This window comes from Coturnix japonica, chromosome 1 (assembly GCF_054131305.1).
Source record: "Coturnix japonica strain WE chromosome 1, WE-NBRP24, whole genome shotgun sequence".
NCBI classification, from domain to species: domain Eukaryota; kingdom Metazoa; phylum Chordata; class Aves; order Galliformes; family Phasianidae; genus Coturnix; species Coturnix japonica.
The window spans coordinates 68,245,444-68,371,745 of record NC_140663.1 but is presented as its reverse complement, the minus strand read 5'-3'; the positions used below and the strand labels follow the sequence as shown (position 1 = coordinate 68,371,745).

Sequence of the window (126,302 nt, the reverse complement as noted above, 5' to 3'; positions counted from 1 at the left end):
CAGGTCACAGAATCACAGAATCACAGAATCGTAGGGGTTGGAAGGGAGGTCCTTAGTATCTTTCTTGTACTGGAAGGGCCCACGACTTAACACAGTATTCAAGTTTAAAAATAAATAAATCAGGGTAATTGCAGCTGGGCCAGTGCATTTCTTCAGTCAGCTGACCATCTGGTTCTCTGTCAGCTTTGTACTTCTTGGGTAAGGCCTTGTCCATATTGCAGGAGAACTTGATGGTGGGGTACCCACATACACCTAAGTACTGTACCAGCTCTGACTCCTCCACAGTGTCCACTTTGTCCAGGTGGCTATAGGATCACAGAATCACAGAATCACAGAATGACCCGGGTTGGAAGGGACCTCAAGGATCATGAAATTCCAACCCCGCTGCCTGGCAGGGCCACCAAACTTCCACATGTACTAGATCAGGTTGCCCAGGGCCCCATCCAACCTGGCCTTGAACACCTCCAAGGATGGGACATCCACAACCTCCCTGGGCAGCCTGTTCCAGGACCTCACCACTCTCCTAGTAAAGAACTTCCCCCTAACATCCAACCTAAATCTACCCTCTTTCAACTTAAATCCATTTCCCCTTGTCCTGATATTATCAGTCCTTTCAAAGAGTTTACTCCCCTCCTGGATATAGGTTCCCTTCAGGTACTGAAAGGCTGCAGTGAGGTCAGCCCGCAGCCTTCTTTTCTCCAGGATCCCTCTACCTTCAGCTTTACCATCTCATACTCTGATGCCAATGACTTGCAGTGCCTACACCACGGGGCACAGAGCACAATGAGTAGGTGGTGGTGTGTGGTGAGAGCCTCCTCAAGTTGGTGACACACAGCACTAGCTCGGCACCTCCACGGACAAGGCTGAGTGGTGGCACAAGGCATGGCAGCACCATGACCACGCACAGCTTCAACGCAATGGCAGCACAGGGGCAGAATGGGATGGGGAAGGACAGGACACACATTCTAAACTAATGTACTACAGTCCATAAACATTTTGAAAGTTGAAGAAATTATGGAATCAAGATGTATGCAAGTGGCACGCACCCACTTCTGGTGTCATTTAGAGTTCTCATAAATATTTTCGTGACACCATGCTTTGTGTCATGCATCTTTTAACATTGTGATCCTGTGCCATCAAGAGCACTGGTTTTACCCAGTTACTTGTTTCCCAATGAGTGAATTGTTTGACTGGTGAAGATTTAAACTATTTAAGACAACTTGAGCAATTGCTGCCAAATGATGTAGAATTATCACAGAATCACAGAATCACAGAATTACCCGGGTTGGAAGGGACCTCAAGGATCATGTAGTTCCAACCCCCCTGCCTAGCAGGGCCACCAAACATACACATTTACTAGATCAGGTTGCCCAGGGCCCCGTCCAACCTGGTCTTGAACACCTCCAAGGACGGGGCATCCACAACCTCACTGGGCAGCCTGTTCCAGGACCTAACCACCCTTCTAGTAAAGAACTTACCCCTAACATCCAACCTAAATCTTCCCTCCTTCAACTTAAAACCATTTCCCCTAGTCCTGCTATTATCAGCCCTTTCGAAGAGTTTACTCCCCTCCTGGGAATAAGTTCCCTTCAGGTACTGAAAGGCTGCAATGAGGTCACCCCGCAACCTTCTCTTCTCCAGGCTGAACAAACCCAACTCCCTCAGCCTGTCCTCATAGGGGAGGTGCTCCAGCCCCCTGATCATCTTTGTGGCCCTCCTCTGGACCCTTTCCAAAATCTCCATATCTTTTTTGTACTGAGGGCTCCACACCTGGACACAGTACTCCAGATGGGGCCTCACAAGAGCAGAGTAGAGAGGGACGATCACCTCCCTATCCCTGCTGACCACCCCTCTCCTGATGGAGCCCAGGATCCCATTTGCTTTCTGGGCTGCCAGAGTGCACTGCTGGCTCATGTTAAGTTTCTCATCTATCAGGACCCCTAGGTCTTTTTCAGCCGAGCTGCTCTCAAGGACAACTCCTCCCAGCCTGTACAGGTGCCTGGGGTTCTTCCGGCCCAAGTGCAAAACCTTGCACTTTGCCGTGTTGAACCTCATTAGGTTCACCCGAGCCCAGCTTTCCAGCCTGTCAAGGTCCCTCTGAATGGCATCTGTTCCCTCCACCGTATCAACTGCACCACTCAGCTTGGTGTCATCAGCAAACTTGCTGAGGGTGCACTCCATTCCCTCATGAATTATAATTCAGTGCATAGGAATTCTTGTCAATGTCTTTAAGCCCACATGTGAAAATCTGTAATTCTAATTACCTATTTAGGAACATGAAAATGAGACCTAATATTTTACATGAAGCTGGACCTGCACCTGATATCTCCTGGTAGGAGATGCTTTATCCTCAAAATTGTATAAAGCCAAAGCCAGTTACTGAAGTGCTCAAATAAGGGTTTAAGAACTGAGAAGTAGACATCACTTTGGGAAATTTCATCTCTGAACAGAAGGAACTTGGCACAAAATAATCCTGACAATGAAACAGGAGAATCTTTTCAAAAATAAGCAAAGGATATCATGGAAGCTAGCCAACATGAGATCAAAGCAGCAGTAGCAAGGCTGGAGAGAAGTCAACTGCAGATGAAAAACAAACAAAAACTTTGCATGCTATTTGTCGGAAGCCCTGTGTATTTTTGTACATGTGGTTGAGTATCAATCACCAAGCTAGTTGTGTAATGAGTCACCAGAGAAATTAAAGCAAATGGCTAAATGAAGAGTAATTGTGTGTTGCAACAAAATACTAAAGGAAATCCAGTATCCTCAGTCTTTTAACAACTTTGAGCTGGCACTGACAAGGCACAAGCTACCAACTCCAGTGCTGAGGTAGTAGGGTAGGATAATGGCTTACTTTACAAGGGAAATCCTCCTGGTCTTAGATACAGGTGAACTCTTCAGTGAAGGATTGACTTTGATATGCAGTCAATATCCAGTGTTAAACCACAAAATGAATGTTTTCCAAACCAGTAATAGAGTTAAAATTCTCCAGGAAATACACAGGTTGTGGATGCTCACCTTTACCACTGAGTACTGATAACTCAGATGCGTTCAGCTGCAACAGAGGGTATGTATGCATGCTCACCAGCTTTGCTGGGTCAAACCATAACTGACTTCCACCACAAATACATCAGAACACAGTGCAGAAAATTCTGAATATCTCATGGTCTGCCCTTCCCACATTCCACTGGCAAAAGTGCTACTGAATCACTTTATTTCATTTATTTCAAAATAGTTTTTCAGCACTCAACTCGTCTGCACTGGTGCCCTTCTTCTGGAAGAAGGACTGCAGTAGCATCAATCATAGCAACTGCAGTTCTTAATGATTTCCAGTTGCTTCATGGCTGCACCATGACACGCAAGGAGGACTGGACAAATTTATTGGTCTCTGGGTGGGAAATTTTATTGTTGACATTGCTGTTGTTTGTTACTTTTGTTTGTGTTTGTTTTTCAATGCAGCTTTTAACAGATTAGAAATACAGTTCACTTGGGGGCTTTTTCTTCTTTTAAAATGATGAGATTCATTTCAACAAGTGGAAAAACTTAGATTCAATGCCACCGGACAGATTTTCAGTTGGACAAAATGATGCCATTGCCTTACATATTATTATAAAAAGACCACATCAAAGCATAGAAGTGTCCTGTAATGTCATGATTACAGTGTTATACTTGTAGCAGTTGAAAAAATATGACTAATTAAATATTAGAAAATTCTTTCAATTATATGTTTAGACGTCCACACAGATACCAGCAGTCTATTAAAATACTATATCAGTCTGTACTATGGCAAGCTTGGAAGAGTTCCTGAAAAAGAAAGAGGAGGCTAGAAACACAGTCTTCAGCATTCGTTGTAGTGACACCTAATGCTGTCATCTCCTCAGAGGCTGCTCATGGGGAAAGCACTGAAAGGAAAACCACCAGTGGACACTCTGGAAGGTGCTCCTCATCATCAGGACTGGGACTGCCTTTTCAATGTGGCATGAGTAGCACTGTGTAAAGATCTGGTTTGGATGTTGGGAAAAAGCAGGATGATGGCTGTGGTATGGCTTCTGGGTCTGTCTGCAAGAGTTTGAAGCACTTTGTGAAAGAACTTGATTTCTATTGCCACTTACAGCCCATGTAATCACATTCTGATTGCATCAAGTACTGCCAAAACTTTGGTCAAACACACATTTAAATAAATAACGTATTTTAAAAATGCTAAGTTGGCTGAGTGGCACAAAGCACAGGAATTAAAATACAGATTACTATTTTTTTCCTTTTTATATATATTTTTTTGCCTGAAATAGCCTCATATTTTTAGGTCAGTTCACAGCCAAGATAAACACAAATCAAACTAAAGCCCACAGGAAACTGTAACAACCCTAAGAAAGACCAGCAAAAGAAGGATGTAGAAAAATCGCTCTGAATGATATCATTGACCACTGGCAATGGGAAACTCTTACGATTTGTAGCTGCTCATGTAGAGGGGCTGGGAAATGAAATGTTAAAATATTCTAGATTTTTATTTATTTGTCTTCAGTTTTCTAAGAATCCTGGGAAAAACAGATTAGTTATGACTGCCACCCATTGCTTTCTGACTTTAAGGTCTCATGGATGCAATTTATGCCTCTGAGTTGCTACAGATAAAGAGGATGAAATCTGCTCCTGGCCCTGCTGGAGTAGCTGGGAGTTTTGCCATTCAGTAGGAGACAGAATTCACCATAGATTTCCAGTGACACAATCTTAACTTCAAACAAAGAGATTAAATAAGTCAAAAAAACTGCTACTTCAGAGAACAACCAGCCCCATTTAGCCATCTGTGATTTAGAATCACTTCTGTTCCTTTATCCATGTTGTGTGTGTTAGCACAATGTGAATTAAATGTGCAGGAGAAGCATTTGCAAGTTGATTTAGAAACTTTCTCTCAGATGCTGAGGTAGGTCTGAGAGTAGTAAACAAAAGGGAGTAAGCATAAAATCAAGCTGAGAGTGCTTCAGGTGGGTATGGAGCTGGTCTTATTAGATCACAATCATCATCTGATGCTACAAAAGGGCTTTGTGCTCATGCATTTTTTTGTATAACTGACCATGATCTTTTGTTAACGCATCTGAATGCGCTGGCTTGTGGACTGGGGTTGTATTGCTCTCCTCTGCTCACTTTCAGAGACTCGATTTAATTCATGTGGTAGACTACATTTTAAGACAGAGCTTGTATCACAGATCACCTTTCCTACTGTTTCTGAGTGCATATTGTGCTTCTGCAGTATCTGTTGCAATGGTTTTAATTGAAACATGATACTGGGAAAGCAGGAAAGATATTGTATATCATCAGTTCATGGTTTCCGCTGCTCAGAAATGAAGGAGCAAATACCATGTGATGAGGCAATTTTTAGCAGACCACAATCTAGGGAATGTGGAGCATAACTGCGCTGCTCCTATGCTTTCCTGGCAGGAGAGGGAGAGTGGCTGGCTTCAGATCTGTTTCCATGCTTTAGTCTATAGGTAACCTATTTGGTGTTTTTCTGCTGCTATTTGAGTTTGGTACTGCAGCACATAAGGAATCCCATTTTTTTCACAGTTGCAGATATCTCTACACAAGCATACTGCCAGATTACAAAAGCTAAAACTGAAGAAGACAATGTGAACCAAGGTGACAAGTAAGCAATGAACTTGGTACAAATCCATACCTCTGACTCCTAGACCAGTGCCCTGTAGACTGGCATACAGTTCTCCTTGCCTAATTTCAGTATCTGAATGGTGGTGGAACAAACTGGCAAAAGTTTGGTGCAAATAAACCAAATGAGACGTAGGTAGGTGCTGGTATGGTTCATCTCATAGAGATGGTGAAGAAGCCATGTTTCATACTGCAGTTTTTACCATCATTTCCTTAGGAGTCACAAAATATTTTACAACACTATCTGCATTAAACCAGTCTCTCCAGTGCAACTGGAGACCACCCAGAACTGATCCTAGATATAGCAGCATCCTCTCCAAGGAGATAGGGTGGAATTATTTGGAGGTCATTGCCCATAAGGCACATTCTGGGCTGGATGTACGCACACAGGCAGTGCTCAGGGGACTTTTCACAGAGTGCTCTGTTTCTAGTATGCTTTGTTTGCATTTGTGTAATGGAGACATTTAAAAAAATAAATAGTAGTTTAAAAATAAATCAGCGATCTTCATATTTAATGTTTATCTAGGATAACTTGCATCCATGCCCATGCTAAAAAGCCTTTACTAGCTCTACAAATCTGTTTGTTCAAGTATCTGTATTTCAAAAGAGATTTCTAGTATTTGCATATTAAGCAGCAAACCATTTCTTCTGAGAGGAAAGTTTCCTCCATACATAATTTTACACTGAAAGGAGACTGCAGTGCCTCATAGCAAAGCTCTCAACTAGATTTGCTGGAGGTGCAACAGCCCAAGTGGCTTCAGTGTAGTTTTACTTTGCCTTAGAATCTTTCATCAGAGACTTCAGAATTTGTGTAATGGAGCAAATCAGCAACTTGGTCATCTGAAGTTATTTATGATTTTGTTCAGCTGTACCTGGATAAAAAATAATTGTCTGCTGAAGTCAGCAGAGAATTTTAGGGAAAGTTTTCCATATGATTTTTGAATATAAGACAAATGATTCATCAGATGTTGGTTCCATTTGTACAGTTCCTATACATGGTAGGAAGCAATCTGGATTATTGAAATAAGGGCTTCTAGCAAATCGAGAACATCTAACATGCACACCTTTATTGCCATTTCATTTTAGATGTGTCTGTGTGTATTGTCCCTTGATTTTATGCTAGACATTTGATAAAGTGATCATATTGTCCCTAATGTTCACTTCTTCCTTGCTATGGGAATGGGCTCCTCCAAGTCTCCTTTTGTGCTGTGAGTGTTAAATGGCCTTTTGCTGAAACAGTCTGAATAATCACTTCAGCTGTGCAGGAAATTTAGCTGGTGTCCATGGTGCTAATATGAAATACAACAACACTAGTGATGTAATCTAATTACCTAAAGCCATTTTGGAAAAGCTTGAATCTGTCTCAACCAGTCCTAGTAAGTTGCAATTGAAGTTGCTTACTGTGGGGATCTGAAAGACAGTTGCACGGATCAGACAGCAAGTTCATAGCTGTATGAAGAAAGTAACAGAAGAATTACAATGCTATGCGTAGCTATGATTAACTGTCTCCAGAGTAAATACAGGCCTTGGAAACAAAGACCTTCTCTCACACCAGGCCCCAGAATTGGCAACTTTAGCACATTCTCTTTGTTCACCTCCAGGATGGCTGGCAGGTTCAGCCAAAGGAGAGAGACTGTAAATTACAACAAAAAGGGAATTAGAAGATGTTATTTTAATCAGACTACTGAATGACTTCACTGCCAAGCTAGTGCACAGTGTGCACAGTAATCAGACTTGTGCAGGCCCAGTGCAGGAGGAGTTGTGCTGGAGTAGGCTCAGAAAGAAATCTTTCAGCATGCCCTCATGGTTGAATACTCAGCAAGCTCTGTATACCATTCCTCATACTTCCACTGTAGCTACTTTAGACCACTCTTTGCATTAGCAATGAGGTTGAATTCTTTTAGTTTGTCCATCTGGCACCAGTTTTGCAAAATGTGATCTCCCAATGTGGACCCAAGAACATACAAAGGACCCAGCATCACCCCAACAAGAGAGAATCAGGGAATCTTTGCTGGGACATGCTGCTGAGTGATTAACTGTCACTGAACTACTTTGCCGTATTTGAAAGTATCCATGTGCTGTGCTGCGTTTTATGCTTCATAGTTTAAATCTCTCTGTTAATTACTGCATTTAGTTTCCTGCTCAGCCACAGCTCCCCTATGCAGGCTAGCTGTATTTCCTTGCAGTATTTCAAGTGAGACTTTTACTACCAGCGCTGACCAAAGAAAGGATTTTAATGCTCCCTCATTTTGAATTATTTTCCCTGACAACTGTATGCTTCTCACTCAACAAATGCACTTTCTCTGAGCTCTAAAATGTCTCTCAGGAAAAGCAACCTGTCTTTCCCACAACAAGATTCAAGATCTGTCCCTTACAATCTGTTCCTGAGAGTTCATGTCCACAAAGCAAAGCCTAACTGCAGGATTGAGTTTCTCAAGAGAAGCACACTTGTCATTATTTAAAAAGAAAGTTTTCTGTTGAACATTGCCAACATGAACAAAAAGCAGCAGACCTAACTAAAACAGTACTAACAGTAGGAAACTTAATGAATATAATTACTAGCTTGTGTGTATTTAACAGGTTAATTTACCTAACACTGTTTCTCTGGACGTGTCTTAGTTTCACCTGAGACAGAACTGTTTTCTTCAGAGTGTCTGGTATGATGCTATGTCTTGGTTCTAGGAGATAAACAATGTTGATAACATGCTGATGTTTATAGTTGCTGCTGAGCATTGTTGTACAGAGCCAAGGCTATTCACAGTAAAGGGCTGAAGGAGCTGGGAGGGAACAGAATTAGGACAGCTGACTTAAACTGGCCAAAGGGATATTTCATACCATATAATATTATGTGGAAGAAGTTTTGAAGGGGGTGGGAGTTCATCTTATGCTCTGCAGGGTGCTAGCTGAGCATTGGTCAGGGGCTGGTGAGCAATTGCTTGCACACCACTAACTACATACATTCATGTATGTACACATATTCATAACTGTTTTCCTTTATCTTAGTAGATAGTTTTATCAAAACCCACGAGTTCTACTTCATGGATTTCTTTTTCCTATTCTTTCCCCTATCCTACTGGGATAGGAGTATGGAGTATTAAGTGCAGGGAGTGAGTGAATGATTGTGCAGTGCTCAACCACCTGCCAGGTTAAACCACAACAGTGGTATAGTGCAGTGATTGCCAAGCCTAACTTTTCATAACAGCTAGTGATGCAAAGCAGTAATATTCTTCAGTGCAAAGCTGTGCATTTGGAGAGGCCACAGTGAGCCCTGATTGCCAGGTGAAGATGCACACCACACTGCCAGGGGAGGGCCATGTTTATTCTTTCTGCTTACAGCATTTCTGGAAGCTATCCCTTATGTCTTCTCAGGACAACCCCTTGTTCACATCTTCTGTTGTCCTCTCCCTTTCCCTAATATCACTGACGTGAACACCAAATTCATTATTCCTAGTTCTTTATGCCATCAGCAAGGTGAGCTTTGATCCACAAATTCAGCTTCTGAGTCAAAAACCTTGTCTTGCAGCATGCAGCTTTGCAGTGCAGTATGTTTAAACCTATTTATTCCATTAGGAAACTGGCTAAACTGATCCTTTTTATTTATTCTTTAAAAGATACTCATGTTTTTAATCATTTTTATATATTTTTTTCATATATATATTTGATTTTGTAAATGTTTAATTTTTAGTGAGGACACTGACTATTCTGGACTATGTTTCCTCCAAGTGTTGTCATCTTTTACAAGTTAGTAGGTTTCTTCCTTCTTTTTCTTAATCTCCCCCATGGAATCCCAAGAACAGAAGCTTGTGTTCTGCTTCTTTGTTCTTAATAATACCATATTTCATAGAGGAAGGCCACACAGGTGGCCTTAATGCCTCAACATTTGACATCACTTCTGTAGCCTCTTGCATCACTAGAAATTTGCATATGGTAATATTACCAAAGTCATATTAGAGAAAATTGACAAAACCCGTATGAGCCTCAGTTGGCAGACAGAAGTCATCTAGAGAGAGGGGGCTAAAAACGGCTATGTGGCTGTGCCAAGGAAATATGGAGTGCTGATAAAGCAAGCTTCTGTGCAGGCTGTGGGGAGTCTTGGATGTCTTTTCCTCTCTAGCATAGCACTATGGCAATGTTTGCAGGAGCACAGGGGGCAGCCATGTTTGCAATGTGCTCTCTGGTGTGCTTCCCTGGAGGGATCTTTTCTGGTTACAATAGACTGTACTGACTGCTGAAAGCTAGAACTGAGCACATTGGCATGTCCTTCAGTACTTGGGACCTAGGCCACCCCTTTTGCAGGGCAGAGATCTGAGGCATTAGGATTTTACCACTTCATTATTTACCACTGCATAGCCATCTCTTGAAGAACATGGTATGCAATTGCCAGCCTTATATTAGAATGAAATAAATCAAAATAAAAATAAATAAAAAAATCCCACGGGAAGGTAGAGGTTAAAAAAGGCAGCAGAATTCAAGGATGCTTCTTTATATTTGTGAGCTTCTGTTGCTTGCTTGAGAGAAAAGAGGAACTTTGGTTTGTTCACTGCCCTTCAGCCCTGCTTCCATTTTCTGATTTCTTCTAGTTAACGTTTGTTTTCTCTCCAAGCTGCAGTTCTCTCACCTTAAGCCTTCAATAAGTCATGCTCCAGGTGCATGTTTTTCACTGCACCATGAGGATCTCACTAGCTGTACCTCTCAATGCACAATGATTGCAGAATTTGCAAATCCCTTTCCCCCTCCCTCATGGCTGTTCATGAGGTTTTGACTTCTTCAGCAAGCCTTGCTGACATGGTTTTCCTTTTAGTGGTTTGGATGCTGAGGCTAACATTAGTGTCAGTGCCATACTGTTTGTTTTCAGCAGCACTGATGGAGTATTTAACTTTCTTCTGAGATGGATCTACACTCCTGAGTTGGTAATCTGTAGCTTATGAAGCCTGCCTACAGCTCTCTTTGGAGAGCTGTGGGGTTCTGTGGGTACTGGACTGCTGCTCCTATATCAGCTTCATTGCTGGCTTCCCTTCTGTGATGGCGGAGAAGTCATTTTGGATGCAGTTTTTAAAAGCATTGCTGAAAGTAAGTGAGACTTTTGTTCCTAAGACACTCCAGCTTTTCGGTGCATTGTTACATGCCTTCACTGTCCATCTCTCTTTCCACTTCTCTTCCACACTGCTCATTCAGATTCTTGCCAACTCTTGGGATCTCCACTGCTGTTTGCTGTTGTTTCTGTTTACACATCTTTGGCCTAATGCAATGGGATCTTGGTTTCAAGTTAACAGACAGCAACTCAGGGCAAACAAATGCAGGACAGGACTGGAACTTGAAATGGATGAATCCAAAATCAAGGCTAGACTGTTCTGATCAGGAGATGTTTATTGTCAGTGTTCTTCTCCATTAACCACTTATGCATGGTGGACTGAACAAATTGGTGTGTTAAGGGCTTTTTACAGCCCTGATTAATGCCTGCATCTGCATACCAGGTCACAGAAGGTGAAAGGGGTATTACTGGGGTCCCTGAGAATGCCCATGCGTGGGAGGTGTCTCCAGCCTGTGTAGTGAGAACAAGAACTGCTCCTTAAAGCCTGCAAGATGCCATGCAGCAGTCACATATAAAGCTCTGCTGTGGACAGATAGCTATGCACAGCCCAAAGCTAAGCACTGCTGCTACTGGAAGATGAAAGGAGGCTGCAGAGGAAGGAGAGCTGCCCTGAGGAAATATGAACCCAGCTGTGATAGAAAGAGAAAAGCAGAATGTGCAGGTGGGACTGTGAGCTACTGCAGATTTGCATTCCCTCATTTTTCTTGAGGAAAAATATTGATAAGTAAACTATGACTAAACAATTAAAAATAAGCAAAGAAACAAAACCCATAAATATTGCCAGGGAGTTTTTTCCTCCAGCATTTTCAGGTACATGTTAAGGTACTTGAATCCATGTTTTAAAAGGAAGATTTTAAGCGGAAAACCCAGTACATGAGGTGACCCAAATGAATGATGAGTACACATCAGTTCCGTCAGGGTCTGATCTGAGGTGCACAAGAGGTGCTGCTGGGTGATGTGGTTTGTTGCTGTTTGTGCTGGTTCCTCGCAAGCAGGAATTCATTGTTAAATTTGTGGCTTTGCTTTGTAAATCTTGCAGAGCATTGCAAGCTCGGGTCTATGCAAGATTGTAAGTATTCTGCACCACAAATTTTCATCGTTTGGCTATTTCACCACCTGCATGTAATTAGCAACTTAGCATCAGAGGATAACCAGAAAGTTAAAATGGAAAACCTAGTCAATCTAATTTTCTATTTTAAACAGCCAAGAAAGGGCACCACAAACGTATATCGGTCCCCTCTTTAGACAGATTCTCTCAAACATTTATTAGAGACTTTAATTTATTATTTTTATTTAACCAAAAGCAGAACTGTTTGAATGCATATCAAACACATTGTTATTCATGCTAATATTTTCAAATTAGAAGCTATCTGTGGTGCATTTTACAGAAACTGTTTTAGTTCTAGCCAAAACTTTAAAGCTGCCATTACTGAGGGTCTGGCAAGACAGGGATCTGATGTTGGTTTAAGCACTGTATGCGCTTGACTTGCACTCAGGAGTATGTCTGAAAGAAAGGTCTTAAGTACTAGTTACAAGTCATGCAGATAGTTACGTGCCTGTGTTGTCCATGCTGAATGAACGTGGTGTCCCAGGTTTGCTTTCCCAGAAAGGCTGGGCTGAGGCAAAACATCTTTTCAGAGCTGGAAATAACTGGGGCATTGCTGTAGCATAGCTCCTGGGTACCTGGGTTTCCAGAAGTGCTCATGGGACTTTGCACCTGAATCCCCTTAACTTGCCTGCTTAAACAGCAACCAAATTACACAACTGCCTGCCTTAAAGAGCACATACACACCAGTTTTACGATCCTCCCACCATGTCCTTTCCACAGGACTAACTTCTCTGCTGCCAGACTGAGCACAGCACAGCCCGACCACATGAAACCCACCCATCTGACTGAGAGGTTTCTGATTACAGAGCCAGCTTCAGACTCAGCTTGGCCCGACTGCAAAGTTAATTGGAAATATTTGTCCAGCGAGCTTGCCTTGTGGATTTTGTGTGCTGTTTGATTTCCTCATTCTTAGTGTTTAATCTGTCATATCAGAATGTGTGGTTAGTGCAGTTGGTTGGCACCGTCTGGAGGAGCAGGAAGGAGAAGCCGGGAGATGGTACAGCCCCAGCTTGTGGCTGGGCAGCAAGTCCCCATGGATGCCCCCCTCCACAGGAATGCCTGGTGGGGTGAGGGGCCAAGGTTTTGTCCAGAGTTTTCAGAGGAGGGTTGATGGATGGCTGCCTGCTGATAGCAGCCACTCATTGGGTCACAGGCATTCAATACAATGCCCTCCTTTGGGCAGAAGTGATAGAAGCTGCATATCTCTGTGCAGGATCATTGGCTGATTACCCCAGTGTAATTGCCAAGTAATCCTAATTGCATTTGTTCTTTAATCCAAAATGTTATTAAAGACTCAAAACCATGTCCACTACCCTCTTCCAAGTAAAAATATTTGTTTCACTGCTGCTTTAAAATTAGGTAAATCTCTTTGCTTCCTTGCTCTTTTTATACTAGTTGAGCAATACCTTTACTCCGTTTTAAAGCTCTTTTGCCAAGTTTTTGTTTTAAGTACTAGTGACAAGAATATGAAAGGAATTAGAAAATTATTATAGGATTAAACAGGATCTTGCACAAAAGACATGTCGATGCCTTCTCCTCCAAAGAGAGCAACATGGGTTCTGCATTTAAATCCAACATAGTCAAATATAAAAGGAGCTTGTGCGCTGTAATAGATGTGGTAGGGAGGAAATTAATGCACAAAACAAGCTTTGATTAAATATCACACCCCAACACAAAAGTCTTATTTAAAGTAATAGAAAAAATTTCTCTCAGTTTTTTAGTGGTACTTTTCTGACTTACTGATCTTCTAATATGTTTTTGCTGCTTCTTTCTCCTCAGCAGTGATGTTTTGCTGTAGGGATGGACATTTTTTCTAACTCAACAGTAATTTCCCATATAATATAAAACTAGATTGGACACCAAAATGATTAATTGAATGCTTCTTTTTAAATTTTCCTCCATATGCATTTTTCAGCAAATAGAACCACTACCACTCACTCATAACCTTTTCCTTGTTACTACAGGTATGCTCATGTTTTTCATAGCAGTGTCATATATATGAGAAGGAACTGTTTTTGGGTTTTTTTTTGGGGGGGGGGCGAGGGTAGGGGGGAGGTTGGGAGGAATGACATTCATCTTTTTTGATTACTCTTTTTTACAAAAAGTTTACCAAAATAATCATTACTTTAAAATGCTACTAAGTGGACTTCCAGCTATTTGAAGCTGCCAGCTAACTAACAGTTCTAAACTATGAACTTTGAGAGCAGTTCTTGCAAACCATGAAATTCATGTCAATGGGAATCTTGCATCAGTGAGGACTTCCGGATGTGGCTGTGTGCATTACTCTGTTGCTTATTACAGCTCCTGTTTTCTTCTCCCTTTGAAAGTCCTGTTTGAAGTTGCTTCTTAATCTCATAAGTTGTTGACTTGAAAGGGCCTATCAGCCCTCTTAAGTATGAGTCATACCAGCTCTCAGTCATCACTATTGTCCAGAAATGTAACATTTCCCTTCTCATCTCTTCTTACCCCCTTAACCAACGGCAGCTGTGATTCATACTTTGAAAGAGTTTGATTTGCATTTGATATGAGTCAACAACTAATTCAAGATCAAGAAACAGCATCAAATGGGCCATACAAAAAGGGAAGGAAGCTTGGTTGTTTACTGTGGTTGAGTGACCATTAGTGGCTGGTTCAAAAGTAGAAGCATAGATGTTATACTTGAAAAATCAAAAGGTAGGCTACTCTGTCTTGAAAATCTCTTCACACAGACACTACTTATGTTTAAAGAAATTAATGTATGCTGAAATATATCATGTTCCAAATAAATAAAAATGTGCAGTTTCTTTCTTAGACATACTTGCCAAGAGAACTTTTCTGCTTATATTTATTTACAGAAATCTTTTATGCTTTTTATAGGCAAGCAGGATGATGAAAAAAAACTCCCATAAGAAATTATTTTAGGAATGGACTTAAATTGTACAAATCTCATCTTTATTTTAGACGTAAATAATTATATGCTTACTTGCTGCTAATGCCTGTAGGCTTTAATCACCTCTTTAAAGGGAAATACATTTATAAACTATTTTCCTTCATTCTGTGCATTCTAAATGATTAGTAATATCATCAGAAAAATGGACAAACTTGTTTTACAGGGAACAAGAGATTTTCATAACAGCATTTGCTTTCAATACCTTGTGTGTGCTATTTTGTGCCTACAGAGAATTTAAATTATATGATTTATATATAAATAAATATGATTGCTGCAATTATTTTCCATCTATTTGTAAAAAATTTCAAAAATCAACAGTTTTTCAAAAGCGGCATTTTTGTTTCTCCGAGACAGGTAACTTCTTATATGCAAACAGAAATTTTATACATCAGATCATGTCTTTCACAGTCATGTAATCTACTGGTGATATTTCTGGAAATTAGGAATAATCTAAACCCTAAACATAGTCATTCATCTAAAAACATAATACCTATCTAAGCCAAATAAGGGAATTAGTCCCAACCTTGTTTAGAATATTACAGTCAGAGTATACTTAGAGGTATTGTTTTTTCCCCACGATTTTCTGAATATTTGTACTTTTTACATTTGTCATTGTGGTCTGGTTGGTTGGTTTTTTTTCCTCCTTTATGTCTGTACTAATTCTTAGTTAACTTCCATGTGTTTCTAAGCAGTATTGTCCAATCCTGATGTGCTTACTCTTTCTCTATTTCGTATTTCCTATTTATATTTTTTACTCATTGTTGATCTAGAACCATTGAGTAAAGTGACATCTACAACAGATATTTCTCCTCCAAAGCTGTTAAAAGGAACAGGCTTATGTTTAGAAGGACAGTCAGCCTTAATCACTGGTATTATCGTTTGCAAAGTCTCATTTTTGCATTATGGTCTCTTGCAGTGACAGATTACATCCTGTCTGAGACTGAAAATATTTTCTTGAACATATTTACATGAATAACATCACACTTTGATGTTTGGACTAACTCCGCTGTATTTAAGACTCAGACAGAATGTCTGCTGATAAAAAATCTTTTCACGTTTATTTTCTAGATACATATAATCTAAGTGCAATTGAAAGAGTAACCTCTTCAACCAAAGTTGTGTTTGTGTAGCTCTTTTCTCTGCTATTGTCATAAACGGCTTGCAATCTGTTTCTGCAGGTATAATCATTCCATACAGGAGTCTTTTTTCTCATGTGTACATAAGCACAGAGACTTTTTCATTTTTCTGTCCATTTTTGCTGGCATGCAGCTAAAACTAGATTTCCTGTGGCACTAACTACAGTCTATACATATATATATTGTGTGTATATATATATATATTTCAAATATATTATTCCTTCTTTTTAAGTAGAAAAATTGTGATAATTTTCTACTGTATCTCTACCATCACCTCCAGGGCCCCTTGATCTTCCTTTTTTACCTAAATGTTAAGAATTCATTCCTCAGTTTACAATTACTTTTCAATTTAAGTTTGTGGCTTACACCACAAACTCCACATTGAGTTTATACCCACAGCAAAATACCATCAATGAACTCTAGCCTTCCATATCTTCCCATGCTGGGACATCCTTTTTGTGAAATCATATGGGAGCAGAGCATAGCCTAAAATTTACAGTACAGTACTGTATTCAAGCAGAGCAATTTCAAATTTCACATAAATTCATTCTCTTTCTCAAGTAACTTTCTACAGCCCAGATGAAGTACTTATGGCGAGATGAGGGAGTAACAGGTATAACATATTTATTTGTTTGTTTATTTATTTATTTATTTGCATATGCAATGTCTTCCCTTAGGATTTAGGTGTAGGAAGACTTTCTTCTTTCTCTTCAGGAGGTGGCAGAGAAACGACTCCTTCTAAAGGGGCATTGGTATTCTCTGCTAGATTGAGTAATAAGTATAACTTTTTCCTCAAGTTATTGTCTAAGTACACTTCTAGGTATGTGTTGGCACGTATATAACAAGGAAATTGGGTTCTGTTAACTTCATTTTATATTCTGTTGATAGCTTTTCTATGCCATTAAAAACATCTGAAGATATATTTTCTACCGTTTAGTGGCTTCTGTCCTACTGTATTCACTTTCTTAACAACCTAATATCAGGCATTTTCACCCCCTGAGTAAGTACTACTTTTCCTGAAAATGTTTTATAAGAAAACAATTATAAATGTTATTCCTTCAAGATTTTGTTATACTTTCACATGGAGTTCATATCCACACATAACGGCTTGAGTTCACTCTAGTGGTATCAAAGAAAGCTTTTATCAACTTGTTTTCAACATACATAGGTTTTTTCTTCAAAACCATTTCTATAACTCCAAATAGCTAGTAGCCAGTATAAACTCTCTGTGTATGAGAATAATTTGTGCACCAAAGTCTAATTTATAAAAACATTATATTTAGGTTACTGCTTGTAGCTGTCTTTTGAAAAGAGTCCTACCCTTTTTGTTCTTCTTTACCTCTCAGTATGGGAATACACAATCTGTTTCTTTTTATTCTGGGCTTTGACACAGTCGAAGGCCTTACTAGAGCCAAGATATACAATATGCACTGCCTTTCCCTTGCCACAGAATGTATGAGGTTGGTGAGCATGTTTTGCCTTTGGTAAATCTATGCTGACTGCTCCTGTTCAGCTTCTCGTCCTTTTCATGCTTAAAGTGGCTTACAGGAGGATTTTCTCCATAACTTTCTACAGGACCAAGGACCAATCATCTTTGATCTTCTTTGCCATCTTCTTGTATGGAAGTGAAGTTTGCCTCTCTTGTCTTCATATGCCTTGCCAGTTCCAGTTCCAGCTGAGTTTTACCTTCTACAGCTCCAGCCCTGGAGGATCAGGCAGTGTCTCTGCAGTCTTCCTGGGTAGCCTGTCCCTGCTTCCTTCTGTCAGAAACTTCCGTCTTGTAACTAAACCATATCAGTTTTCCCCTTCCATTCATTATATGCATCTCAGAAGTCATTCCATTTTCTTACATCTCCTGGGCATTTTCTATTCCTATGCATTCATTTTTCCTACAACTATATTATTGTGGTTACTGTAGTTAAGAATGAGAAGTAGTTTGCTCATCTCCATTCAATAAGCATGGTGGCTCTGACCCAGTACAGTTCAAAATCATGGCATTTTTACCTTCCCACCATTTGCCATCTACATGAAGGTGCAAATGTTGTTTGAACCTTTCCCAGTTGTGTGGTACCTTTTTGGAGCAGTGCTGGGAATGGAATTAGCTTTTCCAAGCCCTGCACTTACCCCTTTATCTTTTCCTCAACTTCTGTAGGTTACCTTCCATGTTACAGCACCAGATAATGCTCCTAAGTGAATATTACTGTAGAGAGGATATTGCACTACAACTTATGAAGTACAGCAAGACTTGTGTAGAATAAAAAAGCTCACAGCCAATGAAAAGAAGGTGCTTATGAGATACAGAGGTAGAGGGGGCTTTTCATGAAGCCAGCTAACTCTAAAAACAGGATAAAATCAAAATGCTTCAGGCCTTTTAGAGGGCTAGTCCTCTTGCAGCATGTCTTATTTTTCCCTAACTCACATTATTCTCACAGGAACATTAGTATGGCCTTCTTTTTAATCATGTTCCAGTTCCTCTTGTGCTTGATCTGGAAAGGAAAATATGGTAGGCTAATGCTTGGCAAACTTTAAGCATAACAGTTGAGAAAAAATAGATGTACCACTGAGCCAATAATCGGAGAAACATTTATATGCAAAGCCAATTGTGAAAATATGTATTTTATTTTTGAAGATATTTCCAAGCTTACATGTCTTCCACAGTATTTCTAAGAAAATGAATTAATTCAGATTTCTTCAGTTTTCCTTGTGATTCATCTTTGTATAGTGCACACATGCTCACTCAAGATGATGATACTTAAGATGATATTCTGCTCTTTGTCAGAGGCTGCTGCCTAGGACAGTACACACTACACTACACAGTATATATTTTCAATGTTTTTTTGTGCACACATTTTAGAAAACTATTTTATTCCAATATTCTAGGAGTTCACCTTTTCCCAATAAGCCTTGAACTGTTCAAATTGATTAGCTGGAGGACAAGAATGAATCACAAACAAAACTGAGTAAAACTTTATTTTCCATTTCTAATGTACTAATAATTTCACCTACTCTTGCAGTGTAAAAGGTGGAGAGGGATTCACAGATGAATACTGAGTGCCTATAAACTCACATTTTATTTCTATATGACAATACAACTGTCATTTTTACAGATTCAAAGGAATGTCTCAATATTTATTGCGATTTTACTGTAATACACAACATAAGTTGCAGAACTGTGCTGATTGTAATTAGAATAACAAATGAGAACAAGCTGAAGAAAGAGAACAGCAAAACTTGAAAAGCCTTCTATGCCAGAGTACAGTTCAGGCTTCAGAGCCTGGGTTGATTTATATAGCACTGTCAAAATTATAATAAACTTTTGGTTTCATATGGTTTCAGCCAGCCACAGTAAGAAACCAGGTAGTACTCTGTAGATTTGGCTGAATTTGGAGAAGATATTTAAGGCCATGAGAGCCCTGAGCTCAGAATGGAAACCTGGGGGTGCCAGCTCCCTCCAGGAACCTCAGATGAGGTTGGACAGCTACTGCATGGAGTCCGTCTTTATGGGAGGAGAAGGATCATGTGTCTGGAAGGGAGGGTTGGAAAGCAGATCTGGGGAGCATGGATGCAGGCAGCAGAGCTTTTGTAAAGTTTAAGTCTTCTTTATCCAGTTGTGAGCTCTGTTGCTCCTTACAATATTATGCCTGTTTGTATTAACTTTTTACTTGAACACATGCCAGATTTTGTCAGCCACCAGTGTTTTCAGAGAGGAGTAGCTATTTCTGGAGAGAGTCTGATGTTTCTGTGACTGCCTCTTCTGCATCTGTCTGTGATTCAGAAGTAGATTCAACCACTTGGAGTATAACTCTCCATAGTTCTCTTATATGTGCATCATTTCATGTATTACATTTATTTCTCATGCTTCATTTATTTTAAAATTTCACATGTCTCTGTGTGTATTTAAAAGGAGCCACAAATCTTTATGAGACAATTTTAATGCTAACCAACTACTTTTCTGGGGGAATTGGTATGAGAATAGGTATTTAAAAAGCTGTGATTGTGTCCAAGTTGGCTGATATTTCCCAATTATTCATATCTAGAAGTGTTATCAGCCATCACAGTGTGTTACCAGCATCATTTTAAATTCTCTTCACCTTCTTCAGTCTGGGTTTTATTTGAAAAGCAGACATGCAGTCCCCAGTGAGAATTAAAGTAGAAGCATTAGCTTGCAAAATATATGCCAATGACCTAATGATTCTGACATTTCCACAATACGAGCTTTACAAGAAGGCATGCAGACAGCAAAGTCTGTTTTTCTATCTCATATTTTTTTTTAATGGCTAAATGTTTGTAGGAAACAAAATGGATTTATTCTGCTCAATCCAGGGTATAATATCAGGACTTATCCGGTTCCGGGCCCCAGGGCTTCAGACAACTAACAAAACACATCTTACTTCTGCTCTGCTAGCTCTCTGTTATGCTTTTCACATGCAGGAAGAAAGAGTAAAAGCATAACCCAGCTGAATAAAGCAGCATGGCCTGCTGTTCTTTGCTTATGAAGCATCACATGATAGACATCAATTTAAGAAGAACCCCCACCTGTGATTGAGTATGCATGCAGCCGTCAAACCATTTTGTGTAATATGAAGGGAATTTTACCATCTCCATTACTGGCAGAATGCAGGAATATGTTAAATATGTTAATGCCTTACCAAATGATGCTTCTTTATTTTTGAATAATCCAGTGATTTTACGCCATTTAAATAAAATCAAAGATGCTGCTCCCCCATCTATTTTGAATTGCTCCAGCCTTTCAAATCTCCTCTCATAGATGGAAAGAAAGCTAATCTGAGCTTCTCCCTGTAGATTTTAAGTTGCAATTTGCCTTTTGGCTCTTCAGTCACTGTTTATGTAAGGATGTATTGGGATAGGGCTGTCTGCCATGATATGGTAAAAAAACAAACAAAAAAAAAACATCTTTTCTAATAAAAATAAGATGCTATTTAAGCGAGAGGTTAAAGGAAATCCATCCTCTCCTTTGACCTTTCAGACCGTGGTAAGCGTAGACCATGTAGGGCCAGTTTTATGACACAGTTGTGTTAAATGGAGCATGTGTGATTTACTTTAGTTGCCATTTCAAAGGAAGTTTTGATCATGAGAGGTAAAAGGAAAGATTCACTAAAATGTGTTCTTGTCTTTTGTGCCATACCTTTATGGAAAGACTACTTAGTGCTTAAGACATGCCATGTTTAAGAACATTCCCTTAGCCACGGGATTTTCTCTTGCTCATTTTTTTTTGTATTCTCCAAATATTTCTCCTCCTTATACTGAGAAGTTACAAGCTATGCTGATGGCAGTATGAAAGTCTTAAAAATGTTTGGCATTTGGTCAGATCCTAGACTAGTAATTTCAGTCATCTTGTTTTCCTTTTTCTCCTTCTTCTACATGCTGTACTTAAGTGATGAGTGAGCTGTGCTGATTTCTCCTACCTACAAGTATTTGGGGTGCAAAATGACATAAATTTCAGAAGTGGTCCGTGTACATTAGAATCTTGTAAATTTGAATCATTTGCTTGTGATATAGTTTACAGCAAATAAACAGCAATGGAATCACTAGCAATTCATGAGCCAAAGTTAAAACATGATTGCTGTTGCTGACTGTTATAGAAATATTTCAGATATCTGGCTATAGATCAAGAAGTGGCTGATCTCTGTGTTTGAAAATCAAATCACTGTAAAAAAGTGAAGGAACCATTTGGAAATGGTTGATTCCTTTTCTGCTATTTTTTTCCTTGCAGTTGCACTTTCTCTCTATGCATGCAGAGGAAAAACACTATACAGTGCCTTGCTTTCATTTTTACCATGCGCTTCAATTTGCTGCAGAGGTGAAGCCCACGGAAGCCTTCTGCCTTTGAAGAACTACTTAGGGGGAAATGACTCTGAAGTGCATTAAAGGGCGTTTACTTTAGGCATGTTATTTTTTATTTTTATTCCTATTGGAATTGTCTAATGTTATTCATTAAACTAACAATTTCTCCCCTCCTGTTCTTAAGTGTGACTTGTGACCTTGCAATCTATGTATTTTGTCATCACAATGTGTTACCATGGAACTCATTTTGATGTCATGAATAAGGGCATTGTGAGTTTCCATGTTCCCAAGCATATTTGAGACACAGGTTTGGAAACAAAAATGACTTCACCAGTTAAATATTGTTAGATCCTATAGTATATCAAAGGTAAGAACACTTCTGCCCTATATTCCTTTACATAGAAGAATCTAGGGTTAGGAATTTCAAAGCAGGTATATACAAGAATGACACTACAAATAACATTTCACAAGATTAAACATTTTGTGAGAGCATTGAACTCTAACCCCTTTATGTTGCTGCAGACAAAAATCTTTCATATTGTTCACGGAGCCTTCTCAGACTGTCTAATATGAGTATATATATAAAGAAAAATTGCAGTGTGCATAGCAGCACTTGGATGTGGCGAGAAGTTAACTCCTTCAAGACAACAGCAGCAGATGGGAATTTTTGACAAAGATTGCTCACAGGCAGATAGAGGGCAATGTTACATTGCTCCTTTTGAAGCTGAGAGCAGTATTTGGGCATTTTTCAAAACAGAGCCTTACACAATACACAAAGGAAAAATTATACTTCGGTTGTGCAGCACAGCGCATGTATTACATGCCTTAAATTAAAAAGAAAGCGAGTTCCCTTGGTGATCTACCTACCGACACGAGGTTAAAAGAGTTCAATTGAATCTCTTGTCAGGCTGTTCCCCAGGGTGTTTTATTCATCACAGTTAAATGGTTGATAAGATTCTGTAGTAATGAAAAAGTTTGAAAAGCCTCAAGTGAGGGGAAAATGCTGGCTTGCATAGGAAGTGCTGGTGTAACCGTGACTTCAGATACATTCTTGTTTATTTGCGCTGCTAGCAGCTTTTGGTGGTGGTGGTGGTGGGTTTTTTTCAGCTGAGACTTACATACACTTTGCATTTTACACTCTAGCTCAGTACCATTTTGCTCCTGGCACCAGCCAAATATGTCCTCATTAAGTAAAATTTATGCTAATACCATTCTGATTAGCCAGCAGTCATTGATATTCACTCTCATTAGCTAAATTGGTTCGCTGGAAGACATCCCATTGAGGATTTTTTTTTCCTGTTTCAAGTGGAATATAAAATGTATGGATTTGCAGAGATGGCAGATGATGATAATTATACCCTGTGTTTACTTGAGCAGTTTTTATCCTAAAGGCTCCCAAAGTATTTTGCAGCACTTACATCTGCTGGGAGAGAGAAGATTCTTTTTTCCCCTTCTGAAAAAGAGTCTCTGTCAAATAGAGGAGTTGTTCTGTTTTCAGTGTTAGGACAGTTCACACAAAGGCATCTCCTATTCTGGGTTTGGGAGCACTTTATAAAGAGACAGAAAGCAGGTCAATTCATATCAAATCTAGCTGGGGAATAAGCAGAATTCATGCAATAATGGGACTTTCCACAAGCAATCTTTCTGGTGTGACCTTGCAGCTCTGAGTCAGGGAGTGCTGCCGGAGGTAATACAGCAAAATTTGCTTCAGTGTGAGATTCTGAGATTTTGTCAGCCCACTCTAACACATCTAGACTGAGAGGACTGACAGTTCTGGTTGAGAGCTTTATTTCTTTGTTTGTTGTATTTAAAATACATGATTAATTTAAACCGTGGATTAGTACAGTCCTGTATGCTGCTGTTGTAATTAATTATCATCCATTACATTTTAACTCACTTGGAAGGCCCCTGTTATGCAAGGATGACCAAATAGGAAGTTGTTATCGCCAAGGTGTGATGATCTTTTCATTTACACTGTTAGGATAATCAACATGTTTCTTTGTATCCATAGTCTCCATTTCAAGTGCCAGGTGAAAGGCAGTGATCATGCCTTACATTCTGAGCTATTATCTTAATCACACACTGATATAAAACCATCCCTAATAGGCCTATCTGTATATGTAGGTGTATATATCCTTTGGAATCTCTGCCGCTACATTCTTTTGACAGATGTTTGTTTAACCTTAAATTTTGGTGCTGCATATACTCCATCTTATTTCAGAAGGGAAAGGATTTCTCATCCATTCAATCCTCAACTTTATTATAAGTAAGGATGCTTCTGAATGCTAATTTTTTTAGATTTGCAATCTGTAATCAATACTGCTTCATTTAGGCTGCCAGCCAGCAAGCAGATGGCAACAAGCATTGACCATCAGCAACGGCAAGATGGAAAACCCTGGCCTGAAGCGACCTGCACTGGGTTCAGAATTCCTTATTTTGCCTTTGAATCAGCACCACTGAATAGCTCATGTCACTCCTGTGCAGTAATTGCAGTGTTTTCACATGTGCTCTGCTGTTTCAAATTGACTGCCATATATTGATCTAATCTTTTCTTCGGTAATCAAAACTAATTTCACATCCAAGAGATGCTTTGGAGGGGAGATCTGTGACCACAAACAGTAATGTGAAACCACCCAGATGCAGATAAATTGCCATTCTCCCTCGCTGTGCTGGAAAATTGCATCCTAATAGTACGACAATTGCTTTGTTTCCATGGTGATATGTGTGTGAGAGAGCTATAAATAATGTTTGATGTTTATAAACAATTCCGTGTAACTATTTGTATGCTAATATCTGGGGTGCACTTCCAGCTGTTTCACAGCAATAGAAAAGCAAATGGAAAGCTGGAAATTCTGGGAGCATCATATGATGTTTTTCTTCTCCACCCCCACGCCCCACATTTACATTCTAATTCACTTAATAACTAAGAAATAAAATCAAATATTGAAGTGATACATTTTTCCTACCCATCATCCTTGAGTTTGATCCTATTAGATAGAAAACTTTCAAGTTACAGTTCAGCAAATTGTTTCTGTGCATGCTCATTTTATAAAAAAGATCTTAGTTCAAAGGTTTAAAATTACATATTTTCCCTGTTATCATGTAACAGCAAAATATCTGCTTTCTTTTGGCACTGATGTTACATGAACAAAAGCAACACAAAACTGTCACCATTTCTTTAAATAAGATAAGAAACATACTTGTAGAAAAGCTTTTTAGCTTGTCAAAAATAACTGTCATTACAAAAAAAGGGACTATCACTAATAGTTAAAATGGTTGCAGGAGTTCTTGCGTTGGAGGCAAATTCTGAGATGTGAAGATCCCTCAGTAGGTAGAAATGCAAGGATGAGGGCATAGCCCTAAACAAAATCCATGAATAAATCTCCCTGCTAAGAGCATGGAGGAAATTCCTCCTCTTTCCTCCTGCATGACTGGGGAAGCACTTATTCAAGCTCTTTGGCCAAGAGCCGACGTGATTAAAACCCTGCACCCTACCTCGGCGTGCTTTAATTGCTGCCTCCACACTTTGCAGTAAGTGTTTGTACTTGTTTATTTTTGTCAGTTTGATTGACTTAGCAGCTACGCTAGAAGAGGGGAGCAAACACAAGCTAACAAATTTATGTTAACAGACGTAAGTGTTCATGCTGCATAACACCTGTGGGCAGACACGTAGACAGTAGTGGGCATGCCATTTAAGCAGAAAGAGAGTGCCATTTATCCATTGTCAGGAGCAAATGAAATACAGTGCATTAAATTTGTTCCTTGGCAATCATCCCAGTCAAACTGCCATGCTAGTGTAGCTGTGGACTCCCCTGTATTTACATTAAAATAGTTTGGAAAATTTTGCCTTTATTTGTGCCCCGAGTATGCAAACACGATCTCTTCTGAATGAGCTGCAAGAGGGGTGCCTTCTGCCACCAAGCCCCTCATTCCTTCCAAGGGCAGAAAAACTCCATTTGGGTCCTGATGTATTTCCCCAGTGCAATCATGCCAAAAGTACATGAAGAAATATATTAGATGGAGACGTGTTTGTTATCCTTGCTTGGTGCAACTCTGTAGTCTGGGCCATAGGTATCTTACAGCACACCCTCCTCACAATGTGTTTGGCATTTGTTTGTCACAGATCTTGAAAAAAAAGACACTCTCATACAGCTTTTGGATAAGCACCAAGAAAAGACCCAGTGCTGCCCAAATTAATAGAGGCAAAATATTGCAGGATTCAGCAGAGAGCTTCTAGCATTGCAACAGGACTGCAGGACTGCTAGGGAAGAGTTATGTACTTGGGAACAAACTGCACTTCATCCCTTTCAAATTGCCACCAGGTGTACTCATCAGACAGTGCCACCACAAACAGCAGCTGTTGCTTTGACACTGACATGCTGCTTTGCCTTTTCATTCACCCTTAGTTCCACAAACCATGCCCTGCAGTCACCTTCTGTCCCATTCTCCCATCAAGGTTGCAGGTATTGACAGTGCCCAGTGGTGAGGAGCAGACCAGCACTTTAGCCAGGCCTCTGCCACCACTGGAAACAATGAATCTCACTATCAATTGGTTAAAGTATAGCTACTGATGTATCTATTTTTGTCTTTCACAGGCAGCTGTGGTGATGTTAAAAAGTCATGGCAGCCTGTGAACACAGGACATGTGCTCCCTGGTCTCCTAGGTCCGGTTTGGACCAGTCTGTGTATTTCATTCTGATAATTATAAAAGCTTTTATTTTTAATCTTTTTTTCTTTCCCCTTCTTTAGATTTTAGCTTAAGCATATAAACATAATTAATTAAAACGAAGTAAAAATGAAGAAATACAGGAAGCCAATCTAAAAAGTTTATTTTATAATATAATTATTTTGCAGAGCTCTCTTATGGGTATTTTTTCCCCAGCCAAGGTAAGCTTGTGAAAATGATGTAGGACAGGTGAAACTGTGCAACCCTGCTGGTTTCATAACTTGCAGTCAGAAGGGAGACTTAGAAGAATTTGATCTTTTTTGAAGCAGGACTTAGAAAACCCACTCATTTAGGTCACAACATCCATCCCTGCTGGCCATTCAGTGGGGGCTGAATTTGGTAATGATTACCACCTTTGACAGGTTTTAGGTCAAGAGGCTGAGAGGAGCCTGATTTAATTTATTGCTTCTTTAAGTGCTGTGGCTTACCTTGCAGTCATCCGCAGCTGGAAAGGAAGCTCAGTTCCCTCCTCATTCAGCTGGAGACGATAGAGCAGGCAAACACTTCACAGCTCTGAAGTGCCAGCAGAAAGGCTTTCAGGACTGTGGCCAACACCCTCTACAAGTACTTTCTGGATCTGTCTCAGCTTGAGTAGAGACATTTGAACAGGCATCAGTTTATGAGAGAGTGTAACTAACTAAAAAGCTGAAGTGGAGAAAGAAGCTCAAGTGAATCCATCTAGGGAAAGGAGGCATCTCTTGAATGCAAACGGTTTTAAAAAGAAGAGGGAGGGTACTGTTATTAAAGGAAAACAAACTGAGGTCTTTGGAAAAGCATCCATTTGGCTGGTTTGTAAAAAAATGTATTTCTGTTTGTTCTCTGTGCTGGTCAGTAATTAGGGGTGGGGAGAAAAAAAGGAATACCTGAAGACAAAAATCATCAAAAAAATCAGACCAAGCATTTTATGTGAACATAACTGAGTTGCTCAGAGACCAAAACTATAAAAAGGGTTCAACAGCAATAAGAACACCTAATGTTAAATTTTAATTTACCATCACCAAAAGAGGCTTATGACCTCCTATTATCTGCTTTTATATATGGACAGAATGAAGTTGAGTACTGCATGTGCTCAGGAAACATAATTTTACAAACCTGAAGAAGAGAGAAACTCTGTGTGAGTAAAGGAGTAAGGAAATTCCATGTTCTGACCTGGTGCAGGTGTTGTTCTGCTATTATTTTTCCCTTTTATACAATAATTTTAATAATTTTATCAAATCTCACAAGAGTTTGTTCTATTCCCTGGAAACTTTTAACACAGAGTGTGCGGTCTGTTGCAGAGGGTTTGGAGATGAAGAGTGCTAGGGCTATAATTAGCCAAAATTAACGTGGATGGAGAAAGTCCAAGATACTCAACTTCTGTAAAGAGAACTTCAACCAGAATAAAAGAATCTTGTTCTGAGGCTTATAGAAAGAATAAGAACTATTATTAATGCTTAGGAGTGGCTGTGTTTGACTAAGAAAATGCCATTGGATCCAAGTATTTATTACTAAACACCCTTGAATAGAAAACATGCAGAGAAAACACTTGGTAATTCATTTGTCAAAAGCTGACTGAACTGTAGCCCTGCAATAATTATGAATTGGATATCACAGGCAGAGAAGCTGCTGACCACAAGCTAACTTCCTCATTCTTTCTCCTTCCTTCAGGAGTGGTTTGTATTAGGTAGCCAGCTGAAACTTCCAAAGCGCATATTTTCTTACCATGTTGCTACAAGCCATCTCCAGCTATTTCTCATTTAAGTTCCTACTAACGTCCCCCACCCCACTCATTTTTTTTCCTGTTCTTGAAATTTAAGAAAAATTATTCATGCATTGACTTTTGTTAAATGCTTCCCTAGTCCTTCTGCCCACACACACACACACACACCAAACACAGGGAGGAAGGCAACCCGTGCAGTGCGATAAAGATGGCATTGCTGAACATAATCCAACAGCTCTCAGGTTGCTTGTCCCAAGCAACAGATATTCTGTATCACCTAATATTAACAAACAAGAGACTTTTTCCCACGACATTATATATTTACTTTAGTCTACTGTTCAAGCTTTGCATGTTGGCTTCCTAAGACTATTTGATCCCAGATGCAGCTCTGTGCCAGAGCTGCTGGAACAAAATGCAGTGGGTGGACAAACCTGTCCTGCTGCATTGCTTCCAGCCTTTCAAAAAAGAGAAAGCATTTATCTGACTCACTACTGTAGACATACTAACAGAGCATATTGGTGATGATTTTCTGACTGAAAGCGCCTGCATCTGCTCAAAAGGTTAACAGGGCAAATATTAAGTAGCTTATCTCTTAAAGAGAGAGATAAGGAAGGAAGAAGAGCTGCAATATGCTTGTGAAAAAAATACATGTCTGAAGATATGGCTGATAATCTCATACATTGCAGGTAGGGCTGGCAGTTGGAGCCTCCACAGAAAACCAGGACATCTAAGATGTAGCCCTAGCTACTGAGTTCTGCTGGACCCTTTGTCAAGCGAATTAGTGCTAAATTACTCTGCCTTCTGTTCCTGAATAGGAAGGAGTGAGAAGTTTCACAAAACGCCACTTTCTCCAACTACAAAATGAGGGATTTTATATTTATTTTTTTCACTGAGATATTCAAACCAGAAGACCTACAGATAAAACAAGTATTATCAGATGTTGTTATGATGCTAATGACACAGCACATCTGCAAGGAAATGTTTAAAATCTGTATCTCTGTAGTTCAATACAAGGGCACAAAATCCCATCTCCTTAAAAAGAGACAAAATGTGGAATGATCAGAAATTTCACTGAATGTCTTCTGTGTATTTTTCAATTGCACACACATGTATTTATGTATTTTTAAGGTATTTGTATATATTTGTATGTGTTGGTAAAGAAATACATACATGATGTGTGTGCATATTAGACTTTGATTGTGTATACAGTTTTGGGGAGGGGAGGTATTTTCCTCTCTCTGGGCAGGCTAATCCTTTCTAAGTACTAGTATGCATATATATAATACTTGCTTGAGAAATAATTCTGTGCAATGACTGACATAGTTGAACAGAGATTACTATTACATTTAATTGTGTTTTTAACAAGCCTAAACCATAGCCTGAATTCAGCTTTAACAGCAAGGTGCAATCCAGGCAGGTAATCAGGATGCAGCTCCCATGAGAGCTTTTTGTCATAGTCTGAAGTGCTCAGGAATAGCAGCATGGATGGGCTCTGATACAGTGACTAGGGGAATACTGCAGTGCAGACCTATTAGAATCCTTCACAGGTAGGAAAATGCTGTTAAATGTTCAACCCTTAAATTAAATTCTTTGTACAGCACAAATCTGAAGAGGTAGTCAAAATTATAAATTAACCATGTTGTAAGGAACTGCCTCATCTAATCACTGGACAATGGAATAGTTTTCACAACACTCTTTGAAGCTATCTCTGTGGGGAAATAGATCATAGGAGTTTGTTCCCATGGAACAACTCTTGGTGTTTTGTCAGAGTGGCTAGATCACCTGGCATGTCTGTGTGGGATGTGTGAGATTTTTCAGAGATGACAGCTGAACCAATGCACCCCTGGCTTTGTGGAAGAAGCTATGAGGAGTGATCAGCACACTTGGCATTCATTTAAGTTGGGTGGTATGAAGTCTTCAAAATGCTGTCAGGTTTCTCTTTACTCACTGATGTAGGGATGCTTTTCTCTCTCAGAAACAGGAATTAAAGAATAAAATCAAAACCTTGTGATCTCCTTGGGAATTCCTTGTGGCTTCACTGGATGTAAAAAGCTGTTTTCCCTAAACTGCATGGCAAAGGAAGACAGAGAATAATTATGCAGCCAGCATTCAACACAAACATTTCCAGTGTCTGGTGTGGTGACATTTGTTTGGGTCACCCACGAATCACGTATCATAATTTTTCATACCGAGGCACAAGTTCTAATGTCATAAAGCTGATTTCTTACTGATCATAGGATCTGTTTATAGTGGCAAATGGAAAGGAAGACCCAAACCAAAGTAAACTTTATTATTCCCATTTTCAGAGCCTTCTGTAGTAGCAAGTTATGAAAAGGACCATCCTAGAAAATAGAATTGCAATTAGTTCTCCAAACATTGCTATCAGTAAAAAAAAAAAAAGCACAAGTAATTTTTCATATTTACAGCAGTGTCATTAACTTTACCTCATTGCTTTGTGAAACACATTATGACCGTCAACCTTATATTACGTGAAAACTGCCATCTTTATTTGCCACCAACCATATCTTCTAGAGCACGTATTTCTGTACTGGAGGAACTGGCAAGGAGAGAAATAAAGATCTTTGTTTTAAAAATGAAATGCAAATGTAAAATCTGCAATTGTGTCTCCCCTCTCAAGTAATGACCCACAACAATTTCCTGGTAGCAGCTGATACACAAATACTCGCCAACCTTTGTGTGCACTTGTTCTCCAATAAATCTTTCTGAATTTGCAGAGGCACAAAGACTTTGAATTTGAAGGGGAAAGGTCTGTGTGAAGCTCAGCATACAATGTGATTTATTTTGTCTGCATGAGGTTTCTCACAATCTCAGTATCACAAAATGAATTTACTTGCAAACTTCTCTGCCTTTCCTGTTTGATGCTTTTTGGATGTAGATTTATTTGTGTCTATTTGTGTCCTCTTGTGGCTGTCACTCTAGGAGAAGAATGCTGGGTCTTTACTGTAGTATTTACTGTACTGCCTTCACTGTGGGAACTGTCACTGCAACAAAAGGTCCCAGTGATCAGAAGGGAAGTGTGCAGTCATTCCAGTCAGTTATGACAATTGCTGTGAATGCAAATTATCTCCAGCTTTATAGAAAACTTTTTCCACTGAATACCAAGAGTGCCTTCAGTAGTGAACGTTATTTAAATGAGAGATCTATAAGGGAAGGTCTCGATTTGTTACATTTAATATCACTTTGAATTTTTAATCTTAAAGAAAGAAGTCCATGGAAACGGGTGTTTGAAACTTCAGGTGACCTATCTGCAGCATGTCTGAAATTTGCTGAAAGAGCTGACAGTCTTTAGATGAGTTTCATCTACTTTCCAGATGTCATTGTAGAAATGAATGCAGTGTTGTCATTTGCTATAAAAACTTCCTGCCGATCTATTAACAAGTTTCCCATGATGTAATTAGAAAGAAGGTGCAGTGTTTTCTTTGGCACCTGTGGATAAAATGCTGTGCATACTTATACTGCTGTAAACTCAGGGCAAATCAGTACATTTTAATGAAGTTATTTTGGACTAAGTTCATGTAGAACTTGGCTATGGCTTTATCTATAGCTGGATATCTTCCCTGAGGGGCAAATACAACAAAGGTTGTACATTTTCTTTGGATTTCTTACAGAAATACACCATTCTGAGCATTAAGTATATTGCTGAAACTGACCAACGCTAATGCTGTCAAAATCTTTTAGGTCCTGTTTAATCTGGGTTTTCAGATGTCTGTAAATTACTTGAATAAGCTGGAGAGCTAGAGCAAATGCAAGCACATACAAGAGGCCTTCAAGCTTCTCCTGTATGCCTCTATTTCCTCTGTGTTCACTAATCTGTAATGTGAGATTCATGGAAGATAAGTGTTTTGGAATCTGAAGCCCCACCGCTACCAATGAACATTTCTATCCATTTCATTTGAGACTGTGTAATTCTCTGGTTACACCAAAGCTGGTGCTAGTTCTCACTCCACTGTACCATTGGTGTAAGTAGATGGCTCTGGACTTTGGTGTCAAACACAGGAGAATCCACTGTTACTTCTCACAAACACAAAACCTGCGTAGAATTTGGAATCTGGATGCCATTTCTCATCCAGAGAAGCCCTTGCCTAAGGCTTTTCTGCCTTTTCTTTGTTTCTAAGTAAATAATGAACAAAAAGAAAGAGGTCTAGAAGGGGAAAAAAATTAAGTTTTAATGGAAACACATTTCATCTTTTTTTTTTTTTTTTTTCCTGCTTGCCATAAAACATTAACAAAGTAAACAAATTGATCTTTGTTCTTATACTCTTTAATAACATACAGTATTTTAGTTTTGTCATAGCTAATGTATGGTTAAACCATACTATGTTGCTGGTCACATTCAAACCTCAATTGTCACAATTCTTTGACATCAAACTACGTGGGTTTTTTTTTAAGAAACGTTGTGTGTAACCTACTCTGTTCATAAACACATTTGTAAAAACTTGTCTTTTTTTTTTTTCTTTTTCAGTACAGTAGTGGTAATGGTGTTTTCTCATCAAAACTGCTTTTTCTTGGGACACAGTTCAAAACCCATGAACTTCTGTGGTCAGCCTCTGCTTTGTGCCATACAGCAGTACCTTTCTGAATGCTGCACCCCTACATGAGCAGAGCTTTTTTAGGATGCTCTGAAACATTATACTGTAGACAGATAATTCAGTTATAGGATTGTTACGATGGTGAATAACTGACATAGCTGTTTGAAATAGAGGTGTGTAAAAAAAAAAGATAGCATCACTTTGGTCCACTTTTCAGAGTGGCTGGTGTTATAATATATAACCTTTTTTTCTTCTTAATGCAGTGTAGTTCACAATAATTTAAAATACTCTATAGACATTTAAACGATATACATTAATATAACTTAATTGGATTCTTCAACTGTACTTAACAAATACTATTCTAATATATTTACAGTATCTAGTACCATAAGACTGTGCATTACTGTGCTTGGGAGCTTTATTTGCTTCCTGTCAAGAATGTAGTGAAAGTACAGTATTTCACTATTATTCAACAACAGTCCCCATGAATCAAAGGAACTTTAAATTATACAGAGTGACCCTAGCATTTGGGGAGGGGCCCAGCTTCCTTTTGTGTAGTTGCACTCGTTTATGCTGAGTTTGAACCAGTGGTTGTTATTTAGAAACCAACAGCAATAACAAAAATGCACAAGTGCTTAGCGTTTTGGTTGCCCCATAGGTGACACATCAAAGGAGTCTGATTTTCAGGGGGTAAGTGTCTCTGTCAGAAAGGCAGGTCTTCACGAGCAGTCAAACTAAGGTCCCTGTGCAGCTGGTTTCTTTTGATAGTACAAGCCCATAAATTTGGGGGTGATCCTAGATTATTCACATAGTCAGCATGGGAGCTAGCAGGGCAACAGCTTGGGATCCCTGCTGCAAGCATGTGATTATATGATTAAATGGACTGTATTGTAATGGATGTGTCTGTGTTAGAATCATTGGGTTTTGCAGTAGTAAAACATCAGATGGGGTGGTTTGACACTTGGACTAGATGATCTTTTCCAACCTTTAATGGCTCTATGATCAGATGATTTTTTTTTTTTTTTTTTTTAATCTTTCAGAGGAAAAAGACAAGTGAATTAAAATTGGACACTGTTGTAAAAAGTCCCCTACTTTCTTAACATTCACACATTTACCAGGGTTGTGTTATTGCCAACCTTAGAATAATGATGACACAATCTAGTCCACGTTTTAGCTTTCTTATGCTCATGAATCCATCATGACTCACAGGCTGCAGCAATACGGTGTTCAGCCACCATATATTTATTAACTTCTCAGCTGATACTGAGCTGGTAATTTTTAAAAAACTATTGCTAATCTTATGTTTTAACTGTTAAAGGCAAAGTTTAATGCTTGTAAGATCCTGCCAGTGCATTTGACTGCAAAGCAAAACCTTTGATGTTTGTTGAAGCATTTATTTGTATCCCACAACTCCCTGCAGAGAGCTGAGGGTAGGTGCTCCATGCCTGAAGCCTGAATCTAAAAGAGTCACTCGTAGTCAGGAGGCAAACGAGAAAGTCTTCATCAAGCATTTGTAAGCATCAGCTTAACGTGATCTTTTGCTCAGTTCTGGTCATTGCTTAAGGCCTACAGAATTCGAACTCTCTACTAGAGGAGTGACAACAGATCAGTAGCATTGAAGAACTTAGGGAGAACCAAATACAAAAATCAAAAAGTCAGAGTTCCAATAAGTTTACATTTAGTACAGAATTAAGACATAACTACCCGTTAGTGCTTAGAATTTTTTTTATGCTATTTAAACATAAATAATTATTTTTAATGTTCATTCAAAGAGTTCCAGTGTCACTGGCAGCTGATGTAATTTTGTGAACTTTATTTTTTCAAGCTGATAGTGGAGTATTTCCGCCACAGGTTTTATCTCCCCACCAGTTGTGGTTTTCTCTCTACCTGCTTTCTTATAAATTTAGGGTTTTGCAGCAAGACTGCTTTGTTCTAGTCAGTGAAGATTTTGTTTCTTAAGAAAAACAGAAGTCTTTATTTGCACAGGGCTTGGTGTTTCTGTCATAAAATCTGAGAAGGTGTCTTTTTATTTAAATTTTATGGGAGCTGCAACGCCATCAGCTTCTCTGATATGTATAACGCTTACTAGGAGAACTCTACAACACCCAGATTGTAGCTTAAAAAAAAAAAGAAAAGAAAAAAGGAAAGAAAAAAAGAGAGAAAATGTTTCATGTAGTTGTCAACATCACCTTAGTCCTGTTGTCCAAAGCAGTCACAACAGTCAGCCAGCCAAAATGCACCATCTGTAGAGGTGTAAGTGGTGGGGAGGGATTGGTTTATGTACTGGTTTGTGTTTGTTTTTGTTTTTTTTCCCAAAGAAGATTAGATGTGCAAAATGATGCTGTTGTCGTTTGTTGTCCTCCACTGTCTTCACTGGTGGCGATTTGCTCTGTTCGTTTGTGCACGATGCCGTTATTTGCAGGTGAACACCTCTGTCCGCTCGCTACAAGTGTTGCACTTCACAAAACAGCACCAGTGGAATTTGCAGTTGCACTGCCACACCTTGGTGTACTGGTGTGTGTTGTAACCTCTTCCGCAGCACATCATGTCACACCCATCCGCATTGGGAGAGGTGCGGTTACAGAGTCGTCCCTGGGTGCCAACACTTCCTGTGGAAGCATCTTCCTCACAGTAGTTTGGTGACTTTTCAATGTACACTAAATCTGTTTCCATTGGTTTCTGGTAACTCTTGATCTGCTTGATCTTCAGGAAAGTTGGCTGTCTTAGTCTACTGGCTCGCACCACCTCCACCTGTACTGCAGCGTTGTATTTCTCTTTCAAAATATATCCAATCTCTCTGAATTTAGGAAGTGTGGTCCAGCAGGTCTTGGTTGTACAGGAACCTGAAACTCCGTGACACTTGCACTCCAGTTTCATTCTCTCTTCAAGCACCTACATGCACAGATATTGAATATTGTTACCATGGGAACATTACATTGCAAGCTCACCTAAGACTCAGTCTGTTCAGTTCATGTTAAAGGTCATTAAAGTGAGTAGAAATTTTCAATGCATATTTTTAAAAGTGGTGTAAGATTGAATATTTAACCTTAATAGCCTTAAGTAATGTTTAAATAATATTTTAAAATTTTGGCCAGTTTTAATATTTGCAGAACAATATATACTATGTAGGTAAATAGGCATTCATGTTCACTGAGCAATTAAAAACTTTGCCTACACCAGCAATGGCAATAGCAGCATACATATTAACTACTCAGCCCATAGAGTGTACTATCAACTTTAAAAGCAGCACTTCTTGCAGTACCCAGCCCCATTTCACAAAAATGTTCATCCATAAGAATATTTTTTGCCCCAGGGCAATGGTTGTGCAACAGTAGATGATGTGAAATTCAACATAGGGCCTCACTGAGCTGTGAGCCAAAGAGAAGAAAGAGCATTTATTATTGCTATTGCTGTGTAATGTCTAAAAATACCTCCTTCTCAATATGGATGTGCTTTCTGGGCTTAGTGAAGAGGTTGCCACCAGCCCCTGGAGGTGGCTGACCCAACATCAGGTGTGCCCTAGAAGAAATCCAAATGCCTTCCCCTCCCTTGCATGCCTTGAGGGGAGACAGGCCTCAAGAAAACACCTCTCTCTTTTCCTGCCCTTATGCATGACCACGACTGCACTCACAGCCACCATTAGCTTATGAAAGTCAAGGCCTAGAAACAAAGCAAGCTGATCTTTCCCCTTTGCACTGGGATCCTAACAAGGAAATACGAGCTACTGAGCTTGTCTTGAAATATTACTGATACTACAGACCATCTCCTATAGCGGTTTCATTGCAGATCCCAGAACATGACTGAAATGGGCAAAGGATAAAAGGGCCGAAATCTGAGTACAATGGCATAATGAAGTAGAAGGGAAGTAAAAAATGCTTACTGCTTAAGAAACTGGCCTTAAAATAAAAGCTGAGCAGATCTGGTTATCCCTGCAAATAGAGGGCACCCTCCTGAGTTGTTTGAGCTTCAGTTAAATTGCATGTTTTGTATTTTTACCAAATTTCTGAGGTTTCAGTATTAAAGAGAATATTTAGTTTTAATTCTGCCTTGCCAACATACAGTAGGAAGTACAAGATAGCTGAGCATCCTAGTTAAAAATACCTTAGACTTTCTGGAACCATGGGCTTTCCTAGGCCAAAGTCCAGTCAGTTCTTCAGTGCTCACAGGCAAAAAAAAAAAAAATCTGATTTCCAACAAGGATGACTGGCTTAGCAAAGAAGATCCTACAGCTGCAATGGTCTAAAAGGAAAATCAGCAAGGCTATGATGAACTGCTTTCTATGGACAAATTTCTATGGACAATAAATTGCTCTCTCTGCTTAACTGTCTTCCCAGCCAGAAAGATTGCCACCCTCTGCCATGGCAGCATCATTTCAGTAGCAGCAAATAGAAGGGTGCCTTATCAAATAGTCCAGGGTCCATCAGGACTCCTCTGACTCTTCTTTGTGCATGTGCAGGAGGATGTGATGGTTCGAGGTCTCCTTCCACTGCAAAGAGGATTACAGTCCTGTTCTGCAGATTCTGATATTGAGATGCCCATTATGTTTCTATTTACTTTTTTTTTTAATCATTATTATTGCTTATGTGTTTCACTGATACTGCTGAAATACATTATTATTAACCAGACTGATTCTATGACTCTCTTCCAACTACTGCAAACATTACAAAAATAGTACAAAAATTTGTAACAGAATGTGGACGGAAGCAACTTTCTTTACACCACCATCACAGAGCACTACAGGATGTAAAAACTTCCAAGAAAGCAGCAGCAGTGGGTCAGATCCAGCACACCTTGTGTTCCTCTTCTCCCTAGGTGACGGTTCTTGGTGAAGGGCAACCTTGTGTTTTTGTATGCATTCTATCAGGCTTTGCATGTGTGTGTGATGTCCAGTTTTTAGTTTGAAAGGCAAGACCAGTAACTTGCCCAGACAGCAGAAGGAGGCAAAGCTTGTAAGGCTCCTGATTCCGTGGGCTAGGCACTCTGGACACTGCTTTGTGAAGCCTTGGTGTCTCTCATTGATATGCTTTCCTTCTACTACCAAGAGTATCATTGTTTCTAAAAAGCAAAGATATTACCCATTCTGGTGTCCTACATGCTATCTATGTGTATGTATGTTTATACATATGAGCATGTCTATCTACTGTGTGTACCTATGTGTATTTTGTTGAGACACTACCTTTATTATACAACACTGTCCGACTTTGTTTTTGTTTTCTGTTTTTTGTCACTCTGGAGGTTCAGTTCCATGAGTCATTTTGTTGTACAGAAGTCAGACTCCTCTGCAGTATTTTTTCAAATATTCCTGATTTTTATGATTGTGGAAGAACCAGAAAATGCAAACCATACAAGCACAAAAATCCCCAGAAGTTTCAAAATGTATTAATTCATGATCCTGAAGCCAATCTTTCAGGTTTGGGGTTTTTTTTTTTTAATTTTTTGGAGGGCTTCTCTCATGAATGTGGAATGCTTGGGATTACAACACTGAGCACAGGCCCAATCATCAGGTAGTTAAATTCCTGAATGCTATAATTTGTGTGCCCACAGTCAGCTGTGGGTATAAAACTGTGCCCAAAAACTTGGAGGTCAGGGAATGTATGGCTCAAACTTAGCAGATTTGAAGTAAGACTTTTTTTTTCCTTTTCCATACAGATGCTGCTGAGAGTTCCTCTTCGCTAGCAAGCTAGCACACTCTGGCTTTTCCTGAGGTATGGCCATAAGGCCCCATGGGATACCATAAGGAAATCCTTGAGAAGGCCCTGCTGCTTCTACTTTGCACCTTGCCATTTAGACAGAAAGCTGTGCCTTTGTTGCTGGGATCTCAACAGCTTCTCATTCTCAAGGTGCCATTGGGCCTAACAAAGGTGGTACCATTTTGTCCTGACAATGCTGTGATAGAAGAGTGGCCAGTGTTTTCTTTCTGTGTGTCCCTCCAGCCTAGTTTTTCTCAGAAGAATTCCCATCAGAGTTCTGACCCTGAGCCCTGAAGGTACTTATTTACTCAGATCTGATACATGATGCTGAGGTAGGTGCCTGATTAAAGATTGAAAATCATTAGCTCATATGACCCACTTATTCAGCAGTTTCATTTGTCATATGTCAGCACCTCGTATCTAATCTCAAATAGTTTACAGCAAGATCTACTTCCCAAAGCAAATTCCCATCATTGGACCATGCTGCCTCAGTCTAATAGTAGGAACATTCTTTATGTCCATTTTCCACATGCAGGCCCACTCCCACCCCAGTAAGATCTTGCCAAGTAAAATTTTCTAACTGCTGCTACTTTTCTAAATGAATTGTGAAATATAATGTTAAAACTTTCTTATTCCACATATTTTTATATCTATATAAATCATACATTGAAAGTGCAATTTGAGGGTTTTCCGCTGCCAGTTAAGTAGAAAAACCTAGCAAAGACTGAAATAAAACAAAATGATACGCATGAAAAGAAACTCCTTTTTTCAAGTTCCATATCTAGACCCAACTGTATAACATCAGATACAGTTTCTGTACATATTAAAAATCCTATCTGGATAAAATATGTAAAAACAATAGTAACATTTTGTGTGTGTTTGTTTTGGCTTGCCTTTTCTGGTTTGTGTTTTTCTTAGTGGAAATGCACATTTTTGGGCCAGATGTTGAATGTAACAAAATCCATATTACTTTTTGACTGCAGTATCAAAAAGAAATAGAAGACTTTAAGAGTTTTCCCCATCAAATATGCAAGTAATCAACTTTTGCTTTGGGTAATACCAGTGCCCAAAGAGACAGATTTTGGTCTTACGATGTCACCATCCCTTTGCATACTCAAGCAGCTGCAGCCACAAGAACTTACAGCTTGCCAGTGATGAGTGGGCATCAGCAAACTTTAGCCTCAGTGCAGCCTGGGGTCCAGTACTGCTGTCGAAATACTGACCTCATGAACCCATCTGGGTAACAAAACTGGATTTGGGGTTGTTCTGTATGCTTTTTGTATTCATTCATTATTTGTTAGGGTATTTTGCTTTTTTATTTTTTATTTTTTTTTCTAAATTGGAAAGCTGAGCATCCTAATATTAGTAGGATATAATGCTACTTCTCTAATACAAATGTTCTGAAAATATTCTTATTTAATAGCTGTTGAGAGAGCCTAAAATTGAGCAGCTTATGTCATATTTCATCAGGTTCTGCCCAGGTCTGGTGAAGAGAGGGCATAGTGAAGCCAACAAGAGTGAAGTTAGCAAGACTGGTGGTGGTGTTTTGGCTGCATATTTTAATTTATGTTTCTGTGTAAGGCTGCTCAAGGTGATGAACTGACTTATCATGTTTATTCCCTCTCTTATTGCATCCAGATTCTTCTTATTGTTTAGTTTGATGGGAGCAAGGACCTTTGCAGTGGAACAGTACCCAGCCACAAGATGGCTTTTCTCTGGCACTGGCCAGAAGTCATCAGGACACGGGAACCTCTGACCTTCTGAGAGGCATGAACTGACCTCCTGCCCTTCAGCAACCTCCCTAGGTAAAGCATTCACCTACCTAGGTAAAGCATTCAATCCCATCGTATTTCCACTGAATACCCTGCAAAGTGAAAAAGGCTGTTGCTTTCCCTACACAAGTTCCCTCCCTGGCCAGCAGGAATATAAGCCTGGAATTCTGAGAACTGTTGGCCATCAGATGAAAGCCCCTAACACTATGATTGACCATAGAAACTTGCCCATCTGGACATCTTCCTTACCTTCTAGAAGAGAAGAGAATAGCTAGGTGCTATTCTAAGAGAAGAGAATAGCTGCTTTTTTGAGCAGAAAACTGCTGCAATTGATTGAATTCTCTGAAAAGTATTTTCAAAGGGCAATATTGAAAAAAGCAGAAAACTCAATGAGCACCCTTTAAATCATCCTCAAACTAAGTGCGATTGCATTATTTCACTATCTTTTTCCATGGAAATTTCTGTAAGGCTTACAAGGAAATTTTTAATCATTATTTTAAAGAGAATAAAACACTTCACTGCTGGTTTTGGTGTGTCAGGCAAAGAGATGTCATGTTTTGAGGGTGTGCAGTAGTATTTTACTAGATAAATTATATGTGCATCTTGTATACATTTCATGGTATGCATGGGCATGCCCATTTTTAGAATAAAACCATTTAACAACTTCTAAAATATTTGGCTGTTTCCCTCCTCTAATTTTAAAGCAATACATTCAAAATGTAGGATAGTACCAGATGTAGCTTCTGGCAGTCGACATTAAGGGTGTGTTTCTGGAAGAAAAAAATAGTCTAGTAAATCCAGCCCAACTGGAAGCAGGAGAACTATTCTCATGAGATTTTGAGCCAAAGCTTGCATACTCAGGGCATATGGATAAGCATTAGTTATCCACCTAACCCACCCAAGCTGTAACACCAAACTTTTTGAAGCTGGATTTATATCTGTCTGTAAATCAGTTTAAGTGGGAAAGTGGAAAGTATGCCATTGAGCACAATTATCTAAAGCTTTTATTTAGATTGTGAGATATTCACACAATGGAAGTGCAATGAAATAATGTTTCTCTTTCAGAAAGAGTTTCAGTAAATAATGGGCTCGGGGCTGTAAAATCTGTAAAGTCACATTCTTAAATCACAGAAATGACTTAGGAAATAAAGTCACATTTTTAAGAATATTTTAGGCTCATAGAAGAGGAAAAATTGATAGTTTTTACTTTTGAAAGTGGGATTCAGTCTCCTCTGCAATTTTATAACATGTATGTCATCCAGAGTTTGGGGATTGTTTCTGATACTAGAAATACTGTTAGGTGACTGTAAGGTCACTTTACAATGGGTTAAGGCATACTAAGCATCTCACCGAAGCTAGTTTAGTAATTTAATTATTACAGGTGGGGTGAACTGAGCAAAAACTTTCTTACATATTTTATGAGCCAATGGTGCATATAAATTTATATATAGATATATACAATGATGTGCACACACACAGCCTATTGTTATCTGTATGTGTACATGTGTATTATATTTAATGGTGACTAACAAATCACTTCATTAGCTGTTCTACTGCCAAAGCTGGTCAGCAAAAATCTCTTCCCTGTACTGTAGTTCTGTGGTGCCAGGAACTGTGAAAACTAGTCATGGGTCAGATGGAATTATTGTCCCAGGTAACTGAATAATCTCTTGCAAATAGAGTCTGATTTTATTTTTATTTCTATCCCCACTCTTACAGCTTCAAGTGTAAAAGAAGATGTTGTCATCTTCTAGGCATTCCAGAAAAACATGAGAAAATCCATTGACATTACAAAGGAATAAATATTGGGATGGTACCAAGCTGAGTTTCTAGCATTTGATGTTATGGGTGTGTCTCTGGAAGATAAAGAAATAGGCCAGTTTTTGGGTTTTTTCCACATAACCACAATCATTATCTATTGTAAAAACATAAGTGATTGATGAACTGTTAGAAACATTTCTTGTCTTCTTTTTAGTAAAAGCTATGATCTGCTACCAATTTGTCAGCTTTTGACTTCCCCACCCCCTTAAAAACAAACAAACAAAAAAACATGTTTATAGTTGGTATTCATCATGAGTGCCAGTCATTGTTTTGAAGCTTTCAACAAAAAGTTTAGACTAACAGCATGTGTGCCCGGATTTTGCTCTCTCTATGTTCATTTGTCCCAGAATAAAGACACTTTTTCTAAAAATACATGATAGAAAGCTGTCTCGTAAAGCAGCATCAGAGCTTACTTGGTTTTGTTGCTATTTAATTTTTCATTACTCTATCAAAGTTTTGCCCACAAATCTCTCTGTAATCATTCAGATTTACAATAAACCATTCTTTCTCCTTTTTGCAGTAACGTTTGCATTAGGCATATGCTAGTCTTCCCTTGGAGGGTTGTTTTCATTTAACACATTTGTACTTTCCATTCTGAATCACAGCAGCCACTTAAAACATGATGGTGAAGTTAGCTGCTTTATTCTTTAACGCTGCATGCAACTATCTTACCACAAAGCATAAATCTTTCATTGGTAGCATCTCATGTCACCAGGAATCACTAAGCATTTATTTTTTCCAAATGGCACCAATGATAAGTTTATGACATTATCACTGGGGCTTTACATTACAAATGAAGCTTCACAGGCTTCACATTAGCTGAAACTATTGTTAGAAATGCAGTGCAGAGAAATTAAGGGATGCGGTTTTTTGAGCAATTAGGGGATCCATTCTTTCCAGTCACCTGAAATTCTCTGAAAACTGTCTGCCTTTTCTAAGCAGTACATTTTTGGTGTTGTGTTGAGCATCTCAATCCTAGAATCATGTTTAAAAACCCCCAGAACTATTTTCCCCTCATCTCCTTGTCGTGTTTGTGTAGTTATTTATGCACTATGTTGTTCTTTTCTCAAAGAGAAATTCCTCAGTACTCTATTTTTAATAGCAAAATGCTATTACTGAGAACATGCTTTGAGAGAGCACAACATTATCTACACCACTTGAGCTACAAATGCTTCTGACCCCTAGGCATGCTCAACAGCTCTGTGACATGCACTGGGAGAGACTGGAAAGGGGCAAAGATCCATCCATGAATAAATCCACATAGGGAATAGGGAATGGAACATCCAAATAATTGGTCCAATTGACCAATCTCCTGCATGATGATTCTAGAAGTGATTTTCTAGGCATCTGGCAGAGGTTGAATGGAATGATCAAGACCCTCCCACTGCTTTCCGAGCAAAATGGGAACAACTGCATATGGGGTTGAAATCTCTTTGAATTCTTTCTTCCTGCTGTTTCTGTATTAGCAAATGAGTAGATTTATTGCCTAAATATTGTCAGTCTTACACAGTTCTAAAGAACAATTCAGTATGAACTGAGTTAGAACTGTGAGCCTTAGTATTACGGATGGAAACGTGGTCTTTAAAATAGCAAAAGTCCGATGAAATACAAAACCTTAGCAAATGGATTAATGTTCATAAAATCAAGTTATTGGATTTTTTTCTTATATCACTTTTGATATGATTACACTGTAACTAATAAGTATTTTAATGGCTAATGGGATTATTGTAGGGAGCTACAAAAACATGTTTCCTCTACAGTCTTGACATTTCCATCCTACAGTTGAAAAGATTATTTGAAAATGGATGAAGCAAAAAAGAAGTAAAAAAAAATCTAAGTTTACTGTCATTTCCTTCTGAACTTTTATTCATATTCAGTAGAAGGGAATAATACCCTTACTTCAGCCCTCTCATCATAGTTTGACTCCAAACTGTTTTCAGATATTAAGACAAGATGCAGAACCATGCTGACAGAGCAAATAGAGAGGTACAAGTTTTCCTACTTTTGTTGGGAGAATTTGGAAGGGGAAAGGAGGAGGAAGATGGAGATCCAGAGTTGTTCTTCAGTGAATGTCCAGCCCTTAGTGCAATATTTCTGGCTTGAGGCTGAATACGGACCACACAAAGCATGTCAGAATAGCATCCACATGTAAGCAAAAGAAATGGTTTGAGATATTTTTTCCAGTTCACAATCAGATCCAAGTTTACCCAGGATCTCCAAAACTGCCAAATGTCAAGTCAACGGAGGATAAATTCAGAATTCATCTGAATTCCCAGAAGGGAGTTCTGATTTTCAGCTGAAATTGCATATTTTCTTAAAGGCCTTGCTCACAAAGTGAAATATAGCCTTGTTTCCAGAGTTTTGTTCTAAACATAACTTTCAGTCAGTCCTCAAATTCAGAATGTCTAATCTATAGAAACAGAAAACTATTTCAGATGAACCAAAATCAGTAAGTATCATATACTGTAAAATTTACATGTTCATGTCATGTGAGTATATGTCATGACACCAACATTATTTCTAATCATGGACCCTAAACCGTCTTTTATATGAGCACATTCATCAGGGTTTGGTGGATTGGAATTGAAAAAAAAAAAAAACAAAAAGATGCATCAAACCCTTTCAGTCATACTTAGCTTTTCCAAATAAAATAATGCATTAATGACGATTTGTGGCTACATATAATTACTGAAAAATACCTCTAACAACAAAATGAGTAAATTCTAAAACACTGCTTACAAAGGGTATTTGGGAAATATATATATATATATAGACTGCATTTTCAAATCTTTTTTCCTATCTCAAAAACATGAAATTGAGTGCTATCATTTGATTTTACAAGAATATTTACAGAAAATGAAGTCTTAGGAGAGCTAAAATAAATGCATTTGCATGAGTGCTGCTGCCAGAAATATTTGTAAAAGCACACACATCTTTGGTTTGCTTACATCCTCTGCTTATGAAATTCTGATGAACAGTAAAAATACAATTTGCTTAAGAAGAATCAGCATTGTGGTCTAGCGGTTGCTGGAGTGTATATAGAACTGGGGGACCTGGGACCAGTGCCTGGCTCAGATATTGATCTGCCTTCTGTCCCTGGGCAAGGAGCATTGCTGTTCTCCATCTATGCATCCACTGTTGCTCTTTTGTCCCTTTTTCACATATAGGCTATAACGTGTTCAAAACAGGACATGAATTGGCATTTCTGTGGGGGTGGAACTGATCTACACAGTGGGTTGGCAATTTAAGCAGTGCTCATAATGTGTGCAGTGGTAACAAATAGTGCATTGCAAGTTTAACATGTGGCTTTCATCTTTGGCATTCAAACACAATGTGACACCAAGGTGAAACACTTAGGCTAAGAGAAATGCTCAAGCCTGGAACCAGTGCTTCATGCCGGTCACAAGTGGTGTTCCCCAGGGATAGGTGCTGGGGCCTGTCTTCTTCAATATCTTTATTGATGGCCTGTATGAGGGCATTGAATGCACCCTCAGTAAGTTTGCAGATGACACCAAATTGGCTGGGATTGTGGATCTGCCTGGGGGTAGCGAGGCCCTACAGAGGGATCTGGACAGGCTGGAGAGCTGGGCTGAATGGGCCAATGGGATGAAGTTCAAGACCAAATGCTGGGTCCTGCACTTTGACTACAACAACTGGAGAAGAGGAGGCTCAGGGGATACCTCATTGCCCTCTATAACTTCCTGAAGGGGGGTTGTAGTGAGCTGGGGGTTGGCCTCTTCTCTCGTGTCAGTAGTGATAGGACCAGAGGGAATGGCTTCAAGCTACGACAGGGGAGATTCAGGCTGGACATTAGAAAGTATTACTTCTCAGAAAGGATGGTCAGGCACTGGAATGGACTGCCCAGGGAGGTGGTGGAGTCACTGACCCTGGGGGTGTTCAAGGAAAGACTGGATGTTGTGCTGAGGGACGTGGTTTAGTGGGAGCTATTAGTAATAGGTGAACAGTTGGACTGGATGATCTTTTAGGTCTTTTCCAACCTTGGTGATTCTATGATTCTATGATTCTATACCACAGTACAGCAGTATGAGGTGCTCTTACTCCTTTTGACAGAACAAGTTTCTGGGAAGAGATTGTGCTGCTCTTAAGGATGCTTTCAGAACCAGCTATCTCCTTCACAACTGGGGATGTCAGTATCAAACATCAATTGACTATGAATCCTGTCTCTAAACTTTCAGTTTCAGGTGACTGGTCATGGCTTGGAGAGTATGCAACAGTTTCATCCCAGTAAGTAACTGTCCACCCAACACCTGTTTATGTGCAGGGCTGGTTACTATCCCCTAGAAGTTGCCTTGCAAGGAGTGAGAGTTAGGAAACATTCTCCAAAATATATTCAGCAAAGCAACCATGGCACCACTGATTTAGTAACCTTTGCTATTACTTGGTGTAGAATAAAATTTCACATTGTTCTGGAGAAGAAAATCTCTGTATAACTTTGGGGGCAAGATAGGGAGAAGCAGTATATTGGTTTCACCTGCAGCACAACATATGCACACTGGAGGACAGAAACAGCATTTATTTTAACCTGAATAACAATACTTTGAAAGGCATAGTAAAATCTGCCCTTGGTGAGATATTTTATTTTTTATAGGGGAAGTGTTTGGAGTTTTGAAAATTTTTATTCAATGGACATGAATCAGCTCCATTACGTTCATCTTTTTCAATTGCAAGCAACTCAATCATGGTTGTAGACATGAAGCTGTTTCTTCTTCCAAAATCATGCTTGTGTAGCCATCTGTAGCCTGTCAGTGAGGAACAGACAATTGTACATTTGCTACAAAATATGTATTTCATTAGAGCTGCGGTCAAAGAAGTGTTTTGTTTTTTGGTGGAATAAATAGCTGCAAGTGCTGTGGCAGTTCAGCAGTTCAAAAACTCAGTCCTGTCCCATCATCTCTTGCTAGACTTTTGCAAAGAGATGAAAAGCTAAGATGGAATTTTAGCCCAGATGATTCCAGCAAAATTCTCTCTTATTGAGAGGACTGGAAAGATTGCTTGGAAGCTGAAACATTGAGAGGAGTAGCTATGCAATAATTTGGCCAGCTCTGAATTAAAAGAAACAGCAACAAACCATAAGCATTAAGCACCATCAGATAATTTGGTGCAAGTGTGAAGGGCAAACTCTCAGAGAATGCCTCCTGAGACCGTCAGCCTCCCCTCTTCCTCCAGCGCACACATTTTCCCATCCATCCCTCCTGCTTTCTCAAATACCTTTCTTCCAGCCTCATTGTTGTGCAAGTTCATCAGCCTTCGTGCATTCTTTTTGATTTCTCGGGCATCAACAAACCTCCGGGAGAACTCAATGCCGTATCTGATATCCGCAGAGCAGCCTCCCCACTTCCAGCCCTCCTCCTGGTTGTAGTAGCCCTGTTTCTCTCGGTCACAGCCACAATTGCTGAGGTTGCCCTGGCTGCAGGCGGCTGTGACAGCGTGTGCAACCCCGGCAGCAGTAATGGCATAGGTGAAGGCAGCTTCCCTGCTTCCTGTGGAGAGAAGCCAAAAGCTGATGGTTTGCAGAAAGGCACCATTTACTAAAGAAAGTACACACATTATGTACAGCAATGGTGTCAGGTAAGGATGTGAAGTGGACACTGCTAGCACATGCATCTCATTCTGGCAGAATTACGTATGCATTCTAAATGCTTGGCTCAGGTAGGTCTCATTGCCCCAGGTACACACCAGCTACATGACAGTCTCATCTAACCCCCTGCACCATAAGGGAATTTTGCAATGAATCTGTTCAGTAATGAGGTGAGGCAACATAACTTGTTTACAAACAGTTTCATCAGGTTTGCAAACTGAACTGCATGTATTTCAGACAAATAATAGTTGAGTTGCAATGCTCACTGAAAAACAGTCCTAACAGTTGGTACTGCCTGGAAAAAGTGTACCGATAGATAGCTTAAGAAATAGCAGATCTCTCTGGGTGTGTGCAATGGTTAGGATACAAATGAGGAAGGTTGTTAATGCACCTTTATAAACACTCCAGTAATGTTTATTAGTGATGCTGATGGTGAAATATGACCATAGTTGCTCAAAGGTGAAGTAAAGATGAACTCTTTCCTTTACTGACTTCTCTTGCATATGAGAAGTCTTGCATTGTGGCTCTGGGCAGCCTGGTCTAGTGGTTGGCAATCCTGCCCATGGAAGGGGGGTTGAAACTAGAGGTCCTTTTCAACACAGGTCATTTTATGATTCTATGATTTTGACTTTTACTGTGAGCTTTTCCAATCTCACCCTGACTCAGAACTCTGCTTTACCTTTGTGAGTGATCATACAGGGCAGTGGAAATATCAGAGAAGCATTCTTTTCTCTCTGGAACAAGTGAGTTGCTGCCATGGAGGCATAGCTTTGTTTTTATGCTCTTTTTTTCTTCTTCCTTTTTTTTTTTTTTTTTTTTTTTTAAAAGCTGTCATTAATTTCCAAGGTTCCTCATTCCCCACTCCATATTATGGCTTTATGTAGGGTTGGGTCACAGCACAGTGAGTTCTGCTGTTCTTATTTATAACATTTCTCTTCAAATTCCCCTCTCTTTGCTATCATCATTTTCCTCTGTGTGTTTATCTGGTGATAAACAGACAATCTTATAATACCATTGCCAAAAGAAGAACTCTAAAGAATTTGCAGAAAGTTGCTGAAATGTTTTAATGACCACACACAGAGTTTTAACATGGTTAAAGGATTGGGGGAGGAAAAAAAAAAAAAAAAAGAAAAGAAAAAAAGAAAAAAGAATAAATTTTCAAGAGGATTAAAAAAAACAACCTTAGAAACTATTTTTACTTTTTTATTTTGGGATTCACATTAATCATATGTGTTCTGGAATTATCTGTGCACAGCATTGTGTTTTTTGGTTTGTTGTTTCTTTTTGTATGCTTTATGTGTCCTTTTTTTTCAGATAGCTTCCTGAAAAGTTATACTGCTTCAGAATATGAGAGATCCTACATGAAGAAATCGTAAGCTGGATTTTGGTACCAATTACTTGTTTCTCCAAAGCAATAAAAAAGAAACTCAAGGTAAGAGAAAAACAAAAGGGTCTTGTGTTCTTCAGGTACCAGGAAGGTTAAACTGAGTTGTACGTTATTTGAGTGCATCACCCAACAGAAGGCCCGACTCTGCTCTCAGACACACAAGTGTTTTGTCGGGGTGTTGTTCTATGTGTGTAGTCTGGCTCAGTGGTTCCCAAACCATGGTCTGCAGAACACTGGTGGTCCAGGAGGCCACGGTAAGGGGTTTGCAGTTAATCCACAGAGCCATATTAAACACTGTTTTTAATAGTGTTTTCAATTAAAAGTTTGATGATAATGATGCCTGGTGGTCTACAAGAAATTCTGAGGGTTGATAGCAATCCAAAAAAGTTTGGGAACCTCTGTTCTAGTTCCTAGTTTGTTCTCTAAAATCTCATATCAATATTCACTTGTCTTTCGCTCATCAGCTGAAGTCAAACCTGGGACACATATTTTAAAGTGTATCCTGTTGCAGGGTTTCTTTCTTTATTATCTCCTTTAAATATATAGATTCTTAATTTAGATTCTTTAATATTAAACTGAAAGATTGGAAATATGAGAAATAACAGGAACGACATTTATAGATAGGTTTTCTTTTCTCTTCAGGATGAAAGTTGGATCTCAAAGTCATGAAAATTCTTGAGTTCAGACACCTCTGAAACACATGTAGATAAGCTTGTAAACAAGCAGAAACATATTCCTGTCAGGAAACACCACAGTGATGAGCTGCTTGTAAGTAGATTTACCATGAGATTATCTAGAGAGAGTTTTCTGATGTTTTATTTTTAAATTCAATGCACTCCACATGTAACCACAGTAGAAGATGCTATTTTGTAAAGGCAGTGTGTCTGTGACCTGTTCATGAGTTTTCACACAGCACTTCTTGTAATCAGTTTTGTAAAGCTAAGGAATATGCTGGTTTTGTCTTCCTTTCTTCCCCCCTGTTTCGTTATACCCCGATTACACACAGGGACAGAGAAAAATATATTTCTTTCACCCACTTGAGAGCTACAGCAGTAATAGAATTATCTCAAGTCAGGGGGTAAAACTGAATGAAAACCATATTGACACTCTCAAGAGTGCATTCTTCAGTTTCAATGCAGCTCTAAAATAAGAAGGGCTCAGAAATAAGAGGTAGCTTGAAAATCAGGCTCCTTTTGCGAGTCAAGGTGCCCTGCTAAGAATTAAGACTTTGTGCTTCATAAAAAATGTTCCAAAGCTTCCCTTGAACTTCAGTGTACGCATTACCTCAGCAGTTCTTTAAAGCCCAAGATCAGGGCTGTCAGAAAATGCCAGTGGAGGAGAGAGGGGAACTGCTGTCTGCTGTACACAAAGCTTTCCATTAGCATGTCATCATTTGGAGTAAGTTTTAAGCAAGTCTTTGCTTGGCAGCTAAAACAATTTAAGTGTTGACTGCTGTGTGATTTTAATGCAGGACAATAATTTCACTTTATGAAATTTTTTGAGATTTCAAAAATATTCTTATTCAACAATAAAGCAGTTTCCACAAATTCTTATGAAAAGGCAAAATGAACAGCCGAAGATCTGGGACTTCACTGAATTTTGAAGCTAGATTTTTTGTTTGTTTTATACTGAAAAACATCCTGATCACCAAGTTATTTGGTACTACACATCACTTGTTTAACTTTTCAATGTTTCTCTTTCTTTACATAGATGAAAATAATTCTGTTAAGATCTTATATTAGTGGAAAAAACACTGTGTTGGCTCTTATTGAGACCCTTGTATTCCTACATTTCTCTATTAGAAATGCATGCTGTGATGTCAAAGGAGATAATTCTGATTTAATTCCTAAAAGGTAGAATAGTAAACAGAAACCTAGTAACTCCTGTAGAAGATAGCCAATCCATACTGACTGAAATTATGACTATTATCTTTGGTAATGGTGCTGAAAGACATTTCTTGCAATCTGCTCTGTCATGAAAGAAGTCTTGTATGTGATCTGTCGATTTAAGCATTCTTACTGCGGGATGTAATTAAAAAGTGTTCTATTACCCATTAATATAGACAGTTTCTTCTCAGTCAAATATTTGATTGCTGCTTCCCACAGTTAGCAATTTCTGGCAGATAGGGTGAGAGGAGCCTATTTATCCATTGTTGGAGTTTTGGAGCAACCTACACTTTTAGTCCTAATTTAGATGTCACCTCTGATGATCTTTTAGGCTGCTAACTGACCACTACACTTAGTATAGTTTGATGTGGAAATGACTACAAGTTCTATAATTACTGTAGTTTACTGTGTTCTAATGTGCATATATTCATCATGTAACCGCAATCAGCTGAGAATCTTGTATGCTAAATTTTGACCGTTTGATTGCAAGTGCAACATTACAGATTTAACTGTTTCACAGTTATTAGTAAGGAATCTATTTTTCAGAGTAACTAGTTCAGACTATTACTATTCCACACATCATTCAGAAATGTCTTCTCTCAGCAGCTAGATGAATGGAAGTGCTAATGAATGTCAGCTAGTAGAACTCAGATTTAAATCAAGAGATTAGACTATGGAATATAAAATGTTTAGACATTAGTTTGCTAAATCTTCTATTAACAATGATAGAAAAAAATTACACAATGCTATTAGAAAAATAGCCCACCCCTCAACCCTCTTGTAAGCTAATAATTCAGGCGCCCTTCACAACTGCTTTTTATTTACCCTGTTCTTAAAATTCTTCATTGTGGAGATTTGACAGCCTATTCCAGAGCTTTGAGACTCACACTGTTACACACTGTTAGACATTTTACTAATATCAACCTGAAACTGTATTTCAGTACAAACCATTTCTTACTGTACAGATGCTAAGAAACTGCATTCTTCTTCTAACAACAGCCTTTAAACAATTAAAGACTTCCACACCCTTTCTAGACTTGTTCCACAAGTCCCTGTAGAGCAGTTTCAAGAGCAATAATCACTTCTGCAGCTCTCTCTGGACTCTCCCAGCCACCTGATGCCTTGTGCTGCTGTGTTAGAGACAGGACAGGGTGACCAGCTGATGCCTTGCCCACTTAGGGTTAGAGCAGAAGTAGCATTTCACATGCTGCCTCCCAGTTTACTGTGTTTCCACAGTAGCAGGATGTTTTTGACTCAGTTTGAGGTCTTCTTGCATGCAGACACTATCTCAACAGATATTTCTTGCATCTATGCGGCTGTTTATTCCCATGTACTAATCTTTGCCTTTCTGCTTTGTCTCCTCTTTATCTTTTGTTTCGTTTTCTTCTTTTTCAGGCTTTTTATTTTTTTAATCATTTTCAATTTTTACTCAAAATTCCTCCAATATTGTTGCAATCTGGACTTCATTTGTAAATTCAATGAGCACAGCTTATTCCCTTGCTAAAGCCAAGAGTGTAAAATCAACTGTTGCCAGAACCAGCATGAATTACAAAGGAAACTCAAAAATTACACCCAAGTACGCACCAAGTAAATTTCCAGATAACGTGTACCTGTTCAGTCATTTTCCTTAATCTTATGAGAATATAATATAAAGCATTGTCAAAATCTTCATTTAAGATCAGATATATAGTATATACTGGTTCCTCTCAGCCTCTGAGGCCCTAGGTGGCAAAAGAAGGATGTTAGATTGGTTTAAAATAATTTGTTTTTGACAGATCTTTGTAGAATGTAATTCATCTCCTTGTTTTCAGTTATGAGCTTATAAATGAGTTTTTGTTCCCATATCTTTTTCATTTACTGAAGTTAAGCTGATTGATCCTGTGATTCCTTTTTTTCTTCTTTTAGACAAAGATGATATATTTGCCTTTTCAACTTTTCTTAATGAGAATTCTCAGTAAATTTTCAGCTGCAATGGCTGCCAGGACTGATGGTTCTACAGTGAACTTGACAAATATTCTTAGATGAGGGACAGCTAAGAAGAATGCACTCAAACTGAGTAGGTAATTCCTTCCATGTAACGCTAAAATTATACTCTTCTGTAGATTACATTAGTTCTGTAACCATCTGCTCAACACTAACTCTCTCAGAAAAGGTTGATGGTTACCTTCTTGTATTATTTCCTGGTGTTTCATTCAGATAGGTCTGTTTAACTTGACCAGAAGTAGAGCAGTTGCAAATGATTTCAGTCCCTTCTTCACAGACTGCTCATGATGTCTATTTCAGATTATACTTCAGTGCTGCAGAAGACAATGTGTGCAGATTTCAAAGCTGAGAATGTGCAGTGCTATGACACTGCTATGACATAATGATTTGTTTACAGATTCTTCTTCAGCATTTTAAACTCTAGAATCCTACTTAGTCTTTATGGAGCTGCCATAATTTTGGCCATTTGTTTACAATCACGCTGTCAACTGTATTATTTCCTCTTGTTTATGGGAGTCTGTCAAATTTTCTTTCCTACATGAGCCAGATTTATTTCACACTTGCCTTTTTGCAGCTCACTGGTGTCACTGCTTAAATACTTTTGGAAGAATGTTAGAAGTTCTTTGCTATGCCTCTGCTTTTCAGATTTTTTCAAACATTTTTCCAATGTCGTGGCTAATGACATGTCTAAAGGCTCAGTGGTACTTTCCACAGTGGCTTCTGTAACGAGGCTTCCAACAATTTACCAGATTTTCTTTCTTAATTTGCCCCCTAATCATATTCAGTTAGCTCCTGGCAACCATAAACAATAGTCAGCACTTCTGATCTAATGTGAGCATAGTTCTGTTGTGCATTTGACTGTCTTCTTGCAGTGTGCTCCTTGGAGTTTCCTGGGACAGCTCTTGAGAATTCAGTAAGCTAGCTTTGATCTTTGTGTTGATGGTGTTTAAAAGTGCCTGGAGAAAAAGGGAAATTTAGGCTCTCTCCTGTTTGTTTGTTTGTTGAAGCAAACATCTCTGACTAATTCAGCTCTAGCAAACAATCTTTATCTTATTTTTAGAGAAAATAGGCACATCAAGTTTTGATCCAAAAGTACCACTACTTGTTTTCATCGAGGTTTTATCAAAACATGGTGCTAAAGACTCATTGAAAGGATGCACAAGTGCATAGCCTGAGAAATAGACAGTGCATGAACCGTGAGGGGGTAGCTCCCAGATACACTGTACCATTGAGAAAAGCCTGTGCAGTGTCACAGCCGACTGTGTTTTCACAATGCTACTGCTAATACTGTCAAAGTACTATGTAGGATGCAATAGCTGGAGCAGAGGGATCGTCTCCTGCTTGTGTTCTGCTCTGGAGCTACTGAAGTTTCATTGTGGAACTTAATGATTCCCTGCTGAATGTTTGGTGTTTTTACTTTTCAGCGATGACTAGTGGTTTGATATATCCTAAAATGCGAAAGCTCAGCTGGGGGCATCTTGTAGTACACTGGTTTATTTAAAGTTCTTTGTACTCATTGTCAGAAAGCATAGAATCCTGAAGGCAAGGGAGAGAAACTGGGTCTGAAAGTACGCTAATATCCTCAAATTAGATGGGGCTACACAGACCCAGATGCTTTTATAAAAATTGAATTGTGTCAGTCTGTTCATGATAACAGTTCTTATGTATAGAATTTACTTATGTACTATCCCTTTTTTGGAAGATACTTCACCGGGAGAAATAAAAACACCAGCTAAGAAAGGACAGGGAGTCTTCAGCTTTTCTTTAGGGCATACATTTTTTTTAGCTTTGCTCTTGAGAGTGCACTGCAATATCACCTGCTGTAGGCTTCTGTGAGATCTGCGTGGTGCTCAGCAAGGAAAGTGTTGCACACTAAAATATTAAGAAATAGAAAAGTATTTGCCACTATAATCATCATAAATAAATAAGAAAAAAGAAAACAATCTCCACTCTGAACCAGTCAGGCAAATGGAAGACAGTCCAAAATCACAGATTTTCACATGTCATTTTTATGGACTCAAGCCTTTAGAAATGACACTGCTCAGAAGAGAAGTTCTCCTTGGTTGTCAAGACTAAGTGATACTCAGCTACAGTTTGTGTTAGACACAAATCTCTTTATGCAAGAGGTAGTCTCTGACTTAAAAAATTGTGTCTTTCCTCCATTTAGACCTCTTTTACAGGGAAACAAGGAGGTTAAGACATTTTTTCACATGACAGAAGGACTTGCAAGAGAATAAGCTGTCCTCTGGCTAGGTTTTCTTTGTACTGAGGCTATGAAAGAAGTCAGCTATAGACTTCTCGTCTAACATCTGAAACGTCAGACCTTCAAATGCAGAAGTGTTCCCTGTGAATGGGATTTCACTGCAGAGCCATGAGGGGATTTGGGCATAGCAACACCTGGCATCATCATACCTGCCTGCAACACAGAAGCACTTAGAATGTGCTCTGACATCCTGTATTAATGCTGCCTCACATACCATACTTGAAGAGAGTTAGATACATAGCCTTCCTTTAATTTTCACTTGACAAAACAACTAATTTCAGTGTCTTGCCAGAGTTTTCTCCCGAAGTGCATTTGTTTCTGTTTCAGAGAGATGATAATTTTTTTCATGTCCCTGTTTTGTGTCAATGACATTTCTTGACTACCACTACAATACCTTCAATTTTAAGCAGGATTTCAATAGCTGGCCTTTTATATGTGTCAGCAAAAAACTGCTGTGATTTTGTAGATATGAGATTCCAGAGTTTCCAGTATACAAAGTTTATTACATCTATAGTGCAAAAGCTAGATATTTAGAGCTAAATCTGCAACAGAAAGTCTACTTTAAAGCCTTTCTTTTAAATACTCTGACACCCATTATTTTCGCCATGGTCAGGATGGAAATCAAGTCTCACCAAGTATTGAAAGAGTTAGATAACAAAAAACAAAGAGTTAGATATCCAGAAGTAGTCAAGCTAGATGGCAAAGCCCCAAAACTGAGAGTAAAATATTCATCGAAAGGGACAAAGTCTAAACTTATCCGATCAGGGAGGTAATCCACATTTCCCTGGACTGTGAGCCTTTCAAACTGTGCTGGCAGCAGACATCTAGCTGTAATTGCTGAAGGTATATAGTGGTTTAAGTAAAGGGAGTTCCACCCTTAAAATCAGACTGTTATCCTTTTCTGTATTCTGAGGAGAGTTTTCATGACATTAAAAACTAGAAGGTGGCCTTATTTATCAAGCTAATTGGGAGAAAAGTGTTCTACTGAACAAAATATAACTTCTAGTATGTTTCTTTAGTTTTTCAGATTATACCAAGCACAGAATCAGAATGATTCTATGTGAAGTGCTAATTCTATGTACTTGTGACATTTTTAAGTTTTATGTTTGGTTTATGAAGTGTCTTGCACTAAACTGAGTAATATACACAAGGCATCTACTCGATCTAGCCAAGATACAAATAAGTATATATATATTTCTCATATTTGCATCATGAATCTAGAGAAATATTATAAAAGGGCAATAGAGGAAAAAGAAAAGGAAAAGTGAAAAAGAAAAAGAAAAATGAAATGAAATGGAAGGAAGGAAGGAAGGAAGGAAGGAAGGAAGGAAGGAAGGAAGGAAGGAAGGAAGGAAGGAAGGAAGGAAGGAAGGAAGGAAGGAAGGAAGGAAGGAAGGAAGGAAGGAAGGAAGGAAGGAAGGAAGGAAGGAAGGAAGGAAGGAAGGAAGGAAGGAAGGAAGGAAGGAAGGAAGGAAGGAAGGAAGGAAGGAAGGAAGGAAGGAAGGAAGGAAGGAAGGAAGGAAGGAAGGAAGGAAGGAAGGAAGGAAGGAAGGAAGGAAGGAAGGAAGGAAGGAAGGAAGGAAGGAAGGAAGGAAGGAAGGAAGGAAGGAAGGAAGGAAGGAAGGAAGGAAGGAAGGAAGGAAGGAAGGAAGGAAGGAAGGAAGGAAGGAAGGAAGGAAGGAAGGAAGGAAGGAAGGAAGAGTACAAGGAATGAGCTAAAATGTTGCTTTTTTCTTTTTTCCTATAAAAGTCCGCACAGGAACAAAACAGAGAGGCTCTTGTGTTTGCTGGGCAGTGCTGTCAATTTTCTGGAGGGTAATTCTGCATGTTAGTCCTTAAGATTGTTCTGCAAATCATATGTTTTTACTGGTCTGGTTTTTTTATATCTGACAGGACACCCTAGAGGACAGATTCTGACATGCTACGTCAGATTTCACAAGCAGGTCTCCAGTGTGAGTTCTATTGCTGGTTACTCACCAGTCCCCTCTCAGCTGAGCAGGCTTTAGTGTTTTTCTCCAGAGCATTCTTAGCAGAACAAGGTTTGGCATGGGAGACATAGTGTCTCCGTTTGACTGTTCAGGATGACACCACTGCCCTAGTAACACCCATGGTAGAAGAAGAAACATGCCTCATTGGCTTTACCTTACACTCCAGTTCAAGCCAGACCTTCCTTTGTGGCAGCAGAAGAGAAGCGGGATTTGTAGATTAGTATGAGCCTGCCTTCTGCTCTGCTAATTCTGCTGTAAAGACCACATCATCCAGGTGTAGGGGAAATAACTGGGCAGCTGCCCCAGAAATCACTGCTACTCCCTGCCAGAGCACAGATTTTGTGGAAAGCAAATAAGAAAGTTCTCATGAAAGGGGCTGAATTCAGAGTTGCATTCAAATGTTCTTAAAGATCTCCTAAACACTCTTACTCTGCCTGTGTGGTTGCATTTGAGTTTGGCTTGCCTGACAATCTTTCTGAGAGGAAAAAGAGATTCAAGCAATGATGTCTACCCTTCTTGGTGTTTACAGGGTCTTTGCCTGGTACTCATTTGTAACCTCAGCGAACAAAATGCAGCACAAATCACACATATGAAAGAGATTTAAAAGAATAAAGAGCTCAGAGGGTTTTGGATTAAACACACAGAGCTCAGATACTTGTCCAAACCTCTCTGGTTTACAAAATGAGTCTGGAAGCATTGCAGAGCAAAGACTTTTTTTTCAGCTCTGGAGCTTCTGGTCCTGACAGTGGGTTAGCAAGTGAGAAGATTCACAAAAACAGTGAGTGATTACACTGATCTTCTTAGGCCTCATGAAAGATACTGAATTACTGTTTAATCTAAACCTGTCAGGCTAGCAGTCAGGCTATCTTATCTATTAGATCGGTGACTAGTATTTACTGTGTTGTGCTAATATCAGAGAGATAAGCCTGTGTTTTGCCAAGTACTTTGTGAGTTCACCCTAAGATGCTGGTCCACACCTGCAAGAGTTTGCACAGAAGGGTTTGACGAATGCATGGATGGCAGCCCTGTGAGTTAATTGCCCCTTCAGCTGAAAAATCAAAACTCTAAGAGAATAAAGAGGTCAAAATTCTTGCCCACAAGGAGTTTCTATTGTTTTTACGCACAATATCCTAGAACCAAAGGATGAGTTTTAAACAGAGATCAGAAGCAAAGTCTGTAGGTTCTAGAGGTACTCCAGCTTCTGAGCAGGAAAGCAGGAAAGCAGGGCTTTGTGATCAGGAAAGAAGACACAACACTCTTCCAGGAGAATGAATACATGAGTATTCAAATAGATTTATATGAACATCAGTTAAAAAAAAAAAAAAAAAATCTTCAGAAAAACGCTAACAAGTGTCTATACTGCAAATTTGCCATTAAAAGAAGATTTGGGTCTCATTAAGTAATCCTCACAGTCCCATGCTTTGAAGAATCTTGTTTGCAGATCTGAACTTTGAAACTGACCCCTATCTCTGTGATGGGCCAAACCAAAAGCCAGATCTGAACACCACTGAACTCTGGGAAAGTTCAAATCTATCTTTTGTGGTTCAGGTTGAGCTCTAATTAAAATAGACCAGTTTGAGAGGCAAATGTCTGAAAACCAAACCAAAACAAATGTTTCACGTGAAAAATCTTGGATTAGGCTACATTTTACCAAGTCATATTTTAGCCCATCACATAATGTAATGTTTCTCTTCTCTATATAAGATATTCAGAGCAGACATTTTGAATTTAACTTTTGAGCAGGACTCAGTAATCATGGAAATACTTTGTGCTGTGTGAAAACATTCCAGAAGTCTTTCTACCTCTCGGATTTCAGGGTAGATCGCTACCTTTCAAGCTTTCCATGGCCATCCTTAGTTGCACTGTAGTCTAGAATCCTTATCCTTTAGAAATCAGAGTCTTGCGTTCTCTGAATGAAGCTTATGCCTCATTGTGTCAGTAGTATGTGGAACATTGCTGGTAATCCCTCAAAGAAAACAGTAAAGCAGTCCTGCAAAAACTTTGGTTGTGTAAGAGGACAGGGAAATCCTAGCTAACACTCCTGCTAAGAGCTTCTGTTTTTACTGTAGTGTCTGTAAAAAAGAAACATGGTTGATCAATGGACAAGGGAAAAGCAAACAAAAGAAGGGAACTTGCATTCAGCATTGCTGAACTACTGAAAGAAAAAAAAAAAAGAAAGAAATGGGAGAAAGCAAGGAGAAAAAAAAAGGAGGGGAAAATGTGTTCAAGCTGCATTACTAGTGTCAGGATGTCACTGTGCACCAGTAGCTAGAAAAAGAGAGTCTTGGGCAGGAAGATTTAGTCCACGGATCAGCATACGTGCAGTGTGCATGTAGTAAGTAACAATCAGTTACTTGTCCAGTGGGATTCATTTTCTCTCTGTATAATGCTTCATCTAAGTACTAAGCAATGTTTTCTCTTTGGGAAACTGGATTTCAGACTTTTTGTAGATAACTACCTTAAGCTTCCATACTTCTTTCTTGTTCAAAGTAAGAAATTGTATCAGGCCTACTGCAATTCTTCACTAAGGACCATGTTTCAGACCTGAACTTGCTTTCTATAAAAACAAATCCCTTCATGACATATCTGTCCTTTGCTTCCTGTTTGGATAAGAAGACTTGATGAGCAGTTGTTTCTGGTTGAAGATCCCAGGGTACCTCATAAACGTTTGTGTCTCAGTGAGGTTAGTCCACATTAATTAAGCCTTTTAGTTCCCCACTGAAATTAGTCATCTTTAGTCTCTATACAGCAAGGTATGAAGTGACTCGCCCAAAGTCACAAGAAAAGTATATGGAGCAACTGGGAGGAACATCCAAATCCATTATCTCCTGGTCCTTGCTTTAACCATAAAATGATAGTTCTCACATTGCACCAGGAGCCACAGGGTATGTGAAAAATGATAGAAGAAGAATTTTATTGAAATTCTTTGGATGATGTCTTCCTCTCGGACAAATGAAATTTAAGAAGATTTTATCCATTCAGAATGAGTACTTCTCTGATTGAAGAGTATTTAAATGTTTTCATTCTTTGCTCAGAGGGAGTATTCTATTCAGACATTTCCGTTCTGGTCAAATTGAAATCAAAAGAACAACCATTCTAATTAATCGTTTTCTAGGAATATATTAAGTTTTAATTATGGAACCTTTTAAATAATAATAAAACAAGACTCACAATATTTTCTTTCAGATTAATTTTGTAATGTTTGTGAAAGAGGATTGCCAGTAACCTGCAAACAACTTCAACGATTTCTTTAATGCAAGAAAAAAAGTAGGATGGGAAGAGAAATCTACTGATGTCCTACACATGATAGTTTATTGACATGACTCAGCCCATGGCTCTGTCAGTTGCCAGTGCTTTTAGCTAGCTGTGACTCTACAAACTGCAGACTGCCCTTCAGTGGAAACTGTTCCTGTTCTCATTTTCAGAAGCTGGTCTCAGTGATTCTTATGGGTCCCTTTCAACTCAGTATATTCTATGATTCTATGGTTTAGAGTAAATCAAGTTAATGAATCACATGTTCTTGTGAAGTTCAGAACAATATGGCAGAAAATGCATGCTTATGAATTTCTGCTAATTTTTGAGTGTGGAATACCACAGATGCTTCGGAATGAGAAGTAGTCAGGGAATAAAAAAACAACAGTTTAGGAAAGTTCACCACCTTTGCTATTAAGTTAATAAATATCCCATGTGTTTTTGCCTGGGATACTGGCAGTGGCAGTTTTCCAAAATACTGACTTACACATCAAGACCATCCTTTGGAAATGCCCTGACTTCAACGTTCTACCAGCTACTTACCATTATAATCAGAACTCATCCCACTTAATAAAACAGAAGTGCACAGATGGTTTATGCTGATCATTTCTGATTTTGGAATCTGCTTGTTGTCATTTACAGTTACCAGTCTTTCCTGCTCCCATCTCATCCCTTTTCCTGTTCTGCCATTTACGCACATTCACAGATCTGCTACATTCTTTCCCACTTCCTCATGCCCCAAGTGAAGCAGTTGAAAGGCTTCCATTGCAAAGATTGAAAACATACTCCATATTAAATGTAACAAAACAGTAATACCAGCAGGTCCATGTTTCAAACACATTCAGTTCATATCACAATTGAGAATAAACAGCAGGCGAAGAAACTTGATGGGTTGCTGGAGGCTACCCTTTCTTGTGGAACATGTCTTGGTCACTTGCTAAATAGGTGCACCATCTGGTGGTAATTTTGGACTCACACTTGTTCTTAAATTTCCAAGTAGCAGTGGTGGAGTATATGTGCCTGTGGCTACAGCATTCTTCTGCCAGTATCTGCCCGAAAGCATAAAATTACACAAGTTTTGCAGGTACTGATGGTAAATGAGTACCAAGAATAACCAGGAGTTTAAATGAAGGTTATGTTTCCATGTCTGTTATATCAGACAAGCAGGTATGCCTTCATAAAGGACTGCATGCTCCCCTGAGAAATGTATAGAGAAGGCAAAATTACACAGAGAAAAATTAGACATGAAGAGGCTTGATACCTAATTAGGGAGTCTAAACTCTCAAGACAGTCAACAGGGACATCCACACAGCCATGCACGCCTTCTGGAAGTGCTTTTCTCTCTTCTTTGACCATACAAGGAATACAGGCTGATTAGGTTCACATCTTAGACATCTCATCCAAATGCCTGAACTATGAGGTGTGAGTCTGGGCCAAAAGAAAGAAGCAAAGAAGGGACTTCCCATTTTTCTTCTTCTGTTGTCTGAAGCCTGAAAGTTCAGCAACAAAGACAGATGCCAAGGCTACCTCGTGTCATTCCCCTCAGAAACTGCAAATCTGCTTCAACCCTGTCAGTAGATACCTTTTGTGAACATAATGGGTGGATCAAAAATCAAATAGTCATAGGGATTAGATAGGACCTCAGGAGATAATCTAGTCCAACCACTCTGCTAATGCAGTTTCCCTAAAATATGTTGCACAAGAAGGAGTCCAGGAGGGTTTTGAATATCTCCAGAGAAGGAGAATCCACAGCCTCTCCGGGCAGCCTGTGCCAGTGCTCTGTCACCCTCAAAGTAGAGAAGATATTCCTCATGTTCAGATGTCACTTCCTGTATTCCAGTTTGTGCCTGTTGTTGTGGACACCACTGAAAAGAGCCTGGCCCCATCCACTTGACTCCCACCCATTTCTAAGTTTTGATAAGGTCTCCTTTTTATCTCTTCTCCAGACTGAATCAGCCCCAGGTCCTTCAGCCTTTTCTTATAAGGGAGATGGTCCAGGCCCCTGGTCATCCCTGTGTTCCCTCACTGGACTTTCTCTGGAAGTTCCCTGTCATTCTTGAATGGCACAGCCCCAAACTGAACACAGTACCCAAGATGAAGACAGAAAACAAGTTTCCATGTTGTCATGAAGAAATGAGTGAACTAGGAAAAATAAATAATGATCCCAAATAGAACTATCCAGCAATTTGTCAACAGCAATTTCCTTTAACTATTGTCATTAAAGTCAGCCCATGTCTGTTGAGCTTAAATCAAGCCAACGAACTAGTTTTCTTTCTGGAATGAGAGTGGCATCCTTATAAACTCCTCATCCATTCAAGCCTTTGTTTTTACACCAGTGCTGATTAATTCTTAGGAATCATCTTTCTTTACCAGTCCCAGAAACCTGAAGATGAATCTCTGTAGTAGAGAGACCAACAGACTATAGTTATGGCTGTAAGTCTTCACCTAGAGTTACTTTAATCCTAAGAACAAACTGAATAAAAAACAAAAAAGTGTGACACTTATTGCTAACTGAACGATCCACCCTCAGTTTGATCCTACATGCTGGCTTCCACTATGACTTTGATACTCTGCACAGAACTTAAACATGCATTTAAAGTGAAGTACTTTCAAAACCCATTATACTCAAATAGGACTTAAAACAAGGGGTTTAAAGTTAAGTATATATTAGTCAAATAGAAGATGACTCAAGTTCTTAGCTAATTTGAAGACTAAGAGAACAGCAACCTTAGTACTGCTGTGCTAGATTCTGTTTTTTCAAGCCTCCCAACAATAACACATAAAATTCTACTCTTGTATGTTTACTTGCTTGCTTTCATTTTAGTCTCATATCATTAACAATAATATTATGTTTCACAATTATTGACATACAATACATCAGTAAGAAATAAACTACAGTCATGGGTAATTTAATCCAATGCTAAGGAGTCATGCATGATGCTCAGGAAAGAAATTTTCACAATTAGAAAATAAGATATTGTCAGTCTTAATATTTTTGAATATGCCAGTCACTTCATTAGACAAAGAAATTGTTTGTGACTGGAGGCGGGACAGTAAACTGCATGGAATGGCAATCTGAGCATGAATGCTGAAATATTCACTTACATACAAAAAATGTACAGATCAACAAATGTTGTTTTTTGTAATTTTTGTACATGTCTCTCTATTTGTTCTCAGCTTTTCAGTTTAGGAACAGATGGTTTACCAAACAGAGTGCATCCCAAACAAAAGGACACAAAAGAGATGGATGTTTCGATATGTAACTCAGAAACCTAATGTTATGATTAATCTGTCCTGCTTGATGTAGAGGTTGAACTAGATGGACCAAACCTATCATATGTAGTTTTAGTGAAGAGATTTTGACAACATAGTTAACCACACTAGTGAAGTGCAGGGAATCTTCAAAGTAAATAGAAGCACAAGTTTTCACAGCATCAAATGCTGGCAGGTTCTGCCACTCTTCTGTGCTGCCTTTCTTTTTACATAAAAGGTTTTCTTATTATGTGGTAAGAAAGTGGCAGGATTCATCAGTACATGTTATTTTGTTAAGTTTTTCTGTACCTAAATATTCAAATACTGCACAGTTGATTTCTCTTGATTGATTTAAGTTTTAGTAAAGTCCCTGATATAAAATTCAGCTCCAAATTGAACTTCTGCTTGTACTTAAAAGGCAGGAGTCTTTCAAATGAATGTAAAATCCTGGCCTTTGTGAAAGCAGAAGTAAAAATGCTGCTGACCAATATTTGCTCTCCTGATATTGGGCTAAGCCCAGCAGCAGACACTGGATAATTTTAAATGTTATTTGCCTTTCTGTTTAAGGCGAGCATTACACTGAAAGTCCAGATCAATAGGACTGGGAGGCTAGAAGTTACTGATTCAGTCAGCATGCTATGTATCACTTGTAGCCAGCAACAGCTATTACAAAGTGATTAAAAAAAAAAAAAAAAAAAAAAAAGGGGACAGTAAAAGAACATGGATGCTCCAAGCAAGGCACTTGGAAATAAGGAAATGCCACTCTTAATGCTGTTCAAATTTAGCCCTGCAGTGTCCAAATTACAGTACAGCTTATAATTAAATAACAGCCTAGAATTTCCCTACTATCTTTTCCATGGGACCTCTGACTCACTCATCCCAAGGCAGACCAGTAACATGGAAAATTTAATCCTAAGTAGCTGAAAGCGAAGTTAATAGCAACTGGAAATGAGTATTTTGTTCTGGCCAGTGCTGAGCACAACATGATCAGAGTTAGAAGTTGTTACACACTCTATTCATAAGGCCACATTACACATAACATCAGCTTTTGCCACTGCAAATAGTCAGATTTACTAGAAAAAAATGCCAAAAATCCTGACTAGCCATCCATCTCAAAAATAAACATAGTTTTCCACACTGGCATTTAAAAGAAGTTATTCTTTTTAATTTTAAAAAATCCATTGAATTTTGGACCTCTGAAACAAAGTATGAAATTGTTTCCACGTATCAACCTGTTGTTTTTTGAGAACACAATGGCCCTTTTGTAACCTGAGGTCTAAGGTCACAGGAAGGCAATGCGTTGTGCTATGCAATGGCTTTAACCAAGCTGTGTGGTGTCTCATAGAGCCATGTAACTTAGGATGCATATGGAACTAGGCAAGAACAAAGCACATGAGATGCAGAGATTTGAGTTTCCACATTTACAGGTCCCTGCATCGGTTGACATCAAAGGATATCCATCCTTAACTAACTTAAAAGGCAATATGCTAATAGACCAGAATGGAGTTGGTCAGAGTCAGGTATATCAGTGTATTTTAGTTAGAAGCTCTCTACAGAACAACATCTGTTCCAAGAAAAACTTCATTTTTATAGGTAAAATGCAATAAAACAAAAGTTTAAGGAGTTAGCACTCCCCTCTGGATGGAAATTCCAGATCTCACTCAGGTCAGCATCAACCATTTTTCATCCAGCTGCAAGCCATGTAAAGTTCATCTGAAATAAGTGTATTAACATATTAGTGCTTCGTTTAGAATAGCTATGTCTGCCTCTTAAGGCAAGTGTTCTTTCAGAGATGCAAAAATTTGAATGACAACAGTAACTTTGTAATCTAAGAAAACCTGTACTGTTCTTCAAACCCATGACCCCTGAGGGGAAAAAATAGTAATAAATTAAGCTACTCTTTAACTGAACAGTTGAACCTTACAAAAAGGCATGGAAGTAGAGAATATAAGTCAAAATTTATTACTATCAACACATAATTTACAAACGGTACTATCTATTCACATTTATCTTTTCATCTGTGATTTGCAGTCTGTTTTGAGAATATTAACTGAGTCTTTTGGAGTCACTGTGAGGCTCTGGCTTATGAAGAAATAGTTAAAGCTCAGAGAAATTATCACCCACAAATTTTTGAACAGATTCACTAAGATCGCAATCCTCCATCTCTTAAAATGAGATGTTTCCTTAACACAATACTTCCTTACAAGAAAAATGACTTCATTTTTTTTCTAAAAACTTCCAGACAGAAACCTACTGAAATTAAGAAAAATCTGAACCTACTACTCTCAGGAGAGCTTGTCTCTTCAGCTAGAATATTATCAATTCTTAGCACAGTAGTTGTTTCATAACTTTTTTTACTAACCCTTCCGAGAATCAGCAGCAGCCAGCTGGAAGGTTTATTTTCTTATTCTGGTTTGGGTTACTGTATTGCTTTTCTGCTTGAGATAGTAAAAATCTTATCCACCCTTCTAGAGTCAGAAAATATGAACTGTCTGAATCTACTTTTTAATTTTATTTTCAATGATGATAATGCAAACTGAAATAGTCTTCTCACTTTACCTTGCAGCAACCAGATTTTCACAGCTTTTTTATACTTTGTAGTTTTCCTTCAAATGGAATCATCCTGTAAAAACTATCCTAAGGCAGCCTGCATGCCTTATTGTACTTAGATTACTGCCTACGGGGTAACTAATGTAAGTATGAGGGTCTTTAGATGGAATAGCCTGACTTTGTGCCAGCATGGCCTTTTTTGTCTTTGTAAGGAAACCTGTGGGGTAGTCAGTAACAAAACTGAGATCCTTCTGTGATAAAGTAGATATAACAAGTTCATACTGAATATTCTAAAGGTTAGTAATATTTTTGTTTTTCCTTCCAGCAATGTATTAGTTGTGAAAATAAATGCATGGTTTATCTGAGCCATTTAACAGAAGGCTGTGCAATGAGCCCTCTGATAAATTTTTCCAGCAAAATGAGCAAACTGAGGAGGTCCTCAGATTTTGTATTTTATTCTCTTTACCAGATGTCTCTGTCTGCCTGACTGACTTACCTAACTGGTACAGGTGGTGACTTGCTGTGCATGTATTTTTTCTTTTTAATTCAGCCTAATAATGAGAAATCTCTCTCTTAACATAACTGAGGATTATACATCTTGTAATATGCCACGATACTTCTTTTAAAAATTATCCTTGCACAAGCCAGAGCTCATTAAATTTGCTATGTTATTTATAGCATGTACTTGTTTCACTAAACCACAATAGCAAATGCAAAACCTCCACATGGCATTTGTAAAATGGACATTGGCAATCGCTCCAAGGTACGCACATGAGCACAATAAGGATTCAATGTGTATTGATCTTGTGCAGTCTATGTAAGATGCGCATAGTGTTGGCTGATTGAATACATCATGTGTACCTTTTTGTTGACATCCCAGACTGCTTCTGCACTATACGTTGGAAGAAAATGTCATCTTGCAAGAAGCCATCTCTCACAATGAAATGGCTTTCATCAAATCCTTGCATCAGGGTAGGCTTCCAGTTCAAATTACCAATAGGTTTCTTTCTGATCAGTTCTCTGAATGCTAAAAGGACTTTGTTTTTAGGAATCATGCTATACAATAGCAACGAAATAAACAGAACTTTTTCCATGTTAGATCCACAGACTACTGTGCAACTGTGGTTGACAGCAACTGACAAATGCCTAAACCAATCGTAGCACCTACTGCTACAACAAAGATAATTACTGCCTTTCCGCTGGTGAAGTGTGCACTCTTCTCTGTAACACATTTAAAATAATCTAATTCCAGCTCATTTTCCCCTTCAAATTGTTTCCAGCTGCACAATTCCTTTCTTTCCCCCATATTGTTTTTATTGGATATAACACAAGTCAGTAAAGATAGATTTTCCCATAATAAATACACAGATGTTAGAATAATAAACATACAGTCATCCGGTCAACCTGATGTATGAATATTACTGAGCATTAACTAGCAAAATGTATGTTGATTAAAAATTGGAAAATGAAAATGAAAAGTAACTGAGAGAAAAAAAATGGTGGGAGGAAAGAAAGGGTAATAGAGGAATAGAAATTTACTTACTTAAAGCAAACTATCCAGATTCATTCATTTATGGTTCCCTTTACTGATTTGCTGATAGCATTGAAACGTGAATGGTCATAAAGCATTCCTAAGATTGCTGCCTGTCCTCATGTACTGGAAGGTTTCTGCTCATACTGCAAGCAAAGTTTTGCAAGTTGGCCAACTCATACTAGACACTACTGTACCAGATTAATGTATCAGCCTGGGGGCAAATTTCCATTTTTGGAGAATAATAAGCCTTTCTACTCCTCCCATTTTACTAGGAAGTTTTATGAACATTTGGCACCTCAGTTAAACCACCATTGTAGCCCAGAATAAAAATGACTGAATTCATATGTGAATCCAAATTAAATAAAGCCTATATATGGCCTGAACTAAGAATAATTTACTGATATTAAAATGTCTATAATTTCTCCATTATGCCATCACTTATTTATCTTACATGCTCAATCCCCATGTTTTTTTAGGTCTGCAACTCAAATACTGGGATTCAATGTGGATTTATTACCTGTTTCTAGTGCATATGTACTGAAAAATATCTTTTGTTTTTTAATGAGTATCTTTCTTTCAGAAGATGTTCACTTCTCTTTCTTCATCTTCTCTTTGAAATGATGCTGTCTTCCTAGCATTTAACATTTGCGTGTCTATGCTTGTATGTGAGTGAATGCATGTATACAATACTGACAACTGACTTTATTTTCTGTCATTATTTCTCAAAAGGACTTGTAAGGTACTCTTCACCTGTGAGTTAATAAAATCCATGCACATATTTTAGCAGTCTTTAAAAAGGTTATTTTCTCTTCCATCCTGCCCCCTTCATGCCTAGACTGTGAAGCAACTTAAGCAAGCACACGGTGAATGGAAGTTCCTGAAAATGTGTTCTTCTCTTAAATCCCTCACAGCAATCAGCTTAATCTCACTTTAGAATCATTCTTTCCTTATATCAGTAGTCTGTAGGTCCAAATAAAAGATCAGATATTCAAGTAAGTAAATGTGTTGATTCTTCTCTATTAGGTGTGCAGTTCAGTCATGAGGTCTGCTCTGAAAGTAATGCTTGCTATTTTATTATGTTGGCCCACAATATCAGAGGCAGATGGTGGTGAGATGGCAGCAGAGGTTGAACCTTCCCACCAATATTCCCTTACATGTTGTTGCCATGTGTCAGATGGCAGCAGAGGGGCAGTCTGACAAAATGGAGTTTGAAATGGAAGTGCGGATGATGCAAAGGTGTCATTGAATTCCTCCATGCAGAAAAAACCACCCTCTGACATTCATCAATGCTTGCAAATGTTTACGGAGACCAAACAGTGGATATGAGCACAGTGAGGTGGTGCGTGCTGCATTTCAGCAGTGACAGCAGAATGAAAGACAAGCCACATTCTGAAAGGCTGTGCACAGCTGTCAGACTGTGAAATGAAGAGCTGTATGGGAAATTGATAATCACAGACTGAACCTCTGATTAATCAGCTGAGGCAAGTGTCGGGTCAGCTGTGGGAGCACAGGTGAGAGTAATTTAGCTGTGCTTCTGGAAGGTGTGGAGCTTGACTCCACCTCCTCTAGACCTCATTTAAGGGCTGACCCCCACTGAGGCAGCATCTCTTGGAGATTGCTCCCTGGTGAAGATTGCCCCAGCTTTTCCAGCCAAGGCATCACTGTTAGTGAGTCTTCCTTTACTAATAGTCTTTTGAATTGTCTCTGTTACCATCCTCATGTTATTCAACATTACAAGAGCTCTTGCTCGTCACTGGTGAAAATGCACAGCTAATTGTGATGAGTAAGTTGGAAAATAGTATCTTGTAGCTGGGGATACACTCAATCAAGCAATGTTATTGTGGTCTCTGTATCTTTTGTAGTTTCCACTGAAATAAATAGAAGACAATACTTTCAGACAGGCTTATGTATTTTTAGCTTATACCAAATCTCTAAAGTTATCTCTAAGACACTCTGTGGTGTGTGAGGAGTAGTCAGATGCATACTACTACATCGTGATCTTTTTCTATGTCACAAGTCTGACAGAGGAGGTTTCTATAAATTACTTTTGCCACCTTGATGGCTACACACAGTAGTATCTTCTGTGCCTCATTTTTGCCCTGATTAAAAGCTGATAAGAGCAGGTTTTTTATGAGTTTGGAAAATTCCAGTGGAAATGATCAATAGACCAAAAATTAGCTGTAATAATACCATTTCAAAGGAAAGTGAGTTTCACTTTTGATTTTCTCATCCACTACCTCAGAGACTGTACTGGCTACTTATTTCCTTGGAGTGCTTTCAATTGTTATTAACAGACTATAACTTTTAGAGATACCTACATGATAGATAGCTTCAGACATCATTCAGGGCAATTAAGACCACTCCATGGTTTCAGAACCAGAGACTAAATGCTTCCAAACCAGGTTCCTTATCTTCAACAAGTTAGATCAATTATCTTTCAACAATGATTATCAAATTTATAACACTAATTTATATATCATTAACTAATTTGTTTATGAATCTATTTGTTAAAGAGATAATCTCATGGCTTATAACAAAAAGAATGAGTGGAGAGTGCAAAATGTGAGGAGCAGGCGTGAAAACTAAGGCTGACTGCTGGAAGGTGACAGCTACAAGTATGTACAGGGACTTGATGAGTAAAACCATGTGTAGTAGTGACACTTTTCTTTGGGATTAGCATGCCTGGAAAAGTTCCTACCTATAAATGAACAAAACAAAGAAAAACAAAAAATTCTATATGCAATGCTTCACTTACTAACCCCATGCCACATCTTTTCTTCATGCTACTGATTTGGGTACCCCTGTCACTTTTTATGTCTGTCTACTATAAACCTTTCACATAAATACAAATATCATGTGTGTAATTTAGTTGCTAAAGTTGTGTTTCTGTCCTCTGAACAAAATATTTACATCGTTTTTAACATAGACACCCGTGTATCACAGAGGTCATGGGTATCCAACCTTTTGGGTTGCCTGGCAGCACTGAGTGAAGAGGTCACTCTGAAAGTAATGCCTGACATTTATTTCCATCTGTCACATGGCAGTAAAATGTAATGGAATATTGGTGGGAAGGTTCAGCCTCTACTACCATTCTACCACCATCTGCCCCTGATGTTGTGGGCCAAAATAGTAAAATAGCAGGCATTACTTTTGGAACTGCTCTCATAAACTGTATGATATTATATACATATAAGTAACAAAGCTTATTTTAATCTTTAGTATCTTTTATTAAAACATTAGAAAGGAGAGAAACAAAACCTTAAGACTAGTGGGACATTTGCCATTGTTCTTGTGAAACCAGTGCATCAGTCTGTTTCAATGGAAGTAGCTGCAATTGTTAGTGAATTCTCAAAGTGTTTGTCATAGATTTTGGTAAAACATTGCTGTTCCTCCATTCCAACCTTGAAAACAGTTGTTCACAAATGTACATACTGCTGAAAATATATTAAATATATTTAAGTCTGGTAAAGAGACATGACCAAATTTTTCTTCTTATCTGATTGCCACTCTATACACTTCATTTGAAAATCTGCAGGTAATTTATTTATTTCTGTCAGCTGAAAATAGAATTGCTCATACACCAAAAAATTGGTGATTTTATCAACAGCCTTGAATCTGGATCTCAAATTCTTTTATCAAAACAGAAAGCAAGACTATGTATTTTATGCTGTTCACAGGACTGTATCCAGTGCATAAAAATGAATAGAATTATTTGCCATAGCTTGAGCTAGCACTGCATTGCATCCTCCCCATGCCCTAGTTTTAGCCCAGTACTTTTTCCCCTCTTTCCTATGACCTGAATGATTTGTGTTGATTTTTCTTGCCTTTAAGTGGTTCTGCGATGGAGCTAGATGACCTTTCCTTTGGGGTAAGGTGGATAATATGCCTATACTTTTCAGCTCTATTCCTCACTACAGTTTATCTAAGCCAGAACCAAATATCTGGTTTAGTGTTAGTGTATGTGTCAGATACAGATGTGTTTTATTACACGTGCAAATATTTATGCTCACAAGTCTTTTGTACCTTTCAAGTATGTGTGTATATATACGTATATTCTTATTTGTCTTATTTTTCTTTTTGCCCCTTGCTAGTGTAAGAACACCATTTCCTAAATCTTGTCCTTTCCCTAGATACTGACTACGTTGTCTCTGGATGCTACTCCACTAATAAAACAAATAATGACAAGTGGATTATGAGATTCTTTATAAGCTCTGTATGGAACTCATCTGGCTCAGGTGGCAGGGGTCATGTAAAGCTTCTCCATCCTTTACAGTTTGTGTGGTTTCACACTCAACAAATGTCAGATCAGAACCCAGCTGCAGCTGCCAGGTTTTGTCTGTGTTTGGATTAAGCCATAAAAGAATCCACCAAATTCCACATCAGTCATTTCAGAGCTGCAAGAAACCACCCAAGTTTGGTGAAGAGGTCAAGAATCAGGTGAATATTTTGGCAAAATGACCTGAACAGGACTCAAGAAAACCCTGTTTTTTTCAAACTTTGTGTAGTTGAACATCCTGATAGCTAGTCCATCTTGATGCCAAACAGTTTCTATTTGCTATAGCTCTCATTTCAGAAAGAAAGCACAAGCGCAACTAGTTGTCCACTGTAGCCATTTTCACTGTGCTCACTTGCAGTATTTCTCAGTGGTGAAAATTATTAGTTATGAATACAAAGAGGGAGCTGGTGAGATACCATGAGATTCTTAGTTTGAACAGGAGAGTGGAAGTTGTGAGAACCTTTTTAACTGAAAATTTAACAATGACACAGACTCTAGTACAACACTCCAGTGTCTCTCTTTCCAAAAATATAAATGACCTTGAAGACATTTAGAGGACTTTTCCTCCTGTGGAATTTTTCAGATCAGGACAAATGAACATAAAGAACAGTAGTATGCATGGCACCTATATATTTTCTAGCAACAACATCAGTTTGGACATCTACTTGCGCAAATAAGCATAAGACCATCTACAGAAGACCAGACCTATGTTTCTGATAGCCAATACAAGTGAGTAGATGCTGTTCTGATGTGTTTAAAGTTGAAGGCAAACGTTAAATATGAAGTTGTTTCTTGTACACTGTACCTTGAGGATATTTAATGTCTTCCACTCATAGTCTCCTTAAGAAACAAAAGTTAATCAAGTGGATTTTTCTGCATGGAATTAGAAATATTTTAGGATAAATCTGGGAAGAGTCAATGAAAAGCAGAATTCTCACCAAACTGGACCAAATGTTTTTTTTTTTTTGAAGTTCAAAAATTTATACTTTTGCCTTTAATTTGGCTTAATGTTTTTGTGGTTTTCAATCATTAATTTTAGCCCTCTCCCGCTTCTGTGATTTGGTGCGGAGTAAAGATCATAGAATACGATGAATTCTCTGCTGATGCAAGTCCATTTCCATTATGTCAATGCACTTATTTAATTTCAAATCTGTATAACCCAGCCACCATGCCCTTCAGAACCCATACCTCATTCAGTTTCCCTGACTTGCATTTTCTTTGAAAAAAAAATAAATTCAGTTTTATCATTGACTTAAGTCTATCTCAGCTTTTGGCATCTCAAAGCAGAGATGTAATCTATGTTAACAACCAAAGGACTGTGAGAGTTCTTTCCTCCTTGCACAGATGGGATGAAACATTCTGCCATTTTTTCCATGCAGTTTAAGAGATCTTGCATCTAATCACTTTCATGTTACAGATTCACCTGAACTACTGAGTTTAAGAAAAAAGTGTCACCCAGTGAAGAATGTGATTCAAGAAGAACGTGATACAGCCCTACAGGGAAGCTGGATGTTTTCACTCTGAGCACCTTCATAAGAGCCAACACACCAGAAAACATTATCCCAACACTTAGCACCATCAGTATGGTAAGAGGCCAGCCCCTGGGAGATGGAGGTAAGGACAGGAAGAGGGTTAATATAATGAGCTGGATGATGAGGAAAACAATGATCTCAGCGGTGGGGAAAAAAATATATGCATATTCCTCCCTATGAAATAATATCAGACATAGGCTAAATGGAAAGTGATCATTTAGCTTTCTGCCAGATAGTGGTTTGTCAGGCCAAGATCCTATATTATTTTCTTTGAATAGGTTTCCTGCCTCAAATCATTTGAAGTATTTTCTTTAAAATATGATAGCAACAGTAAAATGGATATGTATCATTGCTCTACCTTGGAAGGCCTGTGTCATACGCACTACATTTCCACGAGTTTATTGGGACTTTCCTTCTACTTAGTCTGTGAGGAGGTGTTATATGCAGCTCATTTTAGTTCCCTTTTGATTGTCTATATCATGCACTGCAGTTATCATGGCAACCTCTAACAGGACAAAAATTGGAAACAATTTTATCCCAGGGTGTGATGACTATGTCCTTGGATGTCTGAGCAAGGATCTGGGTCATTGCTGGGTATGAAGTTGCACAGATGTGAATGACTTCATCTAGAGTCCAGTAGAGATTTTTTTTGTCTCTTGCCAATTATTGTTCAGACAGTGAAAAAATACAGACAACTGTTGATCTGGGACCTTCACTGCTGAACTCCATCAGGCAAATACAAGAGGGAGATAAGCCTTTGCAGGACAATAGTGAGAAAGATGAAAGATAGTCCCAGTACCACTTTAGCACTGTATTAGAGACTCCCTTACCTACTCGAAGCTCTTGTCCAAAAACTGTTTTCTCTCCCAGCGCAGAGCAGTTCCACCTCCCATACCGAAACTGGTACTGGCACTCATTGATTCCCATTTGTGCCCCTTCTCCAATCACAATGATGGCATCAGGGCGGCTCTGGCAGATTGCTCGCTGCCGAGGGGCCAAGCCTGGGATTTTGTTGCAGATGATATTAGCTCCTAAAGCCACCACAGATGACAAAGCTCTAAAGAAAAGCAGAAAGAGACATTAGAATCAGATAGAGGCCATTAATTGCTTTTGCTGAATGCTGCAATGTGGCAGGCAAGGTGCTAAGTAAATGAGGAAAGGTTGGAGGTTGGGTCCCTATAATTACACAGGCTTATCCCAACCTCTCTGGTCTGGCACATGGATTTGGAAATACTGCAGTAATTCCTAATCTGATTTGTGCCAGAAGCACCACACAAGTGGAATTTTGGCACTTTTACTTTCAGTCCTGTGCAGTGCCACCAGCTGCTGCTAACTGGAAACTAAGTCATACTGAAAAGCAGAAAATAGTGCTAATTGATTGTGAACCTTTGAAGCTCATGTCTGCTTTGAATGGCCTGCACAGATTCAGGTTCAGCAGTTTAATTGCTGCAGCCAGTTCAACCAGTCCTCATGCAAAACTATTAACACAATTAAAAGGATGAATTGACACAGCCAACCCTCCTGCTCATTATTACACTCAAGTTTCTGATTGATTAACAAAAGTTCACCAACATAACTAAACTTTTAGACCTGGCAAATATCATGGAGCACATACAAGGGATCCTTAGTGTGTGCCATCCAGACCAGAAACATTTGCAGTTCTCATTCTTCAAGTATATTTTCAGAACTTGTTATAAAGTATGCATATAACTTGCACCTACCATATGTTTTCACTTTAGTACATATATTTTTCATTTTTCAGCTTATTTTTCAGCATCTTTGCAGGCTCATTTCTCAACATCTTTACAGGATGCATTTTAAGCAGTAATATTTTGGAAAAATTAGATGAGTACGTATTCAGGGATGCCTCAGGACACATCTATCCTGAGTACTAGTTGTGCTCAAGTGGCACTGGACAAGCCAGCAGGAGCAAAAGGACTGTTAGCAAAACAGTCCTTTTTCAATGCATTTTACTGGACCATGTGACAGCTGCACAGTCTAAAAGGCTTCAGTCCATTTCCACTCTTCAACATCCAAGTCAATTAAGCACTTTTGAAAATGCCTTCTTAAAAATGCACACCACCAAAAGGGAAGACCTTGAGCTGTCCTGCCACAAAAATGATGCTTGTGGGCATTATTATTATCCACATTATATAGACCTCACAGAGTCTAAAAGAGCCTCTGCTGCACAAACCAACTAGCTGTTCTGTATCACAGAGAGCATCCTGCTTCTTGATAACTGCAGAGAAGTAGCCCAATTAATCCTCTCCTCTTTTTAGGTTGTCCCTGCCTAAAACTGGATCATACAGGTAGTTTCATTTTCCCATCCTGTTAGTAATAGGACACAGAGTAATTTCCTCATTCCTTTCCTCTCCATCTTGAACACTCACTTATGCCTCTGTTCTCAGTGTTAAAAATTTCCCACTGGATATGCTCTTTTTGGAAAATGCTGACTAAACGAAAGTAAAGCATTTTGTAGGAATTCATACACTTCATCTCAAAAGTAACCAAGAAATTACACAAATGTTGCATTTAAACAAAATCAGAGTGTTTCATTTTGCTATTTCAATAAACTACAGTGCAGCCAGAGTAAAAAGGTTGAAATGGAGAATTCTTCCCTAGTCAAAATGAAATACCAGTTTTACTGTGAGATGGAAATTCCATGATGACTCATTCTGCCTTTAATAGGTATTGGAGCATCTTTTGTGAAGTTAAAAATCTCTAAGAAGCCTGGCAGTTGTATATTTTTATTTATGGCTTGGGGCTTTATAGATATGGAGACAAGGTATTGCTAACATAGAGCATGCATGCCATGTGGTACTATTGATTAAACAAAAATAAAAACAAAATGTAGTTGTAGATCTGACCATTCACAGTGTCTGGGACATGAACACTCTGACTTGTAGCTTTCATTCATGGTCCTCTGAGTACTGAGCAACAAAGCATCAGCTGGAATCAGTGACTCCTCAGGATTCATGCAGGTTTAGAACTGAGATTTTGTTTCTCAGCCACCTCTACCAAACAACGGAATCAAATAAATTGACAATGCCTTTAAATGAAGACTGCCCAAGAGAAATAATAATGTACAAAAAGACATTATGAACTTAATGTAGTAACATTTTCTGACCTCTGCAGTGGCACGTTAGATAGTGATATAAGGAGATATTGAAAACCATAAGGGTAAGTATCATTCTAATCACTTATAATAGAATCATAGCATCACCAAGGTTGGAAAAGACCTCCAAGGTCTTCTAGTACAAACATCCACCCAACACCAGCATTTCCCCACTAAACCATGTCTCTTAGTACATCTAAACATTTCCTGAACACCTCCAGGGATGGAAACTCCTCTGCATCCCTGGGCAGCCCATTCCAGCACCTGGCCACTCTTTCAGAGAAATTTTTCCTAATGTTCAACTTGAATCTCCCCTGGTGCAACTTGAGGCTATTCCCTCTAGTCCTATCACCGCTTATGAGGGAGAAGAGGCTGATTCCCACCTTGTCACAACTTCCCTTCAGGAAGTTGTAGAGAGCAGTAAGGTCTCCCCTGAGCCCCCTCTTTGCCAATAAACAATCCTGGTTTCATCAACTGCTTGTGCTCACGAACCCTCACCAGCTTTGTTGTCCTTCTCTGGACATACTCCAGAGTTTTGATGTCTTTCTTGTAGAGAGTGGCCCAAAACTGAACACAGTACTCAAGTTGCAGCCATGGAAAGGAGTGATTTTTTTTACTACCTATGCTGCAAATTCATCCCTGGGCTATGATATCAAGCTGTGACTTTGAAAAGTGCTGAGCCCCCACAGCTTCCACCAACAATTATCTCAAGTTGAGCAGCAATAATTTATTGCATCAAAACAAAAGAAAGAAAAAAAGGTTTGTCTACACTATCTACCCCATGTATAATTTACATTTTATTTTCTTTCTCCATGCTACTGTCCCATAATTAGGTTTACTCTTTAGTGTATTCTTTGGTCTGTCAGTGGCTTTGGTGCAGGTTTTGATCAGAGAGGGATACCTTATTCATCCATAAAATAAGCATGATCACATCTTGCCTCAGAAGGTATTGTGAGGATATCAATAATTACAGCATGCTTGAAGAAAACTATAAGACAATCCTGATTAAAGGGATCAAACTGCAATTATTGGGGAGCAGAGAGTTGGGATGGGGGAGGTCAAGAAGGCCCTCGTTTTTTATTACTTCCAGGGACTTCCTTCTTTTGGGCCTGAATTTGCCAGCACATTCCCTTTAACTTCTTTAGCCTGGTTTTAAATTGCTACTATAATTTCAGTGCCAAAAGAAATGCTGAATCATGAATCTGAGGTTTTGGAAAACTTTATTTATATTAAAGAAATGCACCCAGCAGCATTTCAAGCTTCCTCTCTGCTATTTCTTGTGGCATCCCTCAGTTTGTGCATCTGTCACACATTTGGGAGAACTGTGCCATGCTCCTTCCCCTTGGCAGGTTGAAGACCGTTTGTTTCACTCAAAGGAGAATGTTTTGCTTTATAACTGTCAAAAGAGAGATCCACACACCACATTTTGGCATCTTTTCCCAACTAATTTTTCTCTTTACAGCAAACTCCCTTGATTCTTATCACAAGGAAATCCTGAGTGCAGTGTTTTGTGAAGATTTCTGATGCAATTGTAACCATACCACACTGAGATAGCCCATGAGTGTTTAGAGTTTGATGTTGAACCATCCACGTAGGTTATCCAGTTGAACAATGCTAGCAGAGTAATGTTGCACATCTGAGCAGTTAATGGTAGTGGCTGGCATATGGAGAGTCTTCACTGTCCTTCATCATTAATCATCAATGCAAGGGAAACATCAGCACAGAAAGAGAGCCACATCCAAATTAAAAACCCCTGCTCTAAATCTGGGCTTGTATAGGACATTGCAGTTCAAAGTTAGCAACAAACTAAACCTGAGGAGTGGGGTCTTAGAAGGTTTGCTTTTTACATGACAGTCTTGAAATAACAGATTTGTCATCAGAGAATCATAGAATCATGGAATGGCCTGGGTTAGAAGGGACCTCAAGGATAATCAAGTTTAAAACCCCTTGCAACCAGCAGGGCCACCAAATTCATGGAAATAAGTCCACAGCAGCTCTCATAATCTGGATTTAAGCAAAAATTCATGAGAGTGGGAGGAAAATTTCAGTGTATTTGCTGAAATTGTACAAAGACAGATGACAATGAATATTATCCCTCAAAATCTGTTCCTTGTTATGACTGTGTTTTCTCTTGGGGACGTATACAACTACAGTCTTTTCACATCATTAGAAGGGAAAAAGATCAGAACCATACAAATTATTATGGCTAGCAGGGAGATGGAGGTGATTATCCCCCTCTACTCAGCTCTTGTGAGGCCCCGTCTGGAGTACTGCATCCAGACCTGGGGACCCCAGTAAAAGAAAAACATGTAACTCTTAGAGCAGGCTCAGAGTAGGGCCACTAAGATGATCAGAGGGGCTGGAGCACCTCTCCTATGAAGAAAGTTTGAGGGAAATGGGCTTGTTTAGTTTGGAGAAGGGAAGGCTCTAGGGAGACCTCATTGTGGCCTTCCAGTATTTGATGGGAGCTTATAAACAGGAGGGGGAACATCTGTTTACAAGAGTGGATAGTGATAGGACAAGGGGGAATGGCTTTAAACTTAGATGGGGAGAGTTTGGTTAGATACTAGGAGGAAGTTTTTTACCCAGAGGATGGTGACGCACTGGAGCAGGTTGCCCAAGGAAGTTGAGGATGTCCCATCCCTGGAGGCATTCAAGGCCAGGCTGGATGTGGCTCTGGGCAGCCTGGTCTGGTGGTTGGTAACCCTGCACATAGCAGGGGGGTTGAAACTAGATGATCTTTGAGGTCCTTTTCAACCCAGGCCATTCTATGCCTCTATGACGTGATTCTATTAGACATTCCAAGTAATTCCATAAAGATCTTTGAAAATACTTCAGAAATTCAACATTAAGGCCTAAAATCATGTCAGTAATAAAAACACATTAGTTAATCTTGCTTGTCAGAATATAAATGTATTTCTCATTTATATTTCTTCTTTAGTTTCTATTTTATATTTAGAAATGCAGGCATTTATTAAACTTCAGCATATTTGTCATGTTATTAATTTAAAATATTACTATATTCACGCAACTTCAGACAAAAGTCCTATATAGAAATGTCATCACCTGACCTATATTTTAAAGACAGGCTTCAAATCTTTGCACAAGTGGAAAATATATAAATATGAAATAAATACTGATAATGGACAGTTGTACATCTATATCAGGAAAATTCTAACTTTTACTGCTGTTAGAAGAATTTTACAAAGTTTTACAAGGGGATGAAGAAGAGCTAGCTGCTTCTAGATAACTTATTAGAGTAATCAGCAATGTCCAGTACATGCACAAATGTGCACCAAGATTTCTTCAAAGAGCTTAGAATTTGATTCCAACAAATACATAATAAAAGGCAATGTAGGAAAGAAATATTAAACTACCAACACGTTTCATATAGAAAAAACACTTAACCAAGTTGATTTTAACCTCTTTTTTTAATCTAATTTAATTTTAATTTAAAAAAAAAAAATTAAAAAAAAAAAAAACAAAAACCTACACTGAAATTTTTCTCTGTTAATCCTTGCTCCCTGTACAAATAACACCTTGCTACAGGCCCTGACTGAATTCAAGAGCCATACCTTCTCCTCTGACATTTCTACTCGCTCCTATTCCTGGCCGCAGAGCAGAGCTGTGCACATTTCCCCACGAGCCCCATGACAGCCCCGCTGCATGTGTAGGGTTACCCTGATGTCAGCCCTGGCCACGCTACCTGATATTCACCTTAGCTTGCAGGAGCTCTTTTTCAGTGAGGAATGCAAGGATTTATCCACACAAACCCCATTGACAGAAGAGGAGCTGCACAGCTTAGACCTAGGTGCACTGTACTGAAAACTTACCCCACCGAGCCTGATAACAAGTTCTATAATGGGATCTTTGTTAGAGGAGGAACCACTGGCATATTTTGCAGCGACACTGTGACATACCTGAAACAGTACACCACTACTGAATGGCTTACTTAATTAAGAATTCCTAAGTAAATATTTTGAGCATGCATAAGTTGTAAGAATTGGCAGAAGCGTTCCGGGCTCTGAATTCCATCTGCATATGTTTATGCTTTCAATTTTGTTTTCCACAGCAGGCCTTAGGAAATCATTCTTCAGTGCTGTGTTATTCAAATGGAAATCAAACAGGCCTACTTGGTACCGTCCCATGGTGCACGCATTCCCACTGAATCTCCAAGCCTTTAGACATGTGGGATGTTGACAGCAAGGAGATCATTCAAATTAAATGAAAAGGGGTGACATCTCTGAGGAGGTCACCCAAGAAATAGACTTCCAGATCACTTAGTGTGGTTGCTGACATGCTCCAGAATGAAAGTGGTAGGATAGGCAAGCCTGAGAAACAGCTAGCAGAAAGGTAGAATGTACCTCAGGATGAAGGTATAGTGAGCAGTGGAAACAAGGATCCACATTATATCTTCATACATGACAGCAAGATAGCTGAAGCTCAAACTGAAGGCTCTGCATCTACTTCTCATCTAAGTAGTACTACACCAGGATGGGATGGCTGGGAGTGGCTAGAGACCTGATCATCACCCACTACCAGATTTTGGTTAATTAAATCAAGCCAGAGCAAGAGAAAGCACGAGCATCTATTTCTGACAAGTATATCAGGAGTGTTATCTCCTGATAATTATATCTATGATGACATCCTGATCTGATAGTTTATTTGGCATGTGGATTGTTCACTGTAATAATCTTTTACTCAGCAGTCAATGAGGCAACTCTTGATATATAACAGGTAATCTTAAAGATCTGTTACACTTCTAGTTTGCTTGTATTCGATTTCTTTAAGACCATTATTCCATTATACATGCGGCCAACATTTTCAGGGTGCATTAGCCACAAATTTCAATTTCAAGAGAAATCAGGCCTTATAAATAAGTTGAAATATCTTCTCCAAAAGGCCTTAAAGTTCTTAAAAATAAAAATTTATTACTTTATTTCCCATTTTTTTTCACTTATGTTTAAAACAGAGCAACCTGAATATTCGATCCAAAGCAGGGCTTTCTGATAGGAAGTCCTGGTGATCTCTAGGATGTGGTACTCTTCAGTTGCCATATACTAATCTAGGAGCCATTCCTCCACACGAACCTCTGTGAGATAATGTTTACACCAAGATAAATCACCTAGCAGACAAATCATGCTGACAAATGGGACATTTCCACACTCTTGCAGTAGCTGCATGGCAAACTACTACATTACAAGCATGTTCTTTTTTTGTTCTACATTTTCTTTATTCTAGGGGCATCTCATTAGGTGGAGAAAAATATTCACATCTTGCATGTATAAAAATCAATATTAAAATAGAATGCAAAAGTATTTGAAGTACAGGAAACATTGATTCCAAAGCAATTTGGGTTTGGAAAAGTATTTGATTTGCTAAGCCAGAGTAAGCTGATAGGTCTGAGCAAGATGCAGGAAGGCAGCAGCTCTCCTGGCACATGTGGATCCATTCGAGAGATATGGGATATCCCTGCTTTGGTCTTCACAGTGGTGAAGGTGGTGACACATGCGGTGTAACTGAACTTATCTGAGTAAGTTTAATAAAAAAATGGTGTTGATATAAAGTGATTTGACTTCTTTGAAAATCCACGACCTTGTCAGATGTAAAAATCACACTGAAACACTTCTGGTTTCATCTTTTGGCTGTATAAGCACACAGTTAACAGGTCCTACTCTGTCATTATCAGCATCCACACATGAATTATGCCCAGCAAAGTACCAAGCAACTACTCCCATCAATAACAAAAATGTACATTTCTGAATGCCAGGCTGCCTGCTGAGCATTTGCTGTTGGTACGGATGTCAAATGCTATTATTTGCCTTCCACCCCATTTCTGTTTTCCTTTAGAACTAGAAAGAATCATGCTGATATTTAACAAAGTTACAGAGTTGTTTGCTGAATAGTGATTCACCACAGAGGAAAAAAATTACCTTGCAGCATAACTGTGGTGGGATATTGCAGTCCCACTCTGGGGGAATACAACTTAAACACCAAAACGGCTGGAAGAGATAAGCCACACATTTCATATGTCTACACAGAAATTATTTGGTGTTACAGAAAAATTTAAAAATCATGTTTCAAGATGTAAAATTCCATGCTTTTGTTGTATAGAATATATTCTTTGTATAGAAAATAAGGACAAATATATTGTGTACACTGCATATGACATACACATAGATATGGACATTTGCCAAACTGTCAACTCCAAGCCTAAATTAAGTCCAACTAAATGCATATTTTGGCTTTGTCCAAAGTTCAGCAGACTGCTCTTCCCTATGAAACAGTTATAAGGGGGAGAGAAAAATGAAGCCATTCAGGAAAAGTCCAATACTTGGAAAGGCCATACCCTACTTAATATGTGATCTGGTGGATGTATGTTAGATATTGTGTGGCTTAGAAACCCCTGTAGAATATTTCCAGTGAACAGAAACATATATTCCACCTGTCTATTTCTCTCTAAATTGTCGCTTATTTAATAGCAGATATGCATGCATGCTTTTAAATATCAAAGATGGAGCATTGGTAAAATCTTCTAAAAATTGAGTTTTGTTATATTTTCCATTTAAAATTCAAATGTATTTTATTTATAATGTATAGTTTTATATAATTTATAGATAGATAGATAGATAGATAGATAGATAGATAGATAGATAGATAGATAGATTTATATATATATATTGTTGTTGTTGTCGTTGTCTTCATATGCACAGGGCTTCCATGGACATGACGGACAAATTGAAAGAGGAAAGCAAGTAATAATGGATCTACAGGAATGGAAACTGTCTGCTTCCCAGATGGATATAATCTGGCTTTACTGTTCTGACAGTGCAAGTGGGAATTCATTTCTGCTGGCCAAGATATGGGCAGTCAAGGAGAATTAATTCTGAATATTTACTAATGAGTAATTCCATCAGAAAATTAAGTCTTCTATGTTAATTTTAAGACAGTGTCTATTAAACATAGAAATGAAAACATGCATGTGGCTTTAAACTCCAGCCAAAAAAAAAAGCCATGTACAGTAGACTCAGAGGTCTTTTCAAGTCAGGAAAGGGAAGAAGTCATATTGACCCCATGCATAATGTGTAATTTGGACCAAGTGACCACTGGAGGTTGCTATTTCTGCACTGACAAATCAAGCAGTCTGTTTGGTCTTGAATTAGCAGCCAAAGAGAAAAATATTACATTCACTTTGTCAGTGGCATTACATGTGATTCATGAATACACCAAATAATTTAAGTCATTATTCATCTGTTTGTTTTCTTTCCTCAGCATCATTTTTATGGTGGTGACTATTTACTAGAGCCACGAGATAGTGGAATATCAAATTGAGTGACATCTGCAGACAAAATTAAATCCAAAACCTCAAATGCTTGGTGCTGTTTGGTTTACCTATTGGCACATTTCTACAGCTGCAGTGCATTGCTCACAACAGTGGCAGCTTCTGCTGTCTTTATGTCACTTAAATTAAGACAACTGCTACTTAAAGCAATGTCTGCTTGTACAGAAATGAGAAGCATGAGGTCTTTTTTCAGTGTTTCTGTAAGATCAATTAATCTTTGAGGTGACAGAATGGTCAGGAAAAAGCAGCCTCTCCTGTGTAAGTGTGCAAGACATAGGAAGCAGGTGAGAGGACTGGGCCCTTTGACATGAGCCCAGATGTGCCAGGAAGATCACTTGCCTTTTGACACATTCCCAGTTGCAAAGCTTTCATCCTTATTCTTCTTCTTCATCACTGGTCCACTTTCACCACTTCCCTCAAATTACACTAGTTGGTGTATACTCATGTATAATAAACACACTTGTGTAGTTTCCAGAATGTAGAAAATAAATGGGAAATAAGTATGGCATCCCAGAAACATAAATCATTTTCTTGCCAAGTCTGACATGAAGGGAGATATGGTTTGCCTTTTTCAGACCAACAAACCACATCAGTTCATTTCCAGAACTCCACATTAGGAGTCAAGATATTTTGTTACTGGTATTTTTCTATCAGTTTAGAGAGCACCATGAACATTCTCATTGGTACTGTCATAGTGCTACCAGCGATCAAAATCCCATGTCATGTTACTCAGTGAAAGGTTGGGACAAACTGAAAAGAGAGCCCACAAAATATTATGTAGGCACAAACTAATGGAAACAGTAGTTTGCTCAGTTACAAATGAAATTTGTTATAGGGATGCAGTTACACAGTTAACCCTCCTCTCAGATGAGGCTACACCTGCGCCATCACCAGGAGGATGCAGACATATTCAGTCAGCAATTAGACTACCTTACAAAGTTGCAATACTAACACAGTACTGCAGAGATAGGCATGAGCTGATTGCCCAGGTGCTTGTCCTTCTCCCTGAACAGGTTTGGCAACCAACAGGTTTTGCTGTAGCCATATAGGTGGCTTTAAACCTTGCTAGGCTGCCTGCAACATAAGCACACTCTTGAGACACAGGCGCTATGGAAGTCCCTTTCAGACTGCACAGCCCAGACAAGATCTTGAAGAGCTTAGACTTAAAGAAGGGTCTGTTGAGACCAATCTATTTGTCACCCTTCATGCTTTCCTTGTCATTTCATCCCATAACTGGAAATTTGCTATTAAACTGCAAGTCAGGTGAAGTAAATACATCAGTAAACGTCCATGAGTAAACACTTGAGTAAGCACCAAATTTTCCAAAATGAATCTAAGCAACAGCAGCTTTGTATTAAGAAATGCAGGGTGTGGAAACACTGCATTAGGTAGGTTTTTAAAAAATAATTGTGTTCAAAAAGAGAGAGAAAAGGATTACAACATGTTTTCAAGCAAATATCAAACAAAATTGCTCCTGTAAAACAATTAATAGCCCATTAGTACATTAATCTTGCTTTTTCTCTTCCAAGTCTACTTTTTCGCCTTTATTTCCCAACAGTTATTTGCAGCCTTCTTTACCATCACAATTTTAAGCAAAAGCACTCTTACAAAGCAGGTCTGCATTCTCTGCATCTCACGCCCACTGATGATGATGCAAAGAGAAATTCTGATGATCTTTGAATCTGCCTCTTTCTACTACATTTTGAATGTTGGGTTTTTTTTTGTTTGTTTGTTTTTTGGTTTTTGTTTTTGTTGGTTTTTTTTTTTTTGTTCTAGCTCTCTTCTAAATCTAATGATTTGAAACAGTTCTTTTATTCTTTTATGACCATGAATTACTGAATGAACTTATTTAAGCAGATAAATGAAAATCAAATTGTTTGGGATTCGCAGCTGAGCCAGCAGAGGCTGTACTACAAGAGCCACACAGAAATACAGCATGTGCAATCTGCAGAACATTTAGGCAGACAGCTTAGCAAATGCAACCAGTCAGTCAGCAACCAGGTTAGGGTGAGCAATGCCAAAAACTCCCAGCAAGGGCCCAGCATGGTGTAAGAGCAATCTCTGCATCGCACCCTGGTCTTCAACTTCCACTAGCCTTGCTCTCCTGGAAACACCTTCCCTGATAACAAATATTTACTCTTTTGTTCTTTTTCCTCCAATGTGGTCATTCTTTTGCCACTGTTTTTTGTGATTTATTTTTTTAAGCACTTTTACCTTGAACTGTAACAGAAATTGATGGAGAAACCTAACTTTTCTGTCTATACTACATTTAACTGTTCTAGAACAGAAAAATTTCAACTGGTATTAACATCATACAACACTTTAAACTCTGTGAAATTATTACATTTTCCTGAAGTCACACAAGTTAAATAACATTAAGACCTATGGATTTAACCTTTACACAGAGGGGAAGGTTAGTTAAAAACAGTTATGATTGTAGCCAAGGAAAGCATGTTCTTAGATGTGAAATCTGCAACCTGCATGCACAGTTTCTCTCAGTGGGCATTCAGATTATATGACATGCCTTTGCCTGAGGAATCAGGCCAGTTCTTGCCGAAGAAGCATATACTTGCCTTTGAGTGCATCAAAATAACCCATGCATCAGAAGATCTCTAAGTACACGTGCCAGAACACTCCCCTATACTGGGATGCTTTTGTACAGCAGTGTGCAAAGCTGCTCACTGTAAGTGTACAATGAAAGGTTCCTGTGGTGTTCCAAGACCACAAATGCTGGAGACAGAATGATTTACACAACCCAAAGAGGTATAGTTGCATAGTTCTTTATCTTTCTTTCTTTTTCTTTTTCTTTTTTCTTTTTTTAAGGGAGGACATACATTGGCGAAAAAATGTATTTCAATTTCAGGTTGAAAAGTAGTCTCTGTTTTTAGGCCAGCCCATCTGCTCAAGGGGCCCTACCAGTTAAGAGTCCAAATAATCAGATGCTTCTGAATTTACTATAATTTATGGAATTCTATATGATATGGGATAAAACTTTCTATCCGATACCACATTAAATATGCAGCTCTAGATTTAAACTGGTGTTTACATTTTTAAATTCATATTCTGGGCATTTCATTCCCAGTAAATTTCAAACTGCCTGATTTTACTGGATTACTGTTACGTTATTGCATCAAAGTGAATCCTTAAACACCAGTTTATCTGGCTCACATATAAAAGAATTGTACCATATGCTCAAAATTTCCAAGATTATCCTCTTGGATCCAGGATGAAAATTTACTGTAGCACAGTAAACATGTAGCACAGGCAATATATCAGTGAAATACAGAATTACATGGAAGATGATAGCCAAAATTTTGAGAGCTGAGCTTTGGTTTCTTCGGATTTTTAATTCCCAGAATGGCTCGGTTTTTTGTCCAAATTGTTCACCCAGGTCTAATGACCATTGAACAGTCTAGCAGGCACTACATATAAGATCGGATTAGGAGGTCATGGGTTCAGTCCGTAAGTAGGACCACTCACCCCTGTCACAAATCTACTCAGTTGACAGACAATTCTTTCTGATGAGTTGGCCACCCATTTGGAGGGTCAACAGAAATCTCACTTATTTTGAAAATTTGACCATGAGACACAAACTGCCCTTCTGTGTGGGGAAGCCCACCCCACAGACACCCAGAAAAGTTCTTGCTATTCAAAAGCCATAAAATTCATCCTCCCAAGCCTCTTCCTGGGGGTGGTTAGTGCTTTCCAGGTTCTTTGCTTTTGTTCTGGCCTCTGATGTGTTCTAAAAAATACAGAACACTGTATTAATTTTCATTTAAAAAGCAAAACTAGTTGCAGTGTGTAAATGTCATTCATATTTGTTCAGCAAGTAACTTTAACAAACAAAAGAGAAGGTTGTGAATGCTTTCACAAAAAAGGTATTATAAAATAATACCTTAATGCCATGTCTTAAAGCATACTTCAGACCTCCCTTGCTTGTTATGCTTCAAAACTTCCTGTCAACCAAGAAGAAAAAAGAAAAATTCACAGCATTCTTTCTGCCTTACATAACCACAAGAGTAAGAAAATAATCCCCCCCCCCCTTTTTTTTTTTATGTTTTGTTTAGTGTTGGGAAAACTATAGCTTCATGAAGGATCTGATAACAAACCCATATGGTGACTTATCTGATAATACAATCCAAACATCACAAACCAACTCCCAAAAGCTAACAAAAATCAACGTCTTTGTTGTAGAACAAAACAATGCAATCTTATGCAAACCCCAAATCCAGTTTCTCTGGAGATACCAAATGTCTCATTCACAGTGGAAATAGATGGTGATAGACGATGACGCATGTACTACATTTTGATGTTTCCTCCCGGAGATGAAACAGAGGGCTTGATCTCTTGTGGTGTTAAAAACTCTCTGGTGTTTTTTGGAATCAGACAACTGACGAAAAATCAGATAATTTGTCTGCATAAAATTCCTGCAAGTATTAGCTACATATTGCAAAATTTTCTACCAGAACAGCTTTTCAGTTTTTGGTTTGCACAAGGACCAGTGTAGATTTTTATTACAGCAAAACTCAATGCAAGAAACCTACTGAGTACTTGAATAAGTGGGATGCAGCCTACTGCTAAATGGTTGATATTTCCTACTTGAGAACTGAATAATTCTACTTAGGATTTTAGATATCGTTTGGTGTTTCACTCCAGGACATGCCCAAGAATGTGACCCTGAGCACACGTCGAAGGCCTGCAGCTGTTCTGCGACTCTTTCAAGATGGGCATAAATGTATGTTCATGACTTACTTATGTACAGCATATACATTGAGTAGATGGATAGACTTCTAACTCAGAGAGAAAAGGTGTATGATTTTGTATAGGATGGCCTCTTACTGGAGAAGTGAAGTGATGCCAGGATGGATTTTGTCTATAACCTCTCACCACAGGTGACAAAACAGCTGGGTTACGGCATGGCCATACTTGTGAAATAGGCTTATTGCTTTTGCATGTAAATTGAGTACTTTAAGGATCTCAGAGCTTTCTAGAAATGGCAGTGAATAAATCCATACTACATGGAAGCAGATTATGACTCTTCCTGGAATGCTAATAGGAAAAAAGAATATTTGATTCACAGTGCTGGAGAATTCAAGAGGGAAGATTGACATTATAATTCTTTTCACACCGCAGAACTTTCTTGTACCATTAATATCACAATTATTCCTCTAGTCAATTTGGTTATTTGGTGCAAAACCACATTTGTGCTACTACAGTGAAAGACATAAGCACTGAAATTGAACTTCCTGGTAAAGGGAATTCTGCCCTGCGTTGGACAGTATGTCCTCCATCTACAGTATCACTGCATAAAACTAACACATAGAAAAGTTCATCAAGAATGTGAAATGTCTCCCATGACACAGAGAACCAGTCATTCTTAAGCCAAAAGACAAATAAGATGGTCTGTCATGTGAGGTCTTAAGATATTGCAGCCCACTATGGTTACTTTTACTGACTGAAGCCAACTTCATGCCCTGACTGAAATGCAAGTATCATACAGTATTGAAACAGGAAAGACCAGAGAAGAAAGGAAGTCTTGGGGAAAGAGTTTTCCTAGACCTAATACTAACCTATAGGTTATCACCTATGTGTATAAAGTAGCCACAGCTGTAACAGCAGCATGCGGAGATCTAGCCAGAAGACTAAGAACTGTAATGACAGCAGAAGGGGCCACGGTCTGGTCTGAAGAAGCTGCATGTGTTGGGACTGCTCATTCACTAGTGGACCCAAGATAAGCAGGGCCTGCTTATAGCAACAGCTGGAATAAGCGAACACAGTAAAAGGATGTACATTAAGGCAGAGATGATTGAGTGAGCTGACCTCATGTGACTCAGCACGACAAAGAAGAGATTGCAAAGAAAAATAAAACTCTACAAACTAAGATTAAAAAAAAAAAAATCAGTGATAATTCAATAATGGATGTTCGCCTGATGGCTCCTCCTCCAGCTCTTCCAAGATATAGTTTTCTTAATTATTTTGTGTGTGTATGTGTGTGTGTGTGTATTTGTGTGAATAAGAGTGAAAGGAGAAAAATATACATATATGGCACTTTTCTTTTGATAAGTTTCTCAAAACTGAGAAACTCCCTCCTTTAATTCACTCCACAGTGACTGCAGAGTTCAGTGCCTCAGAAAAAATTCTTCAAGTGAAAGATAGTTCACATCCTATAATCATTCAGTTCTTGAATTCTACATAGGAACAGTTGACTAGGCAATGGTGAACAATGACAGCTGTGGTATCCTAGGCTGCTGGAAATAATTCCAAGGCTGGTCAAACTCATATCATTCAAAATTTCTTCTTTTATCATGATCTGAAGAAATTGTATGAAAACAAGTAACTGTGTTATATTTGCCACTAGCAATTTGTATTCCTGGTCACTTCTCCTTTGCAATATTCTTACATCTTCATGGGTTTAAAACTGCTCCAAACACAAGGGCTTCTTTGAAAGTAATGCCTACTACTTTATTATGTTGGTCCACAAGATCAGATGTGGGTGTTGGATGTATAGCAGCAGAGGATGAAGTCCCACCAATATTCTTTTATGTTTTGTTGCCATGCAACATAGCGCATCAGAGGGGCAGGCTGTCAAAGTGGTGTCTGACATGGAAGTGCATATGAAGCAAAGGTGTGTCATTGAAGTATATAGAAATAGTGGCAACCCCTGATATTCACTGATGCTTGCTGAATGCCCATGGAAATCAAGCAGTGGATGTGAGCATAGTAAGGTGGTAGGTGGTGCGTTCAGCAGTGGCAACAGAGATGTGAAAGACAAGCCGCATTCTGAATGGCCATTCACAGCAGTCACATCACATAATGAAAAGCATCTCTTCAGCTCATCCACGTGAACTGGTGGATTACAACAAGGGAACTGTGTATGAATCTGAATATTGGTTTCAGTGTATTAGAAATGATGGTGGCAACACTGAAATATCACATGGTTTGGGCAAGGTGGGTCCTAAAAATGCTCATTGAAACAGAAAGAGCACCATATATAAATTTGTCCAAACCCACTGAACTAATGAGGCTCAATGTGCACTGTCTTTAGGGATAGGAAAAAAGGTGATATTTATGGATTTCCTGGAATCCAGACAAACCATCTACACTGACTGCCACACAGTGATGCTGACTAAGCTAAAGGCTCAAATTTGCGGAGTCAGGACAGAGACGAAGATAGTCTTACTCTTCCATCACCTTAGTGCCAGGCCCTATACCAGTTTGAAGACCTAAGAGCACATTGCCAGTCTTGCCTGGACTGTCCTTCCACATCCATCACATAGTCTGTATTTGGAACTTTCTGACCTTCATCTTTTCAGAACAATGAAAGACGGACGGCATGTACTTCTTCCTAGCAACAACACCATCATAACAGCTGTGAAACAGGGGATCACTTCCATTGGTGCAGATTTTTATGAGAATTACATGCAGGCTCTTGTTCATCACTTGCTAAAATGCATAGCAAACAACAGTGACTATGTTGAAAAATAGTGTTTTGTAGCTGAGACTTTGCTCTACCAAAAAGTCCTATTGTGCTCTTTTTATCCATTGCATTTTCCACATAAATGAATAGGACACAGAACTTTTGAAACAACCTACCCACTAAAGAAGCCACTAATATTAAGTGTGCTTCACTTAATTTTGTGAACTCACACAGAATTAATATGCCATACTCAGCAGCTCAGTAAATTTTTGTGTGGCTTTTATTTCACTTCTATCTCCAGACTACCTTCCAGTGTCTGAGATCTCTGGGGTTGGTTGTTAATTGTTGACTTGCAAAATTACAGTTGTCCTGGCCTGTGTTAAATTACAAGTAGTGTTATGTAAAATTAGCCAAATTGCAACATGGCACTGGTAGAGATTACTAAATAAATAAATAAATAAATAAGCTCCTCTAAAGATCTTGCAGTTCCTGTACGAGGAAACCTAAGTTGCAATTTCTCTACAGCAATTTTTTTAAGGATTTCAATGTTTCTGCAGCAGGTCTATGCTTATCCTGGCTACAATTATTTTCCATGACCTTTTCAGATTCAGTATGGGCTGCTGGTAGGATCCAGCTAAGAACCTCTTAAGATCCTCTAAGATCCTCTAAGAACAGTGAGACTCTACAAGCAGACTGCATTGTCTTTGAACCTCTCCTATGTGAAGAAAAGTCTAAGGTGTTAAAAATAGGGCGTCAAAAATTCTTAGCATCAGATGAGAAATAGTATGACTCGAAATGTGAATACTCAAACACAGAAATAAGCAAAAAACTTTTTTTGAATTTAAGTGTGGCAATTAATCACTTCACAAAGCTTATAATGAGTCTTAATGGAAAAGCTTTTTGTTGTCACTCTAGAATATCTCACACGTCTCCCTACCACCTTAATGGAATGAAATTTTTCTGATGCAGTATCTTTGTCAAGTTAACTCTTATTTGTTTTCTGAGTGTTTTTTGAGAATTATGGAATTACCTTCTCTTTTCTTGGAGTTGAAGAGTCCAGTTGTTACAGTACAATGTGAAAGAAAGAATCAAAACCCCACACAAGAAGTGGATGTACTCCTATAAAGAACATTCCTCAAAAAAAGCAGCTGCTAGACACTTCATTAAGTTTAGAATTTGAATATGTTTAGAATTTGAAATGAAAATCTAGGACATTCTCCTCTGGAGTCATAGACTCATAAAGTGTCTGTTGTAATCTGTTGTACCATGAAATGCACATGTAACAGGGTGGATAATAGCAGGAGACCTTAAGACAAGCTAACACAGGTAGTGAGCTGATATCTAGATATGAACAGAGGAGCCTGAGCTCCAAGGAGGTAGGCATCAGATAGGTGCAGGATATTGAGAGGTTGGGCTTGTTTTCCTTGCTGACATACTGACGTAGAAAGTCCATTAATGAGAGGTGGAGAATAACTTCTGCAGTGGCTGGGACACTGGATCAAAAGAACAATCTTCTCCTACTCTTGGCTCTGACTCATGTATCTTTGGACAGGAGACTTCATTGCCTTGTGCTTCATTCATGCTTCGTTACCTTCATTTTACCTTCCTAGACATGTGAGCCAGGACAGTAACTTGCCCATTCATGTAATCTTTGTCACAGTAAGGACTCAATACTAGGTATTCATTTGGTTAAAAAAATATTTAGAATTAAACTGACTCCCACATACTTACTACCAGTAACAAGCAGACAGCAAAGAAGAGAGACATTAAAAATTAAAGTCCCAACATGTTTAGTGCTTTTCTCTGGCTTTCAAACTATCCTTTTCTCTCTTTAACTACCCTGATATATATATATATATACATATTTGCTGTTGTTGCTGATATTCATTTGTTTGAGAGAACAATGGGATAGTTTTGTTTTCCTAGCTGCCCATAAGTCTTTTTCCTAGATAAGTTGATGTTATTACCAAAGTAGTTCTAAAACAAGCCATCCTCTTCACTCTGTTCAGAGATATGTCAGTGCTTTCCAGCTACAGAAAAGGTATATGAATGTACCTCCATATAGGTATAGCAAATCTTAAATGTCTCCTTCAGATGCTCAGCAAAACCCTCTTAGGGACCATATTTAAGTTTGACTATGTTGAACAGACTAACATTAACATTAAAATAACTATTATCCCGTTTATTGATTATCTCTTGCTGAAGTCAAGGAATGATAGAATCATAGAATCAACAAGATTGAAAAAGACCTCCAAGGTCTTCTAGTACAAACATCCACCCAACACCAACATTTCCCCACTAAACCATATCCTTTAGTACAACATCTAAACGTTTCCTGAACACCTCCAGGGATGGAAACTCCTCTGCATCCCTGGGCAGCCCATTCCAGCACCTGGCCACTCTTTCAGAGAAATTTTTCCTAATGTCCAACTTGAATCTCCACTGGTGCAACTTGAGGCTATTCCCTCTAGTCCTATCACTGCTTATGAGGGAGAAGAAGCTGATTCCCACCTTGTCACAACCTCCCTTCAGGAAGTTGTAGAGAGCAGTAAGGTCTCCCCTGAGACTCCTCCAATAAACAAAGTTCCATCAGCCACTCCTCATAAGACTTGTGTTCCAGGCTCCTCACTAGCTTTGTTGTCCTTTTCTGGATTACTCCAGAGCTTTGATGTCTTTCTTGTAGTGAGGAATGCAAAACTGAACACAGTACATGAGATGCAGCCTCAGCTCGTGACCAGTCACCAGCTGCATTTAACTCCATTCACCACCATTCTCTGGGCCCAGCTATCTAGCCAGTGTTTACCCAGCAAAGATTGTATCTGCCCAAGCCACAGGCTGCCAGTTTCCCCTAGAGAATACTGTAGGAGACAGTGTCAAAGGTTTTGCTGAAGTCTAGGTGGACTACGTCAGTAGCCTTTCCCTCATCCACCTGGCAGGTCACTTGATTGTAGAAAGAAATCAGCTTGGTCAGGCAGGACCTGACTTTCACGAACCCATGCTGTCTGTGCCTGATCCCCCCAGCTGCCCTGCAAATTCTGTGTGATCTCCCTCAAGATGATCTGCTTCATAACCTTTCCTGGCACTGAGGTCATGCTGATGTGCCTGTGGCTCCCTAGATCCTCCTTCTTGTAGATGGGAGTCACACTGGCAAGCCTCCAATACTCTGGGACCTCTCCAATTGACCAGGAACACTGATTGATAGTGGAAAGCGGCTTGGAAATCACATCCACCATCTCCCTCTGCACTCTCTGTTGGATCTTGTCTGGCCCCATGCTCTAGTGACAGCTCAGGAGGAGTAGGAGGTCTCTGTTTCCACTGGAATTATCGGGTGTTTATTCTGTCTCCCATACTAGGCTTCCAGGTAAGTGGGGTAGAGAACCCTGAGGATAATCAGTCTGACTTTTAAAGACAGATATAAAGAAGGCACTGAGAACCTGAGACTTTTTTCTAATCATCAGTGGTCAGGTTCTCTGCCACATCCAGGAAAGGACAGAGTCTCAGTAAAGGAGGACATACTGGCTAAATTATATGCCAAAATCTTATCATAGATCTAACCCAAGTATAACTAGAGCAGAAGTTTTGTGGTTTGTTAATGTTGACTCTGTTGACTCCCCACTTAGCAGTAATACACCTCTTCTCTGCTGTCTTTACATCCCTAGTTCTCTGCAAGACCCTACAATTTGGATGAGCTGAGCTCCTGCATATTGCCCTGGCTAGTGCAACTATGGCAGTCGGCAACTGCAGCTGCCTCTCACTCCTCTGCCTTGGAGAAACCCAGCAACTTCACTTTGCCTCCTAAAACTTTGTAATGCCACCTGAACACTCATTTGACTTTCAAAAAGGTCGTGAACTACTAACTTGAGAAACACAAGACTAAAGCATGTGTCAGAAAGGATCCAGGCTTTATATGGGGACCTGCAAAGGTGAATGGTCCATTCCCCTCCCTGGTGATTTGCTTGAGTGACTCCTGTGATAACATTAACTGTTCCAAAAACCTGAACCTTCTTCTCATCATTGATTCACACTTAAGCATTTGCCACAGAATAGCAAATGACAGCCGAAGAGAAAACATACACCACCAGCATGGAATTTAATTCTGCTCTATCATGATAGTAGCATTTTAAGATACAGTTGTCTTCTCTTTCTTTACAAGCCAATCTCATTGCTTTCCTCTGGGTAGCTGAATGGTGGGATAGTTAAATTAACCTACAGCTTCCCATTGCTGAGTTCTTCCTGGCTGCCACATCTCCTTGGATTTTGAAATGCCATGAGAGTACTGCAGCGTGCGCTCTGCAAATTAAGCCACAACCCTTGGGCATCATCCCAAGGGTTGCAACCATCACTCTTCTGCTAAGAGGTATTCCATAATACCCTTCTTCTGCTGCCATCATTCTTCTTTCTCCCTGCCCTTATGCAGCAAAGACGTTTTGGCAGCAATGCTCTCACAAGTTTTTTCTTCAAAAGAAATGAAGAAATGCCCGGGTTTGTATTATCTTTTTCTAAATAGTAGTTAACTCCACCTTTACAACACACCTGAACATGCCTGCACACATGCACATGCAACTTACGCACACGCACCCAGACATGCACTCTGCTTTCCTTTTCCAACAAAGGGCTGGGCTCAGCTTATACTTTCTCAGTAATGTAATCAACTGTAGAAATTACACTGTGTTATAATGACTCTATCTAGAAATCAGAGTTATGAAGGATTGAATCAAGAGCTTATAGGTATAGTTCAGTCTTCAACGAACTGCAGCATGAAATCATCACTTAGTGGTTTTCCATCAGCTATGTGACCAAGTTGTAATTAGCCCTGTGAATGCTGCTGTTTCTTATGCAAGACACAAAGTAGTTCTTTTTAGCCCTGCAAAGGCACCCAGATATATCTCTTCATTTACTGAGTTGTTGATACAAAGGAGCCCAGTGTAGTAGGCCATGTCTATGCGTCTCTTCATTGTGAGAAAAGCTAGCAGGATTAACCTTGCTAAATGAAAGGGATGCAATAAGCCAAATACCAAAGTCATTAGAGTAATACAAGGGATGAAACTGGGAAATGTCTATAAAACTCCAAACCGTTAAATGCTAGAATTTAATTGGATTCAAGTAACTTGTTAATGTAAAACTGAGTGATCCAATATATTATGTCATAGAGGAAGCCTCAGAAAATCAAGTGAGAAAAGCTGTGTTGTCCTAAAATGGAGGTGTGTGTGTGGGGGGGAAGAGTATGAAAAATAACTACACCCAGCTTTCATGTCCTAGGTCATTCCATAAGTCCTTCTAAATTAACCTTTAAGCACATATAACACTAATTAAGAGAGAGTGGTTCTAAACTAACAGTTTCAAGACAAGAGTTGAAATGAATGAAGTGCAAGAATGAGGACTGCCCAAGAAACTTTAATCCAGCAGTTTTCTGTGTTCGTGGCAAGGTGAAGTTTTATTCCTCAGCACCCACTTGTCCATTTAGTGCTCAGAATGGATGCACTCTCTTGATGAGCAATTGCTCTGTTTTGCGTTCTTGCTCGCCGTGCACATCCCCAGATCTATTTCTGCTTCAGATTCCATTTCATATATTAATTCTGAGCTTCACATTGGCTTTTGGATAGCGCTTACCAATATGAAGTAAGAGAAAATCATAGAAAAATCTTTGATGGTATTTATCCCCTTGAGATGAGGAGATATGATTCTTCCCACCTTTGAGTTTTAATAAGATGTAACTATGAAGTATTTGCTGACCTGAGTAGTTCAGTTGTACAAGTCTTACGACATTAGTCTTCAGAGTTGTTCTGGATTTGTAATACTGGACAGCCCAACTTCTGCTGCTCTTCTGCAGCTGCAACTGCTCATCACTTCAGCTAATCATATACTGGGAATTCCAGTCAAGTAACCAAATACAGGAAACATCTACTACTAAAAAAAAAAATAAATAAATAAATAAAAAAAAATCTTACACCAATTGCTAATTCCTGTTCAGGAGCTCTACAGAGATGATGAGATGAACATATGAACATTCATGAAGGTCAGGACAGCATCCTTTTCTGCAGCCTCTTCCTAAGAGTCTTCTGAACTGTCTCATCCGCAATTACTGATGCAGTCATAGAACAGGAAAAGTTGCAATATCAAGCTAAATACATAACAGTCACTTCTATAATTTCTCAAAAAAAAAATCTCCTTACATTGTCTTGAATGCATAATATTAATCTATAACAGCTGTGTCCCAGATTCTTACCCTTCCATCCATTCTAAATAGTGTTTAACTTAACCTGTGGATAGAGCTACTAGAGAAGGTTTGGAGTCCAGCATTGTCGATTATATATTCAGGATGGATGTTAGGATAAAAGGCTTCTCCAAAGGAGTAGTAAGGCATTGGAGATGGGGAGGTAGTGGAGACACCATCCTTGGAGGTGTTCAAGAAAAGGACAGATGTAGCACTGACTGACATGGTTTCATGGCCATGCTGGTGATGAGTTGATGATTGGACTAGATCATCTTAGGGCCCTTTTCCAACCTTAATGACTTTATGATTCTATGATATTTGAAACTCACAGCAATCTGTCCTTCTCAAAGTAAATAAATATATATCTCATTTCTGTATATTGGCAATGCCCAAAGTTTAAGTTTCATTCTATGTAAACTGTAATAGTAAGCACTGCATTGCTTCCTTGTCTTCAATGATGCATTCCTAGTTCTTCTTCCACAATGTCTGTTCTGCTACTAAAGTAAAAAATTTGTAAGTTTTCTATAATGTTTTTAATTTGCTTCACCCCCCAGTGCATTTTGTGAATAAATAAACCAATTTTTGACAGGCTATTTCATCCCAAAGGACAGGACCTTGCTGGAGGAAATGTTGTAGAGTAAAAGTAGCAAATGTTGATCTCCATGTTGGCAGAGCTCCCCGCAAGCAACCTTCAAAGCTAAAAATAAGCCTTGCTTTTATTGCCATCTGAAAACCAAAGCAAGCAAGCAACATAATACTAAAATGAAGTAGTTAAAAAAGTATCCCGTAATGCTTTATGTGCAAAACTTACAGAGCTATGGAAAGAAAAGCCACTAGAATAAGAAGGATTTTTCTTGTATTGTTCATGCATTCTAGCACCCTTTTAATAAGAGATTACCAGGAAAAACAACACAGCATCTTTCTGGAAAAGCTAATCATCTGATCTCATTGTCCATGCCACATAATTGCCGCTAATTCGTGTTCCATTATGTCATACTCCACAATGCCCTTTCACTTGTGCTCACAGTCCTGTTATCTCTTTTTCCTCCACTCACGTCTTCCTCTTTGGTCCTCCTAGCCACAGGAAAAGATTTTCATTTACTGTTTTCTGAGAGCTTGCGGCCACTAAAACCGCTTTGCTATTTATGATAAGTATTAGTATCTATATGATTCTATTGACTCATGCAACAGCCCTCTGCTCTTCTATGGTATTTGCTTTCCACCCACACTCTCTACCTTCCCAGATTTGAGCTGGCATTTCTTTCTCTCTGTGTCCCTCCCTGTGACTCATTCTGACTGCTAGGAAGCGCCAAGCAGACTTCAGCAGCTCTAGGGACTGGGTTATTGGGACTGGGTTACCTCCCCTTACTCTGTAGCTGAACTCCTTACCTGAATTAGAAACAGGTTTGCACTGCTTCCTCCTCAGATGTACTTTGACCCTTGCACTGATAACTTATAGGAAAGGCAAAGGAATCGCTTTGCTTCCACAGAGGCACTGGGGTTGGTACAATGGATCCTCACCATCCCATCTTCATAAAGATGCTGCTGTGTGACAGTGCTGTCACTCAGCCGGACAGCATAGAGAAGGTTGCTGTGCTGCAGTAGCAGGGCTACTTTAATTTAATTTACACACATTCTGTTCATCAGTTTGGAAATCCATGCAGCATAATGACTGCTAGGACTGCATTTTTCCCTGTGCTAACTAGGGTTCATGATGTACCATGGGCACAGAGCTTTATCATCCTGTTTGCTACCTTCTCACTTTCCTGCCTCTCAGCATTCTCACCCAAAGCTGATATATTTAAACAGAAATTCAACAACAATATTGGGTTGTGTTTTTCATTAGACTAGATTTTCTCTGCCAAACAGTGTTGCTAAAGGTGCTCATGTTAGGCAACCAGGCCCCTGAGGTTCCCTCTGCCACCAAGGAAAGAGCTAGTCACTTCCCAGGATGAGTCATAGGAGGTGGATTAAACAATCCCACAGACCTGTCTGTTTCTCTGTCAACCTTATGTGGCATACAAGGAGGCCAGAATCCCAACATGACTCTCTCAGTTGCCTAAATTTGGTTGCATGAATTCAACTTTTACATGTTGCTGCAGATAAACATTCAAATGGATTTCAACATGCAATGCCTTTGATAGCTCTTTTTGTTCATCTTTGTTTCCTTCTTATCATGGAGCAATTGTGGTTTCCGTATGTTGAATTTTTCAAATAAAAAATCCTACACACAAATATGTATTCTAGTTTACTTCAAAAACGACTCTAGATATTAGCATCCAGGCCAATTTTCTGACACTTCATGTCAAGTCATCCTTGAGGAGTCACTTCAGTATGCCTCAACTTTATCAGGAGCTACCAAACATGAGCAGAAACCGTGATATCTGCCATCCTTCTGGGTCTCATGTTAATGCCCCGTGTGTGTTATTAGCCACTCCACAGCTTGATCTGAAGAATACTGAAATCAGCAGAGGTCTCTTCACTCTCACTGGGACAGGGAAACTATTTCCCCTACCAAGAAGAGTGTTTTGAATATTCATCAGTACATGACAGACAAGGGAATTCAAACCTTTCACAAGAAAAGGGTCTGAGCCGATGCTGAATGGAGGTGTCACTTCTCCGATGCTCAGGGACCAGTTAGGTCTGCTGTTACAGTTCCCAGCATCATGCCTTTTAATGCTGCTGGTGGTGCACTAATCTTCGTTTGTTCGGCTGGGGATGACTTGTCATAACACATGAGTGGTTTAACAAATGAAGATAAGAGCCTTTTCTAGCACTAAGCTTTTCTATATCTGCCTCATACAGCATTCTGCATTTGAATAACAGGGCTGTTGAGTAATCTTACACTTGCACTACCATTTATGGCTTAGCATTTGACTTTTATGCAATTAAAAGAAGTGGTAGCATTTACTGGCTTTCAAAGACTATTCCTTCTTTCTCCCTCCTGCTGCAATCTCCACACCCTCTCCTCCAGTCCAGCTCTGTCTCAAATTGGCAGGTAACTGGAGCAATTTGACTCACCTTATTAAAGCAAGTGATTGTAGCAAACAAACATGGGCTTAGCTAAAGGTTGCTGAATTCCACAGGAGTCTGAGGACTCCAGAGAAATGACTGTCCTCCACTGCAGTAGAGGTCCAACAATATGCATATGGGAAAGAATCAGTATCAGTCAGTATCAGTTCACATCTTATTATTCCCATCCTACATGTTGTCCCCTCTCCTTCCCTCCTAGACTGGCAGCTGTGATGCAGCTCTGCAATAAGAGGCACTGAGAAGGCAGGAAGTGCTACATGGACATGGCATGCACCTCCAGTTAGCTATGGCACACACCTGTAAGTCATGCAGAATCCTCCAGGCTTTCAGTAAAAGTGACTGCCTTCACCAAGCTTGTAACAGTTCTGTGAGACATATCATTGAAAGGCCATCTCTCCATCAGCCAGGTTTTCCATCAAACTGAGAGACAGACTTCTAGCACAGGAGCATTGTGATTTCCTCAAGAGGTCATATCCCCCTTGGGCATCTGAATGACATTACATATTCAGCTTGTCACTCATGCAGATTTGTCCCAAACAGCTTTGATGACTGCAAGAAAATTTCCCAAAGAGTTCTGACTTCATGCCTTAAATGCAGCTCAAAAAGTGACCCAAGCTGTCCAAGCAAAGGAGAGCAAAGGGGCAAGCCAAACATCCCTGGTCAGAAAAAAATGCAGCTGCAAACAGACTGGTGAGGCAACCACCTGCCGCAGGGAGTGAGGCACGCATATCACTGTGGCTGAAAGATCAGCCCTCTGGTGTTATTCCCACAGAGGTCACCAGGCTGGGCTTTAGAGTGTGTGGAAAGTTTCAAGCATGCGTGTGTTCGCACTGAGTTCAAAACAGAGCCAACGGGATACTCCCAGGCTTAAGCTTTTTGGCAAAAATCAGTCACAAAACTGAACTGAGAGAGGCAGGAACTCGATATGGCAGATTGCTTTGTTCAGCACATACACTGGTATCGTACACACTGTGGTGGTATCAGCTGGTGAGATGCAGAAATGCCTCATACATAGCTTATCCAGTACTCTCCTGCTCCCAGCCCATTAAGCCAGGTATGCTGGAGCCACCTTAGGAGTTCCAAACCCAAGCAGCACTTACAAACCTACTAGCACGTAGATAAGCATATTTCCACATGATATGGAATTTCTCACAGCAGACATGCAGCAGACAATCTTGGTAAATTGGCAGGCTTCATGTGCAATATCCTACATGCCATTAGCACTAATAGGGAATGTGCTGTACAACTGAGGAGTTGGAATTCCATTATGTTCATTTCTTAGCCTTATACTGTTACATGCATGGGCTCTGAGGCAATCTGCACTTCTGAGTGGAGAGTGGCCTCAGGTTGCATCAAAGGTACTCCTCTTACGACATGTTGTCATTCCCCCTCTGGATTTTTTACTCCCACAAAAAGACAATTGTATTTTATTCTGGTAGCAAACAACTACCAAAGATAACAAAATGTCCTGTCCAGCATTGCGTGCCCAGGCCCAAGTGAGACAATGCTGAAATCCACTTTCCAGGTTGACACCAATTGCCACGTCACTTGGGCTGTGCCAGCTGCAGGTTTTTTTCACAATAAAGCAATTTCACAATTGCACACCATGCCACTCCACAGTGCCCAAGCTGTTACAAGCAAGTCACCAAATTCTTCATGTTAAAAATAGCTGGCTTTAAAGGGAGACGGGCACAACAAGTAAAAAAATGGTATAACTCCCTTACATGTTTCTAGGATAACTTTTACCCTTCAGGGCAAGGAGCAGAGGAGGTGCATGGAACCTGGCTGTGCTCCCACCTCAGCCTCCAGGAGCTTGTGTTTGTGCTCAAGTGCAAGACTCCAGGGAAGCCGTCCCCAAAATACGTGATGACAGTAAGGCTTTGTTGGCACAGGCTTACACACGCCCAGCAACACTTTGCACACATACTAGCAGGCTCTCACATGGAGAGTAATTGGGACCAACTGTGTTAACATGTCCTTGTTCACTGTGGGGAAACTGCAGCACTATCCTGATCCTGAATATATTCTCAACTAATACATCATGCTATATATCTGCTTTCACTGAACTCTAGTGAAAATGACAATCCGTGTGCTTAACCACTTCACCCCTAACCATTTAACCAGAAACTTTTAGGTCATATGCTGTTGCGTTGCTTTTGGATGAAGCAGCAACTGAAGGAGGTTCCTTAGAGTTGCTTTGATTGTGGGACTGAGAGCTGAAATTCAAGCTATCCACCTCTGCAACAAAGCCCTGCTCCACTCCCTCCTGTAATACATCCCAAAGGCTCCAGCCCCAACATTATTTCCTATGAAAGTTTCTTAAGTTGCAGAAGCTCCAGCTCCCAGGTCCTTCTGTCCAAATCTCTACTTCTCTGGTAATTGATGTTGCATAAGGAAATTCTGGAGCAATACATAATACCAGCTATTTTACACCAAAATATATAAATACACAGACTAAATCTCTTAGCAGCATGAGAGGCCATGTCCAACCAGGTACTTTATACTATGTCAGTAATACTGTGAGATGTTCTGCTGCTACAGGTAAAGGCCAGATGAGCACAGCTCTGATTAATTTTCTCTCTCATAAAAGTCAAACCTGTTTCTAAACTCAGCCCTAGAAAGGTCAGAAATTTTGACGAAGAACTGTCTTTCAGTGAATCCTTGGAACAAGCCCAAATCCAGAGGTGGTGTGATATATAGGGAGAGCAGGATAAAAGTACTGATGAAGATGCAAGGACAAGCATAAAGGAAGAGGTATAGGTGATAATGTAACATCATTCTGACAATAGTTCTCCCCCTGTGATCTGCAGGATGGTTAATAGCAAAACCCAGTATTTTTCTCACTCTTGCTATCTGCCAGCACACTGCCAGAACATTTTTGAGAATTCCCTGCTCCTCAGCAGTTAAATTTTGTCCTTTGCAATTTTCAGATTTCTGACAGAGCTGCTGGTGACAGTTGTAATAATATTCTGTAAAATGTTGTGGTAGTGATTCTTTGAATGCCTTTGTGGTTTGCTGTCCAGAGTCATAATAACCTATGTTTGCCCAGATATGTGTTCTCAGCTTGGAAGCTCTGGAGCCAGCATTTACTTCTCTGCCCTGGTGACTGCACGTGTGTGCATGCATGTGCTGCTGAGCCTGTGAGCAAGCCTCTCTCCAGGTATTTGCAGTGTGCTCTCTGCTTCCCATGTAGCATCTCTCAGCTTTTACATCTCGAGGAAAGTAGGTGACCTTAGGCTAGCTGTGTGTAATGGAGGAGAATCCACCTAGAGAGACCATCTGTGGCTTCTGAGCCTTATTTCAGTGTCCTGTGTCTCTCCACTAGTTTTGTTAATCATTTTGTTAGAGGAAAAAATAATTGACAGAATGGAAGAGAGGAAGAAGAAGAATAATACAACTCTGAGATTGTTTAACTGGGGACAAGATTCAAATCAGCATAGCTGCACTGACTTTAGTCTGATAAGATAGTTTATTTCAGATGACAGCCTTGCTCTGTTTATTTCCAGGAGTTCAATTTCACTTCCTCACAAGGATGGCATACAATAGCCAGCTTGTGCTAGCATTGTCCTGATGCTAGGTCTACTTATATACATATGCATTCTGTGAAAACTGCTGAGTGAAATCTTAGGAATGAGCTTGTGTGACTTATATTGAAATAATGTGTGTATGAGACACCGATCTCAATTCAAACTAGAAAGAGAACTCATGAGCGTAAAAAAAGGTTAGAAAATCATTCAAAGTCTTAATGGGCATACTTATGTGACTTTCTACATTCCTTAGACATATACACACACACATACGTATAGGTGTAAATCTGTGTGTTCATAAAGAAAAAAAAAACAAAACAGAAAAGAAGAAAGAAATGTGAAATATGGGTGGACCTGGATCCAGTTTTATTATAAAATAAAAATTAAAAATGAAGATATATCCCCAAATACTTGAAAATTTAATAAACTACATCCCAGTAGTGCATGGATATTACAAAAGCCAAGGTTCTCTACTTCATGTTAAGCCATTGCTCCTATACGTGCTTAAAAAACAGGATCTTCATCTGCTGAAAATGTGAAAAGAGTTCTTTAGATGGGAAGAAAAGTGCTGAATTTAGTTTGAGAAGAAAATCCTTCATGGTTTGGCTGCACACAAACAATGTTATGCCCTCTGAAAGCCTGGCTTTTGAAATGAACTCATGCTCTAGAGGAAGGAAAAGCTTTCCTTGGAGCCTCCCTGCACAGTGTCCGTCCCCCTTGCCTCCAGCACACTGGTATTACGCAGTATTTGCTGTAATGGAAGAATTGTGATATTATGCTATTAATACAGACATCACACACTGCGGTGTGGAATCACAGGCCAGACAGGGCATTTTCTCCCTAGTACCTTGGTATTCATCAATGAAATCCTTTAATCTGTGTGCACATTAACCATTATGATTAGAGCATCACTAAATTTCTAAACCTGAAAGTGCACCCTCACAAAGCTTTGGGTTTAGTGGATGATAGCAAATTGGAATGCTAAATAGTGAAATTGTCCTTGGGAGTTTACAAGAGCCTTGTCAGAGACCCCAAAATCTGCAAAGCTAAGCACAATTTATGTGGAGCAGCCATGCAGAAAATCTTCTTCCAAAGCCAAATTCTCTTATTGATGTAAACTACGCTTTGTCTCTTACCTCTTTTACATGCCTTCCCCTGCATCTCTGCCCCTGCCCCCTCCTCAAAAGGGGGATCATCCTTTGCTCACTGAAATTAGCAACCAGCATGTCCTGCCTTGTCCTTTGTTGCCTCTTCCTGACCAGTGATAGTCAGTCCTCCACATGGGACAAATCAGCTTCAGTGGCACAGTACAAAGCCTCTTGCCTGAGTCTGGCTTCCTGTGCTGCTTTGCTCATGCCTTCTGATCATGTCTCCCATCTCTATGCTTGCCTCTGGTTCCAGGTTATTCTCCTCCTCTGACTACAGTCCTCATTTTGAGATGCAAAAGACATGCTCCCAGGTGATTACATTTCTGATCAACTGGTGGGGCTTGGATCAACAAGAAAAACTAAATGATGGATTTTGCCAAACACTGGGCCTCCAAAGAACTGCCTTCCACTGGAAACCATCCTAAAGTCCATTTCATTCTCCAGCACCATCTCTTCTGTTTTTCATGCTTCTTCTACCTCTGTTTTTCTTCCTTCCTGCTGCTGAACTCCTTCCCCTTTTCTCTTTCTGGTTTGCTTGCTCTCCTTCCTGTTGGATTTTCCAGCCCCTACATCCCAAAGCACCTGGAACAGGCACCTTGTCCTGGCACACAGGCTAAAAGGAAAAGTCTGACCCACACACACCAAGCTGAGATTTCTCTGGCTTGCTATGTTTTGGGATCACTTTTGGAGTTTGTTATTAAATATATAAGTATATAAAAAACAGAGCAACCATTTAACTTTGGAAACTTCAGAACTTGCTTTAGGAAAGAGTTAACTGTGTTGAAATCCCTTTGTGTTCAGAGAACATATGAGAGCGAATGTATGAACGTACAGGCCCTGCCTATGTCCAATGCTTTCTAGGTTTAGGCTGTGATCTGCTTGAATATGGGCATGTAACAACAAGTTCTCTTAAGTTTGTACGCTTATATTTCTTTGTATGTTTTCTTGAACTTAAGCCTCAGCAGTTATTGGAGGGAAGCTTCTATTCTGGAAATAGAAATTCAACATAAAATGGCTCCAAGTAAGCAGAGAAACTTATAAAAACAAGGCTTCGTAGTGAAAAGTGGGGTTTTTTTTAAGAATTAAAGACTTGTGAATTCTATACATATCTAAATCTCTGTATATATTCTTTCAAACATAATCTTATCCCTACTTCTTTTAATCTCCTTCTATTTCTCTTAATAGAAACAATTTTCACAATGAAAGGATATATGAAATAAGATATTTTCATTTATTTTTTTAAAGTAAATTCAAAATAATACACTTAACAGTCTAATAACAATAAACCACCACGAGATGTTTTCTGATACAGTGTTCCTGACATTTTTCTTGTATAGTAGAAAGCAGATACTACCACAGACTCACAATTAACACAATATCATTGTTTTGTTCACCCCTGTCTGTTGCATCTGACCATCCACCACTGCAATGGATTTTTCTGGATTTTTCTATCTTAACAATCACTCTTAACTATCTTAACTATCACTTTTGGTATCACAGCTTGCTTTGCTTCCAGGTATAATAGAGAAGGTGAATGACTCACTGTTTGGAGAAACTAATATAAGTAATTAATGTCTTCATGCTAGCATAAATGTGAATTTCCCCCTAGGAAGAGAAGTCAGCTCTTAGGATTTGCTTCAGCTGAAGGTAGAGCTGGTAAGAACATTGCACAGCTTTCTATTAGTCAAGAAAAGCCACAGTGCCATTCCTTCAGTGTGCTGGCAGCATGCAAGCACATAAGTGTTTTCTGGGAGGGAATCTCTCCAGGGCGCACTGGTACAGGAGCCAGTCTTATTCACTGCCAACTACAGATGGCCCTGGCTCCACTCAGGTAGGCTGAAGAGAAGAACTGGTGATGGTTTGAGGGCTGCACTGAGATCAAGAAAGCTTCCCTTCTAGTTCCCTGTCCTGCTGGACCATGTGGTTAGAGCCAAATGACTTGTTTCCCGCATCCTACAGCTCAATATCTGGGAAATAAGGCATTTCCCAATAACCTGGCATGCTCAAGGGCATGCACACAAGTCTGTGGTACATTTAGAGACTGTGGCAAAAGGGACCACTGACAATATAATTAGCTGCTGAAAGAGCTACCAGCAAAGCTCACTGATTCAATTTCTCTGCTGTATATATTTAGGTATGGGAGGAAGAAAAAGACAAATCAAGAAAGCAGTGTGTTCTTCTATCTAATGGTAGTTTTCCTGCTGAGGGATAGTGTAATAAGTAAGTCTGAAGATGTAAGATCCACTTTGAGTCCAAATACAGTGCCAGCTGAGGTACCAGGGTGTGTGTCTACCCTCTGAGACATCATTTTGTATCACAACACATGGATCTGCCACCTGCCATCTTCCAGCACCTCTCCCAGTGCCTGAATCCTCTACAATGTATTAATGAAAATTAAGCACCTGAAAGGGCGAAACACACACTGAAAACAACAGATCAAAGGATAATTTAGGGTAATAAATACTGGTTTTCCTACTTTAAAGAAATTATTCTGGGAAACTGTATGGCTTGGGGGATGGGTATTGGGATATGGAGCCTTTCATCGCTGATCCAAACATGACCCAAGTCAGTAGTGACCAAAAAATGGTTACCGTTTGGCAGATGCTTTGTGGCCTAGAGTATCTGAAATGAGTTGATGGTCTTAATCCAGTTCCCAGTGGACAACTATCCACATCACAGAAACCACCACCACAATTGGCACCCTTATTGGCAGCCTTAGCAGGTTGGCCAGGGATTAAATAAGTACAGAGAGTGAGCCACCCGCTGATGCCTAGCTAGAGGTTGCCCCTCTAGGTCATGGATGAGACATAGAGATGGGGTGGAGTGGGGAAGCACACACACCCTCTGTTTGTGCTGTGCTGGTTTGCGGGTAAGGGGAAGAATTCATTTTCCAGAACAGTGATTCAGGCACCCTTCATAAGCACTATATTCTTGAGCATGTGTTTGAATACAAATGAAACAGAGCATTTATAACAAAAAAGACTTGCAGGAGCAATTCTCAAAAATAAGGGGTTTGACTAATTTCCAGGGAATTTAGCAGACTCAGTGTAGTTATACCGAGATTGCATTTAAGAAAATATGTACAAGCAAGCTGTGGAAGCAGCTCTAGTTTAGAAACATTCCTTTTGCTGTGCTATGTTGTCAGTCATCGCTTTAATTATCTCACAAGATGTCTTAGAAGGAACACAATCCATGCCAGCTACTGTCAGCAAGCTAATGCTGATTTCCAATTATGTATACAATGGCAACTATCATGTAAGCAAAGACCTAGTAGGCCTCGAAAGAAAAAATAAAAAATAAAAAAAAAACATATCTGGGCAAGATGAAGAAAAGCAAACAGGTCTTTTGTTAGCACTGAAAGTGCTTTCCCTTTCCAGCAAGGCGAAATATGCCAGACCCCCTGATTTACCTATACCCAGCAAAGGAAACCTTCCTTATTGAGCTGATGGATTTTGCCACATTTTTCCAATAAACAGCAAAATGTCATGAGGTAAGGCCTGCAGTAATTCAGAAAAATGTTGGATAGAACCAAAATTTCAGCTTACACAGGCGAGGCAGCATCTTGGCTGGCTGAATGCAGGGCGAAGATCACAAACATTGCCCAGCGCTGAGGTGTGAGACTACTGCTTTCCTGCAGCCAAGGTGAGCATGGCTGCACCAGGTGCCATAGCTCATGGCAAGCAATGACTGTTGCACCCAAAGACACAGGGAGTAAATGCTGTGAGCTGAAGGCCCCCTTTCCTACTCACCTCAGTGGCAGCCTGAGACCCTCATCATCCACCAGACACTGTTACACCAAGTCATTAATAAGAAGGCAGAAATCCACCTGTTAGGTATTCTTCGCACCCTGGCTGATTTAATGCCTAGCCTTCACACCTGCCTGGAGCAGGGCTGAAATGCCAGCCAGCCTGCAAAAGCAAAGCATTTACTGTCTACGAGAAGGAGCTGTCATTTGGTCTTTGCTGCGATACGTTCCTTGTCTGTTTTAGGCTTTATAGTGCTCTCTGAAAGATGAAAATTCCATAAGGGAAACATGGCTAACTGTTAAAAGGGTTCTTGTCTGTGATACACCTTGTGCCTGCTCCTGGGGAGTTACTTCCATTTGTTTTCATTTGCACCTGGAACAGGAAGGCCCAGGCTTGGGAACAAGCATAGAACCAAGCAGCAAGGAGATCTCCCTACCAGCAGTGGGGATCCCACTCAGCACAGCACCCTGCCTAACCCCAGGTGTCCACATGCTTCTGCCACACCAGCACCTGCCAGGTATGAAGAGCACCCTTGTAGAAGCACTTGACCTAAACTGAGCAAATTTCCTAATTGCAGTAAGACAACACTTGAGGGTGTGGTTAGCACAGAAATTACACTCATGGACAGTCTGGGAGTTCCTGGCTGCATCTCCTGCCTGTCTTGCCCTGGGGGCATGAGTATCTCAGCTGATGCCACCTGCCAAGCCCTGATGAGGGGCTGGGCTGAGAGAGAAGCACAGCACATAAGCGCTGGCACACTAGCACATTCCTTAAAATCCAGTATTGGCACTGAGATGATGCCCTTGCTCTGCTCAGAAGCACATCTACTTTCGAGTTTACAACTCAAAGCTTCTTGCTGGGAGTTATCAAAATGTACTGCCCTTTTCTCCCTGAAGCGGACAAAGCCAAAGCATGACACTGGCTTTATAGCTTCCAAAGGGCTCTGGCCATGAAAACAGCACAGGGACTTCAAGGTATATCCAGGTTAGGTCATGCTGTAAGTGTTGCCATCACATGCAAGTCCTTGTCACCGCTTACGTTCTCTCTCATCTCCAGCTCAAGGTGTAAAGCCCATCCTCCACAATGAGTGGATGGGTGCCAGCAGAAGTCAGATCAGACCCTGTCTGTGCCAGGCCTGCCAAGCTCCTCAGGAACAAGGGAGATACAAAACACAAGACAAAGCCCTGAGCCCAGAGGTAAGTTACTTTCCGTCAAAAGGATCTGTCTGGGGAACAAATGTATGGAGATTAGACTAATCCAGAGCCTAGTGACCTCTAGGTCAGAGTGCAAGAACTTTCCCTTTGATATATCTTTTACAACATAACTGGTGTGACATTAACAACAATAACCTGACCCCATTCCACCCTCAGGAGCACCCACTCTGGGCACAGCTCCCCATGGACAGAAGGGAGAGGAATGAAAAACTCCAGGGAGCCTACATGGGATGTGCCAGCCTCCTTGCTATGGGCAGAGCTCACATGCTGGGGTGGGAGTTGACGATAAAGAAAGGCAACCCAAAACTGTAAAACTAGGTGATATCTCCCTTAAGGCCTGGGACTGGAGGAAAAGGAATGTACTATGAATCTTATGAAGCCATGTGATAGCATCAGAATACATTGGATCTAAGCTACCCAGTGTGAGCTAGCTGTAGCCTGTAACAGTAGGGAATGGATTCAAGCCCTGCTTTCTGCTCCTGGCTCCCTGTACTGTCCTCCACCCAGAAAAACCCTCCCCAATTTAAGGCTCAGGACAACAGATCTGATTCAGAAATGTTCCCCTTCCTCTTCATTCCCCTTCAATTTCTCTCCCTGAGTCACCGGACTACAATACAACTTTAATGTGGAAAGTTTTGTGGGTACGTTTTGTTTCCTTGTAAGTTCAGAAAAGAAAAGGTACAACCAAAGGGAGAAAAAAAAAAAAAAAAAAAAAAAAAGAAAGAAAGAAATGAAAGCATCTCATGGTTGAGAGGACTCTTTTAACCCCAGTGTCACATGGCTCACTGGCCAGCAGCCAGGGGAGTCATGAGAGATGCTGCCATCCCTCTATGCTCCTTAACTGTGTCCTGCCTGCCACCAGCCAGTGTCCCTGGTATCACAAACTAAAATGTGTCACCTTTAGGGAGGATCTCCCCAGCTGGAGATGCCCTTGGACTGTTGCAGATGTCTCCCCATTGTGTTGGGGATGCTCGGGTGGGTGCTGGTCCCACAGACACTCAGTGCACAGCCTGACAGCCACTGCTTCCCACCCTAGAACAAGTGAAATGATCCCTGCCCCACTCACCTGAGTGCTGGGATGCCTAATTTGCTTACAATCTTTGCACAAAACCAACTATTACTAAATAGCAGCCACATTTTATAAATATGTATTACTTCAGAAAGATTAGGAGGGTGGATATGATATCCAGGCCCAGAACTGTAGTGCTTAAACAATTTAAATTAAGTGCCCTTCAAGTTGTTTTCCAGGCCCTACCCGGAGACAGGCAGCAATTCCTATCCTAATGGCTTATGCTTCTTTCCAGGTGCCTTGTACATAACCAGCAGATGCTTTTGGAATGATTTTCTCTCAAAAAACTAACTAAGGTTTTGTTTTCATGTCAGCTCTTACTAGCACCAGAGGCCACAATGATTTTTTCAGTAGTCCACAGAACTGATTTCTGGCTCTGTCTGACACAGAGGAATAGCATCCTGTTAATTTAGCTTTTGCTGCATATTCTTGGGAAATATGGCCATACTCCCTTACTTCAAATTGTGTAATGAGGCGGCCTGTGCTGAGCTGCAGGATGAATGCTGGGAGAAGCAGCCCTGGGCTTGCTTCAGGCATGGTTCTCCATCAGCTGCAGGAGAGTTGCTCCTGCTTTGTTGGTTCACAATATGGGTCACAGCCCCAGGGAAAGGAACACTAGGCCTCCAGAGCTGAAACGGTGAGATCTACGCTGGTGATCAAACAGAAGTAAACCCTTCTGGAGTCCTTTGGTGAGCATTCTGGGTGTGTTCTGGTGGGAGTAAATCATCAGTGTTACCTTTGCACTTTGTACCAAGACCACAGACCTGCCAGTAAAGTCCCCAGGCTTCAAGCAGTTTTCAGAAAAGGTGCCACTGGTGAGCAACAGGGTGGCCCTACCTCAGATAACCAATGTGGGATGCAGAGGAGTGACCAGTGGGCTTGGTGCCACTTCGCAGGGGAAAGATCTCCTGCCACATGTTAAGTGCCTGAGGCTAGATTTTGCCCTCGGTTGCACACTTGCTATACCACTGGATGTCCCTTTTCCTAATTACTTAGGAGCTCAGGGTGAAACTTGACCTTGTACACAGAGCTGGAACAAAGACCATGTCACCATGATGCTTAAGTGGGATTTTTGCAGAAGCATGGATTTTATTCTTTGTGGGTTTCTGCCACAAGGGAAATCTGATCCACAGGCATAGGCTGAAAAGAAAATAGATGTACAGCACTGTAGCTGCAAAGTGGGTACAAACTGTATCCACTGCTATAACTACTTCCAGAAAAAGATACAATAGCTCTCTAACTAGGACTGTCTTCAGATTTTCTCAAGAAGGTATGATAGGCTATAAAATATTTAACAGGAGATTATTATCTTGTTGTCAAATCCAAGTAGAATCAATATTCTTTAAAGGTGAGAAAAACAGCTTTGTTCATAGCAGTCCTAACTTCACAGAAACTGTCTCTACTGATCAAGGTGGCACTGAACAAGGCAGCAGACTTGCAGCTAATTGCACTATCAAGAAAACGGCATCAAAGAGGAGAGACAGGACAGGACAGAAACATGGAAGAATTCAATTCAGAGCTTTGTGGAAAGGTTTGTTCTAACAGTGGTTGGACCATAACAGAAGAGAGAAGTCACATAAACACATTGCATATGGACAGAGAAACCCACTGAGAACATTCTCTTCCTCTCTATATCTGGAATTTCTTCACGTTTGCACCACCTGAAGTACTTGAAATGCTCCTTAGTCATGTATTTTAGCAAGAACAAATATGTAAGAGCTGTCTTGAAGTACCACCAAGTCATGCGCGCTCTTTCACAAAGGAGGGAAAACGTATCCTTCTACCTTTGGGGAAAGACTGGAGGGAAAGTAAAAGAGGTGGAGAAGGAGCCAGTAGCCCCTAATGGACTAGAGGCTGCTCTCCAGCAGCCTGCCTCCATGGCTCTGCATACCTGAGCCCTGGTCTGTCTTACCTTCACCCTGCAGCTGTCAGTGGCAAATTTGCTCACCATTTTCACAGGTGTACAGAAAAATCACAGAAGTCATGAATAGTTTGACATGGACATTTCGGTCACAGTTCTCTTGACCAGAGGCTGGTCCCCACGCAATGCTTACATGTAGATTGTGAATGTTATACTACGGGAGTTATGGGCCTGACTTAGGGTGGGTTGGAGCAATGCTATTCAGGAGGGCACTGAAGCATCAAGGAAGAAAGACAAAAAAAATAACAAGAAGAGTCAATCAGACAGACAGACCAGGAGTTACAAAAGACTACGTCAGTAGCTTGCAGGTGTTTCACCAGCATGAGTGAAAAACTGCTGAGAGTCCACTGTGGGCAAAATGACCTGCAGAGGTTCTGGGCTGAAGAAATCAGGCTTGCAACATTAACCAGTTCCGCAATGCCTGGTGTCAGCACGTTTGCAGAGCACCTTTGATCTAGAACTGGTACCCAGTTTCTGCTGTTGTGGTGACCTGGCTACAGCATTAAGTCGTGGTGTTTGGGGGAATCGCACTGGCAGGATTTCAGCCTGAATTTTGCAGCTGCATGCACTGAGAAAACACTTGGCACCATCATACCTTTATCATACCATGTTATGAGGTATACGTGGTGTATTTTTTCCATTGCATAAATATGTTTGTCAGTCTAACTATATAATTGCAGCTTTCTTTGTCTGGCTCTTTAACACCTCCTTTGAAAGATTGTGTTCTGAGGGATTAGCCTTGTTCCCTGCTTAATGTGCTAGCGTATCTGCTTTTAATCTGACCTGCTCATCTGAATATTTAATGATGCTTTGTACCCACCTGTAATATTACGTTAGTTATGCAATACATGTAGTAATTCCAGGCTGTCATCCTACGCATTCTGGATGCTGCCACCTTCTCTTATAATTACTTGTCATGACTTCTTAAAATTTAAGATGTGCTTGAAAAGGGATCCCCAGAACCTGCTTGCCTCAAAGGAGTGAGAACAGGGGGTACATCCAAACACACCTGAATTCAGGGATATCCAGAACAGGTGTGTATGCCCTGAAGCAGGCAGGGAGGAGGGAGGCTGCCCACACACTTGTTAGAGCTCTTGGTTCTAGACAGGGAATTTTCATTTGGGCATTTTGGAGAAGTGGTAAACTGTCTTCTAGAGCTACTAAGAAGTCACATTACTGTCACTCTCCTGGTTTTATGTGGCAGCCTCATTAGAAGCAGTCTATATGGAGCAGGTAGACCACACTCACAGCAATTATGTCAGCCCAGCACACAAGACTGCTTTATTTTTCTTGTTTCTACTAAGCAAAAGAAAAGCTTTTTTAGGAGATCCCAAAAACAGTCCATATGCTTTCAGGGTTCACCTGTTCTGAATCTAAGCCAACACATCTGCCGGGAGGCAGTACAGCTGAAGTTCTATTCCAAATCTTCTTCTAAATAAATGTTATTACAGTACTACGTAAAAAGAAATTGGGAAGAGAACATCTCCTTGCGCTCTGGATGCTGCACAAATAGAGGCTGAGAGCAAACTTGCCCTAAAGCATGCACAGCCCCAGCAATGAGATGAACACGGTGCAAGAGCAGGGAAATGATGGATTTACACCGCAACCCGGGGACTGAGTCAGAGACAATCCTGTTCTGATATCAGTAGGTTTTAACTCAGAAGCCAGCACAGATCTGGTCTAACCAAGATGGGAGGAGGGGGCCAGATGGTGACTCCATCCTGTGACAGTTAATGTGAGAGCATCAGCCACGCTGAGGAGCAGAGCAGAGATGTTGTGCCACCATCCATCCTCTTGATCCTAGGAGCTGAGAGCAGCTCGCTCTTCTCTGTTTGTACAGCTCCCTCCTACACTGCTCACATTCAGAGACAAGCGTCACGGACCATCTCCAGCAGTCTTAATCTTTAGGAATTAGACCCGAGTCCTTTCCCGTAGGCATATGAAGAATATGCACTCCTTCTAACCACCTTCCCACAAGCAGGGAGAAGCCCTGTTGTGAAGGAATTATAGGAATTATAGAATTCTAAGGGCATGGCAGCACCAGCAGAACAGATCCAAAACATGCAGTCACTTTTCTCCTTCGTTTTGTAACCTGACTGTAATACCTACTGACTAACATACATTATTTGCTATATTATGGGCTTAGAATACTTAGCTGCTCTGAAGATTTATTACTACGCACACACACACTTACATGCTATTCCCAATCACTTTTTAGCAAATAACAGAATTAACTCTGTTTACGCATCAGCAGATAATCCCTGAAATAAGCTTCTTAAGAGCCAGCTCTCGTGCTGCTACTGAAGGCACCCAACCCTAAAGATGAGCAGTGAAAGCAGAACAAAATGGAAAGCCAGAACAGCGCTGTCTTCTTCAGATGAAGCAGCTGAACACATATCTGTGTACGGACACACGCGCATTCAGACACGTACTACAAGAAACAGTGCCAATCACTATTATACATGATGTATATAATCCCGTTTTTTACATATTTATGCTAATTACATAGATATTATTAAATGGCAGCTGTATACTTTAAATATGTAATTGGATTACCAAAATACGTCCAGAGCATTAATGTGCATCAATCACTCAACTGCCGCCTGTTCTATCCAAAATCCCTTTGCTTTTTTGTGAAGTTGGACACTGATTGCTGCCGGTTCTAACAACGCTCTCAGTGCCTGTGCGCACAGAAGATGATCGCTGTTCCTCAGAGCACGCTTACAGTGCAGGAATTGATTTTAGAAAGGGCCTCTTTTTTTTTATGTTTTTCAAACTAATTCTAGGTGTAGTCTGCCGTAAATTCACTTTCTCCTCGGCTATTGAGCCCAACCGCGGGCGCCTTTTTCACTCTGCACATTTCAGTCTCCGTTGCCTGGGACTGGCTCTGCTCACAGCCCTCCGGCAGGGCAGGCGAGTCGGGCCGGGCCGGGCCGTCATCCCGAAGGGACCGGGAGGCAGGACGCAGGACCGGCAGCTCGGAGGACGAGCACGGCCAAGAGCAGATAGAGACTCGGATAAAATGAACCGACGGTTCATAGGAGCTTACAGACTAGCGGCTTGGGAAGCATCCTCCTCTCCAGAGAGGAGAACCAGACAGATAATGCTCGAACAGGCTCTACTATGCTTTAATCTTCTAAAGCTACCATTAGTAAGCCAGAGAAGTCTATTTACCCACAAGACAAACACCACAAGTCCGCTAGGCTTCTCTCAATTGAGCACCGAAATAACTCGTCGTTCTTTAACCCCCGAGCACCGCGAAGTGCCCGCTTCGCTCCGGGGCCACTCCCGGGTCCGTGGGGCCGGGGGCGACCGGCAGCGTCCCACGGGTGATGATGGATGGACCGAGAGACGTGCGCCGGTGCCGAGCTGCGCTTTGTCGCCTTTCACCTCCTGATCCCTTTCCCTTCTGCTCTGCTGGGCTGCAATAGCCCCGTTGCCTCGGCCTCAGTGACCGGGGGCGGGCAAGGGGAACCTTTATGTCCCCTCGCCGAGTTCTCATGGGCTCGGGGCAGCGCTCAGCAGATCCCTGAGCAGCAAGCTCTAAATAAAGCAGCCATCGCTTCCCTTGTATTTCCCTTCAGCAGTAGCCTTAGTATTATTATTATACTTCTATAGCTTTTGCTTTCGGACCTTATAATTATGTCACACAGCAAGGGAAACCGCCAGCATCCCGGCATCTGGCGTGTGGTTCAAAACTTTTGTTTCAAGATTCGAACTATTTATAGACGGAAAACTTTGTAGGATAGCAATTTCCTACGGTTTGGGGGAAAAAAAAGAAAGAAAAAAAAAAAAAAAAAAGAAAGAAAGAAAAAATGGCTACGTTTGTATTAGAAGGGTATATTTATTTATTTATTACCGCTTTTTCCTCCCGCTTGAAAAAGCAGAGAGCGGTGCCGTCTCTTTACAGACTGTCGGGTCGCCTGCCGGGCTGCGGAGGGCAGCGGGCAGTTGGGGCTGATAGCAGCATCCTACCGGATCGACCCGAACGCGGCTCCATAAATCAAGCGCTCTTAAAAATCGGTAGCAATGGCATGTGCGTGTCATTACCAGTAACGAACTGAGGAATACACCTTTCGTTTCTTTTTACGGCTGCGTTTATTCCTGCTTTTCGTGCATAGCGCTGGGTCGTACTTTTCCCTAACCCACCAATATAACTAAATAAACCCGCACGGGCAGAAGGACTCTCACGCACGTGCTTGTGTGTGTGTGTGTTGACTGTATGTATACAGAAACAATCGGACGGATGGATGGGTGGATGTGTGGGTGCATAGGTAGGCAGGTGGGTAGGCAGATAGGTAGGTAGATAGACAGACAGAGAGACAGAAATACACATGCACTTCAGAGCTCAAATTATGCACCCACCGTGGACTGAAAGGTCTTTGTTCGGCGCTGGGGTAGGAGCGAGCAGAAACCCTCCCGGCCCCGCAGCGCAGTTGGACGCGGGGCCGGGTGGCGTTGGGGCTGTCACCCCACTGCGGGACAGAGTCCCCCGGGCACAGCCCGCTCTCTGCCCGCTGTACTCGGAGACACCTGGGCGGATTCCCAGACCCCTCCCGGAGGGCACCCGGCTCCCGGGGAGACCCCCACGGGAGGGAGCGCGCTCAGACCATCGGCCAGCTCCAGCGGCCGGGGCCATCCCTGGCCCCAGCGCCCTCCTTTCCCCGCCGTTATTTCAAAGCGTGCTCAAGCCTTGGCTGGAGTGCGGGAGCGCTTGACAGCTCCCCGGCCACCCCTCCAGGCCTTGGCGTGCGGCCCCAGCCTCTCGGCTCCGCTCGCCTAGGCGCGGGGACCGCGTACCGCAGCCCCATGCCCCCCTCAGCCGGCGCCCGGCCCCAGCCCCGCGGCAGCCTCTCTCCGCAGCGAGCACCGAGCAGCCCGATAGCTTCTCATCCACCGCACCGTTCGATACAGACATAGATATTAAAAAAAAAAGAGTCCGAAACTCCTTGCAGTCCCACCCACCGACTCTGATTTCCCCCACCCCTACCTCCACCCCCTTCCTCACAAGGAAAACGTCCTGGAGCCGGCTCTAACTGCGGGACTGCAGATCCCTCCCGAGCGAAAAGCACCCGACCGGCAGCGAGCTCCTCCGCCTCCGCGCCGCCCGCCCGCGGCCGCGGCTCTCCCGGGCTGCGCGTCCCGGCGCGGCGCCGCGCTTCCCCCGCCGGGAGGAGGAGCCGGGGCCGGAGCCCCCGAGGGACACTCGGCCACCCCGCTCCCCGCCGCCCCCCGGGCGCCCCCGGGCAGCCCCGGGAGTTACCTGGCGGGGTCCCCTTCCCCTGGCACGGTCCGACCGGCATTGCAGCCACCGCCATCGCCATCACCATCCTCACCACCACGCGCCGCGCGGAGCTGGCGTGTCCCGGCTCCCTCCGTGTGCGCGACTCCCCTTAGGAAGCTGGCGGGGCCATTTCAAAACAGAATTTGCAACCAAAAAAAAAAAAAAAAAAAAAATCTGGATCACTTACAGGTAACTCCCACTGGTAAGGATGAGGAAAATCTGAGGGTAATACACTGAGAGTAACACACTGCGAGATGAAAAAAGGATCATGGCTGAGTCCCGTTTACACTCGTGGAGTTCGCTTCCTTGGTTATTCCTTTCTGGCCCCCCCCGGTCGTAACTCCCCACCCTTTTTGGTGTCAGCTGTGCCTTGAATCTGAGTTGGAATCCAGTCCCTTGGGCTTGGGGGGGCTTTGTTTGTTTGTTTGTTTGTTAGTTTGTATTGGTGGGGCTGGTATTCCCCTGGCGCTAATGCTGCTCCCGGGACAGAGTATGTGCTGCTGCTGCTGTTCTCGCTGCTGCTGCTGCCTCTGGGCTCCTGCCTGTCATGTCTCAGTGGTTGGAAGTTGTTACAGTGGGTTCTCGTGTTGGAATGAGGATGGTTTAAGGGATTTGGATGGCAGAAAGTGCCTCTCTCTCTCTCTCTCCCTCTTTCTGCAACTCTCCTGAGACTCGGGGCTGCCATTGGGCAGTCAGTCGCTGCAATCCGCCTACTTTTTTTCTCTTCCCCCCCCCCCCCCCCCCCTTTTTTTTTTTTCTTTTAAAGGAGATGATGACAATGGCTGCAACTCACCCGCGCTGCCCGGCCCAGCCTCGCTCCGTGCACCTCACTCCCGGCTCAGTGCTCCCCGGGGACACTCCGCGGGAGGAGCGGGGCTGCACGCTGCACGACTCTCCTGCTGGGAGACGACCGGGACAGCCGGCATCTCCCGGTGAATGGCTCAATCGGTTCCCCCGAAGAGCTCCCTCGGGCGTTTGGCTCTCGTTGCTCCCTCCTTGTTGAAAATTAAGCTATGATTTCAGCTCTCTCCAAAATTAAGCTCTGGTTTCAGGGGGCTCTGTCCTAAAGAAAGAAGAGGGGGTGGGGGGGGGGGGTGGGAGGAGGAGGGAGGAGGGGAAGAAAAAAAGAAAAGAAAAAAAAACAGACGTCCAAGTTGCGGCAACCCGCCTGAGTGAGTGAATGAGTGAGTGAATGAGTGAGGAGTGAAGGCAGCTCGAAGCTTCCTGACGGGGCTGGATTCCGCGGGCAGAAGGGAAGGAAAGCAGTAAGAGAGAGCTCCGGAGGTAATCTGCCATTTCTGCTCTCCCCTGCCTCTTTTCCTCTTCTCGGCTCTGTGCCGCTACCGGGCAGAGGCCGTCCGCCCCTCTCAGCTCCGAGCCCCGCGGAGCAGAGTTGCTCGCTCCTCCTCCGTGCCTCGACGGCGCTTCTCTCTTCGGGTGGGAGACTGCAGCCCTGGGAGCTGACGGAGGGACGTGCTCCGGGATGCCGGGGTCTGAAAACGAAGCCCGATAGAGAAAAGTGCACCGTGGGGAGTTCAGCTGAAATACAGTCGAACTGAACGTGCAGCGGGCTCCGACAGACCCTCGCTCCGTGGGGATCGTGGAGCTCGTCTTAGGATAATTGCCTGATGCCTGAGGGAGATGTCTTGGCCGAGAGCTCTTCCCAGCACCCCGGGGGGACCTCCCCGAGTCAACCGGTCCGTGCACACGGCTGCTGCAGGCTCTTCGGGACAACGAAATATTCCTTCGGATGGAACCGCAGCTGTAGAATTGGTGCAAAACCGTCGTCTTTCGCCGAACACCCGATAAGGATCTCCTCGGGATTCTGTTTCATTTAAACGCTTTCATCTGTAAGAGCAGCGCGTTGCGTGTGTGCTGGAGCTTTGAGTGTCATTGTAGGAAACGTTGCTCTCGATTAATAACGGAGGGAAGTTGAAGCCTTCCAGCGATAACTTACACCCGAGAACTTTATCTACAATTCCTTAAAATAATAATAATAATAAAATAGACTTGTTTTTATCGTCCATTTGCACATATCCGCAAACCTCGAGAGCCATAGGGCTGTTCATCCCCTCTGCTCCACATCCCCTCTCAGCGGCTGCGGCATCCTTGCCGAACGCCAGCTGGATGGAGAACGGGGGGGGGGGTGAGGTTTGATGGCTTAATTCGAGCACTCGTTCGGCTTCAGATATATTTAAAATGGGCACCTGCTTTGAAACACGTGCCTGGGGAAAAAGAAAAAATAAAATGCAATTGAATTCTAAAATCGAAAAGCAGCTGCTGGAGTTGGAGCACCGGGGGGTGAGGCTGAGGGCTCTGATCCAGCCCAGCCCAAACAACGGTGCTTTGCCATTTCTCATAGTTTCGGGGTGAAAAGGGATTTTTCTACAGCCGAATCGTGGAGTCGGCGGAATCTCGTGTGGCATCAACCAAATCGACACTTTCCCTCTCAGGAAAATATTTTTTCCCCGAAAAATGGGAGCTGTTCTTACGTCGGAAACATAACAGTAATGATGCCGATGATAATGATAACGTGTTAGGTTCTGTACAGATTCTTTCTATATGTGTGTCAGTTGGGGACAGAGGAGTACACTTGTTTTGTCGGATTCTTGGTGTGGCATTGGAGAAGCCAGTACTGTCTGTAACACCTCACATGGGCATTTCGGCACCTGCCACTTCTTCTTCCCCAAACGTGTATTGCGAACAAAATAAGGGCAGTAAGGAATTGGAACTGTTGCCGACTCCCTACGACAGGCGGTAGATGAGGCAGAGCAGGCATGAAATAAGCATTTCCTTTTCCATTCATCTCTTTCCAGTTGGGGGCTCTCTCTGACCCCGAAAAACGCCGTGTCCGGCAGCTGAGAACGTCGGCAGCTCGGGAAACACATCCAGCCGGCACCGCGCTGCCCTTCTTCCTGCTGGCAGCCGCCCCCCGCCGTACCCCGCACCGCCTCGAGCCCAGCGTAAGGGAGAAGGGGGCAAGGCTGAGCAGCGTGCAATTAGCGGGGTAGGGTTGGAGAGGGCAGGAGGGGCTGGGACCGCCTCTCCCGCCCCGAGGGGACTTGAGAAGACGAGTATTTCGTTGAGGCCGGGAGAGCCGGCAGGAGAGATAAAGGGGAAAAGGGGGGATTTGCCCCCACAGCCCCACAATATCTACGGATCCGTCCTACCGAAGGTCCCATCGCTCACCCTCAGAGCATCCGCTGCCATTTGCATCTGTGGCACAGCTGTGATTTGTGACTTCCGATACATTTATTAATTAAACTGGAGCTGATCGCCCTGCGATCTTCTCAGGCGAAATTCCCGTTTCAATCCAGATGCTAAGCTGAAGTCAATGTGTGAGCGCTGCAGCCCGCTCTGTGCTCCCCACCTGCCCCCAGCAGCGTGGGAGACAGGCTGGGCTCGGGCAGGAACACTGCCTCGCACCTCATCTTCTCCGGCAAAATGCAAAATGGAAATGGGAACAACGACAATTCCGCGTGAGGAAGGGAGGAAGGGAGGAAGGAAGACCCCCTGAGAGGGTTCCACTCTCTCCTCCCAATTGGAAATAGCGACTTCCCTGTGTCACGCTCCCCTGGTCCCCTGCCACGGCACCACCAACCTGCTGCTCTGCAGCCGCACGCGCAAACAGCTACGCGTTGCATTGCTCCCCTCCCCTGGGCTCGTGGTTGCCCCTGTCCAGCAAGGAAGCGGAGTTCTCAGCACGTTTTATTAAGACAAGAACACGTGCTCCGTTGCAAATGAAATGACTGCGTAAGTACTTGCTATCTCCCATCTTCGCTGTGCAAACTAAACCGAATGCACTGGAAGACAAATTAAGTTTTATTTCAAGTAATTCCCCTTTTCTATGCACAGAGCTCACCAGAAAAGGTATCATTACTCTGAGAAGATATGGTTTCAACAAAGTGATAGCTCCAGTGGCTGATGAAAGAGGAAATAATTGCATCCTACATGCCCAGCCTGGTGGTAGCCCTGGATCTCAGAGAGAATTTCTCTTCTATTGTTCAGAGAAAGTGAAGTATCCTCATCGCCCTACAGACATGGTGATGGATCTGATAGGATTTCTGTAAGGGCTTTTACTGTTCCTGCCATCCATTCACTTTTGCTTCCAGGCTCAGTTCAACAACATTCTTGTGATTTTTGTGCTTCGAACCCCTTTCTAAGATAGCCACGCTCATTTTCTCGAGCAAATCTGCTTTCCACCCTGTAATGCGTGCCCAAACTTCTGCTCCCTTTAGAAACAAAACAGCGGCGAAAGCGAGCAATGATACCATTATCCCTTATTTTGCAAACCATTTACTCGGAGCTTCTCTGCCCCCGGTGACTTGAGGGGACGTGGGGGGTGGAATGTACTTCATGAAGCCCTCCAGCTACTGGAACTGATGAGGTGCCCTGCTCGTGGTGTTGCTTAATTTACTGCTACGCAGTCCCACCAACCCGCTTCTTGCATCAGTCCACGTCATTCTGGAGGACGACAGGGACGACCGCTCACAGCCAGGGTGACAGCGGGTGGTATCTGGCCCGAAGCCCCCTCCTGTCTCTAGCAAGTTGATTTGGGGCGCAGGGGCAGGGCAGCCGGTCCTAGGTGCTCGACCGTGGGACGGGCTGAGAGCCCTGCCCAAATGACGAAACATATAGCTGGATGGACGGACGAGCGAACGCAGTCCGGCCGGTGCTTGCCGAACAACTTGCTGGGGATCCGCCAGCAAAAAGAGGGCAAAAGCCGGTCTGGGGGGGGAGTTCCAGCTGGGACAACGCTTCCCTTCTCCTCCCTAGAAGCCCTGTTTAACACCCCTGTATCGTATGACCTTAGCCCCCGGCCACTGCGTTCTCCCTCCGGCAGTGCCCCCCGGCAGCCTCCTGCTTCGCGGGCCGCTGCCAGCAAGGCCGGGCCCCGCAGCGCTCTGTGCCGGCGGCTGCGGACGGGCAGGGCCGGATGGCCCCACTCCTACCCCCGTGCCGAGTCGGGGTGCAGCGGGGATGGGCCCCGCCGCACAGAGCTGCCCTTTCGCACTTCTTCTTCCCTGTGTTGGTTTCAAAGCGGGAAGTGAGCGTTTTCAGATTGCAACTCACCTTATGCATTCTTGATCATTTTAAAAAAAAAAAAGAAGAAAAAAAGAAAAAAAAAAAGAAAAAAAGAAAAAAAGAAAGAAAAAAAAAAAAGAAAAGAAAAAAAAATCCCTCAGCTATGCAAAGACAGGATCTTTAAAGGGTTTGTAGCTCGACAGGTAAGGACTCGGCTGGGGCTCAGGAATGTGGAAATTCAACTCAAGTCAGCCTACTGCGACGAGCAATATTAATAAGGGCATACAGGTAAGGGGGAGAGGCAGAGGGAGAAACTTGGCAACTGCAGTAACAGCGCGATCTCGCTCTCTGCGATCAAATAACGAGGAGCAAAGCCCGGGCTGCCCGCAGCCCTCCCGGCGCTCCCGGCCCGCAGCCCGCCCGTCCCGGAGCTTATCGCGGGGGCAGCCGGGCCGCTTGTCAAGCTCATTTCAACACGTCCGCCTGATGGATGGAAAAGCAAATTGTGTCTAGGCCTGCATAAAGCAAATCCCCGAGCGCAGGTTCAGAGCAGGGATTCCCCCCTTCTCCCGCCCCTTTCTCCTTTTTAATACTTAAGCTCTGCTCTATTGTCTCATCAGCAGCGGCTGAGTTCACTCCGTCAGGCTTTTTTTTTCCCTCTTCCCTGTCTGAGAGTACTGTACGCCAGAGATAATATTTAAGTTCGCTTAAGCGGCACAAAGCAGAGGGCTCCGTGCGGGCATCGCCGCCGCAGTGCCCGTCCCCGGGAGCGGAGCGCGACGCGGAGCGGCCCCAGACTGCGCTGGGGCTGTGCCCGGGGAAAGGGGCGGAGGGAACCCGTCGCTTTCCTGCCTTTTTTCGTTTGCTTCGTCTTCTTTTTCCGTCGCAACGCTGTGTTCGCAACTCCGCAATAACGTGACCCAAAAGACAAGGTTTGTCGTGCGCGAGGACTTACCCTAATTTGACATAGATGACTCCAAAGCATAAAAACACGTAGAAAATCCACTTCCGAAAGTTTCTGTGCATGATCTAGAGAATGGACTGAGCCATAAAAATTGCACAAAAAGTCGAATTGATCGTGTCGGTTAAATCCCAGTCAAGAGCGTTTCAGAAGCTGCCCGGGAGCAAAGCCGGCCGAACTGCACAAAATCAGCGGCGTGCAGACAGGCAGCTCTTCCCAGAGCCATGGTGACCGAACCTGGCTCGGTACTAAAGCTACAGGGGGAGGAAAATAGAAAGAGCTGCTCAAAACTGTAAAACAAAAAACCCGAGGCAGACGGTCTGAGGGAGAAAACGAGCAAGCCCTGATCTTGATCAACTGCCTCATAGAGCCCCGAAGTTCAATGTGTTTTTACTTGTTCTGACTTCCCCAGGTAACACTACGTATCTTGCAATCTATGGCTCCAGGTAGGAGGATCTCTCTCTCTCTCTCTCTCTCTCTCTCCCTCTCCCTCTCCCTCTCTCTCTCCTGCTCTTCCCCCCACCCCGTATGTGTCAGAATCTAATACATGTCTTATCTGTCTGTGCGGGTGTGTGCTCGAGCTGTGAGTTTGTGATTCGGAAGGCACGTCCCGCAGCCGCACTGTTTGGGGAAACACACAAACATATCCACAAAGGGAAATAAAGGACTTGTCGTCTCAGTCTGCAGTGCTCTTTCATTTGCTCCAGTATGGAAACGCGGCTAGATTTGTAATGCACGGACTACCCAAAAGAAATGGTCAAACTGTTTCCTTTTTAATCAGAAAGAGGATTAGCCAGTGTTGCTCACAGCTCCGTATCCTAAACGCGGTGTGTGTGTGTGCCCGGGCTCTCTGGCCATCTGACCTTGCTGTGCACTCACAAATGCCTGTCACTAAACTCGATTTCATTTTCTACAGTAAGAAAACGTTCTTCTTCCTTTTAAAACCAGATCTCCTTGGCTTTAAGCAAGAGTCTGGGATATTCAGTTTGCTGATCCTAGGGAAAATAAGCAGGGAGAAGAAAAAAAAATAAAAGGAATTTTGTGTTCAGATACAGTCAAGCAAAGTTCCTGTCTCCTTTTACTTTTCTCTTCCTTTCTCCCCCTACGTTTCTTTCTCTTTCTCTCTGATTCCAAAGCTGTTCGGTTTACCCCTGCATTCTGTGGAACCATCTATTCTAGTCTGCCACACAATGTGCGCCTGTCTGGATCACATACCCGTCTGCATACACACACTGAAAGAGCACTCGGATACACGCCTGTTGGCTGCCGTAAATTCAGCAGAAGTGGACAAACCCGTGCGCCAGTGCCCACTTACACAGCAAACACGGATAGCTCTGGGCATCTCTGACAGAGAAATTGCTAAACACACACTAGTGAAGGCTGAAAGGAAAGCGAGCAGTGACAAGCAAGTAAAAGAGCCTGAACACAGAACTTCATCGTAAGGTATCTGTCCTGATGGTGAAAACAAAGGATTGTTTAAAGCCCGGCCGGGCTGCCGTGGTGGCAGTGATGCGGTGTGAAATTGCGGGTCATTCGCAGACGGCTCCCCGGCCAGGGCCGCCCGCAACTCCTAAACGACATCTGCTAAGGGTTGGGCTCGGGACCCCCGGCTGCGATCAGGGAAAGGGAGCACAAGAGAGAACCGACCCTGGCTCACAGCGGGCCCCGGTGAGCCGGGCATAGCGGTCCGCTCCCACTGTCTCTCTGCGCTGATCGCTTTCACTCTGCCTTTCTCCTGCATTCCTCGAGGTTTATTCTCTAATAACCAATGCTGTGGTTCTTCCAGACCACTCCTGCTACGTTC

General features: G+C 40.8%; 1 protein-coding gene across 4 annotated transcripts; it reads right to left on the bottom strand.

Annotated features, from left to right (window-relative positions):
- Nucleotides 1–32,310: 32,310 nt before the first annotated feature.
- On the bottom strand, nt 32,311–125,025 carry WNT7B (Wnt family member 7B). 4 transcript variants are annotated; one of them, XM_085522720.1, is made up of 5 exons: nt 119,306–119,489; nt 118,492–118,629; nt 74,313–74,539; nt 47,210–47,481; nt 32,311–35,589 (listed from the first exon to the last, which is right to left on the bottom strand). In XM_085522720.1, the coding sequence occupies exons 3-5, from the start codon at nt 74,407–74,409 to the stop codon at nt 35,110–35,112; spliced, it is 849 nt and encodes a 282-aa protein (XP_085378846.1). In that variant the 5' UTR covers nt 74,410–74,539; nt 118,492–118,629; nt 119,306–119,489; the 3' UTR covers nt 32,311–35,109. The 4 variants fall into 4 exon arrangements, with proteins under 4 accessions (XP_085378846.1, XP_085378839.1, XP_085378848.1 ...); XM_085522713.1 differs by lacking the exons at nt 118,492–118,629; nt 119,306–119,489 and adding an exon at nt 124,493–125,025; XM_085522722.1 differs by lacking the exon at nt 118,492–118,629.
- Between the last annotated feature and the right edge of the window lie 1,277 nt (nt 125,026–126,302).

Coding starts and splice junctions, on each gene's coding strand:
- WNT7B (XM_085522707.1), bottom strand. CDS start 118,782: ATGATCCTTTTTTCATCTCGCAGTGTGTTACTCTCAGTGTATTACCCT. Junction 47,482..74,312: donor TGGACAAGAGCTTCGAGTAG/GTAAGGGAGTCT, acceptor TTCTCTCCACAG/GAAGCAGGGAAGCTGCCTTC. Junction 35,590..47,209: donor ACAATGAGGCTGGAAGAAAG/GTATTTGAGAAA, acceptor CTGTGCATGTAG/GTGCTTGAAGAGAGAATGAA.